The sequence below is a fragment of the Kogia breviceps genome, chromosome 8 (assembly GCF_026419965.1).
Source record: "Kogia breviceps isolate mKogBre1 chromosome 8, mKogBre1 haplotype 1, whole genome shotgun sequence".
Lineage (NCBI taxonomy): Eukaryota > Metazoa > Chordata > Mammalia > Artiodactyla > Physeteridae > Kogia > Kogia breviceps.
Genome location: NC_081317.1, coordinates 86,224,354 through 86,368,532, shown reverse-complemented (window position 1 = coordinate 86,368,532; position 144,179 = coordinate 86,224,354). Strand labels below are relative to the sequence as shown.

General features: G+C 42.9%; 1 protein-coding gene across 4 annotated transcripts; it reads left to right on the top strand.

Annotated features, from left to right (window-relative positions):
- The first annotated feature begins 38,471 nt into the window (after positions 1 to 38,471).
- LOC131762015 (transducin-like enhancer protein 1) lies at positions 38,472 to 126,904 on the top strand. Of its 4 annotated transcripts, none has more exons than XM_067039604.1 (20): positions 38,472 to 39,260; positions 40,603 to 40,703; positions 42,143 to 42,206; positions 42,320 to 42,364; positions 68,083 to 68,145; positions 69,976 to 70,080; positions 82,339 to 82,543; positions 83,282 to 83,298; positions 95,395 to 95,511; positions 98,948 to 99,001; positions 99,483 to 99,635; positions 101,251 to 101,395; positions 102,428 to 102,618; positions 104,083 to 104,159; positions 117,832 to 118,081; positions 119,855 to 120,102; positions 123,264 to 123,411; positions 125,048 to 125,198; positions 126,094 to 126,170; positions 126,316 to 126,904. In XM_067039604.1, the coding sequence occupies exons 3-20, from the start codon at positions 42,186 to 42,188 to the stop codon at positions 126,421 to 126,423; spliced, it is 2,175 nt and encodes a 724-aa protein (XP_066895705.1). In that variant the 5' UTR covers positions 38,472 to 39,260; positions 40,603 to 40,703; positions 42,143 to 42,185; the 3' UTR covers positions 126,424 to 126,904. The 4 variants fall into 4 exon arrangements, with proteins under 4 accessions (XP_066895705.1, XP_058929396.1, XP_058929394.1 ...); XM_059073413.2 differs by having other exon boundaries at positions 38,472 to 39,813; positions 69,976 to 70,050; XM_059073411.2 differs by having other exon boundaries at positions 38,472 to 39,813.
- Positions 126,905 to 144,179: the final 17,275 nt, after the last annotated feature.

Genomic DNA, 144,179 nt, shown 5'->3' with positions numbered 1-144,179 from the left:
GGCCACGTGGCCATATACCATGCTATTAATTTTGGAGAGAGTACTCTGTGAAATATTAGAGATAATTCTGAGAAAAACTTAAAAAGCATTAAAGCAGATAGGGCTTTAAGTTTGCAAGTATCATCTTATAACTGGGCATGGATAATGGAATGGGAAAAAAATGCCACGGCTGCAAGATCATCAGCACTATAATGTGTCCTTAAGCTATAGAGATTGTTGATACCTGTGCTCTGAGATTGTGCCCATGACCTTCAATGTATGCCTATGAAAAATCACTCATGAATTATACATTCTTTGAATATATGATTCCTCTTTTCAATTTCTTGGTTATGGATGGCCTCCAGTTACAAAAGATAAGCATTTAGCTCATTTATGTTATCTTCTTCTTCCTCCCAACTCCTCCCAGTTTGGGGTAGTTATATCATTATTTTTAAGTTTTGTTATGGTTACCCTTGTAACTTTAAATATTATGTTATGCCTCAATATCTCATTCTGAAAACCTGAGTATCTTGACTTCTCATTATAGAAGTTGAGGGTGTCAGTGGCACTATTCTTCTCTTCATATTTCCTTCATTTTGCACTTCCCACCTTCAGTCAGCTATACTTTCATATTATGAAGATTAATGTTTGCCTCTTTTTTCTGCAACATAGCCAAGATCTTCCTTACTCTGTCCATTGACTGCAAGAGTTTAAAGCCAAAGTACTTACATTATTAAGACTACATCAACATTGTGCACTGTCAAGCTAAGGAGCATGTTAGGATTGCCATTTCCTTTTCTATGAGGGCACTGTCATAACTCCTCACCTACTCAAAGGATAATGTGTGAACACCGTGTACTAGTTTTTCTCTAACAGTCTATATATTATTGAAAATCATACATATTATTCTTCTTCAAAATTGGACCATAACATTCTCAGTTAGCTTTTTGTTTTTTCTGGAATTCTTAATTGCCTGTCTTTTTTATTGTCTAAATATATACTTTATCATAACACTCAAGTCTTTTCTGTTTTTTGTTTGTTTGTTTTTATTTTTTGTTCCTTCAATCACACCATGAACTGCAGGGAGTTATCTTCTGCCCAAGAGTCCTTACCTTTGGAGCTCTTCTTTCTCCTGCTCTAAACTGGAAGACTTTGTATTATACTCTACTTCTGTTTCCAATATTAGGACCCTCGCCTTCTTCTTTCCTGGATAATATCCTCATTCTGCTGGAATACATATTCAAGTAACTTCTTAAGAAAGGAGTCTGGGAAGTAAACTTTCCAAGTGCTGGTTTATGTGAAATGCCTATATTCTATTCTTTGAATCATAGGTTGGCTGAATATAGAAATTGTTTTTAAATTCAATTTCCCCCAGAATTGAAAGGACCACTCCATTATCTTCTAGCAGCCAGAGATGTTAATGAGAATTTGGCTGCTCAATTTTCATTCCTCTGTAGGTGGCCTAATTTTTCCTTCTGGAAACTTTTAGAAATTTTATTTATTCTTAGAGTTCTAAATTTTTACAATGTTGTATCCAAGTGGCTTATTTTCCCCATATACTGTAGTTGGCCCTCAGTGGGCTCTTTTAATGTAAACATGTATGTCATTTCCTGGGAAATTTTCTTATATAATTTCTCTAGTTATTTCCCTTTTGCCATTTTCTCTGTTCTCCTTTCCTGGATCCCATATTATTTAGCTGCTGGATTTTTTAGATTAGTTTTTATATCTCCCCTTTTCTCTCATACTTCCCCTCTGTAGTAGAGAATGTTATTTGTATCTCAACATCTTCTTTACCACTGTCATCTTCTTTGTCCACATCAACTGATTAAAATAACAATAACTATTACTAATAACTATGTCAACCTGGAGCAGAATCTTTGTTTTTATCACTCTGAGTGCCTCATCCAGAGTTGTGGCCACCCAATTGTTGATCTAGGTAGCATCCTCTTGGAGAGCTGATGCTGAAAATGTCAGGGGATGGAATAAAAAAAGAACAGAAAACAAACAAACAAACAAACAAAACTTACTGAAGTCCAACTGTAGGTACTGCTTTCCCCTCTTCCATCAGGCTCATCATCCTCTCTTGGTAAAATTAAATTGGTCTGGCATAATTTGTACTTCACAAAATCATGTTGATTACTACCCAGTACCTTGTGCTCTTCTAGATGGTTGTAAATTGATTGTTTGATGATTTGTTCTTGTATCTTCCCAGGTATCCAAGATAAGCTGAATAGTCTGTAATTACTACAGTTGTGCTTTTCTCTGTTAAAAAGAAAAAAAAACCGATATTCCATCTGCAGATTCTACTTGTCAGGACCTTCTCCTGTCCAACCTTCCTTTTCTAAAATCAAGGCTGGTGGTCCTGCAATTACGGTTGCCAATTCCTTAAGTGCCGTTGGATGTGAGTAATCAGGCCCTGCTGATTTGAATGTACTGAGCTTTCTGAAGTGCTCTTCAATCACTTCTTTCCCCTTGTTTGCCTTTGTATCTCCAATAAGATAGCACTTAATCTGGTTTAGTTTCCTTATCATTGCTGATTAAAAGGGAAAAAAAACGGATAAAAACACAGTGCAAGCCTTTGCTATTAGTTATTTTTTAATAGATTTTGTTTAGCAGTACTTCTTAATAGTTTTGTTAATAGTTTAGTGGTTGTATTTGCATCCTATAAATTCCTTCCGGTATTCTTCCTTCCTTCCACCCCTCCCTCCCTGCTTCCTTCTTTCCCTCCCTCCCTTGCTGTTTCCTTCCTTCCTTCCTATCTCCCTCTCCTGCCCCCAACTCTCTCTTTTTCTTAAATTTTTTATAGAGGGTGAGGTAAGGAGAAGGGAGGAAAAACAAAAGAGGTGAAGAGCTCCATATAACTTTATGACAGATATTTATTAATCACCAAATATCCATGTGCTCCCCCAAATTTTCTAGCCTCCTTATAGTTGGGGCAAGAGGCATATGACTAGTTCTGGCCAATAGGTGCTTAAGAGCCATGAGTTCCCCTTGTCCTCTTTCTTCCTGCCCAGGTGAGCTGGGAACAACATGTTCCAGATGGTGCACCAACAAAATGCAAGTGGCCTGAGTCATCACTTTGGTAACCGAGACCCCTGAGTCATCACTGGAAGGCAACAGTCCTAGAGAGCCATAAGACGCCCGGAGGCCCATGTGTTAAGCTGCTAAGATTTAGGGGTTTATTTCTGCAGCACCATCTACCTTATCTTCACTAATACAGTACCAATTTCTGGACCAGTCAGATTAGGTTTTGCCAAGGGAACAAATTAATCCTGAAATCTAAGTGGCTTAACATAACAAAGGCTTAATTCTTACTTGTGGTATGTGGTAGCTAGTCTCCAAAGAGGGCTCCCAATGACTCTTACCTCCTGGTAGTCACACCCTTGTCTAGTCACCTCTCAGTCTGTCTCTGCACTGATCCCATGACTCACTTTAACCAAGAAAATGGAGCAGAAGCCTTAGGCAATCTTGACAGCCTCTGCATTTGAAGTCACTCATGATAAAAGAAGTCTGACCATCCCACTGCCAAAGAGAGGCCATGCACAGATGGCTGGAGAATGAGACTCCTCGTGGAGGAGCACTTAGGTGCCAGACCTCAGCAAAGAGGCCATCCTCAGTTCAATCCCAGTCAAGCTTTCCAAGGTCTCCAGCCCCAGCCATCATTTTGACTACAACCACATGAGACCCTACGTGAGAAGAGCAGAAGAAATGTCCAGTGGAGCCTAAGCAACACACAGGAATGGGAGCTAAAACAATAAATTGGGGCTTCCCTGGTGGCGCAGTGGTTGAGAGTCCGCCTGCCAATGCTGGGGACGTGGGTTCGTGCCCCGGTCCGGGAAGATCCCACATGCCGTGGAACGGCTGGGCCCGTGAGCCATGGCCGCTGAGCCTGTGCGTCCGGAGCCTGTGCTCCGCAATGGGAGAGGCCACAACAGTGAGAAGCCCGCGTACCACAAAAAAACAAACAAACAAACAAAAAACAATAAATTGTTGTCTTAAGCCATTCTGTATGGGATGGCTTGCTGGGCATCAGTCGCTCACCGAAGCATGGTACACATCCAGTGTTGGTGTAAGGGGGTTGAGCTCCACACAGACATTCATGGATCCATGTTGATACAGGTTCTCCCATCTTGTATCTGCACCACTGGTAACATGTGACCTCCTTTACTGAAGTGGTGCAGTGGCAAGAGAAGAGAGAGCTGGTGGTTGCACACCAACTTTTAAATGCTTCCATCTCTGTTCCCAGTCCACTGGTCAGTGAGAAATGTGGAGGAGTAAATGTAGAGTCAATGGGCATTAAATGTCTCTGCTGCAGATCTTGCCACCTAAAATTTGTCTTTTTTCCCCCTAGTATTTTTTAAATTAATTAATTAACTTTATTTTTGACTGCATTGGGTCTTTGTTGCTACGCATGGGCTTTCTCTAGCTGTGGCGAGTGGGGGCTACTCTTCGCTGTGGTGCGTGGGCTTCTCATAGCAGTGGCTTCTTTTATTGCAGAGCATGGGCTCTAGGCACACGGGCTTCAGTAGTTGGGGCTTGTGGACTCTAGAGCGCAGGCTCTGTAGTTGTGGCACACAGCTTAGTTGCTCCATAGCATGTGGGATCTTCTCGGACCTGAGCTTGAACCCGTGTCCCCTGCATTGGTAGGTGGATACTTAACCACTGTGCCACCAGGGAAGTCCCTCCCTCTAGTATTTTTTAAAATTAATTTTTATTGGAGTATAGTTGATTTACAATGTTGTGTTAGTTTCTGCTGTACAGCAAAGTGAATCAGTTATACATAGACATATATCCACTTTTTAGATTCTTTTCCTATATAGGTCATTGCAGAGTATTGAGTAGAGTTCCCTGTGCTATACAGTAAGTTCTTATTATCCCCATAGTATTGTAACAAGGTTTATCCAGGAGTCATCCAACTGGCTTTCCCATAATTGTAACCAGTGGTGTGCAGGACTGGCTCATACAGCTCAGAAGAGCCCACTGAGCATGTCTCCTCCCAATTCTGCATTCGGTGATGCCATGTTGGTAGCATGAAATCAGCTATGGTTGAAATATTTACATCACAGAAATCGGCAAATGCTGTAAGTCAAGACCCTCCTACTCCCAGCCTTGGTTAAGCTGGTTGTTAAATATTTATCAGACCAATAGTTGTACAAAATCCAAAATATACCCATTATTCAGGCTGGCCCTATATTCATGCATATTCACTTATTATAGGTAGAATTTTGAAAACTTGCCATCAATGGTCTTATCTTTTAATTCCACATATCAAACAACAGCCTGAACCCATAAATTGAAGATTTTTGTACAAACCTGAGTAAACTTCAGTAATAAAAAAGCTGACAATTTGAAGTTTTCTATATGTAATCAGAATGTGCATATTTTTATACTTAACTTCATTCTAGGACAGTGCTGGAAATGCTGCTATAAAGTAAGTATAGAACATACCTATTTTCAGATAGCATCAACAAGGATTTTATCATTCCAGTAATTATTGCATCTAATAACACTATCTTAGGTACTGATTTATTTTGGAAACTTCAGTATCTTTTAGAGTTTATAAAAGACTAAAATCTTTTCTTTTAAGCCTTGCTGAAAGAGTTAATTCAGCTCCCCGTTCCAGGTCACCGACTCTTCCTTTCCTAGCCTTCACCCTTTACACACACAAAGAAAGGCCATCAATAAGGTTCAAGCTTCTATTATGGGATATGAAACAATAACATTTGAAATAGCACCTTGGAGGCCCGAAGGAGTTAACACATCTTTCAGCAGTGCCAACTTTACAGCTCTCGAGTATTTTGGACCCTGAAAACCTGATTATTTATTAAAAGTATGAGCAGAGTTCAGTTGGAGAAAAAAGCTCATTCACCAAGCAAGAAAGGATATGCTTGCAAATGACATTTGAAAATAAGATGACGAGAAACTTTTTGCTACAAACAACAAGGGATTTGAACTTAATTCACATCTAATTATATGGCAAAATTAGGACAAGATGGTTCCAGAATCAGGGAGACAAGTCAACTTTAAAATACTTTTTCCTGGGCAGAACCCAGTGAGAACACCTATGGATAAATTTGATGTTCACTAATTCAGAAGAAAAAGAAAGAATTCTCACTGTATGCAGAAACCAGCATATTTTCCATCACAACACTGATAATCTTATGGGAACTCTGATACCTTTTTGAGCTTTCGGGATTATTCCATATGTTAATCAAGGTTCTTTTGTTTACAAGTATGACTGATTCTGTTTTCTAAAGATGCCCACATGTTCTTGTCACAATGTGATGATAACATTCCTTCATTGAGAGGCAGTGGCCCTTTGAGCCTGGGTGGATCTTTGTAACTTCCTCCACAAATAGGATGAAGTGGAAATAACACCGCATGACTTTGGAAGCTAGGTCATAAAAGGTGATATGGCTTCCACCTGGCCCTCTCTCCCTGAGAACTGTACCTTTGAAGCCCTGAGCCTCCGGGGGAAAACCCATCTACCTTGAAGCCACCCTGATAAAGAAACCATAGATGGACAGAGAGATTTCCACATAGCTCCTGCTCTTCCAATCCCCAGCTGCTTGAGTCTTCCCAGGCCAGGCATAGGTAAGAGTTTAGACAATTTCAGCTCCTAGCCTTCAAACTACCCCAGCTGAAACCAAGTTGTAGTGGAAACAAGCTGTCCATGCTAATCCTTGCTCAGACTGCAGATTTTTAAGCAAAATAAGTGTTCTTATTTTAAGCCACTCAATTTTGGGGTGGTTTTTGTTACACATCCATTGAAGCCGGAGCAGCAAGTAACAGAAGCCCCTCAGCATTATCAAAACAGTAGAGGTTATAGTATAAAGGTTCAAGAGTAGCCAATGGCGCCCCAGAAGAAGAGGCACAGCAGGGTCTCAGGATGGTTTGAATAGGAACTAAATTAGAAAACCAGCGGAGGCCAATCAGCTGCTTTGCTCCAGTGCTGTCTCTTCTTCTCCTTCTGTCCTCTTCTCCAGTCTCTTACTTCAGGGCCCTCATCTGTCTCCCTGCACATCTGCTTCCTTCTCCCTGCAGTCAGGTGTTCTGTGCTTCTGCTGCCTATGGTGCAGTAACACAGCTCTTGAGTTCTATGTCCTTGGTTTAAGAGACCAGCCCACGCTAACTAGCATCCTTTCATTGCAGTGATAAATTCCTGGGAGAGAGGATCTAATTGGCTGGCCTTGAGTCCGATGTCTGCTTCCAGTCCCCTCAGTCAACACAGGGAAGGGCCATATGTTACCAACATGGCTGCTACTCCCAATCCCCAACCTCCTGGGAGAATTCTTAGAAGGGGGGCTCAGAGGCTTCTACACATAACAATAGACCTTATATAATTCTTGAGTATTATAAGGCATTTTGGATGTTTTTAGCTGTACATAAAACTCTACCATGGATTCCCCTTTAATTTGCCTGTCATTTGTTTACAAACCTGCCTAGGTAGGTGGATACAACCTCCTCCCCACTCTTATCCCATCCTCACGATCTAAAAGGGTGCTTCTGGATCTCTACAACAAAGGAAGTGGATCACATTGATGTGACCTCAAGGAGGCTGAACTCAAGAATTAACCTTTTTTATTTCATTTTTATTTTTTGAGGCCCAATTTGTAATGTGAACTTGACTCCTTACTTTACTACCTTTTAGCTGTGAGGACCTCTGAGCAACTGGGCCAATTAGAGATCACAGAGGCAGTCAGGGAAACTGAGGACTCTTGATGAACTTTGATAATTTCCCCCCTGTTAAACATCTCCCTTTGTCAACTAACCTATGGTGTTATAAACAGGATAGAGGTTGCCCCTGAGGGAAGGAGAGACTGCTTGGAACAGGGCCTGGCCCACAGGAAACAATGTTAGCTATTATTATTATTACTACTATTATTATTAGTGCTCTTAGACTATTTCAAAATAAAAGGAAAAAGCATCTCTACTTCTGCCTTTTACTATTCCATTCACTCCAACAGAACTCACTGCAATTAAGCATACATTGGTTGAATGCCTCTATGTGCCAGATCCAGGCAAACACTGAAGGTATATTTCTGGCTGTTCCAGGTCCCCCAATGCAGAGACCTACACCCGTGGGAGGATTTCTAGGCTGGCCACATCCCTGAAACGTTCTGTGATTCATTTCTTCCCTCAGTCACTGCTGGTGCTGTTCAAAGTTTTATACATTTCTGTCCTGAGCCAGTGCGAACCGAGGGAACTCCGCTGGCTGGGTTTCCTTATGTGGAACCTGGCCAGGGGGAGGTGAAGCAGGACGGATTTGCTCTGTGTTTGTGTTTTGCTGCAGTGGTTGTGTTATGTTTTGTTTCACCCCGGCACCAGTCGACTTTACCTAAATAGAAACACCCTGTGTAGTCTTTGTAACACCAGTAGTATTTTAAGGAAACACAAGGAGGTGGGACAAAAGAAAATGGCCATTAATCAGAACTCCAGTCCCATGCAGGCACCTCCAACAAGGTGCCTTTAGAACCATCCATGTTGAACACTTGTCTAGAGGTCATTTGTAACCAAGGCGCTCAGCAGTGGATTAGTTACCTCCTTCAGGACTCATGGTCACTGTCATCTCCAGTAACTCCTGTTCTGCAGCTCACTTCTGGCACTGCATCAACAGATGAGCCAGGAACCCACTGAAATGAAATTGGTGAAAAACGTAAGGGAAACATTGCTTCTAATTAGGCAACTCTAATGCTCTAATGATTGTCAAAACCAAAAATGAAAACAAAACAAAAAAACCAAGAGCCTGAAGCGGTGTTTTTTCATTTATTGATTCTCTCCCTTCCCGAATAAGCAGCTTCCTGAGACCACCTTGATATATGTTCCTCTTCCCCTTCAGATACAGAACTGGGTGCTTTTTGCAGCTTGGTTTCTCTCCTGTCCTTACCCAGGCGGGTGCACAGCTAGGGAAGGGGGCAATGAGAGCTGGGGGAAAGAGGGCTGCAACTCGGCAGTGAGCAGTGGATTCACCATCCCCCTTCCTGCTGCACTGTAGCTGTGGCATGTCGGGGGTGAAGAATCTTACACACTTGGTTACTTCCAGGCAGGGTCATCAAGTGCTTTAAGGGCACGACTCCCAGCCAAAATGCTTGGGTTTTGAATCTTGGCTCAGCCACCTAACTTGTAGTTTGACCCGTCTGTTGCCTCAGCTTTCCCATCTATAAAATGGGGATAATAATACTAATTACTTCTTAGACTTGTGGTGAGATTAAATGAGTTAGTACCTGTAAAACACTCAAAACAGAGCCTAGCACAGATTAACCACCCAGTAAATGTTAGCTATTACTATTATCACCTTGGAATATCTCGAAATCATAATTATGACACAACATCATCATATTATATTGTCTCCAAGCTGCATACTGTGAAACCAGCAATATGCAAACATCAGCTAGTCCTTTTGCTATTTTAGTTACTAAAAACTTTGTTATGTGATCCAAGGGGAAATACCCTGGGCTGACTGAAGTCAGTAAAGACTAATGTGAAGTTCCAGGATTCTATTTTGCCAGCAATCCTACTTCTAGGAATACTTTCCATGGGAATTTTCAGATACACAAGGACAAAGTACAAAGAAGCTCACTGCAGCATTATTTATATGGTGGAAAACTGGACACAGGCTACATGTGGAACAATCTGAGAATGCTTAGGTTAGTGACAGCAAATACTACAAGTACTACATAGCCATTAAGAGGGGTGCTTTTGATGAATTTTTATGATGAGGAAATGCTCATGAAATAAATGTTAAGCAGAAAAGCAGGCTTCAAAACTGTGTGCACCAATCTGTACGGAAACACAAAAGACCCCAAATAGCCAAAGCAATCTTGAGAAAGATAACGGACCTGGAGAAATCAGGCTCCCTGACTTCAGACTATACTACAAAGCTACAGTAATCAAGACAGTATGGTACTGGCACAAAAACATAAATATAGATCAAGAGAACAGGATAGAAAGCCCAGAGATAAACCCACGCACATATGGTCACCTTATCTTTGATAAAGGAGGCAAGAATATACAGTGGAGAAAAGTCAGCCTCTTCAATAAGTGGTGCTGGGAAAACTGGATAGCTACATGTAAAAGAATGAAATTAGAACACTCCCTAACACCATACACAAAAATAAACTCAAAATGGATTAAAGACCTACATGTAAGGCCAGACACTATAAAACTCTTAGAGGAAAACATAGGCAGAACACTCTATGACATAAATCACAGCAACATCCTTTTTCACCCCCCTCCAAGAGAAATGGAAATAAAAACAAAAATAAACAAATGGGACCTAATGAAACTTAAAAGCTTTTACATAGCAAAGGAAACCATAAACAAGACAAAATGACTACCCTCAGAATGGGAGAAAATATTTGCAAATGAAGCAACTGACAAAGGATTAATCTCCGAAACATACAAGCAGCTCATGCAGCTCAATATCAAAAAAACAAACAACCTAATCCAAAAATGGGCAGAAGACCTAAACAGACATTTCTTCAGAGAAGACATATAGATTGCCAACAAACACATGAAAGGATGCTCAAAATCACTAATCATTAGAGAAATGCAAATCAAAACTACAATGAGGTATCACCTCACTCCAGTCAAAATGGCCATCATCAAAAAATCTACAAACAATAAATGCTGGAGAGGGTATGGAGAAAAGGGAACCCTCTTGCACTGTTGGTGGGAATGTAAACTGATACAGCCACTATGGAGAACAGTATGGAGGTTCCTCAAAAGACTAAAAATAGAACTACCATACGACCCAGCAATCCCACTACTGGGCATATACCCTGAGAAAACCATAATTCAAAAAGAGTCATGTACCACAATGTTCATTGCATCTCTATTTATAATAGCCAGGACATGGAAGCAACCTAAGTGTCCACTGACAGATGAATGGATAAAGAAGATGTGGCACATATATACAATGGAATATTACTCAGCCATAAAAAGAAATGAAATTGAGTTATTTATAGTGAGGTGGTTGGACCTAGAGTCTGTCATACAGAGTGAAGTAAGTCAGAAAGAGAAAAACAAATACCGTATGCTAACACATATATATGGAATCTTAAAAAAAAAAAAAAGGTGTTGAAGAACCTAGGGGCAGGACAGGAATAAAGACGAAGACCTACTAGAGAATGGACTTGAGGTCACGGGGAGGGGGAAGGGAAAGCTGGGATGAAGTGAGAGAGTGGCATGGACGTATATACACTACCAAATGTAAAATAGATAGCTAGTGGGAAGCAGCCGCATAGTACAGGGAGATCAGCTCGGTGCTTTGTGACGACCTAGAGGGGTGGGAGAAGAAGGGTGGGAGGGAAACGCAAGAGGGAGGAGATATGGGGATGTATGTATATGTATAGCTGATTCACTTTGTTATACAGCAGAAACTAACCTACCATTGTAAAGCAATTATACTCCAATGAAGATGTTAAAAAATAAATAAAATAAAATAAAATAAAAAAACAAAAAGCTGTGTGCACAACTGGATGTCATTTGGTAACTGTGTACACCCATTTGCAGAGAGAAAAGTCTAGGGAAATGCATCAAGATGTTAACAGGGCTTCCCTGGTGGCACAGTGGTTAGGAATCCATGTGCCAATGCAGGGGACACAGGTTCGAGCCCTGGTCTGGGAGGATCCCACATGCTGCCGAGCAACTAAACCCGTGCGCCACAACTACTGAGCCTGTGCTCTAGAGCCCACATGCCACAACTACTGAGCCCAAGTGCCACAACTACTGAAGCCTGCACACCTAGAGCCCGTGCCCTGCAACAAGAGAAGTCACTGCAGTGAGAAGCCCATGCACTGCAACGAAGAGTAGCCCCCGCTCACCACAACTAAAGAAAGCCTGTGTGCAGCAATGAAGACCCAATGCAGCCAAAAATAAATTAAAAAAAAAAAAAAGATGTTAACAGTGGGGTTTCTGACAGGGGAAGAACTCAGTACATGGATTTTATTTACATTTCTTTATATTTTTTGGTGTCTCCACGTTTTACACACAAACACAAATTATTTTTACATTTGGAAAAAGCAGTAAGTCATAAAACCAAAACATTTAATAAAGCCTCTTTCAAAGACACACAGTGGACTAACAGGAACTGAATGCTTGTTTCCTAAACTCCTAGGGTTTTGTTTTTTTTTTCTTAAGCCCCAAACAACACCATATAAAGAGACAGGTGTTGCTAACCCTTCAACTTAGCTTTGCTTTGGAAAGAATACTATGAGAAATCTCAGTTTAAAAAAAAAAGAGAGAGAGAGAGGGTGGGAGAGAGGGAAGTGGGTGGGGGCAGTTAGAGAGTAGAGCAAGGGCTCTTAGGGTAGAGGATACAACTTGACATTGACTAATCAGGACCATTTGTTTTCACAACATTGGATAGAAACATCCTTGGCACAAAGCAAAATGGAAGAGAGCCATCTATCAGCTCTTCTGGAAGGAGTTAAAAACAAAACAAAACAAAACAAAACATAACAAAAAACTTCTGCGGTTAAAAAAAAAAAAGAATACTAATGCAAACAGGACATCAAACAAGTCCAAGTAGACAAGTAACAGAATTCCCATGCCTCTACACGCAGAACCTTGCCAATAAACCACCCATTCTGAGTCCTACACCTAAGGGAAGATTATTAAGAAGAGCCCACTCTGAAAGGGCTTGGAAAACATCAGGGAATGCCAGTTTAAACTGCAGCCTACCTAACACCATTCAGCCCAGGGTGCAGGTACTGCCCTCTGCCTGGGGACCTTGCCCCTTCAGCTGTAAGCTCAGGAGAGGGATCCGTGCAGGAGCTGTGCCTTGGCCTGAGAGGCAAAATTAATAAAATTAGGATTATTTATGATGCAGGAGTGAGTTAATAATATTTTTCAAGAACCTGAAGGATTTATGTAGAGGAACTGCTGTTTTAGTAACTAAACCCTTTTGGATGGACTCCAAGACAAACCAGACTTGTCTGGCTTCCGCCCCGAGTCCCTCCACCTCTCCCAGTTTCTCCTGGCAAATAATCTCTTCTACTTCACTGGAGGGTGATGGTCAAGGAGATGACCTTCCTGGCTGCTTTATGAACCCTCGCCCCTATATCAAAATATCTCTCAGCTTCTCTCTTTGTTCCTTCAAATCTCAAAGGAAGAATCAAGAGGGGAGGGGATGCCTTTTGCATGCCAGGAGCTGGCAGACACATTACCTCATTTAATTCCCACAAACACTTTGTGAGGTAGTCATAATTATCCTTATTTTGCTTGTTAGGGAATAGAGGAAATTTATCCTTTTAGCAGCTGGTAGGAGGATTCCTCTTGGGGACAGAACCATCTTTGTGGGGAGATGTCTTGACTAGCCTCTTTTGGCTACAACGGGGTGTACAGGGAAATGGGTGGAGAAAGGGGTGTGTGTACTGTGGGCTCTTCACTCAGAAAGAAGGGAGGTAGAAGCAAGAGGAGGGGAGGAAGTTTAGAAAAAGACTGTGTGGGGCACAATATGATCCCACGCTCAGAATTATAGCTCTTCAAATCTCCAGTAAATTTACTCAATTCGTGAAATGCTTGTTGAAAGAGAATTTTCTGAATGGTCTTGTTGGCACAGGGTGAAACAGGAGCCCCATGTGTTTTACTTGAGATGGTGGCAGGTGGTTCCATAAGGAAATGTTTCCTAAATCAAAGAGTAGGAAGGTCCCACTTGACATCTGAGTTACATAAAGGAGGGGTAGCTGGGGGCGGGGTACTGAGGCTCAGAGAAGTTAATCAACTTTCCTAGGATCATACAACAGTGATGCATACACTAGCAGAGGCAGAATTGAACCCAGGTCTATGTGCCTCCAATGTCTACTTTTTTTACACTATTCCACGGGATGCACTGAGATGGCTTTTTCCTCCCCAAAGCCAACTCTTCCACTGATGTACTCCATCCACACATAGTAATAGTAATGAATATTTAGTGAGTGCCTACCACACCCCAGGCATTGTTGCATGCATTAGCTCATTCGGTGTTCACCATGTCACTGTATATTTGAGAGGATAATTATTCACATTTTAAAATATGGGGGGCTTCCCTGGTGGTGCAGTGGTTGAGAATCCGCCTGCCGATGCAGGGGACACGGGTTCGTGCCCTGGTCTGGGAAGATCCCACATGCCGCGGAGAGGCTGGGCCCATGAGCCATGGCCACTGAGCCTGCACGTCTGGAGCCTGTGCTCCGCAATGGGAGAGGCCACAACAGTGAGAGGCCCGCGTATCACAAAAAAACAAAAAACAAAAAACAAATAAAATATGGGAACTGCTGCTTAGAGAAGGTAAGACACTGGCTCAAACTCTCACTGCTCTAAGTGGCGAAACCAGCATTTGAACCAGACTGTTGTGTTCTCTCATCTCATCCCTTCCCTTCAAGAATGATTCCTCTCATTAACCCATCTAATTAACCCATTCTCTCCCTACCTCACCCTGGGCTGCACCCTGGGCTGGGATCTGGTGGGGTTTGTAGAGGCCATGCAACACTGAACTCAAAAGAGACTCTCACAAGCTCAGGTCAAAGTCACTGTCCACAGCTCAGGCTACTCGCATAACTCGGAGGTTGGCAAACCTTTTCTCTAAAGGGCCTAACAGTAAACATCTTCAGCTTTTTGGTCTCTGATGCCAGCTACTCTGTTGTGACGTGAAAGCAGCCACAGACGTAAATGAATGAGCACAGCTGTGTTCCAGTAAGACTTTATTATGGACACTGAAATTTGAGTTTCATATAGTTTTTATGTATCACAAAATATTCTTCTTCTTTTGATTTTTTCCCCCAACCATTTAAAAATGCAAAAACCATTCTTAGCATGAAAGGGACAGAAAAATGGGAGACAGCCTGTATTTGGCCTGTAGGTTACAGTTAGCTGACCCCTGGTTTTACTAAACCCCCGCCTTATAGGTTCTGCACCAGCTGGGCCTGTGTCCAGGCTGAACAGCCTCTGGGATGCGCTTCGATCCCTTCTGCCTTAAAGCCACACAGGTTCAGTTCCCGAGCCTCTGTTCGTTGCTCTCTTATTAGGAGCTCTCCTCCAATCCTACGGCTTCTCCTGCCGAACCAGAAGAGAAGAAATTGTCTGCTGTCCCTGAGAGAGGTGGCCATAAAATAAGTCGAAACTGCCATCACTTAGATAACTGCCATCACTTAGATGACCCTCGTGAAGCCCTGGGGATAGGTTAAAGGAGGGTCACCCTAAGGCTACGACAAGGTTTGAGAATAATATGCTTCAAATAGACTGAACATCCTAGAAGGAAATCTCTAGGAAGAGTGGAGAAGACATTCCTAAGAATCTGAGACCAAGAAAAGAATCCTAGACTCAGAAATAGACATGCAAAGGCCAGAGGGCAAGAGAAAGTAGGACAGGTGAAGAACAGGAATGCAACTCAGCCCAGGGCCAGGGGACAGCTTAGGTCCAGACCCAGAGAGAAGACTAAAATGCACTAAGGAAAGATTGAGAATAATAACTACCAACATTTATTAACCATCTGCTATGTTTCAGCACTATATTGCTGGGTTCTTTACATATATTATCTTATTTAACCCTTTCAACACTCTAGTAAAATAGACATTTAAAAAAATCTCTTTGCATTTATTGTTCATTTGTTTATTCATTTATTTATTTATTGTGCATCTTCCATGTAGCAGACACTGGGCTAGATGCTGAAGATATGTGAATAAGCAAAAATAGACTTTGTACGTGCTCTCATGGAGACTATAGTCAAGTACAGGAACTGGCAGATTTTTTTCTGTAAAGGGCCAAAGTAATATTTAGGCTTTTCAAGACATAAAGTCTGCTCTAACTACTCAGCTCTGCCACTGTAGTATAAAAGTGGCCACAGATCATATGGAAATAAGTGGGCGTGGCTGCTTTTCAATAAAACTTCATTTACAAAAACAGGCTGCAGGGGCTTCCCTGGTGGCACGGTGGTTGACAGTCTGCCTGCCGATGCAGGGGACACGGGTTCGTGCCCCGGTCCGGGAGGATCCCACATGCCATGGAGCGGCTAGGCCCATGAGCCATGGCCACTGAGCCTGTGTGTCCAGAGCCTGTGCTCTGCAATGGGAGAGGCCACAACGGTGAGAGGCCCGCGCACCACAAAAAAAAAAGAAAAGAAAAAAACAGGCTGCAGGCCAAAGATGGAGACAGTGTGCTGACCCCTGGTTTAGGAGAAGAGAAACATTAAGCAAACAGTTACACAAATAACAATATTAAGTGCTATCATATAAGTTCCTCATAGTAAAAAAGCCTATGGAGGGATTTTACCTATTCAGAGAGATCAAAGATTTCCTAGAGGGGGTGGGCCTTACATCTAAATCTAGTAATTGCTGAAGAGGGAGGCAAGACTATTGCAGACAGAGGACACAGTATGTGCAAAGGCCCTGTGGTAGAAGGAAACATGACAAACATGAGCTTGAAGAAGATTTATGCAGATGGAGCAGAAAGAGTAAGATCAGGAATTTCCCTGGTGGCAGTAGTTAAGAATCCGCCTGCCAATGCAGGAGACAAGGGTTCGATCCCTGGTCTGGGAAGATCCCACATGCCGCGGAGCAGCTAAGCCCCTGCACCACAACTACTGAGCCCGTCCGCCTACAGCCCGTGCTCCACAACAAGAGAAGCCACTGCAATGAGAAGTCCGCACACCGCAACAAAGAGTAGCTCCTGCTTGCTGTAACTAGAGAAAGCCTGTGTGCACCACCAAAAACCCAATGCAGCCAAAAATAAATAAATAAATAAATAAATAAATAAATAAATAAATAAATAAATAAATAAATAAAAGAGTAAGATCAGTGGACATAAGATGAGGCTGAAAAGGCAGGTAGGGGCCAGAACACATAAGATCTTATGGATCTTGTTTGGGAATTAGGTCTCTATTTAAATACAGAAACTATGGCACAGGAAGTTAAGTAACATGCTCAAGGCTGTATAGCTAGTGAAAGCTGGAGCTAGAAGCATCTGTTTATCTCTAGACCCAACTTCTGTATTCTCTCTATTCACTTTGGTTTCATATATGTTTGCCTAGTGTCTTTACAAATTCCCCTTTACGAAGCTCCAAAAGCTCTCAACTAAACTAAAAAGGAAAGGGAATTTTGTCCACACTTAGGCTAGAAACTTAGCAAGACCTCGACATCAGCTGCAAACCAGAGTAAACCGGGTAAAGATGTCCTAGTTACAGAGAAGGAAGTACAAGGATTGGGAATAGCTGTGTATTCTCTTTTCATCTCTGATGTTCATGGAGTCTTATTAAATTGTTCTTTATATTCTATGCCAAATAATGGCCTTTAGAATATTACCAGACTCCTTAAACCAGCTCTGACGTTCCTTCGTGATCTAGCCCCTGCCTACCTCTGCAGTTCTGTCATCACAACCTCGTTTGCCACTCTCCCCTCTGAGAAAATTGGATGACTTGCTCTTCCGTAAAAACTCCATGACTCCTCTTTAATTCCATACAGTTCCTTCTGCTGGAAGAGCACATGCCTAGTCCTGACCTTTGTCTGGATACTTTCCCTTCTTTAAAAGTCAACCCAGCAATTACTCCTCAGGCCTCCAGTTCTGCAGGTAGCCTTCCTGGCCTCTTCCCCACCTACCCAGAACACCGCGCTCCTCAGCTGTGCTCCCGCAGGTCCCTGTGTTAATGGCTTACATCCTAAATTACCGCTTGTGGTCAGCCTTCCCCACTGGCCTCTGTCTGATAGCAAAGAACTTATCTGATAGGCGTTTACCATTTTCTATGTAGAGGTTAACTTGTTTAACTTGCTGTTACTCCACTTTTTTCTGCCTCTTAATTATCCTCATATTTCTCCTTCCGAGGTCCTAGGATCAGCAGTTCTCAAAGTGGGATCCCTGGTCTGACAGCATCAGCGTCAACTGGGAACTTGCTAGAAATGCAAATTCTCCAGCTTTGCTTCATCTCAGGAATCAGAAACTCTAGGGGGTGGGGTCCAGCAATGTATGTTTTTAATAAGCCTCCAGGCAGTTCTGATGTACACTAATGTCTGAGAACCACTGCCTTGTAGGAAGTTACTGCTCTTTAAACTGTTGTTGATTCCCTGAGGATGGTACCCTGTTATTTTCAATCTGGAAAAGAAAAAGAGTGACTGAGGAAATGACAAAGCTTTTATTAGGCTGGTTTTTTAGAGAAGGAATTTTCTGACATGATATTTGTGACTGGTTGAGTGAAGGCTCTCCTTCATATGCCTTTAAAAACGACTGATTCTCCTCTGGTCTGGCTCAGTCTGGCTTGGGTGTGGTCTTGCTGAAGGGCAGGGGTTTGGATGAGATAACCTCACCAGGTGCCTTTGAGTGCTCAGGTTCTCTGCTTCTAGGATATTCTATACACTATGGAAGATACACTAGTTAGGGAGCAGGGCGTTATTGCTAGGGGACTTTGGGCTTTCAACCCACAAGGAAGTATCTGCTTTTTTTCTGCCTCATAAGGCGAGTCTCTGCCAGTCTATAAGAGATGACCAGGACCTTTTGAGAAAGGTAATTGTTTGGTTTTAGGTCATAAAAATGAATCCTTGCTTTGTTTTCAAAGGAACATGCTCTTCATGCAACCTGTACAAACTGAATGACAAGTAGGTGAGGTCCAAGATTGGAAAGATAAAACTTCGTTTGTTGATTTTTGGCCTAGAGCTGAAACAATGGGACAAAGGAGTGGCTTGTTGGTATAAGCCCCATAAAACATAATCATATTGGTCATGTAAACAGAAGAAAATAGGAGAGGCTTAATGAGATAAATTACACCAGTCACCACAGTAGGGATTAAAATATTCTGATAAAGCAAACACTAAAAGGTCCAAAAGAAAGGATAAAGGGAAGAGTGATAACTTCAGACTGGGAAACAATGGATCCTTCTATCTTGGGCTCCTGACAAGAGGAGCTTTCAGAGGCTGCCTCGGCTGACTAGGAGCACCCACTCTTTGGATGAAGATCCCACTCTTCATCCAAAAAAGAAAAAAAAAAATTCCCCTCTACTCAAACCGCAGGCAGACAAAGCTAACACATTCTTTCCTTCTTTTCTATTTTCCCCTTCACAATTGCAAAGCAATCCATTTTGCTCTGGAAGTCTGTTAAGGGAATAAAAGCACTCATAGGTTTGCAACTCTGTATTTGCCTTCTCTAGATTTGCTGGCCTGACTTCCAAAGTGTGAATCGGTCGCTGTTCTCCAGCTCAGGGGAAAACAGCCAACTTATTGATGTTTAAGACTGCCCATGGGGCTTCCCTGGTGGCTCAGTGGCTGAGAGTCCGCCTGCCGATGCAGGGGATGCAGGTTCGTGCCCCGGTCCGGGAGGATCCCATATGCCGCAGAGCGGCTGGGCCCATGAGCCATGGCCGCTGGGCCTGCGCGTCCGGAGCCTATGCTCCGCAGCGGGAGAGGCCCGGGTACCGCAAAATAAATAAATAAATAAATAAAGACTGCTCATGTAAAGAACAAAAAATAAGACTGCCCACGTACCTGTATGAATGGCAACTTTTTCATAACTGTTTTCATAAGGACGTTTGAACAACTGAAGTGTAGCACAGGGATGCATGCTGTTTAAACTAATAGCACTGCCAGGTCTGGAGTCGATAGTATACGTTTGTATAGTTATCTTTATTAAAGTGTACATCTCTAACTATGAAGAAATAGAACTTTTTCAAAACTTAGAATGGGTAAACTCTCACTGGCTCACACTTCCACAAACTTCTTGGCAATGGTGACGAGCACAAGGTTGCCAAAAGCCAGCGAGCATTTCAAAGACAATAGAATAATAACAACAACCACAGCCAGGCTACCAGACCCAGCTTCAGGTGAAGAGCTGACAGTACAACTGCTAGAGAGGACTCCATCTGTGCTTTTCAGGAAAATCCTTCCTGAACGTCAAAACTGAGCCTAGGTGTTTTCAAAATAAACTTTTGTTGGTGGGTTTGGTTGTTTTTAAAAGTAATGTGTATGCATCTGTTACGGAAAATATTAAAAATGCAAAGATATTAAAGAAAAAATTAAAACAGCTTGTGATCACAAAGGCCTACATAAAGTCACATTTTGGCTTATTTCTTTCTAGGCTTTCTTCTGTGCATATATTAAGATGTACACACATACACACATACAAATACACCCAAGTATTATCCAATTCAATATCATAGTATGACATACTACATTCACTATTAGACAATTACTACTGTGGAACCTATTATTTTTCCCTTAACAATTATAAACATCTTCTTGCCAAAAAAATGTGAAAGCAAAGGTTGTAAATTGGTAGCCAATAAATATTTCTGATTGGTTCACAGCGTGTTCAACCACATGGAGCTCAGCTGATTCTGTGAGATAGGGCTGTGCTTTCTACTTTACTGCAGTCCCCACTGCTCCCTATTGTTCTCCAACTGAGACTGTCAGTTGCTGTTTATAATTTCACTTAACACTCTTTTTAAAAAAAGTGATAGAACTAAGAGGAAAGTGAAATAGTTCTTCTTTTCTCCATGTCTTCATTTTATATCCAGACTACTTCACTCACTTCTATTACTGCCTGGAACCCAAGTTTGGAATCCTTTTACTAAAGCATGCTTTGTAAAGGCTTTTGAAGATACAGCATTATATGACTTCCATAATTTATTGAACCAAATCACTGTTGTTGGGCATTCAAGTTGTTTCCAGTTTGTTGATATTACCAGTAATACTGGAAAGAACATATTTTTACATAACTGTGAAAGATAAATTCCTAGAAGCAGAATTGCTTTTGAAGGATAGAAATATTTTCAAATTTTTGGTATATACTTCCAAATGCCTTTCAGAAAAATTGCACCAAATACATTCTACTAACAGTGGAGGACTTTGCTTGTTTCCCTGACTCTCTAGGCCAGAGCATTACTACACTTTTTGGTACCAGTATTTGCCAATTTGAGGATTTAAAAATGGCATTTTGAGCATCATACTAAGTGGAATAAGCCAGACAAAGACAAATACTGCATGATCTCACTTATATGGGGAATCTGGAAAAAAAAGGCATTTCATTTTTGCTTTAATATGCATTTCATATTCATTTTTTTCATATAATTGACAACTGTATTTCCTTTGGGAATGGCCTGTTCATGTGTTTGCTCATTTTTCTACTAGGATAGTCAGTTTCCTGAGTGGATTATATAAGTGTCATATATTAATGATATTACTTTACTTGATCATCTATGCTACAAGATTTCCCCATTTCTTTTTTTCCCCCCATTTCTTATATTAATGTTTTTCATTTTTCTCACCTGCTGAAGGATTTAACATTCAAGTGGTCAAACGTGGCAATACTTTGTCTTATTCCTCTGCTTTTATGCTTACAAAGCTCTCTAACTTGTAATCAGGTAAAATTTTACCGATATGTTCTTCTATTCTTTTATGGCTTCTCTTTTTACATTTATGCTTGTAGTAACTCTTTTGCCCTCTCAGCAACATGGTCCAGGGCTCTGCAGTAAAACACTGTTTCTTGGCTCTGTGTACTGCATTATCCAGGGCTACCTCTTACTTCTCTATCTGCTCAGTCTCATAATGGCTCTTTGCATTTTCACAATCTTTTAAATAAGTATTTCTTAGACTGATACATGCACAAAATGTGATTTGGAGAATACCTTAAAATGCAGTTTGTCCTGCTCCCCGAGGTGGGTCCCAGAAATATGCATGCTCCCAAGCATCTGAGAGAATTTTTCTGCAAAGTGATGTAGGGAACTATTCGGCCCTATTATCCATTTGCACCATGTCTATATGTATACCTATATGTCTACACAGACCTACACATCCACATCTATGCATCCCCCACTGAACATCTCCAGCTGTGTATCTCCCAGCTACCCCAAACTCAAGCCAAAGCAGAATTCACTACCTCTCCACCCAAAACTCTTCATCCTCTGAGCACCATTTTACTTACTGACAGTGAGAGGTTTCCCAGTCCCCTGTCTGAATGAGTGATTTCTCCAAGGGGCTGTGTTATCCATCCATGGATAACAGTATTTAGAAACTAAGATCTGGGCACCAGCTATACTTGTAATTATCTTGTCTTACTTTGAACTCTTTCCTCGGACACAGTTCCAGCAGTGGGATGATTGGATTAGAGAAGATGAAATATTTTATGGCTCTTGATTCAATATTTACAAAGGTACAGCCAGTCCATTTGTGGGCTCTGTCAGGACTACATACCTTTGCCTCTCTTATCCCAGCCAGTTAGCACTACCTAACACTGTCCTCCTGACATCAGAAGTTCAGAAAAAGTTTCTGAGGTACAGCTCCTGTCACTGCCCTCTCTACTCCTCCAAGGATCTTTGCTGAAGGGAAGAACAGAAACACCCTGAACAACAGCCAAATGGGGAAAAAGAACTAGTTCCCACACTTACGCACTTCGAAATCAGTGCATCTCTGGTTCACGTGTAGAGAAAGATGGGGCCAAGGCCAGGACTCCTAAGCAAGGCTCCCTACCTCTGTTTACCTCGTTAGTCTAAGTATCCTCAGAATGCACTGGGAACACTAGCCTGGTGCTTCAGGATGGCAGGAAGCAAAATAGAGAAAGATGGAACATAGTGTCTTACAGTAACAACACCCTTCAATAGATGTGTCCAAGATTGTCATTTGGAGGGAATGGAGGACAGTGAGGGAGGAGGCCAAGAAGAGAGTAGAAACGGGGTGGAAATACAAGGGCAAAAGGGAGTCTCCCAGAGTAACCATTTGTGATGAGAGGGAGGAGAAATCCCCTCTCCTAGAAGCACTACCAGGCACATTTTCCAACCGTGTCTATTCTCCCTTCCCTGTGGTAAAGCGCACGTTTGCCCATTCAAACTAACTGCACAGGAGACCGAGAGGCCCTGGGAAAGAACAAGTCTTACTACAAGCTGCTTCAATTTCCGTAAGGATTGGAAGTGAAGAAAAAAGATGCCAGGAAAGAATCAGAGCAGATGTAGTTTATCTTGACAAATCTTGCGCCTGTTCAAAAATGTGCCACTTTTGTGTTGCCGCTACTGTCCGTGAGCTCAAGAGAACTCTCTTCTTCCAGGGCTTTTCTCATGCTCCTGGGTGACAGGAACTCCAACCATCTCCAAACTGCACTTCTCTAGGTTCAGCTCCTTCAGTTAAACCCAGAAGTTAGGCCTTAGCTCAAAGGGGTAGTCAGTAATCTACCTGAGGGGTAGCAGGCACCCTGCTTAAGGAATGCTGACTGCAGAGAGGCTCTGCCACCCACTAGCTGTGAGATTTGGGGAAAGCTATTAACTCTCTGTGCCTCAGTATTCCCATATGTGAAATGGAGTTGTAACAGAGTTCTCCAGAGAAAAAGAACCAATAGGATGTATATATATGTACAGAGAAAGAGAGATGAGAGATTTATTATAGGAATTGGCTCAAATGACTGTAGAGGCTGAGAAGCCCCACAGTCTGCAGTCTGCAAGCTGGAGAACCAGGGAAGCCAGTGTGTAATTCAGTCCAAGTCCTAAGGCTCTAGAACCAGAAGTGCTGATGTTGGAGGACAGAAGATGTCTGGCTTCTGCTCTTCCTCTTTGCCCTCTCTCTTTGTTCTATCCAGTGGATGATGCCCACGCATGTTGGTGAAGACTATCTTCTTCTTTACTTGGTCTACTGATTCAAATGCTAACCTCTTCCATAAACACTCCCACAGACACACCCAGAAGTAATGTTTTAACAGCTATCTGGGCATCCCTTAACCTAGTCAAGTTGACACATAAAATTAACCAGCGCAGGAGGTGATAATAGTACTGACTTTAGAATTGTTGTGAAGAATAAATGAATTCATATATAAAGTACTTAGACCAGTGAACTCAGGAACGACCGCTAGAAAATGATAATGATAAGGAGGACTATAAGGGTGCCAAAAGGCATCTTCCTTCAACCTGCCATGGCACCTGAAGATGCCCCTCTGATCACTCCTACAGTTTGCAAATGGTCCCAAAATTATGCTTCAGGGGATGCGAGTGTTTCAGGAGCTGGGCCAAAGTAATTCATTGCTAAAATCGAACAATGACAGCCTTCTCTGTGTCTGTTCTTCACCAACTGAAGATCAAATTAAGTTAATGGATAGAACTTTTAAACTTAAGTCTTCACCCTATAAGTTTTTTATACCTTTGGTGCTATGAGTATTTGGAAGGAATTAAGGAGTAGAAAACAAATATTATTGGCAAAGCTCAAAGACAGTTGCCCAGGCCTAGCTCGATAGTCAGATTTTTCATGAAGCTGTACTCATGGCTTTTACTTTAAACTGCATAGCTATGAGCCATTTTCTGCTAGTAAAATTAGTCTTTATTTGTATGAGAGAATGAAATATGTCAGTATTTTGTTGTGCCCTACCAGGAGCATAGCATCAAGGCTCAGTGCCACCTGAAAGAATCTGAGTCCCTCAGTGAGGTATTGAAGACTTCATGATACCATTTCCGGGCACATGTCTCCACTAATTCCTACAGGGCTCATTGAATGCAACACTCATTTGATCCTTAGCATGAACTGTCTTAAAGTTTTTTTGTTGTTGTTAGTACTCATCATTTAAAGTGTAAGTATATAAAAACAGAGTTGCCATAAGATCCAGCAATCCCACTCCTGGGCATATACCCAGACAAAACTATAATTCAAAAAGATAGATGCACTCTTATGTTCATAGCAGTACTAGTTACAATAGCCAAGGCATGGAGACAACCTAAATGTACATCGACAGATGAATGGATAAAGAAGATGCTGTATATGTGTGTGTGCGTATATGACATGGAATATTACTTGGTCATTAAAAAGAATGAAATAATGCCATTTGCAGCAACATGGATGGACCTAGAGATTGTCATATTGAGTAAAGTAAGTCAGACAGAGAAAGAGAAATATTGTATATCGCTTATACCTTATGATATCGCTTATATGCAGAGTCTAAAAAAAAAGATACAAATGAACTTTGGAGAAAGACAAATACCATGTGATAACACTTATATGTGGATTCTAAAACACGACACAAATGAACATATCTACAAAACAAAAGCAGACTCACAGATACAGAGAACAGACTTGTGGTTGCCAAAGGGGAGGCGGAGAGGAGGAGGGAAGGACTGGGAGGTCGGGATTAACAGCTGCAAACTACTATATATAGGATGGATAAACAACAAGGTCCTACTGTATAGCACAGGGAACTATATTCAATATCCTTTGATAAACTATAATGGAAAAGAATGTATATATATATATATATATATATATATATATATATATATATATATACATATAAATCTGAGTCACCTTGCCGTACAGCAAAAATTAAACACAACATTGTAAATCAACTATACTCCAATAAAATTTTTAAAAATAAAGTATAAGTTTGATTTCCCAGCTATACTGTGTGCTCTCTGAAAGAGGAATTAACTTTTATATAGTTCCTGATGTTCTCAAAGCCAGGACAGAACCATGTTTTTGGTACATCCAAATAAACATATTGGTTCATAACTTGTTACCTGGAATGAATTATGCTTCATAACATTTAATTTCCATTTAATCCCCCCAAATGAAACATGGGGCAGCTAAGTCTTAATGAATTAAAAAAGTAGAAAATGTCCACCTACTGAGGACCAACAGCCCAGGTGAATGATACTATCTAGACGGCTTGTGAAAAGGTCTACAAATGGAGCTTCATGAGTAGGGCATTAGCCCCTAAAAGAGTTGTTGTGGCTGGAAAAAAACCCACTTTACCAAAGAAATTCCATTCACTTTAAAGGCTTGTTGCATTGTATAGGATCTGTACTTTTCTGAGTACTAAAGCCAATATTTGAAAAGGCTGTTTCCCCACTGATTCCCTTTTCATATGGAAGAACTGTATAGACCACTGAGCTAAATTCAGTGCAACTAAATCCAGCTTGAGATTCCTACTGGGTATCTGATGAGATTGTAGAACTATGCAGAATCCTTTCAAAACACTTTTCAAGAATGTGAATGATAGTGTTCACAGGAGGAACATCTTATGCTCTTTTTGCACTGGAAATAAAAAGTTCCCCTCATTAACATCTTCCATCCACAACCAACACCTGCACCCCTGGCCTTTCCCCCAAACCATATTGTCTTCCATACTCAACCCAAAAGAATGATGGAAATGAGAATACTTCATTCCTAGAAAGAATTTCGTAATTCTAGCCCAGTGTAACTGTGGACCTTCCAGTCCATGCTGGTCCTAATGTCTGCTAGTGTATTATTATGTGAATATGTTTATTGAAAAAGAGAACTGTGTTTCCTAGGATTTGTTTGAAGACATTGGATACGAGTTGACAGACTGTAAATTCTAGATATGCCTCTCATTTGACACTGAAGGAATTCTTATTAAGTAAAATTTAAGGAGAACTAAGCACCACCTTCTCTTCCTTGTTCATTATTTGTTCCTCTTCTCCCCTCCTCCACCACTGGGAGCTCTGCACTGTTCACAGCATAAAAATAGGCTTTGTTCTATCTTCCCAAATAGAACTCCCCCTTAAATGGCTGCAGTGGGGGGAGGGAGGAACAGAGATGTAAAAGCTGGTAGAATGGGTCTCTGTACACAGCAATGCTAAGCACACTACGCTTTATAAATCATGAGGGTTTTGGACTTTTTTTAAAAGTCTGATCTGAGTAGCCAAGATTGTTTACCCAATGGTTTAATCATCCTTACTGGAAAAAGCCAAATCTAGAAAGAAAAATCCCTTCTTTTCCTTTCACTCTCCTCATAAATGAAGGTTTTGTATTTCAATTTTTTTTTTTTTTTTTTTTTTTTTTTTTTTGCAGTACGCGGGCCTCTCACTGCTGTGGCCTCTCCCGTTGCGGGGCACAGGCTCCGGACGCGCAGGCTCAGTGGCCACGGCTCACGGGCCCAGCCGCTCCGCGGCATGTGGGATCTTCCCAGACCGGGGCACGAACCTGCGTCCCCTGCATCGGCAGGCGGACTCTCAACCACTGCGCCACCAGGGAAGCCCCAGTATTTCAATTTTTTTGTCTTTCTAAAGTAGGCCTGATTTCAAACGAAGAAAGACACATAGAAGAGGTCCTAAAGAGTCCCTTGGTTGACACAGAATTGTTGAATTTAAAGATAATTGAGTTTAACTTCTATTACAGAACAGCAACCCACGGCCATTAGGATTCTTACTTAGCCAGGGCTCATCAATTCTCACTAAACCTTATTCACAGATTGAGAGGCTTTGGCCATCGCTAATAAAATAGATGATGTGAAAGCAAAGTGGAAGTTCCCAGTTCAAAAAGAATCCTAGGCCAGATCACATTCCTCAAGAGTTCAGTTAATATCTAATTGACTGATTAGATATTATAATTTCTATATGTGTTTCTCAAGGTTTTTCCAACGCACAGCTTCACATTCATTGGGTGAGATAGTGTGACACTCAAAAAGAGCTTATTTGAGACATAATTCCATTAACCTCTCACTGGTTAGCCACATTTTTCTTATTATATTATCTAAATGGGGAACTCAGGGCATTTAGCCACCCAGAATAACCATTGTACGTTGTTCATTATTTGTTTTCATAGCACTCCCACACCAAATTGTATTTTCACTTCCAAAAAAGATATATGTACCAGGGGTGTTTTTCCTTGAGTATGAAACAGTCTATGAATGGGAAGACATTCAAGATCCATGGCTCCTGCCTCCAAGAAACACCATGGTAACGTATTTCTTGGGCCCCAGAGTATTGGGCCATGGTTGGACTAGAGTTCCACAGAACACACTTTTAGAATCTGTGCTGCTATCTGATTTCCAAGGATGCATAATAGCAGGGGTGGTAATCCCCCAGCTCCTAGTAACCTAGGGTAGGGCCTTCATCAAGCCCCAGGCAAAAGAGGGAAAGGAACAAGGTTCTCAGGATCAAGTACTGAGTGAAGTAGGATACTGTGTTATCTCAGCTTATCTCTTTCAGTCCTTGCAACCACCTTGAGAGACCTGTGCTGTTATCCTGGTTTTTTAGTTGAATGAGGAAGCTGATACTCAGAGAGGGGAGTAGTTTGCTCAAGGTCATACAGTAAGAGGCAGATAGCGATTCAGGACTCTCTGTTTCTGAGTCTGGTACTCTTTTTGTTAAACCACTCTAGGCTTGGGGTGGGATGGGGCAGGAAGGAGGATGAGGGATGCCATGAGATGTGGGTGATAGGATGGGGATCCTGAGAGGGGAGATGGAAACTTGAGGCAGAAAAGGGCCAGCAGAGAAGGGAGTGACAAAAGAATTATGCAGGAAATTCTCTGAAGAGCCTTGAATCCTATTGATCTGGAACTCTGTAGTGGCATTTAAGGTGGGGATTATGAGTTATCATTGCCAAAAGTGTAAAGGAAGGAACAATCTGTCCTAATGTTATTGAGTAGACTTGTGTCGCCATTTTGCATAATATGGTTTTGGGGTTAATGACTTTCCATAAGCTGAAGTTGTTAATAATCAAACTGAAAAACTCTATAGCTGTAATGGTTCACTTTAGGTGTCAACCTGACTGGGCTAAGGGATGCTCAGATAGTTGACAAAGCAGTCTGCATGTGTCCGTGAGGGCGCTTCTGGAAATAAGCATTTGATTCAGTAGACTAAGTCAAGATCACCATCACCAATGCAGGTGGGCATCGTCCAATCCACTGGGGGCCTCCAAACAGAAAAAAAGGAGGAAGGGCGAGCTCTCCTCTCTTCTTGAGCTGGGATGTCAAGCTCCTGGTTCCCTAGCCTTCGGACTCTGGGACTTAAACAAGTAGCCCCTTGATTCTCAGGTCTTCAGACTCAAACTGAATTGTGCCACTGGTTTTCCTGGTTCTCCGATTTACAGATGGCAGATTCACGGCCTCCATAACTGCATGGGTCAATTCCTTTAATAAATCTCTTCTCTTTCTCTCCTATTGGTTCTGTTCCTCTGGAGAACCCTGACTAGTACAATAACATAATTTAAAGTAGTGTTTTAAAATTGTGTTGCTACCTGTGTATATGACCCCTGTGTATGTGAAAGAGAGAGAACTGAACTGAGATTTTTTAAATGTATTTCTTAATATGGTTCATGGCCAAAGATACTCAAAATCCATTGATTTTAACAGGGTTTTGGAGGATAGAAACAATCCATTTACATTCAACAGGTCAAATGTTTCCAAACATATTATCAGGACCCAGACTACACCGGGACATCCCAAAGCATCATGAATCACAGAACTCTATATATCCCCCTGCTTTTTTTATTTTTTAAAATTGTAATATTTGCAACGTTGTGAATCAGGACAGTTGCTTTGCTGTCCTAGTTGAAATTAAGATTTGCTGTCTCTAGCATTCCTCTGCTTCAGCTGGCGACTGAGCCCATCTTTTCTTGCTGAACTGTAATTTGGTGTATGGATCAGGTGCTGCCAGAAAGCACACAACTGAAGGTGGCTGCATTTCTCTGCTGGCAGACACAGTTCTAGAGCCCCGAGGGAGCTCTGTTTGCAGGAATATAAATTCTTAAATTATCAACCTCACCTCCAAAGTACTAAGAAAGCCTACCAAGCTTGCGAGCAAAATACATATGTGTTTTTCTATCAATAGATCAATGAGGGATTTGAGGAGAGAATAAGAAATGGCACTCTGAAGGGTAACTAGTACTCACTGTGGCCAGTGGCTGAGAGTGAGTTCTCCGGAACACCAGGGTTCAAAACCCAGCTCTCCTACAAGTGACTCTGGGCCTCAGGCTTCTGGTCAGTAAAATAGGGATGGTAATAGAAATGCCTTGAGGGTCAAATGAGGTAATACAAACAATAAAGCACTTAGAACAATGCCTGACACGTAAATAAACAAACAATGGTATGCAGAACTTCAGGAAATGAATAGGATAAGAATCCACTGTAAAACTGGTACATAACCAAAAAAAGGAATCCTACTGACTTTAAAAAATAATTGGTAACATACACATAAAATTTATCATCTTAACCATTTTGAAATGCACAGTTCAGTGTCATTAAGTACATTCACACTGTTGTGGTGCCATCACCACCATCCATCCACAGAACTCTATCCATCTTGCAAAACTAAAACTCTGCACCTGTTAAGCAATAACTCCCCACCTTTTCCTCTCCCCAGCCCCTGACAACCTCAGTTCTCTTTTCTGACTATGAATTTGCCTACTCTAGGTACCTCATATAAGTAGAATCATAAAGTATTTGTCTTTTTGTATCTGGCTTATTTCACTAGCATAATGTCCTCCATGTTGTAGCTTGTGTCAGAACTTCCTTCCTTTTTAAGGTCCATTGATTGACTACTTATTTTTTATATAATTTTATAAAGCTTATATTCCATTCACAATTATTACAAAGTATTGGCTATTCCCTGTGTTGTAAAATATGTCCTTGAGCCTATCTTATACCCAATGGTTTATACCTGCCACTCCTCCCACCCCATCTACCTACTAGTAACCACTAGTTTGTTCTCTGTATCTGCAAGTTTGCTTCTTTTTTGTTATATTCACTAGTTTGTTGTATAAGTTTGTTGTATAGTTTGTTGTTGTATAAGTGATAGCATACAGTATCTGTCTTTCTCTGTGACTTATTTCACTTATCATAATACCCTCCAAGTCCATCCATGTTTCTGCAAATGGCAAAATTTGTTCTTTATTATGAAGGTCCATTGACTTTTAAACCTACCAATTTTTTTAAGCTTTCAGAAATTAAAGATATAAATATGATGATTCCTCCACTCAACAGCAAAGGCAAATAACTTCTTGAAAAACTTCCTGGAGTTACCTGGACATAGCCATATCCATAGGAATGCTAATTAGAAACCAGTTTTCTTAAGAAAGGTATTATTCCTTGAGGCAGGCTGTTTACATTAATCAACATTTCTCTAATACTTGTCAGTGTTTTGTAACACTTTTTCAAGTGCCAACTGTAGCTTGCCAGTTCTTCTGAAGTGTGGAGACTGCCAATGGGGGAAACCAGAATGGTAACTCTGTCCCCATGGGGCTTTTTCTTTCATGGTGAAAGTTATTTTTATCTTTTTCATTTTACATAAGCATTGCTTATGTGGATGGTGGCTAGATATATTGGACTCTGTGTAAAAAGTACTGGTTTTCCTATATTTTCATATTTGCCTCCCTTTAATGCACTCAAGTTTTTCACTGGAAGTTGTGAATTTAATCTGTTCACACACAGACTGGAATCTGCTTACCATTGTCACAGAATGTTTCCTTTCAGTCAACATAATGGTGATAGGAAAAACAAAATCATGCTAAATAGCCATGATTAAAGAGAAAAAATTGATGGATGGGGCATTCCAACTGTCAACCCTCAGATTATGCCTTGTCACTTTTCACAACTTTTTGGAAAACTGTTTATTTGCACACATAAATATGTGCCTCTGTGATTCTAGATGATCATAATATCAGCATCCAAGATTTAGTGCTATTTTCATTTCTTTACAAGATTAATATTTAAAGCTTAGTACACAGAGCAATAATCTGTTTCAGCATTATATTTCAAAATATTAAGGAAATTTCCAAATCAAACTAACAATTTATAAATTTCATTTCTGGGTTCAAGTGATGAAAAGGTCGGGAGAGCAACTATTTATAATGGGAATTAAGAAACTGAAATAAAATTTATTTGCTACTACCTTATTCTTAATATGTAAGCAGTTTTTTACTTTATGGTAGATTTTCTGGTGACTCAGAGCTTGATGGCCCACAAAACGATGCATTAGAGGATTGCTAATGTAATGTCCTAATTTATTTAAAGATTTCCATTGTATGTTAATTGATAACTAAGGGACATTTGAGACTGCAGAAAAAAACAAACAAAAATAAAATATCATACATAATACAAGAATTAAAAGATCCAGAGAAAAACAGCAGGTAATACTTTGGGTGTTAGTACAATAGCTTTAACATGATCCAGGGAAAAAAAGAAAAAGATTGCCAATTTTTTCGTACTCTTTAAAAGTAGAAACATCATAAGCCAATCTTTCTATTTATTTATTTTTTGGCTGAGTTGGGTCTTTGTTGCTGCGTGTGGGCTTTCTCTAGTTGCGGTGAGGGGCTACTCTTCGTTGTGGTGCGCGGGCTTCTCACTGTGGTGGCTTCTCTTGTTGCGGAGCAGGGGCTCTAGGTGTGCGCGCTCAGTAGTTGTGGCTCGTGGGCTCTAGAGCGCAGGCTCAGCAGCTGTGGCGCATGGGCTTAGTTGCTCTGCAGCATGTGGGATCTTCCCGGACCAGGGCTTGAACCCATGTCCCCTGCATTGGCAGGTGGATTCTTAACCACTGTGCTACCAGGAAAGCCCATAAGCCAATCTTTTAACTACGAAGGGAATTTCCATTAACATATGAAGAAAAAGACGTAGACAATGAACCTAAAATGGCTTTCCACTTTTTATCATGAAAAATTTCAAACATACAGAAAAGTTGAAAGAATAGTAAAATGAATAGCTGCAGATTCTATCCCTAAATTCTATAACTGTGGACTTCTTGTCAGATTTGCTTTCTCTTTTTCCACACTTTTTTTCTGCAGTTGCAAACATCATTTGATGTTGCATGTATCACCATGCATACTCTCAGAACATCCTCTGACACGACCACAATTCTCACATTTAAAAAAAAATTAGCCATAATTCCGTATTACCTAATATCCAGTCCACATTAAAACTGCCCAAGAGGGCTTCCCTGGTGGTGCAGTGGTTGAGAGTCCACCTGCTGATGCAGGGGGCACGGGTTCGTGCCCCGGTCTGGGAAGATCCCACATGCCGCAGAGCGGCTGGAGCCTATGCTCCGCAAAGGGAGAGGCCACAACAGTGAGAGGCCCGCGTACTGCAAAACAAAACAAAACAACAACAACAACAACAACAACAAAAACTGCCCAAGAACATCTTTTATAGTTGCTGGGGTTTTTTGAACCAGGAACCAATAACGATTCAGATATTGCATTTTCATCATCTGTCTTTGTTTATAGGGAACAGTCCTTCTCCATTTTTTTTTTCTCCCTCTCACAACGCTGACTTTTTAAAGAGCTCAGGCCAGTTGTCTTGTGAAATATTCCAACATTCTGTAATTATGTCACTTGACTTGTTCATCTAGGTCTAGACTTAGCATTCTAGAAGCCATGGAGGTATCTGGAATATTCACTTGCTTTCTAGCCCCTTTCTCATCTCCAGAGTTCACCTGCCTTCAACTGTGAGGCGCACCAAGCCATCAGAGATTAGCTGAACTCAGCTTTAACCCCTCAGAGAAATTGATAGCTTCAGGAAGAAAAGTTATTTAAATAATACTGCCAAAAGCAAAGGCTTTTAAGGCCAGAGGAATGGTGCCCCTGTTTAAGGTTGGTTTCCTAGCAAGTCCAAGGCCTGTAGCAAGGTGGGTCATTGCAGAGGGTATTAAGTGGCCCGGGTTTGCTCCATTATGTGAATATGTAGGAAGGAGCCGTCAAAGGTGCTTCCTTTAACTACTTGTTCTTTTGTCTACCAAATGCCCTTCAGCTTCTGTTGAGCTAAATGCTAAACCGAAAGGATTTACAAAAAAAAAAAAATGTGTATTATCCCAACTTTTACCAGTCCACATTAACAAATTAACGCGTGTGCTGTACATGGGCAAGAGATGTAAGCAGGCCTGGAAGGGGCGGTGAGATGTAGAGGAACATTTGTATCTGCACCTCTAGGATGACTTCTAAACACAGGCTATTTTGGACCTACACCTCTCTAGAAGTTCAGACTTACATAAACAAAATTCGCCCCGGCTGAGGTGGTGTTCTTCCGCAGGCCAAGTGTTTTTAAAAACATGACTGGCCAGCTAAGAAGTTTATCCGCCTGGTGCCTCAGATTCTCAGTTTATTTGAACACCGTGTGAACGGCTAATCTCCGACAAGTTTTGGGGCTTCAACAAGGTAAACAAATGGGTGGGCTGTGAAAGTAAACACTGCATTTCCTCCCAGTCTCATCCTCGTCTCCAGAATTATGCGCCCTCACTCCTTTGGCGAGCCCCAGCCTCCCCCTTCCAAAGCTTGGTCTCTTGTACCTTGTAAAAGTACTGAAATTGCAAAGGAGACATTTTCAATTATAAGTACTACAGTAATGAATTCAAGTACACTCGTTTATCATAAAGGGCTTTCCCATCTGTCTCTAAAGTATACTTTAAAAGGCTGTGTATTTGATAACATTAGCACCAAGCATCTTCGACATGTTAATGTTCAGCGTTTTAGATGTTCGCTCCCCCAACCCCCAAAGACAGCATGGTGGTGGTTCCAGAAAGAGCACAGTTATCTCTGGGTTTGGGAGTGCCTGTGTGGTCTCTTCCTAATTTATTTGCACTCCAGTCCTCAGGGATAGCATCACAATCCCCCTAGGCAAAAAGAGATTAGGGAACTGGGCTGTCTGCTTCTCCCCACCCTTACAGAGAAGGGAAAACAACTTCCCCAAGTCCCACAAGTTCTCTGGCCACTGTACAAATTGTTCTTGAGCATGGAGGGTTTCCAAAAGCCCTAATTAGCAACTCACAGCAAACATTTCTTTGCATTAGCTAATGATCCGGCTACACTTGTAAGCAAACAGAACCAACATATCTAATCAATGCTGAAAAACCAACCAAATGACTATTAAACATCTGGATGTAATTTTCTAGTTAGAACAAAATGAAAACATATGCAGGTTCCTTTGATCTGCGTCTTAACAAAGAAATTGTTGATAAAAAAAAGCATACTGGTCAGTCAATGTGTCATTTTCATAAAGTCTGCTCATTTCTCTTCAAATGCTCCCAGTTTAATTTAGTTGGTTTCCTGCAATCTCTAATTTTACCATATTGTGTGAAACCGCAAGAGATTCTTTGGATGTGATTTTATTTGAGGTTTTACTGCTGCATGGATCTGCTACTGACTTTTTTTTTTTTCTTTCTTCTCTGCTTTCTCCCCTCCACCCACCATGCCCATCCTGCCATTTTCTTTGGTAAAGTGGTGAAGGGAAAAAAGGTTTTAAGCAATGCTCGGAAGATTTCTTCTGGACACTACATTCTTGGGTTTAAGAACACTTCCAGTTTTTTTTAAAAAAAGTCAAATGAGGAAATGTATAACAGCTGAAAGGAAGAGAAAATGACAAAAGTGATCTTTAAAAAATGTGCATAGGGCTTCCCTGGTGGCGCAGTGGTTGAGAGTCCGCCTGCCAATGCAGGGGACGCGGGTTCGTGCCCCGGTCCGGGAAGATCCCACATGCCGCGGAGCGGCTGGGCCCGTGAGCCATGGCCACTGAGCCTGCGCGTCCAGAGCCTGCACTCCACAACAGGAGAGGCCACAGCAGTGAGAGGCCTGCGTACCACACAAACAAAAAGTGCATAATTATTATTTATTTCAAATAAAACAGTAATAGATTTAAAAGATGCATAATTTCTATGATCAGCATTCATAATTTTTCCCATTGTGTCTACTACCTATACTATAGATAGGACCTAGTTTTTGTAATCACTTATACTATTGGTGAGTTGAAAATTTGATAACTCAGCAACAAGTGAATGGAAATATACTCATATATGCATCAATGATAAAATAACCTGGCAATCTTTTTGTTTCTTTTGAAGAGGATAAAGAAGGAACTTTTTTCAGGGACAATTTCCTATGGACAAGGGGTACTTAATATTATTTCATGTAAAAAACATCATCAACATATGAATATGTTAAAGAAGATTGTGGTTAACAGTCTTTAAACAGCACACCAAAATTATAGATTTCATGAGTAGGACTATTTTCCTTTAAAAAGGCTGTAGGCAATCTGCGCATAGATTATTTATTTAAAACATAAGATTAAAGCTACTTGATTGTTTAAACAGCATCATTTGTAATGTAGTTTGATGACAGTTTTGTAGTATAATTATTACAGCATGACAATCACATAGAAAACATGACCTTGAAAAAGGTCCCAGCCTTCTGTCTTAAGGAGGATGTGATGTAAGAGAAAGAAGCCATCAAAAACCGACCATCTTCATGCAAACAATTAAAGGCCTTCCAATTTTCAAATCAGTACTCTTTTCTCCAGATACTACATCATAAGGAAATCAGAAGGCCTGGTGATTCAAACTCTACTGGTAAAGAAGCACTAGTTAAAAGAGAATTTCTAATTTTTACCCTTGGCAAACTAGGAAATATGGTGAGTAGACATGTTTGCTGTGAACAGTTATATTAGAGAACATTTAAAAACAATGTGTTAGAACTGATTTTGAAGGGGATGGGGAGGGGAGAGAAAAAGAAGTAGCAACAGTTTTGTTCCTGTTCTAACTTCTCTACTTAAAGTTAAGTACCAGCGTGTGCCAGTAAATCAAAGTAAAGCTTGGGTAAGCCAGAGAAAAGTCTCAGTTGCCCTAGTTGTCCCAGCATGCACAGGCATATTTGTGGCATCTAAGCACTTTCTATACAATCCTGGAGCTGATTATGGGATGAGCCAACCACAGACTGGTATAGGTGGCCCATTCACTACATGATTTCAAGGCACACAGGTTGCCAACGGGCAAAGCTTAGTTGCCCATGCCAGTATGATTCAGAAAGTTCTGTATGTGGAGCAAGCCTGCTCTTGCCATCACCAAGTTTAACAGAGAAAAGGGGCAGTGCTTCCTTCCTATTCATTTCTCATGTCAGCAAAATGAATAATAGAATCCCTCCCTTACCCCACTTAATGAGCCACAATGCTGAACTTGTTTGAGAATTACTATGGTGTTGTACAGACTGGCTAAAATCACTCCTTTAATTTTTCATTTATATTGATATTTGGGATTGATCCATTATAGACAAATCAATACCATACATATTTAAGAACTCCACCAGTGCAATGTATTATCTAAAATGATTCTTTAATATTTCAAGGAAAAGATCTCTGTAAAAGCAAATCTTCGAATAAATTGTATTTCTGTTTAAATAAATGCGTTTCCATAACTGTTGAAAGTAAAATAATGGTAACACGGAGGCCATTAACACCAAAAACTTAAATATGTTCCAACCTAAGATGAATGCTTGTCAAAGATGTGTCTTTATCATGGAAGAATTCACCACCATTTGGCTAAAACAGCATTATTCACGTACCAATCATGTGGAAATAGCTCAACTGAACTGCTCTTTAAACTCAAGTATAAATGCGGCAATATTGAAGGTTTTCTGTGGGATGTACTTAGAAAAACAGACAAAAACTGGAGATTGACGCAGTATGCCCTGTTTATTTAAAATCTCAAAATCCTTTAAAAGTCAAGTTCCACCTCATAAGAATTTTTTCCACGTCCTTTACCCAACGCTTCCCAGTTAGCTCCTTACACATTTCTGCCGGGGCGGGGTGTGGGGGGGTGGTACTACCCGAACTACGGGGATGGGGTGGGCAGGACAGGTTTTTCAGGTCTCAAGGCTGTTTATCCCATTGTCTCCCTTTGTTTCCAGTAATTGGAAACAGACTCGTGGTCAAGTTGCTGAGAGGCCCCTAAAACTCTCAGCAGCCCTCTACTTCCCAACACAACGAAATCAGGACTATCAAGAGAAGGATCCGAGATTTCGCGCCGCGGGCAAAACAACGCATCTATGACTGGGACGCGTGTGCCTTACCCTGGCAGCACCGCGGGTATCCTTCCCGCCAAACCAAGTCAGGCCAATCTTTTTTCAAAGTGGTTTGAAATACTCCAATGAAAACCAATTCCTACCACCTTGGGTGCAAAAGTGGGCGTGGGCATCAGAAGCCTAGTCTTAAGCCGCTGGTGTACGTACGCCAGCCAATGAGCTGCCCATTTATGCATTTTCGACGAAGTGCACAGTCCACTCCTCGTGAGTCCGCGAAAAGACAGCTCAAGGAAAAACAATCCTCAGAGAAATTTTTGAATGTGACCTTACTTTCAAGAGTAGCATCAAACAAGGGGCCAGCTTCGAAAGACGCGTTTGGCTCGAACTAGCAAAAAGCACCCACTCTCCCTCATTAGAAACTACGCGGTTAGTCTCTGAGTTACTTTCACTGAGATCTGAGGATTTTCGTTAAAGGGAAAGTGAACAAGTGGCAGGATTTTTGCACACTTGAGCCCCCAGGTTCAGCGGCTGCACACTCGCGCGTCCCTCCCGCTCGCGCACTCCCGCGCGCTCCCTCAGCTGCCCCACGTTACTTTGATTGACAGCCCAGCCCCGCCGCTCTCCTTCCCACCGACCTTCCCATCTACAGTGCCAATCTCCGCGTCTCGCCGCTTTCCATTGGCTGGTTTCAGTGTCCCGCGGCTCCTCCAGGAACAGTTCCTCACCGAGCCCGGGAGGACGCGGCTGGCGGAGGAGGGGTGGGGGTGGATGGGAGGGGAGACGGGGGAGATGGCGGAGATGGAAGCGAGCGGGGTGGAAGAGGAGGGGGGGAGGGGGAGACAGTCCGTTCGGTGCCGCGCTGCCATAGGCTCTGAGGAGGCGTTGCGTCAGCACCCCACGTTGGGCGTGGCGCACGCGATTGGCTGACGCGGGCCTTCCCGCTCCCCCCTCCACCCGAGCGGGCCCACGTCCCCCGCCGGCTCAGCGCTCGCGGCCCCCGCCCGCGCGGGGCTGGGCGGGGCCGGCGCTGGTTAGCTCCGGAGTGTGAAACCGCGTGTTAATGTAACCGGCGCGAGAGGCGCGGGCGGCGGCGGCGACGGGAGCGGCGGCTGCAGGAGCAGCAGCAGCGGCGGCGGCGGGTACCCTGTGCCCCGCGTCCCCGACGCAGCCGACTGCGCCACCCCCACCCTCGCACGGCCGGGCGGGACCCGCGCCACCGACGCGGACCTCCGGTGGCCCTCGGCGACTTAACCCCCGCCGCGAATACTCCGGACTCGCCCGCGGAGTTTGCCCGCCGGGGAGGGAGGCCGAGCTGGGAGAGCACTCTTGGGCTTTTCCCCACCATTCCTTGGATTTCGTTCCCCGGGTCGTGAGAGAACTTTGCAGCGGGCTGGAGCGCCCTTTGCGGAGAGGCTGACGAAGAGAAGGAAAGAAAGGGGGTCGACAGAGAGGCTCGGAGGAAAGGTCCGGAGCGGTCGCGCCGGCAGTGCAGGACGAGTGTACGCGGGCCGCGGCGCCCAGATGCGCCCAGGGCTCGAGGAGCTGCGAGCGGCTGCGGGACTGCCCTCCGCGGAGTAGCCCCGTCGGGCCAGGAGGGTTTGTGCAACCGCGCAGAACACCGACAGCCGGCCGCACTGGGCGTGCCAAGCCGCCTCCCGGCGCGCCCTCCTCACTTTCTCCGCCTCATCGTCATCCCGCGCTCCTCGGCTCGGGTTAAGGCTGCGGGGCGCCGGGCGCGGAGCCTCTGCTGCGGCCGGGACCTCGCACCCCGCCACCTCCAGGAAGCCCGCGGGTGCCTGTTTGTGGGCGCTTCCCGGACCCGCGGGGTTCAGCCCTGTACACCGTCAGGTTTGTTTGTGTGGGGTTAGCCCGGAGCGCCGCGCCACCTGCACCTCGCCGGCGGCCGGCGCCGCGGGGAAAACCCGGAAAAGAGGCGGTACCGGAGAATAGCAAAGGAGAGCAGCCCGCCTGGATTTGTTTGCCCGGGACGGGTGCGGCGCACGCGGATCGCCGAGGGGAGCGCGGCGGGAGCCACCGCGACCCCACCTCCCAGCACGGGCGGCCGAGGCCCGCGGATTGGAGCGTAGCCCCTGCGCCCTCTTCCCGAGTGCCGGCGGCGCTCCGCAGGTTTTTGGTGCAGCCGGGCCTGGGTTGCCCCGTGATGTGGCCCTGAGCGTAGGAGCCCGCACCGGCGGGAGCAGGAGCGGCCCGGCGCCGAGTGGCCTGTGCGCCCCGCCGAGCGCGCCTGCGTGCGTGGCCAGCGCGCTACCCGCTTCTGCCTGGCTTCCCGGCTTAATTTTCCTCGGCGAGATTAAAGTTGGAAATTGGGCGGAGAATTGAGTTGCCTGGGAACAGAGTCACGGTCGCCGCCAGAGCGATGTTCCCGCAGAGCCGGCACCCGGTGAGGCGCGGTCTGGTGGCTGAGTAGGGAGCAGGGTAGTGGGGGGTGGTGGGCGCTATTGCTGTGGGTGAGGAGGTGTGGGTGGCTGCTGCATTCTGGCGGAGACCTTGGCCTCCAGGGGTGCTAGGCTTGGGAGGTCCCGGGCCGTCCCCTCCTGTGGTGAGGAGTGGACTGAAACTCTCAATTTCCCCCCTTTGCTCTGGGCTCCCTCCTACTTGACGTCTAGGCTGGGCGGGCGGGGCGCTCGGGGAGACTGGGGTTTCTCCTGCGGCCACATCCTCTCCCTTCCCCGAGGCGGGTAGGGCTCCCCCCCTTTGTTTCTCGTTTCGCCTATTTACATGTCAATGCGGCCACCGTTCCGGCGCGCCTGGAGGTGGCCCCGGCGACACTGGAAACGAGGAGCGTAAGGGGGTTTTCTCCTCTGGTGCCCGGGGTCATTATCGCCCCGGTGAGGGAGAGGGCGGCGGTGTCGACGACAGTCTGGCTAGGTTCTCCCCGGCCGCCGCCGGGGAGCCCCTGTCCCTTCAGCCAGGTGACCCGGGCGCGCTTACCGCGACCCGCCATGGAGGCTGAAAGAGGCTCCAAGCCTCTTTAAAAGCTTCGGATCTGGGAGGGTCTACCTTCCCTCTCCCCAAAGTGAAGCGCAAACTCGAGTTTGGGGCTCCGTTTTCCGCCACTTCTAACTTTATTTTTTGTTTATGTCTCACCCACTCTTTCGTTCTCTGACTGACTTCTCTATCCAACCGCCCTCATATCCGTCCCTCGGTCCCCCTCGCTGGTCGTTCCTAGACGCCGCACCAGGCTGCAGGCCAGCCCTTCAAGTTCACTATCCCGGAGTCCCTGGACCGGATTAAAGAGGAATTTCAGTTCCTGCAGGCGCAGTATCACAGGTGCGTGTCCGGCCGCGCCCGTTGAGTGGTCGTCCCGGCAGCTCCGTGCCCCTGGTGGCGGCGGCGGCTGTACTTAGTACTTGCGTCCAGGCGGTGGCGTGTGGAGTCGCAGTTAAGACCTGTCATTCACGTTACCCCCTTTCCCGGCTCTTCCCGGGCCGCCTCTTCTCTTGTCTCCACCTCCTCCTATTGTTTCCCTTTTGCCCGTTTGCTGCTGTTCCAAGGAGCCTTTTTTCGTGTATTTAGGAGTTGCATGAGAACTGTCAATATTTGCACTTCATTTATTTATTTTGCAACAGGCTGAGCTGAAACCTTGGTTCAGTCGATGCCCCAGCTCAGGAGTACAGGTTCAGGGAGGCAAAGTGGGTGTTGAAATCACTGTTGGCCATACTAGAATTGAGTTCTTTGAGGCAAAGTCCATTATGGAAGGGTAGATGCTTTCAGCTGTGCTCATCATTAGCGGTGGTGAGGGGGGTGTGTGTGGATGCGTGTAGGGGGAAGCCCACCTGCTTTGGCTTCATTCTGGATTGGTTTGGGTAGGACGGGGCTTGGAGTCACATTTATAGCCATCTCAGTTTTAGCGTCTTCGTCTAATGAGAGCTGCTTCAGAAAATTTATAAATGTAAACTATTTGTAAAGCACCCTGTCCATAGTGGACTTTCTAGAAATGTTAGTTTCTTCCCCTGTTTCTATTAAATTTTAGCTGATTAGAGCGAAGAAATAACTGTAATGACAGTTTTTATTTTTGTCACACTTGAAGAACACACAGATGCTTGGGTGTGAGTTTTCTTATTTTGCAGAGGCTTTGTAATTATTGGCTTTTTGTCTACTTGAAGATAATAATCTCTAGAGCTTGAAGCATACCTGCCTACACTGTGTTTACCAAGCAGGGAAGTCTTCAACCTACTTAATTGCAGAAGCTATGTAACATATTTTGGCAGGGAATTAAAAAACAAAGGTTTTAAAAGGGACCAACAATTGTAGAAGTAACTTTACAGGTACAGTTTTCAAACCTAGAGACTACTTGAGTTGGCAGAGATGTCCTATTCCTGAGACTGAAGGTTGTGCAAAGGCCAGGTTTTGGTGAAGTCCAGGGAAGCAAACTCTGATGCAGGGAAGCAAGTACAAGTGAACAGATGACCATGAGGAGAAATCAGTCTTCTGAGTAGATGAGAGGTTTTGACAGATTTTTTTCACTCTTGGCATGAGACCAGGTCTGCACCAAGAAGAAAAAGAATAGTTGAGTGGATACCTTGTACTGTTCACCTTATTCCTTTTTTCCCTATTAAATGCAAGGACAAAGCTTTTGGGTGTTTACCTAGATAGTTTATGGTTTTTCCAAATTGGTCTGTGTTTTTACTTGAAGTGCAAATATGTGAGGCAGATGTTAAACCAAGTGACATAATGTTTACATTAAGTTGCCTGTTTTGTTTTCTTAGCCTTAAATTGGAATGTGAGAAACTGGCAAGTGAAAAGACAGAAATGCAGAGGCACTATGTGATGGTAGGTATCAAAGATTAGTCTTTTTTCTTTTTCATGTAATATTAACAAATATGGGTTCTCGGCATTACAAAACGTGAGTTAATGAAATGCTTGGTTCTTTTTTCTTTTTACAGTATTATGAAATGTCATATGGATTAAATATAGAAATGCATAAACAGGTAAGCTTTAGCAAAATCTCAAGTTGAGATGAGAAGTAAGTCATGATTTTATTATACTGGCTTTGTACTCAGGAGTGGGGGGGACTTGTATGCCATTTTTCAGCCTTGGTTTCCCTTCCTGCAAATTGGTGGCAGTATTCTGCAGCAGGGGCTGCTTCTTGACAATTATAGAATGTTTAAGTTACTAGGTGAGAGGTACTTTGGAAGTGTAAACTAGCCTGTTTATAGGCAGGTAGGAATTGAGGCTCTGACTTGACTTTTCTGCCTGGATACATTTATTTTCCTCTTGAAAGATCTGTGTATCCTGTAGAGTTCTGAAGTTCATAATAGCTAATGTTTTTATGCTGATTTGGAAATAAGTGTGAATCTCTGTGGGAAAGAAGGGTATTTGGGAGTGTCTTTATTCAGGTTAAACAAGGTATATGACTAACTGTGGAGTTCTCCCTATGCTTTGGGGCTACATAAAGCAACACTCAGGATCAGTGGCTTATTAGCAAACATCTTTTTGAAAACTGTCTCAGTTGATGCAGGTTTGGAGGTGAAAAAAGCATCCTTTTATGACCACAGCATATGTTGGGCGTTGCTTCAGTCCTAGTGGTTTTAAAAGCATGAAAAGATTAGTGACTGGAAAGCTCGAGCTATGTCTATGAGTTTGCAAGTTCTCATAAAATTCACACTTATGGCTGCTATAATGGTGTATAAAAAGAGTATTGAGCTGGAACAAGGCACTAAGGATCTCATAAGAGAAGAAAAGCTAAATGATTGCTCAGCCCAAAGGACCCTCGATTGAGTAGTCATTGTCTGCCAAAGAAAGCATTAATGGCAGGGTGTAAGTATTTTGGAGATATGCTGACATTCACTTTTTCATCAAGACTCTGGTACAATAAGTCTTTTAGAAATCGATTGCCTCTTAAAAAATTATCATCAGATGAAGTTGCACAGTTGGACACATTTCAAAGTGCAACAATACAATTCTTACTTGATGTATATGTGCTATTTCATCTCAAACCCTTGTTTCATTAAATTAAAGAGCATGGCTGACCGGCTGGGGCATGGTGGAGAAATTGATTAGTTCAGCCTTCAGATCTTCCTTATATTCAAAGACTTTCATTAAGCAAGTGTGTTTCAAAGTTGAATTCTGCTTTTGTAACTCTGCGCTCTTTGATTTTTAATTCATCATAGATTTCATAATGTTAATTATTGTCACGTACCTTAGATCTGTTCTCAGTTATGTGTTTGGAAGGAGATAGTTAAGTTCAGGGCCTTTCATTAACAATGTAATTGGACCTTTAAAAGTGCTGATTTTATTCTGATTTGCAAAGTTGGTAGCCTAGTTTATGTTGGGTTTGTGCCTTTGTTTCTGTGTGCTTAAATGGCTAGTGCCTGATTGAGGCAATTGTAACTTGTTGATAGTAATTAAGCTAGAAGATATATGGTGATTTAAATTAATTATGCAAATAGACTTGGTCAAGGAGTTCTAACCTGCCACTATTTTTTTTTTAAGTTACCCTATAGGCACATTTTTTTCCCCAACAAATATTCTGGAAGGGTAAGAGGAGATTGAGCTTTCTCTTAAACTCATGAACTCAAAGGATATGATAACCTCACGGACTCCATACAAGGGAATGCCACCTCTATGTGATGTGTGCTGGTGCTGGATTTATTGGGGGAGCTACAGGAGGTGTGAAATTCTTCTGGGTTCCTGTAGGTTGCTTGGTGGAGTGACCTCTTCTTTATCGCATAGGAAGAAGGAAGAAGGGGCGAGGAGGGTCAGGAACCCCATGGTGTGAAAATAGTTTTCTAATGAGTTTCTGTATTCCATCGGGCATTTGTGGGTATATATTGTCTGTCCATGAGCCAGTGTGCATTAATAGTATGCTTAGTAATTTGAAAGTTGTGAAAAGCTGAGAGACGCTGTGTTCTTCGTAGTAGGATATTAAGCCCCCTGAAATTTAGTTTATATTGTAAATGCTGACAGACCCTTAACTAGAGTGGTATGCAAAACAGTGCTGTAATTCAGTTTAAAGTGGCCTTACATTTGAAAAACATGCTTCTGAATGTCACACATTAATAATAAGTTCTGAGGAGGCATTTGGTGCAGCTAGTAATCATAATTCTTATTAAAACTGGTGACGTCTGGCCCCCAGGGTGTAGCCAGGCTCAAATTGATGCTTTTTGCCGCCTGATCACCAGCATGGCCTAAGTGCTCATTATATTGTAGAGAGGGCCTTTGGAGCTCTCATTAGATTTGACAGGAATTCTCTCTAGGGGGAAACTGGGCATTAGCGAGACTCCTGACAGGCTGAAATTAGTCCTGCTTTATGGCTTATAACCAAATGCTAGCAAGGCATCATCAGGGGACAGAAAAAATTGTCATTTCTGACAACATCTTTGTTACTGAAAAAAAATGCAGTGATGAGGAAACTTTCCGCGGAGAGAGCTTTAACGTTGTTAAGATTTGTCTCCAGTGTGATGACCGCTCTCCTCCCCACCTTTCAGCGGCTTTGTTGGAGGAGTGAGTTTGAGAGGTTTCAGTGTCAAATCTCACCACTGACTTTTCCGTGTGGAAGTTTTAAAGTGGAAGTGCGTCCAAATCAAGAATGGTATAATTGTGGTTTCCTTACTTGGTTTGGTGCCCGAAGTCTGTGTTTATGTTGTGTCAACACTTCCTGATAAGCCTTCCCCTCACTTTCTCTGCTTCTATTTGTGGCTGGTTACCGAAAAGTCAACGAAATCAGGAGGGTCATGGATATTTAAATCTTTAATTGTAGCATAAAGACAAAAAATTTTCCTTTGAGCCTTTTATAGATTCCTGCCTGTCCTCTTTTCAGGTAGGTCGTGTAAACTCTAGATATCTCTATACAGAGAGGAGGTAGAGACTTTTCATGAAAGATGGAGCAATTTTGATACCACCAGTGTTAGGGTACATGAAAAAGTAGCAGGTTAACGTGAGTCTAATTGTGTTTGAGGGCTGTGCCTAGTGTGTTTGGCAGTGTGATATTTAAAGTTTTTTTTTTTTTTTTTCTGTCATGTGAAGTGGTATTACCTCCTTTGATATTTTGGGGAATAAGATGCACTGTAAGTACTTATATAAGCCTGATTTATCCCACTTGTATACCTTTTCAGCACACTGATGAAGCTGTGCCATAAGTTGTCATTGGTGGCGTGAATTTGTATAGCACTTAGTTTTCAAAAGCGATTTGCCTCGTCCTGTGAAGTAGATTGGGTGGTAGGTGTTAGATTGGGTAGGTGTTTTGCTCTGCCTGCAACTTTGGGTGCACGCTCAGAGTCTGGGACTTGTCAGGGCCAAGCATCTATTGAAGCTTTAGTTTGGCTCACCTGGTTCCCAGTTCAGCGCTTCTTCCCTGTCTCCCTCCTCCCCCACTGCCACCGGAGCATGAGGCCAGTGGTGGAATCACCCTCGGGCCTGTGCTTAGCAACCCAAGTCTACCCCACTGCGTGCCTGTTCTCAGTGTTTGTCTGTTTTGATCAACTTCATCATTTATGAGACACCTTGGGGTGAGCTCATGTTCTAAAAATTAGGAAAATCAGCAGTACTGACTGGTCTGTGGGGACCACAGCTGTGGGTAGGTAGAAAGTTGTAACCAACTGAGCCTCACTGTCCGCAGGTTTTAAAATGGGTCGAAGAACCAAAGAAAATTTGAAACGTGTTATCGGGGCTCTGGTTGAGCCCCAGTGTTGCAGTGAGTTTGATCATTTACTTTGCCTCTCTGTGCCTGTGTTCTTCTGAAGGCAGGCAGTGACTGCTTAGGGCTCTCCAGGGTGGTGGAAGAATTGAAAAATAAGTGAAAGGACTAGCTCTGAAAGGAAAGTATTCTGCAGTCCTGATTGTGGGGTGGGGAAGGAGAGGAGAAAGAGGAAAAAAAAACAGACGAGAGCTGAACATTTCCAAACTCTGTGTGACAATTCAGCAAGCAGTGTCTCAGACCATATAAATTTTGGAGTGAAACTGCTTTCACAGTTTTGATGTGTGCTTTAAAGTTTCTCTTTAGAAAGAAATTGTTCTTTAGTAGTGTTTTAAAAGTGTTAAGGTGGAACTGTTAGGGATTCACCTGTGGGTTAATTCCTTAGATGTGACTCTTACTATTTGTACGTTTTACCTTTCTTCCTGGTTTTTTTTTTTTTTTTTTTGGCTGTACGCGGGCCTCTCACCGCTGTGGCCTCTCCCGCTGTGGAGCACAGGCTCTGGACACGCAGGCCCAGCGGTCATGGCTCACAGGCCCAGCCGCTCCGCTGCATGTGGGATCCTCCCGGACCGGGGCACGAACCCGTGTCCCCTGCATTGGCAGGCAGACTTCCAACCACTGCGCCACCAGGGAAGCCCCCTTCCTGTTTTTAAACCATTGGGTTTTCAGTCTGCAGTTTCTCATTTTGAGATTTTTTTTTTTAAGTCAGTATCTCAGAATGGAACTGACCAGCTGGAGTATAGGAACTTAGAGTTAAGCTCCACCTTGTAATACAAAGAAGGTAGCTATCTTCAAGGTTGGAGTGGTCCCCCACTTGATTTCATTAGCCAGGCCTGTCCTTTACAAGTAGGAGTTAAGAGATAAAGCTCCCTGTGTTTTGAAGCTAGATTCCGAGGTGCAAGATTAGCCTTTGTTTTTTATTGGCAAGTGGGGCAGATTCTTCACTCCTTAAGCAGCACCCTCCTGACCCCTTCCACAGCTGGGCTAGTTGCAGATTTCTGTCTAGGGCCTGGCCTAGGGTGAGGTGAGTGAGGCCTTTACCTCTGGCACAGAGTTTAAGGGAGATGTCAAAAAGTTTAGCACTCAAGGTAAACAGTATTTTTAAAATTCAAAATTAAACCCAAAAAACCCATGAGGAACAAAATATCAGCATTTTATGTAAGGACAGGATGTGATAAGGTCGGGTGAGGCCAGGGAGGCTCGTGTTGGGTCAGAGAGCCTCCCTCCCCTCCCCTTTGTTCTGCCATCTCCAGAGGGCTGGGCTGAGGCCAGAATGTCCCACTGATCTCTGGGATCTACCTTGGTGTAAGATAGAGTAGGTTAAGGTCACTTATTTAGGGACTTCAGTTAGTGGCTGAGTGAGTCATTAACAAGTTGCCTGGCCCTGGTTTTCTGCTCTGTAAAAAGGGTTAGACTGGGCAGGCCCTAAAGTAGGGCTCCTCTCACCAGAGGGGACTCATTGCTCCAGAGGCATGAGTCCCCGCCAGGCTTCGGAACCCAGCACCTTGTGTGTCAGTTAAGGAGAGTCTGTCCAGAGGGCTTCAGATGTTCCTCCAAATAGTGTTTATTAAGAAACACAGAAAGGAAAATCTGTTCCTTTAGCAAATATTTAAATAAATCATGTTGTGTGGTAGTTACACTAAAGATATATTCAGTTACTGGCTCCTGGAACCATTTTGAGTTTTGCTAGATCTAAGTCTTCAGCTTTTCTATTATTAAACTTCTGTGGTCTCTAGAAGTGGATTAAACTAAGAAACTGACTGGACTCATTAAGGTTTGATTGACTCAGTCATGTCCCGTGCCCCCCGCCACCCCTTTCCTATCCATGATGCTTACTGTTGCTTCAGGTTCCTAAAAATTGAAATTCTCAGGACTAGTACTTTTAATGTGGAATATTTGGTGTAATGGTTTCTTGTTTTTTTTTTTTTTTTTTCTTTTTTTTGTGGCACGTGGGCCTCACTGTTGCGGCCTCTCCCGCTGCAGATCACAGGCTCCGGACGTGCAGGCTCAGCGGCCATGGCTCACGGGCCCAGCTGCTCTGCGGCATGCGGGTCTTCCCGGACCGGGGCACAAACCCGTGTCCCCTGCATCGGCAGGCGGACTCTCAACCACTGTGCCACAGGGAAGCCCCGGTGTAATGGTTTTTAATTAAACTTTAGAGGGCTGTTTTGCGAAGTTGGCTTATTGGACAAGATTAGGCATTTATAGCTTCAACATAGTGTTTGCTAATGGGATTGATGAGTTCTGTAGTGAGAAGTGTGCCATAGGATTGTTCCATGAATATGGCTTGATGTTTGAAGTAGAGTCTGTGTTTGTGTGTGGGGGGGGATGGGTGTAGGCGTGGGCCCTCAGGTGTGGGAGAGATTTTCTAATTTTTTTCTGAGGCATCGTTTGATCAGAAAAATGAAAAAAGATTACCAAAATTTTAACATCCGTTAAGAGATTGATATATTACCATTCACTTGGTTAAAGAAAAAATGGTCTCTCAAATTGTTTGAAAAACCACCATGATTACAGAACTGCTCAGTTTATAGATCACCCAGTCACCATAGCACTTTTTGTGAAACTCCAAGAAACGTTGACAAAAAGTTTTAACCTGTGATTTCACACAAGTCGGTATTTCATTATTTTGCATTTCTATTTTTAGTAACTACTAAGTTTTTTTTTTTTTTTTTTGTGGTACGCGGGCCTCTCACTGTTGTGGCCTCTCCCGTTGCAGAGCACAGGCTCCGGACGCGCAGGCTCAGCGGCCACGGCTCACGGGCCCAGCTGCTCCGCGGCATGTGGGATCCTCCCAGACCGGGGCACGAACCCGTGTCCCCTGCATCGGCAGGCGGACTCTCAACCACTGCGCCACCAGGGAAACCCCTAAGTTTTTAATTGTTTGTCTGCTTTGAAGCAACATACAATCATAACCATGAGAACATTGTTTACCCCCTTCCCAGCATGTTTTCATACTAGGTATAACAAACACATTTTTTTAAGTTTTTCTAGTAGTAGTATTTGCTACTTAGTCATCTTTGACCACAGAATATGTTCGTGAGAAAAGGGTAGTGTGAAGCTTATTTTGGGTATAAGGAAAAAATAAGCTAGAAGAATTCTGTGCGTTGAATCGATTTTTTCATCTGCCGAATAGGGAAAAAATGCTATTAAGTGTGGTAGGTGTATGTTGCTGTGCACGCTGGAAGGGTAGTGCACGTATTTCCAATAGATACTCATTAGATAATCATTATTCACTTGATAAAGCGGAATCAGTTGTCTTTGAGAATGTAGTTACATTTGAACTTGTGTGTCCAACTCATGCAGTTTGTTAAACCGCTGAAATACATGTGGTACTAGACTGGGTTCTTTTGTTTTGTTTTGTTTTGTTTTGGCTGTGCCGCACAGCTTACAGAATCTTAGTTCCCCAATCAGGGATTGAACCCATGCCCACAGCAGTGAAAGTGTGGAACCCTAACCACTGGACTGCCAGGGAATTCACTGGACTGGGTTTGATATTAATGTCATTACTGATCTAACTAGCTTATTAGTCTGCAGTATTTTGTAAAAGGCGAAAGATTTATGCGTTTTGAAGAGAAACCAGAGTATATCTGCAGTATTTTGTGCAGCCTGTCAGTAAAAAGTTTAAAAACATATCCCCAGACTTGTTTACTTATAATTTATAAGTTCTATAAATATGTTACTTTACTGGTATGTTGTATACATGTATAATACATGGAAATTTTAAATGAAGGGGTTAAAATAAAAGTTCTTATATTCTCAGTGCTCACTGTTGGCTTGTCCACAGTGGCCCCTGGGACACCCCCACTCCATGGTCAAGACCACTAGCCCACATTTTAAACAGTCTTGGAATGCTCACCCTGGAAGGGAACACCTTTAAGGTGGTGAATGCAGAATTCCTTTAGGGGCATGGGTCTTTGGGTCTCCTAGGTATGCCCATTTTTTTTCTGATTTTGACTTCCCACTCCGGTAATTGCCTCTTTGCCCATCACTCACAGCCTTGTGTATCTGCCTCTGGTTATTGTCCCTGCCAGTCTTACTTGGTCACCTCTGTCCTCTTCCCTCCAGGCCGTTTAATTCAGCCAGATGGGTCCCTTCCTCATACCTAAAATATGTTTTGTGTTTTTCTGTTTTCTTAAAAGTCCAGGCTATTTTGTCGAACTTCACATGGCCTCCTTCAGTATCCTTCAAGGTCTAGTTCAAATACCAACACTGCCTGTTTACTTCAAGGCCTTCCATGGCTGCTTCAACATGAGGTTGTCAGCTTGCTTATTGTTGCTCTGCTTTTTGTAGTATTGTTTTTTCATGTGCCTTTTTTTGTTATTCCAGCTGTGTTGCAGTATGCTTGAGGCTTGAATTTGAGACTTGCATCTTCCCTTCCCAGTGAGTTCGAGTAGGCATTTAAGTAGCATTTTATGTGCCCCTTAGGTAGTGCGGTAGTTGTCACCGTTTTGGATCCTGAACCCATATGAAAATCAGGTGAAAGCTGCTTGGCAAAAAAAAGTACACTTTTTTTTTTTTTTTTTTTTTTTTTTGCGTTACGCAGGCCTCTCACTGCTGTGGCCTCTCCCATTGTGGAGCACAGTCTCTGGACGCGCAGGCTCAGTGGCCATGGCTCACGGGCCCAGCCGTTCCGCGGTATGTGGGATCTTCCCAGACCGGGGCACGAACCCATGTCCCCTGCGTCGGCAGGTGGACTCCCAACCACTGCGCCACCAGGGAAGCCCCCCAAAATACACATTTTAATACACAAGATAGCTTTGCCCAACAATTTTGGCTGTTTGTGGACATCTTAAGATCTTTCAGCAAGTCCTTGGAATCCAGATTAAAAACTTGGATCTACAGTACCAGTATGGCTCCTTATGCTAAAATTAAGAATGAAATGTTTGGTTTCACTAGATGTTTTATAGGATTACAGTTCTAATCTCATCTAGCCACTTTTGCTCCATTTTTTTTCTTTTGGAAAAGTGATTTATAGTCAAATATCCACTGAGGCTTCTTAACGGGGAGTTTAATAATGGTAATATATTTGGGTTTGTAGTAAAAAAAAAAAAAAAAAGAGAGAGAGAGAAAACAAAAGTAGCATGTTTCTGAGGCCTGGGTTTCCGTGTGAATTGAATGTGTACATGCATCACCGCCCTGGGAACCACTGCTCATCTCCTAAGATGACCACAGCCACTAATAGAGCTGTGGATAAGTTGCATTACAAGCTTCTCTCAAGGCATTAGACTTGACTTAGTCACCAGGTTTCTTAATAATAATGATTATACCCACTGATTATTTACTTAAAAGTCTTTACAGAGTCCCTTCCCCCTTCCCCAAGCACTTTTGTTATGAAGAATTTCAAATATACAGAAAAGGAGAGAGAAATGTACAGTCAACACCCTGTATTATACCCACCTATTTGATACCAGGAGTCTATAAGGTAACGTTTTTGTAATATCTGCCTGTCACGTATCTTGCATAGAGCTTTTGCCCTCCCCTCACCCCGAAAGATAAATAGATAATTCAAGCCTTTGTTTAGCAGCCAACTCCATTTGAGACTGATGCACATGAAGGTGGGAGTTTCTCCAGGTACACTTTAAGAATTCCATCTGAGCAGGTGTTTATAGCATATTATAACATTTTCCTCGTTAACTTGCCTTTTTGTTTTTGGCATGGTTTTATTAGATGATCCACCATTATGTGGTGTCAGGGTGCTTGCTTTTCAGCTGTCACCTGAATGCAGAGGTTTGTACTTAAACAGAAAAGACAGATTCCCCTTCCCAAGCCCTTTTACCTTTTGGCCCTTGATACTGCACCTTTAAGATGTGATGAGCATATTCACCGGGGGAACAGCTTTAGTGTTTATAGGTAGGAAACCAGGAAGTAATTGTGCAGAAGGACGCTGATTTTGAACTTTGTGTGGATGGAAGCTGTCCTGGTGGAGAATTTAGGTTGACCTCAGAGGCCGTGGGTGGTATACGGGTGTGAAGTACCAGAAAACAAAACCTCTTTGAGGACCCCAGCATGTGGAGGAGGCTCTCCAAGGCTAGGGCCTCCAGGAGCGCAGCCTTTGTCTGTCCTTGGCGCCCTCTTGATGCCTTGAGCAAACAGTCAGGCAGAGCCTCTTACAAGTAAGGTGACCGGCCACTGTATTGACACGCACAGACACAATAGAAAACTGCATTAGGAGGCGAGCCACTGGGATTTGCAGTAAATATATTACAGAACACAAGTGACTTGCCGATACTGCTTGTTTAGCAGTTTGCAAGGGCAGTGGCAGTATGGATTTTTGAATTAGAAGGGAAGGGCTGTTCTTTCTCTGTGCAGGAACATCTAGTTGATGGCTGGGGAGAAAATTGATTTAGAGAACAAAATGCAGCTGCCTTTATTTGTGCCACTTGAAAGGCTTCTATGGATTAGTGAGTGAAAATAAAAAGGTCGCTCTCGGTTTAGGAAAGGGGGTCTTAACATTGATCTGCATCTTGGTCTGGTATGGAGAGAATAATGGATGGGCCACCGGGATGGAGGAAGGGTGTCCAGTGCCCACGCAGTCTACAGCTACAGGTGCCTGCTCGGTTCTCAGACAGTTGTCTATTTCAGCAGTTTGGCTTTCAAAAGTCAGCTTCTTGGGTTTATTGTAGAGTAAGCTTATTTGGGACATTAGAGTAAGTAGTCATAGCTCCATCCATTGCGCTCCTTGTGCCCTAGGAACTGTACTGTAGGAGCTCTCTGTAAATCCTTCCAGTCTCCCTTGGATATTAATTATTCCTCCTTACAAAGAAAGAAGAGGCTAGAACAGGGGTCCATTAGCGGTCCGAGGTCTGTTAATATCCGGGCTGCACTGCAGCAGGTGAGCGGCAGGGAAGCAAGCGAAGCGAAGCTTCGTCTGCCACTCCCCATCGCTTGCATTATCACCTGAATCATCCAGCCCGCCCCCCAGTCTGTGGAAAAATTGTCTGGTGCCAAAAAGGTTGGGGACCGCTGGGCTAGAAGGTTAGGGGATGACAATAGCAGCACCTACTGGATAGGGTAGTTATCAGGATTGAGTGTGTTTCTGTGTGCAGGAATCTGGCACTTGGGCACTCTCAGGACAGCTGTTCTCAAAATCTGTTACCTACATCTATTATTGTCCCTTTAAAACGGTACCCTGCCCTTTGAATTCTAGGCCATGATCCCATCTTGTTTTTCCAAGCCCGGTTTCCTTCCTTCCCGCATCTGACCTGTTCACTTTTCATTATTTCTCCTCAATTACAAAGTTTTTTTATTCTCAGATCAGAAGCATTTATCTCTGAGCTCAAAAGGAAACTTCTTTTTAAGTTCCTATTGGCAATCTCCATTGTCTAAAGAATCTAGAGGAATTAAGATGGCATATTTAAGCCAAACAGCAAAATGTGCCCTTGGAAGGCAACAGCCTTAAGAAGTTAATACAACTACCAGTGAGAATAGCCTTGTGTTGAGTTTTTTCATTTAAGGGGATGGATGAACAACAAAGAGGATTTGGTTCATTTTATTGAAGTGAGTTTTGGCAAAATAAAGGATTGGAGGTGCATTTCTGATTTTTTTTTTAAATGAAATGTGGAAAATCCAACTTTGAATTTGAAGAGAGTTTTGTCATCTTGAAAAAAAAAGGTGTGTGTGTGAATTACATGACCAAGTTGTTGCTTTGTTGGAAAAAAAAATTGTGTGCCTTGATGATGTATACATACATATAGTTTTATTTGGGGTATGAAAACTTGTGAAGTGCGTGCAGAAGTTTGAGTAGATAATTGTGTTGCAGTATTCTCCAGGTACTACATGAGCTTGAGATTTTTGTGGACTGTCAATTCACAGCTGCTGCTTATGTGCTAATATTTGAGGAAGCAGGGAAAACACAGGAGGGAGAAAAGCCAGGGCCATTGGGATTAGACAGACAGGAAGTTTAGGCTGTTGACTCTTATTGCCAAGCATGGTGCAGTAGCAACTTTTTGTAAGTATTTGGGATAAAAAAGGACACAGTAGACAATACCTGCCAATACCTGCTCTCACACTTGCTTAAAAGCTTGGCTGCCTGCTGACATCTGTGTGCTGAGAAGCTCCACCTTTCATCTGTTTGTGTTTTAGCTTGAGTCCTGAAGTCCTCTGAGTGTCTGTAGGGGAAGCACGAGGTTCTTGACAACGACTTCGGCCTGCCAGTTGGCCTGAGTTCCAGAGCCTTTTTCCTTTTGTAACCCAGCTGGCTCTCCTACAGTGCCTGGGCCCTGAGCTCCCGTGGAGCAAATCTCCTTGCACAGCTACTGAGGAGATTGGAATTGGACCCTGAAATGTGTCCAACTTCTGTACTTTTTAGCTGACCAAAGGCCAAAATCATACCACTAACTCAAGAGCGGAACTGCTGACTTTGAAATCTTATAAGAAATCTGTATTTCATAATTGACTGCCCTGGATGCTGTGATACTCATGAATTAAATGAAATAATAAGGGGGTGTCACATTTCAACTGTGGGTTTCTCTTAAGAGTGCATAGATTTTTGAACTGGTTGATAAATCTGTATTCATTCTTATTTCTTACAATGTATCAGATGTAGCTTACTCACCTAAAAGAGCCCCAGGTAAATCAGTGTTGGTGTACTACTGTCATCTTGTGCAGCCATTGTTTTGGTCATGATTTTATCACAAGGGCAAATATCCCCCAAACGCTGTGATTTTTATTTTATTATTATTTTTTCTGATTAGCATGCAAAATTATTCTTGTCAGTTTCCCTCAAAGTACTGAAATTGATCAAGGTTTATATGGAATGAGTACCAATTGTTCCTTCTCAAATTAAAATAGTGTAAAAGGGGGCTTTTGAGTAGAGTTTGCACAGTGAGAATATTGGTATTGACACCACTTATACTTTGGAGTATAGTTTTAAGACCAGATTCTACTGTGTGTTGCGTACTGGTTAATATGGCTGTGAAGAGGAGACGAATGTGGCTACTTTTCCAAGTCTGTTACTCAGGAGGACTGTAAATTTGATTGGCTGTTACAATTCTAGCAGAATCATTCGATTTGAGAGCAATAGAAAGATAAGATATCCAATTACCCAAATGATTTGCAGGGTTAGCCAACGTTGTCATGGAGACACGAGTTGGAACAAATTAAATTTTAAGCAATAAAATAATCTTAAAGCCCGTCTGGGAACAAGAAAATTTGGCAGTGGCACTTACCTGAATTGAATCTTAGCTTGACACGATGTTGTTTGACATTGATATACTGTGGGGGCCTAAACTTATATATGGTGCAGCATTACCTTCAAAAAAGGAGCTTGGCCTAACTGGTAAAGGAGAGTATTAGTGTAAAGTTAGGATATTAACATTTATTCCATGGCTTAAATGATAATTGGGCTCTGGTTTCCCAGGAATATTTTGTATTTAAGGATTGAAATGCCTTAATAAGGATTAAGCAGCATTAATTGGACACTTGGAAAAAAGACTTATTTTGCAGCAGCGCAGTTTTTGGAACTGCTTGCTTCCCCTTTGTGTGTGTGTTAGCAGACGTAATAGAAATCGTGTGGATGTCTTTTGGTGGGGGAGTGGAGGTGTAAGCATGCATATATTTGCATGTACAAATAAGGAGATTTCTGGCACATACCCCAGCTCTGCAGATGATTCTCCGTATTCGTTAAAATTTCTGCTTTGCAGTACTGCTTGTAGACTGGAAAATTACTTTCCAAACTTGAGCTGATGACCTAAAACCTGAGTAAGTGTCAGCCTGGGGCTTAGAAGGTTATTTCCCCTTATTAATGTATTGTTTAACTGGTTCCTGGCTTGTGCTGCGGATTTGAAAACAGCCGAGTAGCCCAGAAGGAGGGAGGCTTTTTATCCACATGTCTATTAGACAGATGGAGATGGAAATTGGTCTGAGGTCAAGCCATTTGCAGCGTTCTCACAGCCTTCGATTTTCCTCTCATCCTCACCGCAGATCATCTCAAATGATTCAGTAATGACCAAAAGTGCAACATTGACCTTTATTCCCTGGTGGATTACTGTGTTTCACAGTCCAAATGGCAGGAAGTCTATTCTGTTCTTCCAGAAGGAGGTCGACATTATTGAGCCAGCCCAGCCCTGTGGGAACCACACGAGTGCAGACCAGTGTAACACAATACGTGGGTTAAATTTGGTTTCTTGTGCTCTGGGAAACAAGAATTGACATGTCCTGAACCCACATAATTAATGGGAGAATATCTAGGATGCTTTCTAAAAACACATACAAGCACAGAAATTGATTTGTCCACTTGTAAAATAACTGGTGAGTGATAGGAGTGATAACTTCTGGTGGCCCCTGGTTTAGAAATTGTACTCACTTCCATGACCCAATGTTCTTTTTTAAAATTTATTTATTTATAAATTCTTTTATTTTGGGCTGCGTTGGGTCTTCGTTGCTGCACGCGGGCTTTCTCTAGTTGCGGCGAGTAGGGGTTACTCTTCGTTGCAGTGTGTGGGCTTCTCATTGTGGTGGCTTCTCTTGTTGCGGAGCACAGGCTCTAGGCACACGGGCTTCAGTAGTTGTGGCTCGCGGGCTCTAAAGCGCAGGCTCAGTAGTTGTGGTGCACGGGCCCTGTTGCTCCGTGGCATGTGGGATCTTCCTGGACCAGGGCTTGAACCTGTATCCCCTGCATTGGCAGGCAGGCTCTTAAAACCACTGTGCCACCAGGAAAACCCGAAACAGTGTTCTTTTATCCCTTCTTGTTTAATGCTTCCCCAGTAAATCTTAGACAACATGTTATAACACTGTATCATTTTTAAATTACAAGTTGAGGGACTTCCCTTGTGGTGCAGTGGTTAAGAATCCGCCTGCCAATGCAGAGGACACGGGTTTAGTCTCTGGTCCGGGAAGATCCCACATGCCGTGGAGCAACTAAGCCCATGTGTCACAACTGCTGAGCCCACGTGCCACAACTACTGAAGCCCATGCACCTAGAGCCCATGCTCCACAACAAGAGAAGCCACCGCAATGAGAAGCCTGAGCACCACAACAGAGTAGCCCCCGCTCGCCGCAACTAGAGAAAAACCTGCATGCAGCAACGAAGACTCAATGCAGCCAAAAATAAATAAATAAAATACAAAAATTTTTTTTAAAAATTACAAGTTGATATGATTGGGCATAAGGGGTGTTTTCTTTATATACTTTTAATTATATATACTTGTGGTCAATCCAAGTAACCCTGAGTAAATGATCCTCATAGAGCACACTTTGTTTCCCTGAATGTAGCTTGATTGTTATCTTGGAGAAATGATGATTATTTTTCTCTTGCTTAGATTTCTCTGTGGATTGTATTGTGTTGGTTATTTTTTATTTTTTTTAAAGAATTAATTTGTGGGGACTTCCCTGGTGATCCAGGGGTTAAGACTCCATGCTTCCAATGCAGGGATGCAGGTTGGATCCCTGGTCAGGGAACTAAGATCCAGCACGCCATATGGGGTGGCCAAAGGAAAAAAAAAAGAATTAATTTGTATTTAAAATATTTCTCCACCTGCATAGCTGAGTTAATATTCTGTGACTTTTGAATGCATTAATGAAGTCTGTTGTCTAGTATCCTTGTACTTACCATCTTGTAAATACTTAAAACTTTCCAAAAGGGTATGCTTTGAAAATTTTCTCCAGCCTCCCAGATTTCATTTCAGTTATGATCCTAAGGTGTTTTTGAGAAAATAACGTTTTTCTCCACTGTTGACTTCGCTGCGCACAAGTTCTGTTTCTGCCTCAGTGACCCCCAGCCTTTGATGCCCCTCTGGCACTTGCTGGGTTCAGCAGAGCACTGTTCCTGAGGCAGAGGCCGACTCCCAGTTTGCAGTAGAGCCCCCTCCCTTCAAATTCCTCTTCTGGCCACTCTGGGGGGTAAATTGCATTCTGGAGCTTCGCAGGTTTCTTGGCACATGATGTTGATGGAGAAGAGAATCCCAGGTTTCCACTTGGAATGCCAGGAACCTTGTCTTCCTTCCCAAAGGACCACCTGTCCAGCAGCTCAGCCTGTGAGGAAGAAGGCCCAAGGATGGGGCTTCCCAACTGAGACTGAGTTTGGGACTCAGATGGCCTTAGCAATGCATGCACACACACACGTCTGTCTAACTTGGGGCCATTCTGCTGCCATGCCACGTGGCTTTGATGGCATAGGCCTCTTGATGGAGTAGCTGCTTTCCCTAAGAAGTTGCTCTGGAAGAAGAGTGGCAGCCGTCCTTCATGTGTGTGGGTCATTCAGCTGTAGCATGTTTTTAAAATTAGGGAACCACGGTCCCATGGTCACCTAAGGCAGGAAATTCCTTTCCCACTATCTAGATTGGCTAAAGATTCCAACCTGTTAGGGAAACATTCATACCAAACTGCTTATTCAGTGATCTCCAAACAAGATGTGGGGAAGGGGATGATGAGAAATGCTAAAGCTAATGATAAATAGTGCTTTATAGTTGTGTGCACTGGGTGTTTGCCTTGACGTGATGGAAGTCAGGGACGTAGTGACACAGACCCTTGGAAGTCAGTACCAACCAAAGACCAGTTACACAGGCCTAAAAGGTTGCTATGATGAAAAGGAAAGGGTTTAAGTGTTATTGCAAGGAAAATAACATTCCAAGTTCTGAATAAAGACCATTCTCATAAACCTGGTTTTCAGAGGCAACTTGGTTTTTGCATATTCCCGTACAGTCTTTGTCTTTACATAGGCATATTTTATTTTCGTAATTGTAATTTTAGCCTTCATGCCATGATGATGTAGCTGGCTCTTCCTCCCACTGATCTTCCTGCTACTGTATGATATTATCTAATTTCTCATGAGCTCCCTGATGACTGAGACCTGTGAAGAAGGTGAAAGGTGTAGGCTTGCTCTCTTTCCATTCCCAGAACAATAGGTGATGACTTCATGGTAGTGTTCCGTGATTCACCCCGTGGAGTTTGTCTTGAAACCCTTCTTGTGGTGCAACAGAGTGCATTTTCCTTTGACACCACCAAACGCTGTCTTTTTCCATCATGGGACAAGTCATTACAATTTCCTGTGAACAGCACTTTCTGAACTCCATAACAAGGGTTTCTGAGTAATGGAAATGTGCTGTTCAGGCACTGAAACAGCTGCAATGCTTTTGTCAAGGATGCATCTTTACCAGAATGACAAAGTAAAGCCCAAATGCACTGCTTGGCAACAGTTGGGTCAAAACATTTAAGTCATTAATTAGAAGGAACTGAAGGGGAAGAATTTACACAAATACACAATGTTGCAGACTCAACTTCATCGTGGAAAATGCAACTGAATTCTTAAAAAAAAAAAAAAAAAAAAAGGGCAGCCCTCAAGTGGAGCCTGCCAAGCTTGTCATTTGCAAATAAATCAGAAGACCGTCATTGCAGGAAGGAGGACCAGTGAATAGAGTTGCTTTGTCATTCTTTGATGGGCCCCACACTCAAGCCTGCTATTAAAAATGAATGCATTCAAGAGGCTCTGCATTAAGAACATAAACAATTAAGGGCACTTGAGTTGCTCTGCTGAGAGCTGCTGCGAAGATCCGAGAGCTTTCTCTGGAGATGCGAGCCCTTGCAATCTGCCTCTCGAGGAGCCCGGAGTATGGGAGCAATTAGTGTTGCTATCTCGCCTCGGCAGCCTTCAGCAGGTTATTCTTTCCCTTTATTTTAACCCCTTCTCGTTTGGAGAGAAGCTGCGAGTGTGAAAGGTGAGCAGTGGAAGGAGAGAGTCTGTGCGCCTTTGGAAAGGGCTGGGGTTTAGAATGCTTGCAGGAGCTGCCAAATGAGGGGAGAGACGGAACATAAAAGTTAGGATCTGTCCATAATTGGCGACTTGTGTTCTGATTAATTGAGCCACTTATGGGGTTCTGTCATCTGGTACTCTTTGTTTTGCTTTAATCATCAGGTTGAAGAAGGGGCAAGATTACATTGCCACAGGTGGACTCATTTGAATGACTATTGTTTGAGGTTTCCCACAGTAGTCAGATGGGTTCCTCCAGCCCTGGTTTGTGTTCTTGCCTTGGTTTTGTTTTGTAAAAATGTGTGGAGAAAGGCAATCATCTTTCACTGTGTCAAGGCTTTGGAGAAAGGCAGGCCTGACCTCCCCTCCTGTTTCTGACCTAGGTGAGTTATTTTAACCTTCCGGTCCAGTCTCCAAGGGCACCTACGCTGACTGACGCTTAGACCCTGGATGTAACTGGAGCTGGTGTGTACTAAGCAGTAGATGCTGCCGCTGTCATGGTTATTCAGTGGCACGGTTCTCAAAGTGTGGTCCCTAGTCCAACAAGCTGCACAGCACCTGGGGCCTTGTTAGAAATGCAGATGCTGGGACCCCAGACCTCCTGGCTGAGAAACTCTGGACGCGGGCCCAGCTGTCTATGTTTTACCAAGCCTTTCAGGCGATCCTCATGCATTCTTATGTTTGAAAACCGCTGATAACCTCATAAGCATTATATCGTCAGCTTAGAGACCCCAAGTCCTTTTCATTTGGATTTCTCCCAAATTGTGGTTAGTCATTTATCGACGTCATTATATTTTAAACAGAGCTACTCTGATGCATTAGAACTTCAGATAAAATTCCCTTTTCATGAGTGTGCTGGTGAAGCATGGTGCTAGGATGGGAGATGGTCTGGTGAGTAGCCAGTGTTCTGAAGGAGGTCTCTAGGCCAAGAAGCCTTTCCCCCTCCTGTAAAGGGGTGGGGGGAGTATTGGAAGTTTATTTGCAGAGTTTTGCATATATCATTTTGGGTATGCAGTTTCAGTCAATTCAAGAAAATCTTGAATTTTCTTTAGGCACATCAGATATCATCTTCAGGAAATAGAGATGTACTTGTGGATTTGTTTTTGTGGATTTTGCTTTACTGGTGGGCCAGATTGTCTGATGTTAGGGCTGAGGCACTAATTCTCTTTGCCTGCGAAGGGGAGGACAAAAGTGCAGTTGGGCTGCTACTTGTTTATTTAAGGTTTGCAATTTATAACTGTGGCTCCTTGTGAAATGCCTACTTTGCCTTGCACTGTACTTCTGCCAAAGACAGCAGGAGTACAGTGACCCTGTCAGTGACAGACTGGGGCCACTTGTTGTAGTATCGTTGTTGGCTGAGCGATGACATGGCCTTGGCCTTCTACTGCTGTGGTCCTGTTAGGGCTGTATTGCTTTGCAAACAAGGCTGAGTACATCAGCTTTGTTTCTGGTCTAGAGTATGTTCCAATTTCCCACTTCTGCTTCCTGGAGAAAGGACTAGGCAGCGAACGTGGCTTTTAATCTTTATGATCCTGGGCAAATCATTTCCTTTAGGCATTGGCTTCTCCATATGTGACATGAAGATTGTTAGAGGGCTGGACGCCCAAAGTGTTTCAGGGTTTGCCAGCATCCTTGTGACTCAGTGCCAGGGTCAATCACAGGAGTGGTGGGCCTGCTCACCCTTTGCTCCCTTCCCTGTTTAATAATACATCCGAATGATAACTCAAGGACGGCATCTACAAGGTCACTGGAGGGGGGGAAATGGCACTGATAACCCTGCTACAGTAGGATAATCACTGGTTTTATTTGGGGCGTCAAATTACAGCGCTTGGCCGCATGCATATGTTGTAAAACAAACAAAAAAGTCACGCTAACACCACAGCTTTGTTCTTCCCCTCCTGCTTCATCTAGTAAATGTGTTGGCCATTTAAGCATCATTATCATAAACATGACTTTAAAATGGTTACTTGCGTTGCCTTTGGGTTGATTTCGTGTTTTTAACCCTTTCTCCTAGTACTAGACAACTGATTTATCAGAAGGGCAAATGTTAAGTTTTTAAAAACTGCAGATGGTTGTGATGTGTTGAACTACTGTTACATTTTTACTTGACTTTTCCGCTTTTGCTTTGAAACTCGTGCTGCAGTGAGCAGCTTCATGCATGGAATGCTTTTCATTTGAACTATTTCCTTATGATAAATTCTTAGCTGTGGGAAGCCTTACCAAAAGGTTTGAATAATTTCATGCACTTGAAACACATTGCCCAGTTGCTTTCCAAGACGACTGTACCGATTTACTCTGTCATCAGTAGTGTGATTGCTCCAGTTTCCCAGAAGACTCATCATCGTTGGATTTCATTAATTTTTTAAAATAAACTAACTTAACGGGTGCAGAATGACCCACTTTACTTACAACAACATTTGCATTTTATTTGGTTGCTGGTGAGGTTGAACATTTTTCTGTATTGAAGGCTGTCATTTCACAGACTCTGAACCTTCTCATCAGAAGGGATTTAGAGATTATCTATTTCTTTTTGTGTGCTTTGTTTTCATGTTCTTGCCTGTTTATCTGTTGCCAGGCACTTCTTACTAGCTCTCCACTGTGTTTTTCTCTTGGCCTCCTGCTTGGTTTGAGGAAACAGAAAGATCAGTTTGCCAGCCCTCAGCATAAGCGGCATTTTTTATGATCCATCAATTTGCAATTTAATGGTGGTGGAGTTTCCCCTCCGTAAGCTGACTTCGGGCGAGGTGCCATTGGGTTGCTTTGAGACCCATGGGCAATTACTCTTAAGCAGTCCTCGCCCTGCTTTCAGCCTACAACAACCTTCATTATATATTACTCTTACGTGTAGTGGAGAAGTGGGCAGCCGTTGGGGAGCAGGCTGGCTCTTCAGTCTGGAAATTAGATGAGGTGGGAGGAGTGGAAGGCCAAGTTTTGGGGAATCATGAAGTCTAAAAACTTAAGTTCAGATGCTCAGAAGAACATGTCTTCAGTTTAAGAGCTCTGCAACATGTACCAGGGTTTGGTTCATTGCTGGCCTTTGAGGTATTTGGCCTATTTAACTCAGTTAAAATATACATGTACCTGAATCTTGTACCTACTAAGATATAATTTCTTACTATAAACAGAGCTTTATTGTGACACTGGTTAGGAATGGTTTTTGTGGTTACATCTTGGTCATTGAGTTTAGGGTGTATGGGGAATCCATTTTGGTTCAGCGAGGCATTCCTTTGAAAGTCCCATATGTGGAATGTGTACCCTCTGGTCAGTTTTGGTGGGGAGGGTTCAGCGAGGAGCTGTATCAAAGTGTTCAGTCAGAGTCTTCTCCTGGTTCCCTGTTATGTTGAGAAGACTTGATGCTGGAAGCTGTTAGGAAGCTGTCCAGAAGCTTCACATAAGATGTGGTTTTTTTTGCTTGTTTGTTTTGTTTTTTTTTGCGGTACGTGGGCCTCTCACCATTGTGGCCTCTCCTGTTAAGGAGCACAGGCTCCAGACGTGCAGGCTCAGCGGCCATGGCTCACGGGCCCAGCCACTCCATGGCATGTGGGATCTTCCTGGACCGGGGCACGAACCCGTGTCCCCTGCATCGGCAGGCAGACTCTCAACCACTGCGCCACCAGGGAAGCCCAAGATGTGGTTTTAAACATAAAGTCTTAGCTTGCCAAATGATGGTAAATGCTTTGGAGGATCTTGAAGGGCCTAGAGTTTCTCTATTGGTGTTATGGGAGAAAGGCAGTTTCTACATGGATTTGAGGTAGGCCTTGAAAGATTGGGATAAGAGCCAAGCACTTTGTAATAGTGCAGCTGTAGTTTACATATTAGCTTACTTGATTCTGCTGAAACACCGAAGTAGGTTGGTGATAAGAGACCTGGGGCTCAGTGGTTGAAGTGACTTAACTCAGGACACCTAATACTAGTGTGCTGAAATGCAAACCCAAGTTTTTGGATTATGAGGGCCAACCGTATTACCATAAGCAAGTCAGTGAGAAGGGAGTTGGTCTTGACAGAATAAAAGCTGGTTCTGGACAGATAATTTGGATTCCCGCTTCCTGCTGCCTCAGTGGGTGGTGGCTGTCCCTGAAGTAAGGCCTGATGTTGGGGCCTTAACCAAGCTAGTTAAGTTTCTGGGCACAAAGTTTCCACACAAATCTGGTTTAGGGCTAGCTCTTGAATGCTGACTTAGTTTTGTTGCCTTACATGGTGTCAGAAGTACAGGCACAGGGTAAGTTTACTTATAAACGTTATGACTGTTAGCAGGTACCAAATACGTCTTCAGCTTTGGGCAGGAAAATGATTTCCAGGTGGGAAATACAGTTAGCCTGCATTTTTTTTTCTCCCCTACTGGAGTTGTCTAGTCTTTGGAAGAAGTAGAAAGAAGGCAGTCTGAAAAGGTTACAGAACTTAACACCTGCTTAAGCAGGGTCAACTATCCAGTTTAACCTGCTTGTAAACTCTGTGGTCAGGAATAGAAGCATGGGTGGAAAACACTACTACTCGTTAATTTGTGCTAAATTAAAGTTCTTACCAGAATACCTTTGTGTTGAAGCAAGAGATGATACTAAAGAATCACTGTCAGTTTTCATGCTGCCATCCAGACTATTTTAAGGGCTGGGGTGGTGGTGATGTCTTAGGCCTCCCAGAGCACCGTCAGGGAAATAAGTTGCATCCTCACGCTGCCAGGAGTACTCTATAGCTGGCTCGGAGAATTTTAAGGTAAATCAGAGGTGAGATTTGAATCCAGGCCTCCTTGATCAAAGTTAAACTCACTTGTCAGAGGATAGTTTTAAGGTTAGGGTTCATAGACCTGGCAGAGGGAGGAGACAGCTGGGATAAGATCCTTCTCTTTTGTTCTTATTTCCGTTTCTTCTCCAGACCATTTATTTAGAATTCCCAGGACAAATGGTATGGCTTTTGATGCTTCTTCATCAGTCTGAGCTTTGATCTTTAACCCTGGTCCTCCTGTTTCAGTCTTAGCTACTCTAACTCAATTTATATGGTCTGTGCTTTAATCTGTACTTCTTTTATTTTGTTCTTAATATAATATTAAATGTTTAATGTTAAAGGTTTACAAGTTGATTTCATTCAGACCAGGTCTTAACTGTTCCCTGACAGTCAAGTTCACTTCTACCTTGAAGCCACTCTGTGTAACAACGTATATAATTATTTATTTTATTATTTTTTTGTTTTTGTTTTTTGCGGTACGTGGGCCTCCCACTGTTGTGGCCTCTCCCTTTGCAGAGCACAGGCTCCGGACGCACAGGCTCAGTGGCCATGGCTCACAGGCCCAGCTGCTCCACGGCATGTGGGATCTTCCCGGACCAGGGCACGAACCTGTGTCCCCTGCATCGGCAGGCGGACTCTCAACCACTGCGCCACTAGGGAAGCCCCATATAATTATTAATTAAAGAGGAGATCATCTTTGCTTCTTAAACTAAAGTAAATTCCGTGTAGGTCAAGTAATTAAGTGCAGAAAGTACAGCCATAGCAGCACTAAAAGAAAATTAAGAATGGCTTCTGTAATTTAGGGGTGTTCTAATCCTGACCCAAAGCCCAGGAACATAGGAAGACTATTTTTTAGTTTGACCACGTAAAAACAAAGTTTCGCACAGCAAAAAATCCATCATAAGCAAGGTTGAAAGACAGGTAACAAGGTGGAAAAACTGGAAAAGTCAGTCTTTGTCATATGGAAAGAACTATGTAAAAAGACAAGGATGAATAAATACCAAAAGAAAAAAAGAGAAAGGAAAAATAAAGTGGACTAGTCAATATATGAAAAGATGTTTAACTTCAGGAAGAATCCAAGTAATGCAAATAAAAATGAGGTCATTTTAAAATCTATTAGATGGATAAAGATTTTTAAAAGGTCAACAAAACCCAGTATTGACACTGGGTAGGGGAGCAAGCACCCTCATAGACTGGTGATGATGTAAATTGGTAAGCTTCTCTGCTGGGCAGTTTATCAGCATGCATTAGTGTTTAAATATGCATACACTTTGACCTAGCAATTTCACTTCTAGAGATTCCTTTTAGAGATCCAGGGAGAGAGTTATTCGACATACAGTGTGTAATTTTGGAAAATTAGGTGAAACATAAATATCCCCTGATATTGGGAATGTTGAGACACCCATCTGCTTGTATAGTGGGATATATTGATGATGTCCTTATTCATATCTGTTTTTTATTGAGTGGGAGGGTGTCCATGACACATTTGAGTGGAAATAACAAATTACAGAAAAGTTGTATACGTATTGGGACCCCTTGGTATCGAAGTGTCTCTCTCCACTCTGGGCTTGTGCACTCACAGATAATGAGAGCCTGGGGTGCTGCTTCCCAGGATCACCAGAATGTTACTGTGGTAATCTCTGGATGGTGGACTTAGGGTTATTTTAACTTTCTTGTATATTTCTATATAGTATACATCTGTGTGTATGTGCTCAAAGTGAGCAGGTATCATTTTTTATATTGGAAAACATGAAGGGAATTTTGGAGATGGGAAAAGTACAGAATGCTGTTGGAATGTATGGCAGGTGGGAAGTGGAGAGCAAGGATCTCAGAGTCCACAGAGGGCACCCCTACTCCTTTACATCTACCCAGATACATAGTGTAGAACCCTGTTGCAAAGGCAAGGGTAGCCCGCCCATGCTTTCATGACCTTGAGTTAGCTTGAGTGAGTGGCTGTGATCAAATGAACTGGGTAGGGCTGACCCAGTTCTGTGTTTGCACCTAGTACAGCTGCACCCTTTTTGCATGTACGTATCTGTTTGTCCCGCTTGTTCAAGCAAGGTCATGGGTTTGTTCTCTATACCAGTGATTTCCCCTTCCAGTACATTTCTTCCAAGGCACTGTCTGTAACCCTGTCTCATTGGTGGTCAGGGAGAATTGAGTTGGGTTGGCCTAAATCCAATCCCATAAAACCAAAGGCTTGTTGCTCAGTTAACTGGAATCATCTCAGAGGACAAAAGGCAGCTCTTTTTTATGTACTTGATTATACAGTTCCTGAGGTTTCTACTTTGTCTCACTTATTCCATTCTCTTTCTCAAGGGCATGGGCTTTGCGCTTCATAATTTTCTTCTCCTCGTAATGCTTTTCATTGCCTAATTCAGTAATAGAGGCAGCATTAGTAAGCATTGACAGAAAATGATGAAATAAATAAGGCCAATGTGGGACTCTTTGGATGACTTTTTTTTTGTCTCTTAAAGCAGAACTGTTTCTTCAGAGTTAGAGGAAAGCAGGGCTCCTTTGCATTACTGGAGGGTGTTGGAGGTGGGGTGGGCATGTGGGTCCTACCCTAGCCTGGGAGCAGGGCACACTTCATTCCCTCCTTTGCCGGTTTGTCCCTCTTGTAGAGGGACTGCTGTGCATTTGGAGCTGAGCAGGGACTTTTCTTACTTTTTTTTTTTTTTTTTTTGCGGTACGCGGGCCTCCCACCGCCGTGGCCTCTCCCGCCGCGGAGCACAGGCCCCGGACGCCCAGGCCCAGCGGCCACAGCTCACGGGCCCAGCCGCCCCGCGGCACGCGGGACCCCCCCAGACCGGGGCACGAACCCGCGCGCCCTGCATCGGCAGGCGGACTCCCAACCACCGCACCACCAGGGAAGCCCTCTTACTTTTTCTAGAACAGCCCGTGCCGCAGACACTCAGGACACATTTTCTTAAACTCAGTGGAACCGTGGGCCGTGTCAGTGAGGTCCTGGCATTTGATGCTGAATTGTGGTAAAACTTTACAGATAACCAGAACACCTTGACTTGACTGTCACTCTGGACTTGAGTTCTGTTTCAGCAGTGTTTTCTAGGCTTGTTTGAAAATTTTAGACTTGGTGAAGGCTTACTAACATTAACGTCCTGTTTCAGTTGTGCAGGAATTGAGGCAAGTGGGAAGGAGGTCTTCCACTCTCTCACTCTAGACCTTATCTTGAGAGCTAGACTGCTTTGGCAGTGCTCCTACTCCCCAGTGATCTGACTCCAGTTTGAATGAACTTGCTATATAAATGTGCCCTGATACGCCATAATTGAATAAGTGTACGGAGAGCTTTGAAATCCCACCTGGTTAAATGATTACGTAGCCTTAAACCATGTAGATTTCCCAACTCAGTTAAACTACCCGTTATCTCTTAAGTGACCAATGAAGCGTGTGATTATGTCTTACTTTGCAAGTGGGATTAATATCTGCTGTTTATCTCAAGATAAATATTGCTCACATAGCCTGGGAAAGCAATTTTATGGCCTCCAGAGTGAGGCAGTGGAGGACTCAGATGTTGGGTATGAAGTTTTATCTTTCTGAACTGATTATGAAATATACTAAACATTTATATTGCTTTGTCTTTATAGACTGAAATCGCCAAGAGATTGAATACGATTTGTGCACAAGTCATCCCATTTCTGTCTCAGGAAGTAAGTAAAACTGTTCAGCTGTTAAAGTGCAATTATGTTGCTTCTCTGTTTGCAAATTAGCTAGTTTTAAGATGTTAATTTTATCACGAGGAACAAGTGTGAAGAACATCTGTTACAGCTGAAGTGTGTAAACCCCCTGCTGTTCCATCTAACAGATCTGAGGGGACACTGTAGAAGTGGTGACAATAGCTCAACCTTAAATTAATTTTTTTTTGTGGAAAACTGCAAAACGGCTATCAAGCATAAAGCTTTTCTTTCCTCACAGGAGTAGTGTAAATAAGCTTGATAGCTACTGATGACTCATGTGTCCTTTCTCTAGAGAGCTTTTCTTTTACTGCATTTTAAAAATGGTTCCATCAGTGTTGACTTGACCACAGAAGCAGGTATTTCATTTGTCCTTGTACATCAGGGCAGGTTGACTTAATGCTGTCCATGGAGGGAGTGGATGCCAATACTATTAAGGATAAGACCATTCTTGTTACCTGTTCATGTTACTTTAGCTTATGGAGTTATATACATATATAAGCCATTTTATTAAGTTACAAAGTAATAGAAGTTTACCCTTAATATTTGAGAGGGAAAAGCTGTTTGTGTGAGTAATGTATGACTCAAAACCAGTAATGTTTTAGTTTTGCCTTAACTTTTGGATACAAGCTAATAAATGCAAAACTGTTTTAAGTGTGTACAGGATGCTTATATCTTGAGACGGTGAAAAACTTATAGGCCTTGGATCTGGAATACTGAGTGTTTGTTCTCATTGGCATCTACTTTTCCATGCTGGGTAGCACCATCTCTGCTGTTATTATGACAGCCTTTTCCAGCATAGCATTTACTTGATGTTACAGTTTAGATTTGTTGGCCTTTTTTTTTTTTTAATTTATTTTTGGCTGCGTTGGGTCTTCCTTGCTGCACGTGGGCTTTCTCTAGTTGTGCCGAGGGGGGGCTACTCTTTGTTGTGGAGTGCGGGCTTCTCATTGCAGTGGCTTCTCTTGTTGCAGAGCATGGGATCTAGGCGTGCGGGCTTCAGTAGCTGTGGCTCGTGGGCTTAGTTGTTCCGCGGCATGTGGGATCTTCCCGGACCAGGGCTCGAACCCGAGTCCCCTGCATTGGCAGGTGGATTTTTAACCACTGCACCACCAGGGAGGTCCCCTGTTGGCCTTTTGAAACCTGTTGTTCATTAGATTTTAGTAATCCTGGTCTCTGCTACAGTCTCCTTTTTCCCAAAGAGACCTGTGGCTTTGTTTTTATTTGTGGGTGGAGCTGGGAGGTGTGCAGGCTGTTTCCAGCCGGGGCGGGGGGCGGGGTCTCTCCTTTCCCCTGTGGAGGGTGAAACATCTAGGGGCTAAAGGAGAGGAATTCCCAGAGTTTCCAAAACCAACTGGTGGGTTGAGATTTGTTGACCAGAGAAGTGATTGCAGGTTTAATATTTAAATTTTAAGTATCAAAAGGCGTGTTTTTAAATTTCTGTAAACTTTTTCCTGCTCAAACTTATCATAGCAAACCCCCTCTGAGAACCAGGGTTCCAAATCCCATACTGTTTATTTTCTAAGGCCTCACTTAACTTTGACTTTCTAACATTCCGAGCCCCAGATTCCCATCAGAAGTTAAGTGGTAACTGGTGTTGGTTAGAAATAAGGGATGCACCACTCTCAGTTTTCCTTTGCCGTTTGTCTGTGTCTTCTGTGGAACAATGTGTACTGGAGCAAGTTCACATTTAAGGACATATTATACTTCAGTCTGCACTGCATGTGGCATTTGTCTTATTGTTGGAAGGTACAGTGAAGGTCTTGGCTGCCTTGCTAACACTTTTCCTTCTCCTTGTTTTCAAAGCATCAGCAGCAGGTGGCCCAGGCCGTCGAACGTGCCAAACAGGTGACCATGGCAGAGCTGAATGCCATCATCGGGGTACGTGGCCTACCAGGTCTACCTCCTACAGTGTGTATAACCAGCTTTCATTTCTTCTTAATTTGTTGGCTTAATATTTATCTATCTATATATAACGTTGTGTTGCTTAATCTTAACCCATTTGATAAGCCGGGGGGGCAGGGGGTGGCAGTGTCAGATATGCTGAGGTGTGTAGGGGAAGAAAGATTAGCATAAGGGAGATGATAGAAACAGTTTTAGGAGGGGAAGAAAAAATAAATCTTCTTTTCAATGGAAAAATAAGTGTAGTTTATCCTGCTCCCTTAGGTTAAAGCTTTGGCAAGGGTTTTAAATACGTACTTTCCTTACTTCTGTTGTATAAACTTTGGATCCCGGTGAGGTCAAGACTAGCTCGGCATTATTTCATTTTGTTGTCTTTTGCTTTTTTGCCTTTTGCTTTCCCAGGGTATTAGAACCTATGCATAACAGTTTTGCTTTTCTCGTGCCTCTTTCATGAATTTTTAAGTGGCACCCCAATGAAAAGAAAGCCCTCTTGCCACTGAAGAAGTGATGATTGTCTGCCCTAGTGCCCTCTAGCCTTTCACCAGGTTTCTGCTCTCCTGGGTTGAGTTCAGTTAGCGTTCCTTGCTGGCAACGGGTTGTCAATCACAAGTCATTTGCTCTGCATTAATGAGCTTGGTGAACTGTTGGGTCCATCCCCTGCATGAGTTCCTCCCCCCGCCCCCTCACTGCAGGATCCAGGAAGGTTCTCATGTTTTCTGCCCTTCCAGACTAACCGAAAGAAGTAGCTGAAATAAGGGACCGTCCTTGCTGATTTTATTCATATGTGAGTGCCTTGAGCGGATTCAAATCACTCATTTATCAATTTATGTTAATTGCTTGTGAGAAGATGCCCTGCTGGTCTTTATAGTTCCCTCAGACACTTTGTAATGATAATTAGACATGCTGCTGTACGGATTAAGAGTGCCATAGTGCAGTGACGGCCACAGACAATGGAACCAGTTAATCCATCAGGGTTTAAAATTACATCCCAACTGGAGATGGAGAAAAAACATAAGAGCCAAGGAGGATTAAAGAATGAGCCTCAGCTTGAAAACTCTCCTTTCATCAGTTTCTCAATTGCAGATCTGCAGTCGGGTTGCCTGTGGTAAGCTATTGGCAGTCAATTAGGTGAAATAAACTGGGAGGGTGACCTTCATTTCCTTTTAATAGCTTTTTCCTCCCTGAAATGGGGAGCTTCAGTGGATTTTCAGCTTAAATTTTATTCAAGCTGCTTTATTACACTTGACAGCTTAGCTCTGCATAAACAATTCTCCCCTCCTCCTCTTCCCCACAGGTCTGGGCTCTGCATCTCTCCCCCTTAGTGTCACATTTTTGACTGTTACTTAGTGGGCTCTCTAATCACATTCAACAAAAAACACAATTACATCTGCATTTGTCTGCTGCCTTCTGTACCCTTTTCTTGTGTAATGAATTGCTTTATTTCAGAGATCAAATCAAATATTCACTGGTACTTTTGCATGTACCGTGTTTGATTAGCAAAGACTAATAGCAAGTTGTACTTGTAGCTCGAGCACAGAATTTTTTAGCCCAGATGAATGAGGATGGAAAAGCCTGTTTTGATTAAAGGAAAACATATGCAAATCAGTTCTCAAGTACCCAGTTACACTTTGTGGAACATGTTTGTTTTCTGATAGTCTCTAAATTTTTACTTATCATTTCTCAATGGTAAAACTTTGTACTCTTATTCTCAAAGGCACTGCCCAGTCCTATCCATTAGAAAGGAGGAAATTGTGTTAACCAGATGTTTATAGGTAATACTCATTTTGAGTTGAATCGGAAAATAAAAATAGCAGGTTGTTTCGGAAGGGCAGATGAATCGCTAATTTTATGAATGGCTTTAGTCCAGGAAACATGTTGAGGTTATAAAGGCAGATTAGCATAGCTAGCAACAATAACCCAAATCAGTGAATTGGGCCCAGCACAAGACTTAACGCCAGTTGCAGGTCTTCAGCATACTGGCATGTGTGGCTTTTATAATTGTAATTTTTGGATCAGTATATTAATTTATGTCAGCAGGCTCTTTTAAAGTTTGTAGTGATCAATAATTATCCCGCACCATAAGTTTCATGCTGTGGCATATGCTTGATTTTTGCTTGAAAGGAATTGTGCGCGTCCTGGAAAATCGAAGTAGCATAAAATTGGGTTGACAATTCAGCAGACCTTTGCACCCCTTCATTGAACATGCAGTGTGTCAGCCTGTCTCCCCAGAGGGGAGGAGGCTCTGGGAGGCTGTCTGTTCCTACAAGCGGCAGCTGCGCGCAGGGTAAATGCAGCCCGGTTTGATAGCAGCTGTCAGTATTGTTCAGGGACCGACTTAGGGTAAAGAACACTGGGAGAGGCCATGCTCTTCGTCTGCATCGACTTTCAAGCTAAGAAAAGAAATAGTAATTTAACGGTTTAGACATCTATTACAAGTGTGAAAGATCATGAAAGAGTACCCTTTAAAATGCAAATGAGCTGAAACATTCTCATTCCCTTTAAGGTACAATCAAGGAGCTTACTGCTTGCTTGACAGGGCTACAGATATTTCTCTTTAGCAAACCTGGAAAAAGTTAAATCTTCTCAAGGACACCAGGCTTCTAGGTAAGCTCAGCTGTGTCCTGGGACTGTGGCTGCTCTTTTAGGAGGAAGAGAGAGGTTATAGTTTTTTCCTTTTTTGTAGAGTGAATTAATGGTGCCCATTTCTCACCAGCATAGAAAACTTAGTTCTCATATCTGACGGAAAATACTGAATTTTAAATCTTTTTCACCGTAGCACCTGCCTTCAACTTACATAGATTCCTGGTATTTAAGAAAGATAAGCTTCTTAGATATTTGATACTTGGAGAAACTATTGAGATATTTTTTGTTACACTTTCTTTAACAGCTTGACTGATGGCACATTTGGTAATTGGCAGACTAATAACTGCAACCTTACTTTTTGAATTTTGCTTTTTATAAGCTCTTTTGTTATTAAACATGTTATGTTCTTGTAACAATAAAAATGCAGAGATCTTAATAGATACAGGGTTTGTTTGGTTTGGCACAAACTCCCTTGTACTTGAGAAAACAAGTTCATTGTGGGAAGGAAACTTATTTATTTGAACCTTGGTTGTTTTTTTTTTCCCCCCAACCATCAGGATAGTCTCCACAATTTAATCGGCGTTCCTCAAAGATTTTTTTTTTTTTTTTTAGTTTGGAACGCTATTAAAAATGCTCAAAATGAAGTAGGTTATTGACTGACGTAACATTTTATTTGTGGGATAGCTATTGGCTACCTGAATGAAAGGAAAATTGACGGACGGGCTCTTCAGATCACTCCCCATTGTAGTATTTGGGGAGTTGGGAACTAAGAGCTCTCTTCTACCTGCTCTGATACTACATAATTGATTTTAAGTTGAGATTGGGATTCCAAATAATTAGTGTTATCTTTTAATTGGGTTTATATCACATATAATTGGGTTTATATCACACACATATAATTAATATAAATCATATAGACATGGATATATACATACCTGTACACACACAGATTTTTAAACAATTGATGTGTAATTCACAGGTGAGATGCACAGCTCCTGAGTGTACAGATTGATCACTGGCACATGCACACACCCTGTAGCCCACATTCCTCTCTGGGTGCAGATTGTTCCCACCTCCCCAGGGAGTCCCTTGTGCTTCTTCTCAGCCAAGTTTTCCCACCCCGCTGAAGAAACATGGTTGCTTTTTGATTAAAAAGTAGAAGAGTAGGGCTTCCCTGGTGGCGCAGTGGTTGAGAATCCGCCTGCCGATGCAGGAGACACGGGTTCGTGCCCTGGTCCGGGAAGATCCCACATGCCGCGGAGCAACTAAGCCCGTGAGCCATGGCCGCTGAGCCTGTGCGTCCGGAGCCTGTGCTCCGCAACGGGAGAGGCCACAACAGTGAGAGGCCCGCATACCGCAAAAAAAAAGTAGAAGAGTAAAAGAATAATTAGCAGAGTGTGATTTTCTTTATTAAAACAGTTACATAGTTGTTTATCTATTTCTAACCAAGTACCTACTGCCTAACTTCTCAGTGTTTTATGCTCATCTTTCTAAGACCGTGTGTATTGTGTTAACCTAGACAAAGCCTGGGCCTAGGATGAGATGCACTTGGTTGGGACACTTTGCACTGCCACTTTTTATTTTTTTTAAATATTTGTTTACTTATTTTATTTTTGGCTGCATTGGGTCTTAGTTGTGGCACATGGGATCTTTCGTTGCGGGGCGCGGGCTTCTCTCTACTTGTGGCACACTGTCTGTCTAGTTGTGGCCTGCATGCTCAGTAGTTGTGGCACATGGGCTTAGTTGCCCTGCGGCATGTGGGATCTTAGTTCCCAGACCAGGGATTGAACCTGTGTCCCCTGCATTGGAAGGTGGATTCCTAACCACTGGACCACCAGGGAAGTCCTGGCACTGCCACTTTTTAGCTTTGTGACCTTGTACAGCCAGTTAACCTCTATCAGTGTCCTTCTACAGGATAATGGATAATACCACTTACCTTGCATGGCTTTTGTGGGGCTAAGACCTTGGCTGGCAGCCTTCAACGAGCATGTGGTGCCGACAACCTGAACTGAGGTTTTGTCTGCCTGGTTTCTCTCAGCACCTGTAGCAGATCTCTGGGTCCAGTTGGTCAAGCTCCTGTGAAGGGGCGATTACTCCTAGCAGCAGGTCACCTCCTCCGTTGTCTTTTCTGGTGGTTACGTGGATGTTGTTGTTTGAGATTAGACCCAGCCAGATGCTCTGCTCCTGCCATTAAGTTGTCATGCTTGAATGATTTTTAATAAGGACTCAGAAGTGCAAAAGCACTGCCATTTAACTTTTGACAAACACACTTATTAAAGTTCAGAACCAGGGGGGAAAGTTAAGTTAGGGGAACAGATGGAGAGGTTTGAGAAGCAAAAATGTGAGGACAAGGCATCATTGGCACCAGGCCTTTTGCTGGCCCTGAGAGGTGGCGGGGATCCTTGTGACAGAATTGGAAGGAGAAAAGAGTTAGAAGACATGGACATGAACAGTTCCTCTACCACAAAATGCCATATTTCTGATAGCTGCCTTGACACTGACTGTTGGATATAAGAAAATTTAAACAATTTCCCATAGCAGTGCTATGAACGTCAGGAATTCAGGGAAATTTGGGGTTAATGTAAGCAGCATTGTTTGTCCTTTCTCATTTATTTGGATGTGATCTGACTTACCTTCCATGAATAGAACTTCTGTCAAGGCCTATGGGGCTCAGGTTTGGGGCTCCAGTTATTGGTCATGTGTGTATACTCCTGTTCCATAGGCAAATATATAATTCTCTATATTTTAAAACAACTAAGTATGAAATAAAAGAAGTCTAGGGTGGTTTGTGGTGTCTGACTATGTGTATTTGTGTAGGTGAAGGCTGTGAACACAAACTCCTGATGTGTCTGCAGAAGGAGGCTTTCTGTCCTTGAGAGATTGAGTTGTAGACCTAAAGGACTCCCTATTGTTGCAGGAGATGATTGGTTTAAGGATTAGCAAAAATGTTGGATTATTTTTTTCCTCCGGCTGTAGCTGTCAGACATCTATAGGATTGTAGTGTGGGAAGTTTAAGAGGATGAGGTTAGCCTCTTATTCTTACGAGTATGCAATTAATCCCTGGAAAACCCATCAATAACCCAGCTGTAAGTTTCTTTATGAAACAAATTCATCCTGAGAGAATAATGCATAGCCTGCTACCAAAGGGAGTAAATAAAATGATGACAACAAACATGGATCTTCCAGCTCTACCAGCTTCTATTTAGTGACATACCTGCCACTTAAATTTCACCAGTCTAGCCTTTTTATTAATTTTCCAAAGAGATGGCGCAATATCGCAGAGAAGTCTTTTATGCATCCTACCTCTCCTTTAGGTCGAGCTAGGTTTTTTGTTGGTTTTTTTGTTTTGTTTTGTTTTTTTTTACTGAGGGTACAACTAGGTATCTCTGACAAATGCAGAGCTTGGCTTCAGTGTCTGGGTTCTAGTGAATTAGGCAGTGTGCTTTTTATTGATTAGGAAACTTACTGAATGAAGCATTGTCTGCTTGTTCATTTCCCCATATATTTTCGTATGATTTTTATTTGGATTTCTTAGAAGAAAGCATTATAACATTTTCCCTCTTTTCAGAGGAAGAAGAAGAATCTTCAGGATAGACAGTTGAGCATCTCATTTTAGAAATTAGATCTATGCAGTTTTTTTTAATTGATAGATGACTTAACGTACTATATCTTTCACCCTTTTAAATGCACGCAGCTCAGTGGTTTTTAGTAAATTCACAGACTTGTACAGCCATCACTACTATCTAATTCTTGAACATTTTCATCACGCCAAAAATAAACCCATATTCATTAGTAGTCAGGCCCTATGCCCCCTCCCCTCAACCCCCTGGCAACCACTAATCTTTCTATCTCTGTGGATTTGCCTGTTCTGAACATTTCATATAAATGGAATCATATGATATGTGGCCTTTTGTGTCTGGCTTATTTCACTTGCATAATGTTTTCAAGGTCTATAGATGTTGTAGCAAGTATTTCAGTCCTTTTTATTGATGAATGATACTCCATTGCATCAATATGCTGCATTTGTTTATCCATTCAGTTGCTGGTCATTTAGGTTGTTTCCACCTCTTGACTGTTATGAATAATGCTGCTGTGAACATTTGTGTACAAATTTTTGTGTGGACATGTTTTCTTTTATCTGGTGTTTATATCTGGTAATGGAACTCTGGGTCATATGGTAACTCCATTTAGCTTAAACAACCAAGTGGCTGTACCATTTTACATTCTCCCTATAGCAGTGGATGAGAATTCCAGTTTCTCTGCTTCTTCTCCAACACTTGTTATTGTCCATTGTTTTTTTTTTTTTTTTTTTTTTTTGCGGCAAGCGGGCCTCTCACTGTTGTGGCCTCTCCCGCTGCGGAGCACAGGCTCCGGACGCGCAGGCCCAACGGCCATGGCTCACGGGCTTAGCCGCTCCGCGGCACGTGGGATCTTCCCGGACCAGGGCACGAACCCGTGTCCCCTGCATCGGCAGGCGGATTCTCAACCACTGCGCCACCAGGGAAGCCCTGTCCATTGTTTTGATTCTAGCCCTCCTAGTGGGTGTGACATGCTATCTCATTTGTGGTTTTGATTTGCATTTTTCTGATGGCTGATGATGCTGAGCATCTTTTCATCGAAACCTCATATGGTTTTAGAAGTGGATCTACCTAAGTAAACATGGTTTTTAAAAAACTTATTCTTGTTTAGGTCTTTTAAGTCACGGCAGAAACAGACACCCAGGGCAGGTAGGATGAATAAGTCAGGGGGGTGATGCAGAATGAGGTGGCCTGTGTGGATTAGCTGAAATGCAGAAACAGTAAAGACGAGTTTAGATCCTTTTCAGAATTTTAGGTCTTCATCCTGGTGCCTGCCTACGTACAGGCCATCAGTGTTGCTTCTGCATCTCGTTTTCTGTGTGCTCCTGCATCGAGATGGAGCCTCTCAGTGGATTTATGTATTTATTTTATTGTCTTCAAGTGGCTTGCAAATTCTTGGCCCCAGCAAGCAGTTTCTGCCTGTTTATCACCCTTGCCCCCTTCACGCGGGAGGCCATCCACATAATGGGAGGTTTTCAGATAACTCCTGTAGTAGTGTCCTTGATGTTTCTCCTGCCACATAGCCCTTCCCCACTTTTCCCACTTGTTTATCATAGTATGCCAATTTTCTTTTTCTGCACTCTCCCAAGATAAGAACTGAGTGTTTTAAAGAACAGAGAAATAGCAGAAAATCAAGGAAGAACGACTTGGAGAGAACTGTCAATAAATGCTACTTTTCACTTTTCCCCCCCTTTAAAAGTGTTTAAATACCAAGTGCTATAAATGCCACTTACTGTCACGCTTTTAGCATTAAAGATGCTATTTTGGGGCATGGTTTTAGTTCTGGTTGGGTTCAGTTTGTGATCTGTGTGACATAGTTTTCCCAAAGGTTATAAAGTGGGTTAAATTTCAGAAATTTCAGTGGTTGGTGATAAGGAACTTATTAGCATCTAGTGGGGATAAAGAGGGACGTTGGCCTTCGTTTTTATTCTGCTGTCCTTTCTACTTGTATAGGCAGCTCTCTGGTGATAAACCCTGTGCTACACCTGTTTTAGAAACAAAAATATAGAAACCACTGCATAAATATATTAAGGCTCTCAATGTAAACAGCAAAGTCAGTTTCATATAGAAACATAATTGACCCAGTCTGCACTGGGTAAAATGTGAATTAAAATTCTAAATGTGTGGCTGTTGTTTGACATGGATGAGGTTATTTTATTCCTTGCGGGTTTTCAGTATCACTAACTTAGTGTTTGGAGTTTGTTTTACTTGTCTCATTCCCAGCCTATTCAAATTGTTTGGGTTAAGAACAAGTACATTTATCTCCTTATGCCCCAAACTAAACCTTTCCCTAATCACCTTTGAGGCACCAGAACAGTATGTAAAAGTTTCCATTGTAGCTCTTTTCCCAAATTGTTTTGTAAAATGTGAAGTTTCTGTTTGTTTGTTTTGCTTTTAATTGTTAGTGGAGTCAGCATTAGGGAGCAGAGGCTCTTTTTTTTTTTTTTTTTTAGCTGTGACAAGGTACTCGATGGGGAAGGGACAGTGAAAAGTGAATATATTTTAGAGTACTTCTGGTTTTTAAGCAACAATTTGGCAAGTCTTTTGGCATATAAGAACATGGGTTTTAATGTAATGGGACAGAATTCCAGCTTAGATTGAGACCAGAATTTCTTACCCTCAGCACTGTTGACGTTTTGGGCTCGTGAATTCTCTGTGCTGGGGGCTGTCCGGTGGGGACTGGAGAGATGGCACTCGTGAGTCATAAATCTAAGAACAAATTCCCATCTGTCACTGCTGATGAGGCTGCATCGTGAAGATGGTTTTATTTCCGGGTAAATGCCCAATAGTGAATGTGAATTGTCTCTGGGTGTGCAGTATTGCATACCCCCAAGAGTATCTCCTTAACCTGGGAAGGGAGAAACGTGAGGTCCTTGGTGGTGAAAGAGATTGCCCTCTTCCTTCCCCTTGCTTGGGAACACTAGGTCTGCAACTGATTCCTTGTGAACAGGACTGGGCTTCTGGGGTCACAGGAGAAATGCTGTTCTAGGGAATAAAAGCTTTGCAATCATTGTTCTGGCTATGAGCCCCACGGCAAGCCACTCTTTCATCTGTGAAATGGGAGCCATTATGCCCGCCCACCTTTCCTCCCTCTGGTATATTCCGAGCTGAGGCCAGATAAGGAAGCTGGAAATATTATCTAGGAGCACTGCAGGGTAGGATAAAGAAGTAGAATGTGAGGCAGCAGTATCCACGTTTCTTGAGTCTACAGCATCTTCAATAGCTGTGATTCATCCTGTCGTTACCTACTTAGTACTTTCATTTTGTGATAGGATTTATGCTTTTTTTAAAAAAGGAGGAAGAAGGAGCTTTCAAGATCGCCAAGCTAAGGATGGAAGAACCTAATTGCCCCTAATAATGGGCAGTGAGCTATCTCTTTAAGGGGCCTGGAAAGCTAGAGCAGGCTAGAGGCGGGACTTACCCATGGCCAGTTAGGCTGTTGGATAGCCCTGTTGAGAGCTATTTGCCTGAAGGTTGAGTTTAACTTTGCAGGTCTGTTTCACAGCTGTGGCAAAGCCCCTTTATTTTATAAGCTTAGTCTTTCTTTTCAATAGTACATCAGAGAATGCTTTCCAGTTCATCTTTCCAAAAACCAACTTGGGCTTGGCAGAAAATCTGCTTTCTTCTAGCATATCCAAATATCACCTGAGACTGCCTTTGCTCTAACGTAAAATCACACGTCTGGAGTTGTTTTTTGGTGTCTCCATTTGGGGGGGAATTTTAGAGGGGGACTGGGGGTGGGGTGCAGGGAAGGGTGATAGTGTTGTTATCCTCCACCCTATAGTTAAATTCCTTCCCCTCTGCTTAGCCTCTCTCATCTTCTTTAATCAGTGCCGTGCTTAATTACCCCACTGCACCCGCTTGTGTATGCATCACTGCCTTTCCACCCAAGAAGCTGGACATTGCTTTTACTCTGAGTAATGATAGTAATCGCTGGTAGGGCAGACCTGTTCCTCATCTTTCTCGGAGCACATTTCTTATGGCAGGTGTCTAGTTCCTAATTAAGTGCTAATGAGCATGCCTAGTGGACCGTGATGCTTCTGCCAGCTCCTTCAGTTTTATGTCCTGCTATTGCCAAGCTCTTAAAAGGTGACGGAGCAAGAATTAGTGTCTTTGGGATGACAGGAAGGTGATTTTATGCATAAAGAAGTTGTTATTATGATCTCAAATGGTGAATGAGTAGTTTATAAATACTTTCCAAGAATACTATTAATGCTGCCTGCTCTAACCTCGCCCCTTTTCCAGTTTCCCTTGCATTAGAACTGTGCTCTCTTTGGAAGGAGTGGAGGTTTAAAGAGAAGGTTGGCGCCTAAAGATTTTTTAAAAGGTACTAGGAGTGGTTGAAAATTTACTGTAAAATGACTATAGATACCGATTTCTGCCTTTTAGATGCTGCTTTCTCTTGCTCTTGGGTGCTGGAAGCATGTTTAGGATTCAGTCAAAGATCAGTGGTCAGGGTGGAAATTGCTGAAGATCTGGTGTGAAGATCTAATATGTTCAGTACGTGCAAGGGTGTAATAAATAAAACGAGTAATTGAGTCCCAGGGAAGTGAGCACAAATCAGAATCTTAAGAATTTCCTAATATTACACCTTAGAAACTGAGCTTTAATCGTTTTTACTCTCATCAAAAACGAGTTTTGGGGCTTCCCTGGTGGCACAGTGGTTGAGAGTCCGCCTGCCGATGCAGGGGACAGGGGTTCGTGCCCCGGTCTGGGAAGATCCCACATGCCGCGGAGCGGCTGGGCCCGTGAGCCATGGCCGCTGAGCCTGCGTGTCCAGAGCCTGTGCTCCGCAACGAGAGAGGCCACAACAGTGAGAGGCCCGCGTACCGCAAAAAAAAAAAAAAAAAAAAAAAAAACACCAATTTTATGTTGAACAGCTGAAATGTGGCCAGATTTATGGTGTAAGGGCCATTGCTTGGACACTTTTTCATTTCCTGCAACATATCTTAAATATATGAGAGTAATGATACCCTAATGTGAACAGGTTTCTAACTTCTGGAATGGGTTAAGTGATAGAGGCAGAGGCATTTGGGAATGAGGACTTGGTCATCATGGTTGGAGTCCTACACAGCTGGTGGGAGTGCTTTCCTCAGCAAGGTTCTTGGCCTGAGTCTTGGTGTTTTCCTCTGTGACACGGGAGGGGGGTGGGTTTGGGGCATGGGGCTCAGGAGAAAGGAAGGGGTAAACAATGTTTTTTCTCTAAGTTTCTTCCATTTGTCACATGCGTGGCTCCCTGAGGGCTCCCTCTGTATGTGGTGGTACCGTGACTAGAGCACAGCCATAAGGGTCCTTCCTATGTTGACTTCACTTCCCTGCCAGCTGGTGGGAGAAACTCAATGTCTTGAGCCCCATCTGTGATATGGGAATATCAATACTTCCTCCATTCTGTGAGGGCTTGATGAGCTAAGAGCACACGAGTACATAAGAGATGCTAGTTCTTCCTGCTTTCTAAGTTCTGTTAACTAAAGATAATGTTTGGTTTTGTCTCATCCTAACATTGTGGTAAGTTAACACAAGAATGCTGGGGTGCAATGGAGTCACCTAGTAACTGGTGACTAGTTGAGAATATAGTTACTGTAGTATAGGATGCATATCTGTACCTCCCCTATTTTAACCTTTCTGAAGTCAGAATGAGTCTGAAATCTGTGGCATCTTAGATTCAATGATGCACTGGATTTCATCCTTGGAGGTGCTTAAAGATGGAACTAACCACCGTGTGAGGGCTTACTAACTTATCCAAGTTTGATAATAATCAATAGCGACACTTTCAGGGGGTGAGTTAGGCCAGAAAGTGGCAGTGTCAATCTGAGGATTATGTTTTGGGAAGATTATATGATATCAGGTAACTGAGTAGATGAAAGCTTTTGATGGACTGAAAGTGCTAACCACATTTTTTTCTCTCTTTCCTCCCTGTCTCTCTCCTTGCTCCCTTCCTGTGTGTGTGTGTGTGTGTGTGTGTGTCTCTTGAACCTCCTGTTCTGTCCTTCATCCTCTCCTGTCACGTCTGCTCTCTCCCTGGTTGCCGCCACCACCACCACCACTACTGCCACCACCTCCCTCTCTCTCCCTCCTCCTCTTCCTCTCTCACCACCACCACCAACAGCAGCAGCAGTTGCAAGCTCAGCATCTTTCTCACGGCCATGGACCTCCAGTGCCCCTCACCCCTCACCCTTCGGGACTTCAGCCTCCTGGAATCCCGCCCCTCGGCGGCAGTGCCGGCCTCCTGGCGCTGTCTAGTGCTCTGAGTGGCCAGTCTCACTTGGCAATTAAAGATGACAAGAAGCACCACGATGCAGAGCACCACAGAGGTGAGAGGCCGGGCAAGCCAGATTAGGACCTTGCCCTAACACTCTTACAGTGCTGCAAAGTTTGTGCACCGCTAAAGAAAGCCCCAACCCATTCAGAGAGCAAACAATGAGCTAAGAGGAACTGTATGTCGCACAGCTTGGCCACTGAAACACAGCTCACCCTGGAGGTTTTCAGGGTTTAACATGGGCATCTGTAGATTTCTCCATCTCTTTAGATGGCAGGCATCTTGACATCTTGGCAACTGCCTCATTAATGCCAGTGGCCTGTACCATATTATGGAAAACTGTTAACTGCTTAATTGGGTAATTTTCAAAGAAAGTAATGTTGTTAAATGGGGCGAAATAAGAAGTTAAATTTGAAAGTGAATGTGTTCAAATGAAAGGTTTGATAATTGCATCTGTTACTACTTAGTTTCATAGGCTTTAATTCTAGTATGCATTAAATATTGGGCAAAATTGCACTTGACTAATTTTTGAAAAAAAGTAATTTATTCTGTCAAGAAATTTTTAAAAACTAGGCTTTTGTGTATGGTTAAACTGTAAATCTTATGTTTACAAAATACTGTAATTTTCAGGAAATCACTGTATTAGGAATGTGCAATGACTTATATAAATAAAAGCCATTTTAAAACTGTTTGGGGCTTGTGTTCTAATTATTCCCCCCTTTTTTTTATTTCTGTTCTTGCCTCTGTGTCTGAACGGGCATGTCTGTGCGTTTCTTGGTAACCTCGGGAGCAGACAGAGAACCGGGCACAGTAAGTACCCTGACGCCTGCTGCACATAAACGCGTTCTCCCCACCCTGCAGTGCACCCTCAGCCGCCTTTCTTTAAACACAGGCACAGACAAGTATATTCTACTCTCTCTCAGCTACCTGTTGTTTTTCTTTTTCTTTCTTTTTTAAAAAAATATCACTGTTTCCCCCCACCCTTTGTCTTTTATATAAAACTTCCATCAGATGAGAGGGAGGCAAAGCTGTTTGCTATGATTACTCACTTGAAAATACACTTTGATCCCTATGTGCCCCAGACCCATTTAAAAAATATGTTTATCATTGCCACTTTGAGTCCAGGTTTACCTGTAGTTTAAGAGGGCATTCATTTTTATCTTAAGTCAGTTCTACAGGCAAGAGGTAACAATCCATATGTGAAATTAGTTAGTATTGTGTTATTTGTACCTAAACCGTTCATTATCCTCTGCAAATGCATCTTAGTTACTAGGTTTCCATATCTGGTTTTCTTTAAATAATTGTCCTTGGAGTGTGAACTTGAACTTTATTTTAGTCCAGAGAACTGAGTGTGTGAATAAGCTTTCAAAACCAAGGAAATTCGGTGCACGGGGCTCTGTGCTTATCGAGTTCATTTTTTTTCACCAGCCTAAATCTTACCCATTTTACATAAAGCACGTTTGATCTGTACACATATCTGCCGGTTACTTGTGGGGAGGCCTGTCTCTAAAATGCATCTCTTACATGTTGTGGAACAAACAGAATGAGAAATTGGCCCCTTTTCAGCTCAGATAACCTCCAGTTTTTGCCCCCTTCCTTCTTTCTGAACATGGCAGTATTTTGATCATCTTCAATCTAAATATTGTTAAAAAATGGGATACTGAACTTTTAAATCACTCAGATACTTTCTTATGAGTTTGGGGGGACGATATGTAAACTTTTTCAGTTTGAAAAGTTTAAGCACCCCTCCACACACACCTTCTGTGTAGAATAGTAGCTATTTTAAAAATTCTCTTTGGGACAGAGCTTTGTTTACTTCGTGTGTCAGGATGTATTGGTGGAATGGATAATGGTGAAAGGATGAGGTAGGTAGTTTTGAAATTCTTGTCCTGTGAGTTTTCTTTGGAAAATGTTGGGGAGGAGAAAAGAGGGGAGAAAAAAATTAGATCTAGGGAATAAAATTACCTACTCCGAAAGTGTGGACCTAAGTAAACTGATTATGGAGGTGACCTTTCTGTTTTGCTGTTTCAATGTCTCTGTAGATTGTCATCTTTTCTGCCATGTTCATTCAATAGAGTATCAAATTAAAAACCCTAATCCTGGGCCAGAGAATAGAGATGGCAGAAGATGATGTTGGGAATGCCCACGTGCATTCGTCTGCTGCATGTTTTAATCTATTGAATTTTTTCTAGGTTTGAGACTTTATTTTTATTTCAACTTTATGTTATCAGTACTACTGTTCCACCTTAAGTCACGGTATATTTATTGAATGCTTACTATATGTATGGTAATATAGGAAATATATCTGTAGTGAGGGATGTGTAGGGATATGTAGGTACATGTGTCACAAGCCCTTTCTCAAAGAACCAAGGAAAAGCAACAAAAATACTAGAAGATGCAAGGCTGCAGAAAGTTTTATCAAGAACTCTAGACAGTTGTTGAAGGGATACCATGGTGTATGCCTCTCTGAAATGCCAGTGGCAGGAAAGAGTAGAATTTGCACACTTAAGCTCGTAGAGGCATTTTTCCATAACTTGGTGCGACTGTATTTCTGAGCATGTCTAATAATCTGTGTGTAATTTTGTCTGGAAGGTGTAATCAAGAACTTGATTGGGGAAGTGAGGGTGAGGTGGACGAAGGTTAATGAGTTGTATCCTTAAAGAAGTACTAAATCGTTCTTGAATTTCAGGCAGCTGTGGATTGTTTTCAAGTCTAGTTAGTTTAGTTAGTAAGTCTGGGTTGAGTTAGCAATCTGAATTTTTAAGTCCAAATGTGGTAGATACATTGCATAAACCAATCTATAAAATAATATAAAATACATGGTTACTTAATGTGTTACTTGCATGTCTCCTTTTTCACACCAAATCTTTGTCAAGTCTTAATAATAATTTCAAAGAGTATTTCCAGAATAAGTATATATGCTGAGTTTCCTGTGTAATTATTACAGAAAACTCATGGTAATGATAATATAAAATGGAGAAACTACACTAATTTTTAATCTGAAAATTTAATTCAGTCTGTAGAGAGGAATTAAATTGTTCACTGTCCATATAAGTGGGATTTTGTTGCAGTTACATAAAATTAACTAGCTCTCTTCAAACTTTGTGTAAAATTAAATATGAGACTCAGTGGGTAATGAGATGATGTGTACTATTAGCTCCTAAAATATTATAGTACTTATCTGTTTAATAAAGTGGTTTGAATTATGAAGTTGAATTTTACTTGGCAGATAAAGTCAATTCATTGCTCTGTACTGCTGTTTTGTTTGTTCATTCATTGAGGGGTTAAGAGCAGTGGCTATAGGGCAGAGATTTTCAAGCCTTATGGTCTCAGAATCTTTTACCCTTAAAGTAACTGATGACCCCAGAGAACTTTTGTTTATATGTGTCATGTATTTTGAAAATTTTCTGGGTTAGAAATAAAACATTTTAAAATCACTTAAACAGATAAAGAGCTACTTGTGTTAACATAAATAACATTTTTAATGAAAAATAACTATTTTCCGAAATAAAAAATTGGAGTGGGATGAGTGGTTTAGTTTTTTTGCACATTTGCAAATGTCTTTAATGCCTGGCCTAAAAGAGGGCAGTTGAATTCTCCTCAGCTTCTGCATTCTTTTTGTTGCCATACATTGTTTTGGTTTAAGTATTGGAAGAAATCTGCCCACAGAGAGACACCCTCAGGGTCCTTGGACCGAACTCTGAGAACCTTTGCCACAAAGAAGACCAAGGAGTTCTAAAAAATTCTAGGCTGGCATATAGTCTTATTTTTTTTTCCTGCTCTTCTTTCTATGTTGAACAAACATATTTTTCATATCAAGTGCAAAAATCAGGGACTTATGTCACAGGGAATGTGAGTGTGTGTGGATTGTTATCTGTGAGTCTAAAACTGGTTCATAGATAGTTCATGTTTATTTTTAGTGACAGATTATTCCATTTGCTGGTTTAAGGTTTTATGGTAGGAAAACAAATGAACCTTAATGTAACCTGTTTAATGTAAAATCCAGGAAATAAAGGTGCTAAGAACAGAAAGAAAATACGGACACTATTTGTAAGTTTCTTGTTTCTGAAAGGGATGAATGATAAAGCTAGTAACTTTTGAGAGGTGTATTTTGCTGTTTGGCTGTTTTCTAATTCACAAACTTTTTTTTTTTTTTTTTTTTTTTTTTTTTAACGTAAGCCTATTTACCAGAGTGCTACTACTGAGCAAAAAAATGACCTAATAAAAGCCTTTATTTTTTCAGAAGTAATAAAAACTTTAGATATCCCAATTAATTTAAAGATGAATTGCACTAAATTTTGGCTGAAGGGAATGTCCTTTAAATATGTCTACTTGAAAGACCTGGAGTTAGAGAATTGACAAGGAGTTGTATGGCTTTTAAGAAAAATGATAGAATGGGTGTTTAAATACTCATTCATTTAACATATTTATTGACCACTTACTATGTGCCAGGCACTGGATGAGGCGCTGCATATACTTGCTGCCATTTTGCAGTGATATCTTTTAATGTCAAAGTCAAATTATGTGTTGAACAAAAAGCACTGAAATATCTAACTCATGTGATCGTTATTTGGAACATTTGGAAGAGGGAGAAGACTTGAGGGGGCTGTGTGGGAGAGACTCAAGACAGGAACGATCTGTAGACTTAAGGTGGGTTCCTAGTGGACTTGAGAAGGTCCTGGGACCCCTCTAAAATTGTATGCAGAGTGGGTCAGTGCTCTTACATAATGCTGAGGAGAGATCATAACATTCATTAAATTCTCCAAAGAGGTTCCTGGCCCAGAAAAGTCTAAGCACTTTTCATCTACTTCAGAGGTCAAAATGGTGCGTCACCATCATTTTCTCAATAAGACACCAAAGTAAGGAGGTTGAGTGTCTTTGGTCATATAGTTAATTAACAGAGGTGGAGATTTAGATCTTGTCTTTGTGAGGGACCCTGTTGCCACTCCTATAACATTTCTAAAATTATGTTCACATTTAGAACTTATTTTAAAGTAGTTATGACAGCCATCACTTTATTTAATGTAAGGGAGTGTCTTTATCTTTTTCTTCTCTAGCTGTTGTACTTCACTAGTTTATTGGCAGAGGTAGGACCAGATCCTAGTTATGGACCACCCATCACTTCACTTTTTTCTAAGATGACACTCAGCAATATAGAGAGCAAGGAGGAAATAAGGTGGGAGGCTTGCTTTGGGGGAATACTTCACTCTTGGCCTGTTGCTGAAATTTTAACTTTTTGAATGTCACAGAGTCTCCCAGTGGCTCTTTAGGACTGCAGCGCTGTGGGTGTTGGGGGAAAGGGGACAGTGATAGAAAGAACACGGGTATTGGACAAAGGCAGACCCCAGTGGAGTTCTGGCTGCACAGGCAAGATTTCTTATCCTTCTATAAAATGGTGACGGTGGCTGTCTGCAGGGTGAGGGTTTAGGGACCACAAATGGGAAGTCATCAGACATACCGTAGCAAGCCTTTAGGAAAGTCCTCCCTGGCTCTACCTGCAGGGTAGCCAGACAACAGTAAATGCCTCGTTAGTCACCGTCAACGTAGTTACTTGTGGTTTTCTTTTTAAAAAACTGTGTGAGGCTGTTGTGGAGATGAGGTCTCACATGACCGGTGGCTCTTCCTAATTATTCTTAGTGTGTCAGCATCACAAAACCCATCCCAGCCTCTTAGGAACTTGATCCGTCTCATGATGCTCGAATTCATCAAAGGTAAACTGGGACCAGGAGGAGGTATTTTCGCCTAAATGTTGTTGACCTGACTTCTGTCAAGGAATTTCCTGGAGATACAGGATAAAACTGAAATGAATCACCTGAAATCTCAATATTAAGGCGCACTGGAAAACAGTAAGTTTTCTGAAGCAGTTGCCTCAGTAGATTTTTCTTTTGGCAGAATTTAAAGCTCTGTGCTTAAAAAATAGATCTGGGAAAACCAGCGTCACTGCCACGAGAAGGGTGACCCCCTGAAGGAAGGAAAGCACTGGCAGCTTCTTGCTTGTCAGGAGTGGCGTGTTCCTGTGCCAGGTGAGGTGTCTGCTCGCTGTGGGGCCGGAGCTTGCCAGGCGGATGTCAGGACCTGTGCGTGACCAGAGAATGTTCAGGTCTTACCTCCCTGAGATCTCAGTGAGGATAGGGCATCTTTAAACAAACAGAAAGCAGCTAGAGGCTATTTTCTCCCTCCACAAACTTTTTTAGGCTTCATTTTGTGTTCTGTAATTAGAAACCCTTTGGAGCAGATTTTGTAAACTTTTGTTTTCCTTTTGGCCTGATCATCATTTTCAGTATTCCCTCTAGAACACAGTAAGCAATAAACTTCGTGTCTCCGTCTTTCTGATGAGGAGAGATGGGTTAAGTGCCATCACATATCCAGATACCACAGTCAAGTCCTGACCCAGTGCTTTCTAGTTTCAGGACCTTTTCTTGCAGTAGAAGCATCTCATCAAGGGCTGGAGAATGAAGAGCACTTCAAAAACATGCTTCTAGAAAAGGTTTGAAATACAAATTTGATGTTTGCTGTGACCACGGTCCTGAGTAGGGGAATGAAGGTGTTACGAGGTGATTTAAAGATTATTTTTAGACAGTTATATTTGTTATGAGCTCCAAAGTTTTTATTGGTTTTATTTTGTTTTACCTGGAGAAGGAGGGTGGAAGGGCAAGCTGTGGATGTAGAGAGTGATGCCAAAGGCATTTTGTGGTTTAGTACTTCTTCCAGCCCAGGTACTCACTGGGTGTGTATGTCTATGGTTCCCTTTTATTCTGAGCATCCTCCTGAGTCGCCCATCTGTGTCCGACAGTGCCAAGTCCTTAGATCGAGGTGCAAGAACACCCTGGTTTTTTTTTTTTTTTTTTTCACATATTTTGCCTTTAAACAATATGAAAAATAGACATGTACCCTTTAGGCCTGCTTCACAGTCAGTCTTCCAAGATGTGATTTCCACATTTCCACATGTCTCCACTTGCTTCCACTCTTCACTGTTGACAAGTGAGGATCTGTTAATCTTATAGGTTAAAAATGCATTTGTCGGGCTTCCCTGGTGGCGCAGTGGTTGAGAGTCCGCCTGCCGATGCAGGGGACACGGGTTCGTGCCCTGGTCCGGGAGGATCCCATGTGCCACATAGCGGCTGGGCCCGTGAGCCATGGCCGCTGAGCCTGCACGTCCAGAGCCTGTGCTCCGCAACGGGAGAGGCCACAGTGGTGAGATGCCCACGTACCCCCCCAAAAAAGCATTTGTCACACAGAATACATGAATGACCAACTGGACTGCAGCGCAAAGTACCACACAGGGTGATGGCTTAATTGGTACCAGGTGTGGATGAGAAGGCACACAGATGTGATGGGGTGCGTCCTTTCCTAATTGTTTTAATGTTCACCGAGAAGTTAATTGTCAGTGTAGAGTGTGCTAGCAAATTAGGTTCCCACTGCCTTAGTGTAACTGAGGATAAGTGAGGTGTCATGAGTTTCCAATCTGTACCTCTGACACAGACACTTTTCCTGTGAGGAGGACACCGTTCCCAAGGGGAATTAGCATGGCAGCTAAAGAAATCCACTTGAATAATGTGCATTATTTTCACATTAGGGAAACCTGTCTCGCTTTTGCTGTCTCCATGAACGGGTTTTCCTTTCACATTTGCTGCTGGTGGCTTCAAGGTTTAGACTTGGTTGGCAGAAGAATTGCTTTCAGGTCGCAGGATAGATGAAGGATACATGAATGCTCTTATAAAGGGTTTTGTCCACACTGACAATGTAAACATGCTTTCTTTTATATATTCTGGAGTTTACCTTCCAAGATACCTCTGTATACATGAATAACCATTCCTGTTAAATTGCCAAAGAAAAGTAAAATTCTTGGAACAAGACTTTAAAGACTATTTTTTATTCATATTAAAGCAGCTGAGTCTGTTTACCTTGGTCTTCAGGGGGTGGGTGTTCAGAGCATGAAATAGAAACATTATTGTCTAGAATGGTCAGAATAGAGGTGGTACAGAGTCCAACTCTTGACATTTTCTTCTGATTCGACTGAATGCTCTTTGAAGTTCAAAAGACTCTTCTACTTACATGGTAAGTTCTTATATGAAGGTATAGTTCAGTACTTGCGTGTTTGCATGTTTGTTTGTTTGTTTGTTTATTTATTTATTTATTTGCGGTACGCGGGCCTCTCACTGTTGTGGCCTCTCCCTTTGCGGAGCACAGGCTCCGGACGCGCAGGCTCAGCGGCCATGGCTCACGGGCCCAGCCGCTCCGCGGCATGTGGGATCTTCCCAGACCAGGGCACGAACCCGCGTCCCCTGCATCGGCAGGCGGACTCTCAACCACAGTGCCACCAGAGAAGCCCTGCATGTTTATCTTTACTTTAAGAGAATACACTGTCCACTTCTACCCACTAGGTTCACATGCCACCAACTCTAGTTAACATGTGCCCACTCAGCAGGGAACAGTTCTGGTGTGTGTTTTTATAAAACGTGGTTCACCTATTTGGGAAATGGTGCTCTGGATCTGACCACTCAAGGAGTGCACACCAGTTGTAATATTGGAAGAAAGACCTCCTACTTTTTCTTTTCTCTTCTGAGCAGCTTTTCTGCTCACTCTTGTACCTGTTCTTAACCATCACATCACTGTTAGTGCAGGAAGTGACCCTCAGGAAGCACAGGGTAACCACAGTGAACAATTCGTCTGTTGTCAGTGCAGTTGCCCACTGAGGTTTTAGGTTCTCACATATTTCACATTTTAGGAGGGATGGGTCCCTTCTTGTGGTTCATAACGTTTTCTCTGTTCTTACACCTCATCAAGTCATTTCATGTGTAGTCTCTGTATATAAATGGAGAGAAAAGCATGCCGGTTGGGCTAACAAGTCTTTTAGACACTCTGTCTCTGGTACTGAACATTTCAGAGGGATCTTGTTTTTTTCAGAGACTTGTCTGGTCTGCCTCTCCCTTTATCGTTTTACTTGGCTCTATTCCCGTCAATGTGTGCAACTTGTTAGGTGCAGAAAATCATCATGGTTTTCAAATTTTAGCTTGTTTTGAAAACATAATGGGTTTTTAGATCTTGATATGCTCAGATTTGTAATATCCCCTGTGGGCTGTATAAAACTTCTACTTTGAGTTCTTGTAGAAGACATAAGGTAAATAAGATGATTTTGTTTGGTTCTTAAGAAAATTTTTAAACAAAGGAAAACTTATATACAGTCTGGAAATCCCAGTTCTCAGAACATTTGTAGAAGAAGTCTGCCCAATAATTACAGTGTTTGAAAAAGTCTGGCAGATGATTAAATTTTACCAGCTGCAAGGTGAAATAAAGCATCAGGTTTCTTGGCTAGAATTAGAGTATATCAGTCAGTGTGGTAACACTAGTTCTCATGTTGATTAAAAAACTCTGGCAAATAAAAATTTGAAAGGGGAATTTTACTTGATGAATGCTGTTTGGTCGATACATATCTTTCAAGATATGGACTATGGGAAGAGAAGGCTGCAGCAGCAAATAGGTCTGTGGAACCACTATTCTTGGTGGTTGATGTTGCATGAAGCCAGTGCTGTGAGTACCTGGGCTGCTTTGTTGCTCTCTGCTGCAGTCTTTTTTAGTGTGCATCTTGGGTTGTAAATGGCAGGATTCATGAGTGGAAAGCCAGGAACTTGGGACTGTTTTCAGGTCATTTAAAAGTAGGCTGTAAAATGTTCTTTTTTTTTTTTTTTAATGTTCACAATTTTGTTATGGTGGGCATATAACCAAGTAAATCAAGGTGTGTCTGTGATTAGGAGGTGGGGGGGAATCAGAGATAGCATGCAGTCGGCATTATTATGTCACATTAGAATATTAAGCTTAATAGGTTAAAGAGCCAATGTGACTTTTAAATGAGAAGTATTTGGGGGTCAAGTATTTGGGTACAAGTATTTGATGTATACAAACTGAGTTTAAAAATCACTTCTTCTGGGAGCACAGGCAAGTTGACTTAATGGATAGTGCTTCTTGACTTTAGGCAAATTGCCTCCCTCTCTGAACATCCTCTAGATAAATTGAGGAGGATGAAGAGGATGAATATGTGTTAAGGTTGCTTTGGCGTCTTGAGAAGTTTGGTCCTAATCATCTTCAGTGTTTAGAAAGCATGACTTTTTCAGTAACTTAAAGCAAAGCAACCTCAGTTTTATTCTTTTTACAAACAGGCTCTTCTGAAATGTTGATTAAATATTAAATTTTAATGTTAAATGTGAGTCTGTCGTCTCCTCATTCAAATCTAACAAATCAAGGTAAAACCCTAGATTTTGAAGGCTCCAAAGGATATTCAGTCAGTACCCATTCTTAAAATATGTGTAAAGTGGCTCAGAACACCCATCGAAGTGACTGTATTCCACTTCTGAACCCTGAGGAACATGACGGTACGTGAGAACAAAACGCAGCACGAGGGAAGAAGACTTACCGGTATTAGGAGACGTCCAGTACTACCCATGTAGTCACTTTTGGGTTTCTGGGGAGCAAGTGAGGTAACCATGAGGATTAGGGTCACCTAGGCAGTAGTTAAGCAAGACTGTTTTTGTTGCCAACAGCAAATGAAGTCCATTAGGCTGGAACTATCTGCTTAAGTCAAGAACAACAATGAAAGCAGTGTCAGGGCTGGAGGATGTCAGGGGCAATTACACACAGCAAGCAAGTTTCATGGGAACAAGGGTAAAAGAAGGTGGTTCATCTTTGGTGGGACTGCAGCGTGAGCCAGGCACCCCCTGACTCTGGACTGTGGCTCTCCCAGGCCTCTGCAGCCCGTTTTGAATCAGTTTTACAGCATCAAAGGTATGATGAGACATTTCGTTTTGTAACTTGTCTCAATCTTCCATCTGAATGGAGCCAATTTTCAGATAAGCAAGGGTGCTAATTACCAGCCCCATCTAAATTTAGAAGAACTTTCAGAGCTTTGCAAGAGGCGTTCAGATTATAGGCCTCACTTAAGCTGTTCAAAGGGGAATTTAACGTCTGATATGGAGACGCAGAAGCCTCAAAGCTTGACAGGCTTACAGGTCCAGCCAGAGAAATGTTTTTTTTTTTTTTTCTAGCAGAAATTGCATTGTTCCTAATAGGCGTGTTGTTTACTTTCATGTTCACAGTACCACTTGACATTCAAAAAATCAGTTCATTAAAAAGCTGTCTTTGGATGGCTGAGTGGTTTGGATGCCCAGTGCTAATTACAGCAGGAGGGCTACACAGGGGACCCTGGGGAAAAAGACTAACTTTTAAATTGTGAGTGGACACCAACTCTATGCTACATTCTGCTGGGCAAGTGGGTAGATGTCAAGTTGAGTATGATGCAGCCTTGCCCTTAATGTATCCGGTCTGAGTCTGGAGGAGGAGACTTCAGGGATGGCATAATCTAGAACACAGACAGGTGTGTATGGACACTTTTTCCACATGAGTTTTAGCAGATATTTACCAGTGTAATTAGTTCAGGGATCCAGCCAGCTCACCTTTCAGCCCCACGCTGAGCTCAACACGTTATTCTGAGCTTCTCTATGTTGAATTGCATTGGTCCCTCCCCCCTGCTTTTATGTAAGCCTCCTGGCATTTGTGGAGCTTGAACGGTGGTGAATGAAAGCTCAGCTGCTTCAGAGGCAGCCTCTGAAGTGGGCAAAGAGGCTTCAGAATGCCTTCTGGTTCCCACTTTTGATTTGCTCCTGTGTGTGGTTGAGCTGAGAAGGTTCCCATGGTGGGGTTCACGGTTTTCACGGGGGAGTTTTTTGAGAGCCAGCCACCTGGCTAATTTCCTTGGGCTGGTTAGGAGCGAAGACCCATCCCTGGCCTCTAAAAATTGACCATTAAAGATTTGCTCATGGTATGTACTATTGCATTAGAGGTAGTCTAACTTAAAGGTTTCCCCAGGCCCTTTCTATTTTATATTGTGGCAGAGAAAGGTTAACATTACTGTTTGTTGGCCCTGGACTCCCCGATTTAGTTCTTCAACACCTTTCAGAAATTGAGGTTATCTGGGCTTTGAGAAAGAAAGTTTTTGCACAGCCCATTCAGCATTGTTCCAGGCAGTAACACATCACTGAACAAATTGCCCCCTTGCTATGCTAATCCCACACTTAAAAGAACTCATTGTAACATGTTCTGATGCTTTAGCCCCGAGGGGAGATGGGAATTGAAGGGATGTCACATCGTGTCATGTGACCCTCAAATATCTAAAATGCCTGTTTTCTTTGGGTCAACAGTTCATACTCAGCACATGTGAATGAAAGTATCCTGTGTGGTTTGTGGAAAAGATTAGTCCTTGTTCCTGGTTTTGTGTGTGGGAGCTGGCCTTGCTGTTGAAGATTCACTGGCTGGAATTCCTGCTTTGGGTCTTAAATTTCAGTGCTCTTGGCAAGGAACACCAAATCTTATTTTCAACAATAAATTAGAAGAACTCAAAAGAGTTCCTTCATTGTTACTGTGGAAAATGTGATTTGCCTTTTAGGAAACCATGCTGTTAATCCTACCCGTTCTCTTTGTGTCTTTTTAGAGAGGGACACATTGACTCTTACAGTCACAGAATATGTCTAATAGAGTGATCCCAGGTTTTGCTCATAGGCCATTCTTATTCCTGACCAGGGAGTCTCAGTGGGAAAGAATAAAAACACATCCACATATAAACAGCAGGCTCCCATTTCTCTAACAGCAAACAGAACAGAAGAACATTTTAAGTGAGCAGGGCCTGAAGGATTCACCAGGCTTTGTATGGCTTGAGTGCATAGTCAGGGTCTCCCTTTTAAGTGCTTAAATCTCTATAAATGTTTGCCATCAAAGTCTTCAGATGAGATGAATTAAATGGAATGAAAGGCCAGGTAGGCATCACCTTTCTAAACCAGCTATCACATCCAGGTGGGGTTTTCATGTATACAGGGAGACCTGGGAAGAAATCTTTGATTAATTTTTTTTGTCTTGCAGAGTAACTCCCTCTTGGTCCCAGACAGTCTAAGAGGCACAGATAAACGCAGAAATGGACCCGAGTTTTCCAATGACATCAAAAAAAGAAAGGTGGACGATAAGGACTCTAGCCACTATGTAAGTAAATAAAGGACTTGAAATAATATTGGTTTGCTTCCTTGCTCAGCTTCTAAGTGAGTATACAAAGGACTCTAAGATCTTAGTGACAATTTCACATCCCTTAAAATAATACTATCAAGAGGATAGATTCTTACATTGTAGGATATTATTTCCATCTTGAGTTGTAAATTATGCATCTGCCAGGCTCAGTATTAAATTTTAGGCTTTCTGCTGTAGTTACTCATAAGAGGGAATACAAAATTGTAGGGCTGGCTTCATGGTGTGCAGCCTGTGCAGATGCACTGGCCCTGGTCTTGCAGGGACCCTGCCTCACCATTGGTTTCATGCTCTGCTCTCCACCTTCTTCAAATTCTCAATTTTGAGGCTAGGGCCTGCATTTTCATTTTGTCCTAGACCTTGCAAATTTGGTAGACTGTCCTGCTAAAATAACAAGGGCAAGAATTTGGTGTCACCAACTACCTTTTTGAATGCCATTCTGGTAATATATTCAGGCTCGTATTAGGTCTTAAGGCAGAGTTCATCCTCTTCCACAGTGAACAGTGTAGTGATAAAAGTCCATGGTAAAAAAACCCGGAAGAAACATTGGGGGTGTCTCGTTCAAACACTACAGATGAGATCACGTGACTGGATGTGAGGACTCTTGACGTAGATCTAGCTAATACCACATTCAGGAGAAGAGCAAACCAAGCCAAATGGCCATTGGTTCTGGTCTCAGGGTCATAAACATTGCAGCTGACAGATGCCTTGTAGTTTCCTTGTGTGTGCCAGAGTGTCTGTTTCAGGATGCACACATTCTCAGGAACAGTGTGGGAGTAGAATTCAATTTAGGCCACTCCTCCCCACTGCCCCTGGAGGAAGAAGTGTCTACCTCTGGCTGGCTGCTGTGCAGGCTGTGCGGAGGTTTCCACGTGAGACCTCTGTCTCCTGTGGGCTGGTGCAAGCCAATGGCTAACTGTGGGTAACATTTCTTGGGCAACATCTCAAGTTAGCGTCAGGTACGGTGTGCTTCTACGTGGCTTGTTCCATTTAACTCTCAAAACAACCCTGTGAGTTTTGTACCATCCCTCCATTTCATTGATAAGGGAAGTGAAGCACAGAGCTTTTAAGTGATTTGCCCAGGGTCAGAATTAGCGGCACAGCCTGGAGGCAGTCTGACTCCAGGATCCATGCTCTTTATCACCATGTTAGGATTCCCAAAGCAAGAGCCTAGGATTGGATATTTTGCCAGAGGTCCTCAAATTGGTCCATACTTTGTACCATAATAACATTCCAAGAACCCAAGTTGTTGGTCTCCCCACCACAGCCCAAGCCTTTTTAGCACATATTTGCCCCTCATCTTTTGCCCAGAGCCAGTATCCCACCCAAGTACGTTTATGTATGGCATCAACTGTTAATAAGCTAGTCAAGAAAGTGCACGACATACAGAAATTTGCAAATTTGCCAATGATAGAATTCCAAGTTGCTCTGTAGATAAGTTATTTAGTAGTGAGGGATCTAGAATCCATAGCTCTGCATGACTTTTTTGTAACCTGTTTGTACTAGATATGTCTAGTTGTGTAGGTAGTTGAGGGTGATGTATTGAGATGATGCTGGAGAACCTGGGACAAAGGACTCACACCTTAGATGTTTGATGACAGGTGTATACTGTACTGTGAAGGTTTATATTTGCAGAAGGGTCCAGTACAAAGCTAAGATTTAAATTTCAGACTACTTAAGGACTCACTGCACAGTTCCATTATAATAATTTAGTTATTTGCTATCTTTTGCCAGTTTGGTCTGTACATTACATTAACTATTTTTATACTGGGTTTTTTTTTTTCCTAAACGGAATCCCCTTTGGCTTATACTTAGTCACCACCACTCTGGGTTTCTTTCTCTCTTTTTTATTTTTAATCAGTGGTTTTTGTTTGTTTTGTTTTGTTTTGTTTTGTTTTTTGGCCACACCATGTGGCGTGCGGGATCTTAGTTCCCCAACCAGGGATCAGATCCATGCCCCCTGTAGCGGAAGTGTGGAGTCCTAACCACTGGACCACCAGGGAATTCCCGCACCCTGGGTTTCTTAACACCGGACAACGTTTGTGCTTTTCTGTGGACTTTACTAAGAGAAAGTAAATTTTCTTTAGTATTAATTTTTTTTTTTCATTGCATGAAAATATTTCTTTCACTAGCCTGTTATTTTTAATTACCCAGGCTTCCTCATTGGTTGTAATCTTTTGTTATTGCTAGTGAATTACATGGTGCCTTTATAACGATGACTAAAAGTATATCTAGTAACACATTATTGAAGAAAGTAAATTGGGTCTCCCACACTTAATGCTTTAGGTATGGCTAGATAAAACATTTAAGACATGAATTTAGAGTTGAGGGTACCTTTCTAGTTGGACTTGGCGGCCACAAAAAGCTAATGGGTGACACCTGCACTTGTACTAATATGTCTCCAAAATTATTTGTGTATTCTTGACAGTGACATCAGTAAAAGAATTGTGTAGATCATAAACCAGGGGCCTGCTCCTTTTTGAGAATAGGACCCATTGCGGTAGCCTATTTTTCCGTATGTCCATTGTATTACTCTGCAATAAAAGACATATAAGGCCTTTTGGCTAAGAAAGTAGACTTCTTCAGCCTGCCCTGAATTTGATTTAGGAATGATCACGTTAAATTGAACAGCTTTTCTGAAGCCTTTTCAAACTCAGTGCATGCAACCTTGGAGTTTCCTCTAATTAGCCAATTTTATGGCTTTATGTCAAGACATTAAAAGCCCTAACGTAGGATGCCAGGGCCCTCCAGATACTGCTATCCTATCTTCCTTCCATCTCAAGAATATTCCAAGCTGATTGCTAAAGAGCTTTATTCTTATCATGAGGTTAGATCTTGGTACATTATTCCAGCCAGTAGCTAGCTTTGTTGTTTGTAGTTTTTTGTTTCCTTTATTTAATTTTTTGTAGTAACTAGTAACCCCATGGGAACAGGGTTCAAGTTTGTCTTTATAATTATGAATTGTCCATGAACACTAGAATTGTTGGCAGCCCTCAAGGTGATACACAAAAAAGGAATGACGTGAAATTGTGTTCTTAACTTGAAATCCAGTGGGGAAAGTTCTCTGAGATAAGGATATGCAGATTTCAGATTATAAGAGAGATTCAGCTGCTGCAAACATTTATTGAGCCCTCACTGTGCACCAGGTTTTACGGCTTGCCATCACCTGTTGTATACACATTGTGATTGTATAGCTGGTGTGCTGCTGCAGCAGAGTTTCCTGCCTGGGTCTTTGCACCTCCCCAGGTCAGATGCGAAGGGGAGGACTGGATTACCAGGACTGGCATTCTGGAAGGGAGCCCAGGTCATTTGCTAGTCTTTCTGCTACCAAGAGCTACAGAAATTTAATTGAGCCTCAAACCCTTTAGTAAATGGCATTAAAATTTCTTTTTTTCAGGACAGCGATGGTGACAAAAGTGATGACAACTTAGTTGTGGATGTGTCTAATGAGGTAACCATTCTCTTTATCAAACTTTATTTTCAGAGTGACTTGTGAGAGAAAGGAAGTGGAACCACCATATTTTGGTCTTTTGCAACTTTACACGTTAAGGATTTAATGGTTGTTCATGGATGGAACAATGTATCAAAAACCGACACAAACTTTTGTTTCCTTTAAAAAAAAAAATCTGTTTCCCTAACCATTTTGGATTCCGAAGTTGGTGTCTGGTGCTCCTTTCTGTCCCGTGCCCTCTGGGCAAAGTATTTGAGCATGAGGGAAGATATGATTGTTTCTAGATTTGTTTCTTTATGGTGTCTTCATGGGTGCACTCGCAAACACCATCTTATTCATTGCAATAGCAGTATTAGGTGCACACCCTCATATCCCCCAAATCTAAAGGACTTTCAGGGCTCTCCTTTAATTTGGCGAATTGGTGTGGAAAGATCCGTCCATTATAAGTGAAATCACGAGCCCTTTGCTTGTGCTTGTTGAGGACCCTTCGTCTCCACGAGCAAGCCCCGCCCACTCACCCAGGGAAAATGGGATCGACAAAAACCGTCTGCTAAAGAAAGACGCCTCCAGCAGCCCGGCATCCACCGCCTCCTCGGGAAGTTCCACTTCTTTGAAATCCAAAGAAATGAGCTTGGTAGGTCATAAGAACTGTCACTTGCCTATTTAGCAGTTTAGTTTTCTCGGGGAACCAGAGGTTCCCTAAAGTATTTGAAATGTGGGGTTTTTACTAATTGAGAGTTACATTTTTAAGGGTTTAAAAGTGAAGCTCAGGGCTTCCCTGGTGGCGAAGTGGTTGGGAGTCCGCCTGCCGATTCAGGGGACGCGGGTTCGTGCCCCGGCCCTGGAAGATCCCACATGCCGCGGAGCGGCTGGGCCCGTGAGCCATGGCCGCTGAGCCTGCGCGTCCGGAGCCTGTGCTCCGCAACGGGAGAGGCCACAACAGTGAGAGGCCCGCGTACCGAAAAAAAAAAAAAAAAGTGAAGCTCATCATTCTGCTTTCTGTCTCCGTGGTGATTACTTTTGCCCTCTGGGTCGTCTGTTTTGGGCCATGATTAGAGAGAGATAACAAGCTTCCATGCCCATTGCCTTCTTACTTGGGGGATATGTTCCTGGCGTAGGCTCTCTGAAACTTCCTAGTTGGCAAATGGTTCAAATGCCTTAGGTCCTAAGAAGTCCTCATTTTCTTAAACGGTGCACTTCGCCTGGTTTTAGACTGACCCATCCTGTTGGGCCATGTTGTGATTGGGTTGCTGGGCAGATGGTGATGTACTCAAGGTGGCACCAGGGGAAGCCTGGAACTCGGGGAGGGATGCGGATACATCAGGCCCGTTCATGCTTTCAGTCATTCAACAAACATCATGGAGTATCTCATCTCTTCACTCACCATAACTGCACCATAACAGCCCTGCAGTTAATCCCTACATAGTCCCTCAAGGCATTATCCCATTTCACTGATGGGGAGGGAAGCTGGAGGAATTTGCCAGCTTTACACAGCTCGTGAGATCCAAGGCCAGAGGGAGCTGGGGTCTCTCTAGCCCATGTTCTTTGCTACCTCAGAATGCTTCTCAGACTATGATTAAAAGGACATGAAGGGTTAAGCTGCAGAAGAAGATGCCCTGTGACCCTGTTACTATCTTGACTCCTGAAGGCCCCTGCACTAGTTGGGTCCACTCTGGTTACGTAGGCAAATGGGTGCAGCTGCTGAATGCCAAAGAGTTATTTTTTTAGGCACATCTCTCAAAATGATAGGACTAGGTCTAGGTCTTTTGCCTCTGAGATGCTAGTTTGCTTCTCATCAGATTGATGGCTCCGCTGTCTCTCACTGTTAGTCTCAATCCCACTACCATTAAGAGGCAAAGGTAGAAAGGGTGTCCTTCCTCTGACATTCTCGATGACTGGGGCATTCGCTTCTGAGTGACCGGGAACTTTCCTCTGGGTGGTCATCATTCTAACTTGGCCTAGATCCAAAGTCCACAAGCCTGATGAAAAAATACTTTTTAAAATAAAATCTGCGGAGGAAGGAGTGTGATCATGTTCTGTGTCTCTAGCTAGAGTTTTAATTCTGGCAGGAAGAGGAAAGGTCAACATTTCTCCCTCACAAGTTAATGCTGTCAACATTGTGTGGATTTATGAAAATTGGCTGAGGGAGTAGCTAGAAGGTGCCCAGTGCCCCAGCTGCTGTTGTGATAAATTGTGTAATATGGCTTGGATTAAAAATAATACTCGTTTAATTTGTTTAATGATACCAGCATGAAAAAGCCAGCACGCCTGTTCTGAAATCCAGCACACCGACACCTCGGAGTGACATGCCAACGCCGGGCACCAGCGCCACTCCAGGACTACGTCCAGGCCTCGGCAAGCCTCCAGCCATGGACCCCCTCGTTAACCAAGCGGGTAGGGCATTGCTTCTTGTGGGCTGTGTTTTGTTTTTCCCTTTCCCAACTTGATTCGTCAGTTCAGCCCTCATGCAGTTTCCTCGTGAATATGAGATGCACTTTCTGCCCCCCTCCCTCCTTCCTATCTCTGCAAAGCCATGATAAGAAACAGATGTTTGTCCTTGGGTTTCAGCAGCTGCACCCTGTTCAGTCTCTGACTGTTTACATTTGGCTTTTCTTTTATTTCCAAATAATCCAAATCCCAGGGACTTCAATAAAGTTTCTGATAATTATTCCACATGTAAGCTCCTTACCAAACTATCATTGTGTGTCTGAGTTTGCTAATATTGACTGAAACAGCCTGTCTGACCGGCCCAAGTGTGCTTCTTGCTTGCTTTAGTTGGCTGGTGTTCTGCTGGTATATCCCTCGGGAATCGCGGTCTCTCCTTCAGGAGAAATTGGGAGGGTTTCACTGGAACTCCAGCCCCTGAATAAACTCATAACTTTTAACTTTATCTTCCTCCCTGGCAAAGGAAAAATGTAACACTCTGGGCCCAGAGGAAGAGAGGCCCCAGAATATTCGCCCTAAACCTGTTCTCTGGTTTACATAAATCCAGGGTCAGGTTTTCATTTGGAATTGGTAGCAGGTAATGGAAAGTTTGGGCTGAAGGAGAAATCTTGGATGTTATCAAGAAAACCTTCTTTTGAGTTTAAGTCAACAGGTGGTGCCTGTGCCTTGGTTAGTAGCCTTCTGTGAATTGGGTACAATAATGCTGCTTAATCTCCCTGGTTCCCAGTGTTGCCCGGTGTACCGACCAAGGAGGAAATGTGTGGGCAGTTCTTCCCCCGGGGTCCATTCTTTCCTGGAGATGAATTCAGCTCCAGGGAAGAAGGGACCCTGTGTAGGATTTGGAGTTGGTACCCCTCTGCTCCCCCCAGCCTTCTCTCCTCCTTCCCTATAATGAAGGGCACCGAAGAGGACCCTGGAACTGATGGTCAGGCTGGACCTGAGCGGCCAGGTGAGTCACGTGCAGCTTGTGCTTCCTTGCAGCGGCCGGCCTGAGGACGCCCCTGGCGGTGCCGGGTCCGTACCCGGCGCCTTTCGGGATGGTGCCGCACGCGGGCATGAACGGCGAGCTGACCAGTCCCAGTGCCGCCTACGCCAGCCTCCACAACATGTCACCGCAGATGAGCGCGGCTGCAGCGGCGGCCGCCGTGGTGGCCTACGGGCGCTCCCCAATGGTAGGGATGGCGGGGATGGCAGGCAGGCAGCCGTGGGTGGGCGCAGGCGGGCGGGCGGGACCCGAGGAGCGGCCGGCGGCCTGCAGTCCCCACGCCTGCAGACAAAGACCCAGTGTCCTCACTGCGCCTGCCTCCCTCTTGTCCGCCTTCATCGGCATGCTGCTTCATTAAGTTAAGGCCAAGCGCTTTTTGTTTTACTGTTTTTGTGGATGAAAAAAGGCAGTGTTTAGGAGCTACTTCAGCGGTTCAGGGGACATCTGGTTTTCTCCCACCAAAGTAGTTTTTTTTTTTTTTGGAAGGCGATGAAATGACTCAAGTAGCTCACAGAAGCCTTTTCATTCGTTTCTTGAAGTTGGTTTTTTTTTTTTTTTCCTCTTTAATTCTTAGGAAAAAATATTTGAGGAGCCGTAATTTTCTCATTCCATGCTTATATTATTCTTTAAACCCAATAGCATGACTTAGGTGTAAGAAGTGATCTCAGCTCAACAGGGAGAAACACAAAAGGACTGAAACCGTGGGGCAGGTTCTCCTTCTTGTCCTGCCTTCTCCCACTGTGTAAATGGCCTCATGTTTGACCAGGAAGAGACAGAACTGCATGTGAGGGGGAAAATTGACCTTGTAGTCCTTGACTGCATCAGGAAAAGGGACTAGATTGTAACTCATAGCAGATGAAAGTCCCTAAATCATTTCTGTTGGCTGTTTGAAATATGTCACATGCATTTCTCTCCTCTCCCTTCTTCATTACCTCCAATAACTTGGGGTGATAGTAAAGTTCATCGTTTTTTCCCTTACGTTGTACTACTAGGAAAGGCTGTGTGGTGGAGGGCGAGATAATTTAAATCAAAGGGGGCAGCTGAGGGACTAGGTACCTTTGTTAAGGTGCACAAAACAGAGCATCCATGCGTGAATTTCTAAGCAATGACTTGGACCAGTGGTATGAAATGGGGTGATTTTGCCCCCTAGGGACATTTGGTCATATCTGGAGACACTTTTGTTTATTAGAACTGGGGGATGCTATTGGCACTGAGAGGGTAGAGGCCACGGATGCTGCTAATTATCCTGCCATTCCCAGGCCGGCCCCCAACCAAGAACTATCTGACCTAAAACGTCGATAGTGCCGAAGTTGATAGGTTGCCCTGACTCAGCGTATTGCTCTTTGTACTTGTTTGGACATGTAGGACATCCTAAGTCCACAGGGCGTATTTACCATGGGAAGCTGGTTCTCGATGCACGGATCAATCACACACCTTCCTGCTTCCCAAAAAAGAGTGTCGTGTGGTATTTAGAGGCGGCTATATTATTTTTTTGCATTATAATCGTTCTTTTAAGAAATGCTAGCACGTGTCCCTGTTTCTGTTTCTGTTGCTTTGGGGATTTCTGAGTCTCTAGTGAGAAGTCTTTAGAGATGTCACAAAGTGCCTACCCTGCATAAACTGAGTCTGCGATGCCCTATTCTGTTTCCAGGTTGGGTTTGATCCTCCCCCTCACATGCGTGTACCTACGATCCCTCCAAACCTGGCAGGAATCCCCGGGGGGAAGCCGTAAGTACCTCTAACTCTTCGGTTTTATTGTAAAGGCGGTTACTTAGTCATGGGTATCAGCAGACTCGAATTCCAAAGGGAGCACAGGCTTGGGCGTTTCCAAGGAGATTTCTAGTGTCTTTTCCTGAGGAGTGTTAACACTTGCTATAAATAGGCACCTGGTAGGTGTCACGCCTCTGTCTTCTCACTGTGGATGATGTCATGCATTTAGTTATTTCTGGAGAGAAGCTGTTGGGGACAGGGACGAGGAGGGAGGCGAGAACCAGAGGTGGTTGGTCCTCCTTGCTTGACCCTTCCTCAGAAAGCTGCTCTGCTTTGCCATTTGGTTAGGGGGTAGCTGCTGGAGATTTTCCACAGGACTGGGTTGTGGGCAATAAGCTGTCACAAACTTGAAATCTCAGAAATGTGAAACGTGCTGTTTCTTTACCCGGCTCAGTGCCCCCTTTTCCTTATTTTGGTCGAAACGGGAGTTCCTTGAAAGGTAGGTTCTGTTGGATGCCAACATCGGGGGTTGACCACCCACCCTCCCCAGGAACTCCAAGTAAAGTTTTGCTGGGTGCCTTCCTCCGAGAGATTACTAAGTGCAGCGTGGCTTTGGTGAAGAAGCAGGAGAGGTAGGTTAAAGGGTAAAAGAGCATTCAGAATTTAAAAAGCCCTGTTGGTTATTCTTCCGGGGTCACTTAAAATCACCTGTTTTTCCATAATATTGGTAATTAGAAACGTGATTTCAAAGAATTTCCTAAAGTTCTCAATTTTTGTACAAAACAAACCTGAAATGTGAGAGTCTGTCTTACTTCTCAGCAAATACTCTCTTCCCCTAGGATAGAAGATGGCAGAAAGCCAGTTCCAACTCATTGATTTTTCCAAATAGAGGTACATGTCACAGGCCTTCAGGGTTTTTTTGTTGTTGTTGTTATACCTTCTACCTTCGAATGGTTGCTTTCAGCTATTACTCATGCATCTGTTGCATATTGCATTAATTTGAGTGGCCCGTTCAACTACCTGGTCATCCTTCTGTGGTTTTCATTGCAGCCTTGCAACCGACAAACCAATAGCATGAGGAAAGATGGAATTCCTTACCCCGTCATCTGCTTTTAGAAAGCAGATTCCCGTTGCTCCTCTTTTCCTGCGTTATAGTTATCTATTTCACGGTAATTTGACTCATGATGAAATGAAGCTTTGGTTTATACTAGGAACTAGTAGCAGTGTTAGGAATTTATGGTGGCATCTAGGCCCAGGGAAGAGCAGGACTGGGAAGTGGGGCAGCATTGCATATACTTTCTTAGGTGGTATATCTTTTCTGATTGAATACTTGTGAACAACTATGTTGTGTTTTCTTGGGAATGCCCCCGGTGTCCAGCCTGGAATGCCCCAGGGCACTTATGGGTATTTCTTACCTGTGGTTTTGCTGGCAGTGTAGCTAGCTGTTGTGTGTCCTACTGTCTAGTGAGTGGATAAAGGGCAACTGGGGACTTCCCTAGCAGTCCAGTGTTAAGATTCCGCGCTTCCAGTGCAGGAGGCACAGTTTTGATCCCTGGTCAGAGAACTAAGATCCCAAATGCCGTGAGGTGTGGCCAAAAAATAAATTAAAGAAGAAAACGGGCAAACAGTTAATGTTGAGCCAAGGTGCAATAATTAATAGTAACTGATGAATCTTCAGGGAAATAATAGGCAGCTAAGGCCAGGTTCAGCGAACCATTAGGGAAAGCCAGTTTCAAGAGTCAGAGCTGTGGGGAGTTTCCAGCTGCCAAGACATTCCCCCACCCCGAATGTGAAATATGAGTCAGAGGGCGTGGGGTGAGCAGAGCTGAGAGCCGCAGAGCTGGTCCTCAAGGCTGGTGTGTTGGGGAGGGTTAACTTAGACCCAGTTCCTAACAACTGTGTGTGCAATTAGACACAAAGTTTACACCTTCAGTGGATGGCAGTACTGGTGTCACGCTCACTAGAGCCAGAATAGTCATGTCCTTGACTTGTGAGAACCTTGGATTTCTTTGTGTTCACAGCTGCGTAAGCTAGGACCACGACAGTGGGCAGAGAGGCAAAGTTGTGAGACTCAGGTATGACGGTGCTTTTCTCCCCTCGGTCAAAACGGGCACTGGGCTGTGGATCCGAGGGGTCGCTGCTTTCTAAAACAGTTAAAACATTTTTTTGGATTCTTTTTCAAGTTTAAGGTGAGCCATATTATGGGAGGAAGGTTGAGTAAATTGGTATCAGAGGGAAAAATGAACTTGCCCATTGTATGGGACCTGGGCTACTACACAGTCTTAGTCCCCATATTAATCCATTAATTAGTATGAGAGGACATACTGTTCTCATTGTTTAGTAAAGTAATACTGCCTGAGGTGGTCTTCTCAAACTGGCTATGACGGCAGACCAGTTTTTTCCCTATATGACAAAGATTGGGACTCTTATAACAGAGAAATACAGATGGATAGGGGGAAAAAAGATACAGAATACAAGTCCCAGGTTTGTTTGTTGGTTTGTTTTTTTTTTTGAGGGGGAGTGTATGCGGGCCTCCCACTGCCGTGGCCTCTCCCATTGCGGAGCACAGGCTCTGGACGTGCAGGCTCAACGGCCACGACTCACGGGCCCAGCCACTCCGCAGCATGTGGGATCCTCCCAGACCGGGGCACAAACCCGTGTCCCCTGCATTGGCAGGTGGACTCTCAACCACTGCGCCACCAGGGAAGCCCCAGTCCCAGTTTTTTATTACAAGAGCCAGCAGTTGTGAACTGATTCTGAGTTGCTGTGTAAAAGTTTCTCGACACTTAGTCTTGAGGAGTGAGCACCTCGCCGGGGGCAATGGTTAATGTCAGCCGACCACACTGGACAGCGTCCATGCCAGGCTTGTAAGAGGAATGGTGACAAACCGTCATGTCCAGGCTAGAGTGAACAAGGTGGTAAAGGGTTTGCAAGAGTCATTCTCTGAGAAACACCAGTCGAAATAATATTTGGGAAGGACAGATGGAGGCTCTTCGTGGATGTTTGATGGAAAACTGTGCGTTAGGCACCTGACGTGCTCCAGGAAAGAGAACGTTCGTCTTTCTGGCTTTTGGGGGAGCCTACTGATGTGGGGGGAACGTTAAAGGAACAGTAGATGCTTGAGTTAAGTTTGCAACAAATGCTGAGTGCTGTGAAGGCAGAGCAGTGGGTGATAGGCAGACAGGTAGAGAGTGACCAGAGTTAGGAAGGGAAGGCCTTCCTTGGGGCAGGGTGGATATGTGGGAAGCTGAAGCTGGTGCAGGAGGGATAAGGCCACCCGGCAGAGGGGGCCGGGAGGGTGGGCTGTTGCGGGTAGAGGGACAGTGGCCTCCCAGCACAGAGAGGGAGCTTGAGGGTTCACAGGCATCTGGAAGAGTGCCCTTGAAGAGTGGTACAGCCGGGAGAGTGCAGTTGGGACTGGAGGGACGTTAAAAGTGCGTCTAGCGTGAATGCCCATCTGTGGTTCTAGTGGCCTCACCGAGTGGCTGCACATCTCTGACCCAGCGCCTCTACTGATGGCGACTCATTTTCCCTGGCTGTGTGAAAACACTTCCAGCCCTTGAGTTGAGATCTGTCTCCCTGGAACTTTTACCCATCTATCCTGTTCTTTCCCACTCCCTGAGACCACACAGTGTGCTGCTAATCCCTCCTCCTCAGGGCAGGCAGCTCTTCAGATATTTGGAGACCACCTTTTCTCCATGAAGGGTCTCTTCTGTCTGAGTATGTCCATTGCTTCAGCCCTGTGTTACGGGATGTGATTTCAGGTTCCCACACCATCTGCCTACTACAGTCTGGTCAGTCACCTCCCTCCTGTCCTCTCTTCTACAGATTTCATCAAAATCCGCTGACTAGGCATAGAGGACCCTATTGGGAGCTCACAGCCTAGTGATGGAGAGGTGGCATTAATCAAGTAGTCACAAAAATAAATGTGTAATTATAATTGAGATAAGAGCTGTGACAGAGGAGTACTGTTTTTGTGGAATTCCGTGAAGGGCTGATCCCATCTGGAGGGTCAGGGGAGGATTCTCAAAGTGTTTTCAGAGCTGCAGTAATTGTGTAGGGGAAGGGCATAAGATGCCAGGTGGAGGAACCAGCATATGCAAAACGCCCTGCTTCCTTCCGTTGTTTTTATCAAAGTGGCCTAGAGCGAGATGACATTGCCACTGTTCTGTACTTGTTTTGGTGTCAGAGTAATCTAAGATCTCAGTAGGGTTTCCCAACCAACCTGGACATTTTTTCTCTCTCCCACTTCTAACTTCTTCTAACTTCTTTTTGTTAAAGGCACTGTCCCTATTTTTCTTCTTCTTCTTTTTTTTTTCATTTCCCTTGAACTTTATTTTAATTTTTTTTTTTATACAGCAGGTTCTTATTAGTTATCTGTTTTATACATATTAGTGTATATATGTCAATCCCAGTCTCCCAGCATTGTCCCTATTCTAACATCTGGACCCAAACTTTAGCCTTTGGTACTTCCTTGGTTAAGTTCCATTTTTACCCAGTCTTCTTATTTGTTAAGATTCTCACTAAGATTGTAGGTGAGTTTTTCCCTTAATGAAATATTTATCTGATCTTGTCTGTTTCTTGCTCAGATATCTTCAAAAGGTGTATATAAACTCCTGATGTAGCCCCTCTGGTAGTATCACCCCAGGCTTTTTTTCCAGCCTTGTGTGCTGTGTTCTTTGCATCTTGTGCTCTGGCCAAATGGGATAACGCTCTGTTCCATGAAGAGAAGAGCTCTCCTCCTTCTCCCTGGAGCAGCTTCCCTTCTCACTAGCCTCTACCTCTTCCTGCGGAAATATTTTCTGTCCTTCAAAAGACCACTTCAGATGCTGCCTCCTTCGTGAAGCCTTTGCTGATGCCTTTCCCTATGTGCCGTCTCTCTTATGGCACCTTGTAATGTCTTGTGACACTTTCCACACTTTGGCCTTGAGTTATAATCCTATGTACAGGTCATGTTTCAGTTGGCTTCTTCCCCACTAGAACTGAAGCTTCTGAAGTCCCCTTGAGCATAGATACCCAGTAAACAAATGTTTGCCCCATTGACTAGGTGCGGGGAGGGGGGGTGGGGGGGTGGGGTTGAGGTCTTGCGCATAGGATTGCGCAAGGACCCTATGATTCATCCTTCTCCAAGGGAGAGTGCAGTTTGCATTTTAGAGATGTGTAATGCTGATTAATAAGCGGTTTACCCTGACTGTGTTTCCAAACCCTCAAGGTGAAATTTAATTGCTATTGTTTGGTCAGCTTAACTTGAACTCATTTTTAGTTTTAGGAAATTTAATTTAGGAAATTTAGTTTTAGGAAATTTAGTGAACTCTGTGGAGATCACTGTTAAGAAAGAAACCTGAAGTTTAGACAGATTGACATCTTTGTTGTACTCCACGCCTCTCTCCCCTCAAGTCATTTTTCTGGCCCTGTGGCACCGCTTTCCTCTCCATAAATACTTGGGGGGCTGAGTTCTACCTGCTTCGTATAGTAGCACCTAGACGTCAGTCATAACTCACACTAATAATAGTTTGGCTTAAGATTCCAGCTAAGTTCCAGGTTCCTTTACCCTGTGGTTTGTGTTTTTTTTTTTAATTTTTTTTAAAATTTTTTTGCGGTACGCGGGCCTCTCACTGCTGTGGCCGTTGCGGAGCACAGGCTCCAGACGCGCAGGCTCAGCGGCCATGGCTCACGGATCCAGCCGGTCTGCAGCATGTGGGATCTTCCCAGACCGGGGCACGAACCCGTGTCCCCTGCATCGGCAGGCGGACTCTCAACCACTGCGCCACCAGGGAAGCCCTACCCTGTGTTTTAATGCTAGACATGTAATTGAGAAATCTTCCACCCACTTGTTTTTAGTGTTTAAATCAATCTTTAAACTACCTTTTTGGAGTTGGAGCCTAAAGGGAAGAGAAAATCTGAACTGCATTTGGGGTAAAATTGCTTCTTAGGAAAACATGGTTTGCAGCAGTGAATAGGGGCCAATCCCGGCTTCTAGCTGAGAAGACGTGTCAGTAGCCAGTCCTTCTCCCCCTGCCTTCCATTCCTGATCTTGTGTCTAAGTCCCCTGTTGACCGTGTCTAGATTCCACACTTAGTTTATTTCATGGATTTGAAAATTAGTTCAGCCCCCTTTTTACTTGTCATGATATTTGGGTGACTTTTTGTCTATTAAATGCTAAAAGTAACATGCTTATTTTGTGCCATATTATCACCGTGTGGGGTTTAGTTTAACTTTTGTTTTTCTACTTTTTGATGGTCTGGGAATGTGTAGCTAATTTCCTGGAGTTATATTGAGGTATGAGGCCCTTCCTTTTGATGTGAGTTATGTTTAGCTGCTGGACAACTGTCCCTTCCCTCTCTCTCTCTCTTCACCCCTTCAGAAATGGCTTTCAGCTGACCAGGCATAGTTTGTCTATTTCTTGATCGGATACTGCTGTTTGCCTGCAGTGGTTGGTTCCTTTGCTAGGATTTTTGAATTGAGCTTTGAAATGGCTGTATACTTTAAACTTATCTTTGTCTTACTTTTCATCCACGCATCTCTTGGTTTGTATCTTTGTCCTGCCTAGGAGCCCTGTTGCTGCTCCAGCACGTTTACAATTTGGAAATGTTTAATTGATGGAGGAAGTAGGACCTAGAGCTCAGAATCATAAATGCTGACTTTGACCAGAGAACCTCCTAGTATATCAGCTAGGCTATCTCTTCTTCCTCACTTTGTCTAGTAATTTTCTTTTTCCTATCCATTTTAAGAAGTTCTGCATTTTCTTTTTTAAAAAAATGAGGATAGCCGTGTATTCAACGAAATAAGGAAACAAACAAAAAGTCTTCTATCATAATGCGTTGAAGTCCTCAACTTGTCATTTAATTGTCACTAAAGCCCTCCATTGATGTAGAAATGCTGTCTTCAGATAGGGTAGGGATTACACCTGGATCTGCATGTTTGCTGTTTGAGAGGATGCCCGATGCCAAACTAGAAAAATCCTGTGAAAGAAGTAAAGGATTTCACAGATGTTAGGAGTTAGGTGTGCAGACCCTAAAAAATGTTAAAGGTAGAGCTTGTTACATTGGCAAAGAAAGAGGTTTTACCAGAAGTAGATGAATTATATACCTGAGGACATTTTTGCCCCTGAAATCTTAGAATAATATGGCTCTGGTTTTCTTATCACCCCACATCACAGCACCCCCAGCCTCCACCTTCCCTATACTAGTTCTTCAGGCTGAGAGCATCCTCCAAAATCATAAGTTAACATTATTCTCATCTGTCTTAGAATGAGCCAAATGCCCCAGCTCTCAACCCTCAGAGCCTCCTGTGCCCAGGGCTCCATAATGAAGCACATCAGTGACGCTGACATGCCCGGTGTTCTCCTTTTGTTTAGGGTAGGTGTCTCCCTCCTGATGGGCCCCACGAGCCCTTGACTTGAGAGTGTCTAAGGTAGTGCCGATGTGGAAGCTAAGGTAAGGGTTAGAGCCCCACTTCTGTGGTTGGCTGACCTCTCCTGCTTACGAGCTGAGTTGGGCCTGTTAAGGTCCCCTGTGCCGCTTTCCCTGCCGTAAATAAGGGACAGTGAGCTGCCTTCTGTGACGTGGGAACCAAAGGCTGAATCTATATTGTGCTTCGTACTTTCCTACATGATTTCATTTCCCCCACACCTCAGCAGTCACGTTGGTAGGGTAAGTTTTGTCAGGGCACGTTGTAAAAACAGGGAAATGAGGCCCAAATAAGTTCCGTGTGGTCCCCACATCTTATTAGTGACTAAACTGAAACTCTGACCTGGGTCCCCTCACTTCCTGAACTTTACTGTATGCTCTTCAGCGCCTAGACTCATGACCACTTCTGCTGCAGCTGGTATCTGAGGGGTTCCACATCCACCGGGTTCTGCTGATGGGGGTGGGCTGTGGATTTCACTGTTACTGTTGCTCTCATTGCCTTTTGTTTTGCTCTTCATCAGCTCTTCATCTCTAGGGACTGCCTTCCCCCCTTGGGAAAGTCGGTACCACCTCTGAGCCACATTTGGTACGACGACTAGGAGTTCCTTGGGAGAGTTGCCTGGCAGAGCCCAGGTGGTTAGAGACTCGCCACCTTCTTATAGCTTACTTTCCTTAGCTACAGGGAGCAACCTGGTAGCTTACAAATGAAAGGTTGCTGGAGCAACCTTTCATGCCTCGATTTATAAGTGATTAGGTAGCAGTAAATGACTCGGGGCATTCGGATTCGTTTACTGAGTGCCAGCTGTATGCTCGTTGGTGAAGTCATCCCAGAGGACCCGGGAATGAGACAGACAAATGTAAACGTGGGCTGTAGTTCTCAGCATGATACCTACCGATTTATAGGATGAGCCAGGGTCCTGGGAAAGGACTCACGGCACCTGGAGAGTTGAGGCAGGCCGAGGGAGGGGGAAGTGACGTGCGCTTAGGGGGACGCTGTGCTATTCTAGGCAGGAGGGAACAGTTTGTGCATGACGTGGAGATGTGACAGCATGCGATATTTTAGGGGACTGGCCCGTTGTTCCATGCGGCTGGGAATTTAGGATACAAGGCGGTCATATGAACTGAAACTCATCGACACTCAATTGTGAAGGGCTCGGTGAGCCGTAAAGAGGTGGAAGAGCCAGTGAAGGTTTTGACATGATCAGATTTTTTTTTGATACCTGTTAATACAGCAACAGATTCCCCCTCAAGAGGGCCGCGTTCACAGGCAGCGGGGTCTTGCTGCAGCCTTTATCTCTGGGGTCCGTGGTTCTTCATTACTGTTCGCTGGATCCGGCCACGGCCGTTCCTCACTACTTCCAGCAAACCAACAACTCTAACACCTGTTTTCCTTTGCCCACGGAACACAGCATAGTTTTATTAACAGGAGCCAGTCTGGTAGGGAAAGACAACGTGCTTCCCCAAAACGCAGTCCTGTTTCCCAGTTTGTAGCACCTGTGGGGACTCTGAGTGCCTTTACCTCTGCCGTGTGCCCAGTGACTGAAGAGTTTGAATGAGTTTGATTTCATTCAGTTTTTAAATCTGTGAGGTCCGCTGGGCTTTATTCTGTTCAGTTCTGCCACCACATTTCCGAATCAGATCCTGGTCTGCAGGTGCTTCATTCAAACAGCAGGGGGACTCCATTCTCTGAGGCTCTGGGATGTGGGTGGGTGGCCCCTAAGCAGGGCCCCAGGGGCTCCTTCTTTCTGCCCCACAGTTTGCCACAATCCTCTCTCCAAACGTCCTCTGCTCCTCTTTGCCCAGTGCTTTCTCCCCACCTCGCCTTTTAGGATTTATGAATTTCCCGGTTTTCCTGGCCTCGCCATCACTCTGTGGTTTCCTGGCTCCCACCCCACACCTTCCTCCCTTTCCGCATTCCTGGCCCTCACACTTGTCCCCTGTTCGAAATAAGAGCCCTAGATTCAGCATAACCTCACTTTCCTCTTTTTAAGTCACGCGTGTTTAATATCGATGCTGTCATTTCCCGAAGGCCCCTGCAGGTGTCGAGCACGGTTAAGGGTTTTTCACTTTTGCAGCTGTTTTCTCTCTTTTTTTCCTTACAACAACCCCTGCGACCCCAACATTTTATTATTATTTCTATCTTGTTGATCAGAAAGTGGACACATTACAGGGCTCAGGTAGTTAGGCCCATTCGGAAAACCACAGTCAGTGAGGCCTCGAGCCGGGGGCCCCCGCATCTCAGGTCCCTTTGAATCCAGAGTCTGGGCTGTCATCCTGGCTGTGGACCCAGCCTACTGTGTTCATCGGTTGGGAGCCTTCTCTCACCTCCTTGAATAAACAAATCCAAGCTTTTAAAATTGAGGTATACATATAGAAAAAAAATGTTCACATCATGTGTGTATAGCCCAGTGACTTTGCACCAAGAGCACCTGAAAAACCCCTTCCCATGCCCCTTCCAGTCTCTAGGGGAACCACCACCCCAACTTCTTATACCAGAGGTGAATCCTGCCTGGGTTTGAACTTCTGTAAATGCAGTTGTACCATATGCATTCTTTTGTGGCTGGTCTCTTTCTGAATTCAGGCTTGAGAGATAGTTATAAATGTACACCATCCGTTTATAAATTCCCCCTCCTGGTTGATCTTACTTTCCCTAGTTCCTCAGTCAGTAAAGAGGGTAAGTTTCCTTCCGGGATCTCTTGAACGTTGTCACGATGTGCCATCAATGTGGACTTTCTCAAAGACATTTGTGTTCTTCCCGGAAGTGAATAACAGATTCCAAGCTGTCTTGTTTGCTCCCCTGGTTTTTCCTTCCTGTGGGTCCTTCTGTGAGCCACACCCGCCCTGTGCCTCACTGGGGTTTGTTCATTTGATTATGCCTTCCAGCACAGCAGGCAGCGCCAGCTTCCTCCGAGGCCCCCTCTGACTGATGTATTAACAGCCATATGGGTTTCCCCTGGGACAGACGAAATGTTCACAGCTTCTGGCAGCAGTTCGCTGCACTGTGAATCAATTTTAAACTGCCTAAGTATGATGATCACAGACCTCCTGTGTGGTTTAAAGAAGAGGACACCTAGGGGAGAGGTGGGTATCTTCCAAAGACAAGCATACAGCTCTCTGTACTTTGTGCATCTATTTTAATCTGGAACATTTAACTGTATAATAAGCAGAGTTCCAGTTGAAGCGAGATAAAATTTCTTTCCCCTAAAAATTAGGAATCGCTAAAAGGGTACCTGATGGAAACTGCCTACCTAGAGGTACCCACCTTGATTTATGGTGAACAGAAAAACTAACCTTCACATCTGCCATTTTCCTCACAGTACAGAAAGCTTTAAGAGGCAAGTTCTCTCCCCACGTTTACCACCGTTCATTTGTAATTTTCAGACCCAGGTCGTGGTGCCTGGTATGTGGGTCACATAATTTAGAATGTGAATAGACTTAAACCCCAGTTCTTGTGGTCTCATCTTCAAGGGCAATAATACAATGCTATTTGATTCCAACTCCAAATATCCTATAATAAATGACATAGGTTCAATTAAGTGTAATGTGCATGTATTGAAATATCATGTGGGCTTGATACATTACTAAGGACACTAAAGGATACTGTGAGCTAAAAATAGGAGATATAATAACAGAAAAGAAACAGACTCACAGATGTAGAGAACAAACTAGTGGTTACCAGTGGGGAGAGGGAAGAGGGAGAGGGATACGTAGGGGTAGGGGATTAAGAGGTACAAATGATTATGTATAAAATGATCTGCAAGGATATATTGTACAACACAAGGAATATAGCCAATATTTTATGATAACTATAAATGGTATTATATTATGAATATATTATATTTTATTATATTTTATAATTATCAAATATATTTTATTATAAAATAATAATAAGTATTACTTTATAATAACTATAAACTCACAACCTTTAAAAGTTGTGAATCACTGTATTTTACTCCTCTAACTTATATAATGTACATCAGATATACTTCAGTATGAAAAAATAGGAGATTTAGTGGTTTGGTGACATAAGGGTTTTGAGCTGTAGTTGTTTTATAGGCATATTTATTTTCTAGGACATTCTTTGTGGTTCCCATCATGTGTACTAAGTTATTCAAATTAAGAGTAATGTTAAGGATTTGGGCCAAGTAGCTATATAAGATTAGTTACTGGAACCAGTTTGCCAGGAGATAACATATCTAAAATTGTGTCCTTTGGTCAGGGAGAAGGGGAAGTTCTTTTAAAAATCTTTTCATATATTTGATATTTTGTTTTTATAGAAGGAAAATAACAGCATGTATTTTATTTTCAAGCTAAGGAAGTATGTGGTTTTATGTGCAGGCAGGTAGAAACCTGATATCTCTATCAATTTTAAGTTTTGTACATGCTTAGTTATTTTTCAAAATTTGAGTTAGCATTAAAATGAAAATTTAAGTTTTGTATTAATACCCAAGGTCTTTAGGATCTGTAAAGGGACTGCAAGGTGCCAATGATAAATTCCAGAAAGGGCCCAGACTTATTCCAAAAGGTTATGGGAGGGAGGAAACCCTACGTACTTCATTTATTGTTTATGTATGCAGACTTATAGAAAAGGTTTAATGTTGAACTTCTAGATCACCGAGTGATGCTTTTTTTCTTTTCTTTTTTTTTTTTTTGCGGTACACGGGCCTCTCACTGTTGTGGAGCACAGGCTCCGGACGCGCAGGCTCAGCAGCCATGGCTCACGGGCCTAGCTGCTCCGCAGCATGTGGGATCTTCCTGGACCGGTGCACGAACCCATGTCCCCTGCATCAGCAGGCGGATTCTCAACCACTGCTCCACCAGGGAAGCCCTGATCCTTTGGATAAGAAGAAAGTGAAAGCAGTGGTCTTCAAAGTGCCTAGTTCAGATGTGGGTGGGAAATAAAATGTTAGCACTCCTATATCTTCCATCCTCTACAGGGTCTTTGCTTTGTGCATGCTTTCTAGCATCTGTAGTGTATGAGTGCTTGGAGTTTAAATAATTAGATTGTTAGAGAAAAAATATGCTTTAAGATTTTGGTGTAGAAACAGAAGTGTGCACTAGGATTAGGTTTGTTTGTATTTAACAGGGAAGAAAATAATAGCTTAAGTAACATAGAAGTTTATTTCTCTCTCCCTTAAAAGATACTGGCTGTCAGTAGCCCAGGGCAGGTATCACAGCCCCAGTGATACAGCCCCAGGTCTCACAGTGTAACCAGGACCTCTGCATTCTATCTTTATGTTCTGTCCCCCTCAGCAATTGAGTTCCATCTTCAGAGTCACCTTGTGGCCCAAAAATGCTGCTGGAGCTCCAGTCATCTTGCTTACAGTTCAGGTAGCAAGAAGGAGGAAGAGAAGAAGGAAGGCACTCTCCCCTCCCTCTTTTAAATTCTTTTTCTTTTCTATTTTTTTAATTAATAAACTTATTTTTTAGAACAATTTTAGGTTCACAGCAAAATTGAATGGAAAGTACAGATAGTTTCCATGTCCCTCAGGGTCCCCTTTTTTTCAAGTTATGAACTAAGTGCCACCCAGCAGCTTCTGCCTATGTCTTGTCGGTCAGCACATGGGTATACCTGGCTAGAGCAAAGCTGGGAAGAGTAGTCTTTTAGTTGAAAGCTTTGCTGCCTTTGATAAAACTGGGCTTTGTGGCCAAAGTAGACAGGGAGGTTGTTGAGGAGGAAACTTGAAGTCTTGTCACAAAGCCATTTGATGTAAGAGAATCTCTTTATTATTTTCTGTTAATTATGCAAAAGAGAGTTTAAGTCCAAGCCTTAAACTGGTACGTTTAGAAAGCTGTTTTGTTTGTTGATGTTGAAATACACGGTTTACCATGTGTAATCATTATGAGCTCTTAGGGGCTTCATCTTAAGCAGCAAAAATAATCATTTTAAATTATACTAAGGAATCATACAATTATACAAGGTACGAGAAGGAAGTATTTTATGTTAATTTGGAAGCACATGTAATGTTTTTTAACAGGATTTGAAGGAATGCCTTACGGAATGAAGAGCACAGTTTAAAAATCTTTAAAAAGTTTTTTAAAAAACATTGAATATATATCTTTTTTTAACACCCTAGACTTTGGCTGTTATTTATTTCGTTTGTTTCATCAGTAAATGCTTCAACTTATACTGATTTCAAAAGGAAGTCATGGCAAGAATCTTTGCTTTGTCTTTCTCATAGAAGCGTGCTGCAGCAAGGACTAATTGCTTTATGATAAATGTTTTTTCTGTCTCCTCTCCTGTTTTTCTCTCTTCTCCCTAACCATCTCCTCCCCAAAAGCGCATACTCCTTCCACGTTACTGCAGATGGTCAGATGCAGCCTGTCCCCTTCCCCCCGGACGCCCTCATTGGCCCCGGCATCCCCCGCCACGCTCGCCAGATCAACACCCTGAACCACGGGGAGGTGGTGTGTGCGGTGACCATCAGCAACCCCACGCGACACGTGTACACGGGCGGCAAGGGCTGCGTCAAGGTCTGGGACATCAGCCACCCCGGCAACAAGAGCCCCGTCTCTCAGCTCGACTGTCTGGTGAGTGAGAAGGAGCTGGTACACAAGGGTAATTTCCTCCTGGAGACTCAGTAAGGAAATCGCTGTGGGGGCCTGGGTTTTATTCCCATTATGAGTAAATGGAAGCCCATTCTGTTTCCTGTGTTAGCTATTTAGCTCTCCCCACTCTCTGCCCTCAGCGTGAAGGTTTCACTTGTTGCTGCTTCAGTGGTTAAATCCCAGAGTTGATGGATTTCTCTTAAAACATATTTTAACAGTAGTTTACAGAAGCGGTCCTTGTTTGAATGTGTATTCAGAAGGGGGTTTCCCGTTTAATGGATGGAGTGCAGCTAGGCCTGGACTCTGAGCCCTGCACTCCCCTCGACTTTTAATTTCCCTACAGCCTTTGGATAAATATTGAAGAGTAAACATTTGATAACGTGGCATAAAACCATTCTGAACAGGGTCTGTGTTTTCAGAGAGACCTGGCTTAGTTTTATGACCTTAACTTTAGGAACGAGTTACTAGATTACACTGCAAGAAATCAGGGCAGCCTTCAGCAGAATGGGGGTGGTGGGAGTGCTTCCCCAAGGCATCTACTCTACCCCGCCTCCCCCCAGCCATGAATTATGTTGCATTTTTCAGGATCATAGAATATGTCAGGACATATTCTCTACATAGTAACCACAGGATTTACATACCACGTACCATTGGCCTTAAGTGGACTGTAGGCTGCCCTGAACCTGTAGGGTGTCTGCCTGCACTTTGCTTTGGCATATGGTACACTTTACCTGCTGCCTGCCTGGCAAATGGAAGCATTCCCCAGAGGGTGTTTCCAGAACGAAGACTGACTGTGTTTTTGAGACGAAAAGCCTCTTTGGGCTAGTTCTTGGATTTTTTTTTTTTTTTTTTTTTTTTTGCAGTTAAATAACTTAAAAATATATCCATGAATGAAAGTTAAACATAGGGAAACATACTTAAACATCTTACGCAAAATCCCAGACAAGCTTTTTGGCAACCCAATGGTAGGAGAGTTTTGTAATACTCATCATCTTTTTTGAAATTACATTGCTTAAAGTTTCTCTAATCTTTGAACAATAGGCCGTGGTTAAAGCATACTAAAGACTCTGACTGTATCTGTTTGGGTCAAAGGATAGCAGTTATTTCTTTGTTGGAGAGGGCGGGGGGGTCATTTTAGTTCCCGCCTCCCTTTTCTAATGCGTTGGTTTTGATGGAGAGACGCCTTCTTTTATTCATTTCTTTGGCCTTTGGATTGAGAGGCTTACATATCACAGCAGCCATGTTACAACTTGAGAAAGCAGCTGTGTTAAAGTCTCAGACAAGGATCCATTTGGCTAATGAAGACACAGTACAAGCCTTAGGCAAACTTAAGAGTAATGAAAACCAAAGCATAGGCAGTGTGTCTGCAGTTTCCAAATAGTAAATAATGGAGGGTGATGAGGTAAAAGATTTATAAACTAGCTGTGAAAAGTGGTTTCTTTGTAAAGAAGTATGTGTACCCTTACCTTACATCCACTGATCATCTCAGTTCCGTCTACTCAGCAGGAAATTGGGCTTCGGTGGCAGTTACATCTAAGCCTTCACACATGCCGAGCAATCCTGTGAGTTTGCTTTGTTTACGACTTCAAAGGACCCAGTGGCCATCAGATCCTGATCTGTACTACAGAACGCTTGCTCTGGTAGTGTCCATGAAATACCACTTTTTAAGTCAACAGCCGAGACAGCAGTTAGAGAACATGGCACTGTTACTGCTTGGTCATGCATTATAACAATTGAATTATGTTTATTTCACAGAACAGGGATAACTACATCCGTTCCTGCAAATTGCTCCCCGATGGCTGCACTCTTATAGTGGGAGGGGAAGCCAGTACCCTGTCCATTTGGGACCTGGCGGCTCCCACCCCGCGCATCAAGGCAGAGCTGACGTCCTCGGCCCCCGCCTGCTACGCCTTGGCCATCAGCCCCGACTCCAAGGTCTGCTTCTCATGCTGCAGCGACGGCAACATCGCCGTGTGGGACCTGCACAACCAGACGCTGGTGAGGTGAGCAGGGGTGGTTTCCTGAGTGGGGCTTCCCTACTTGAGTACCTGGGTCAAAAGGCCCCCTATTACTCCTGCTTCTCTGCCTGCCCCCAGGCTCAGCCCACACGTGCCAGGCTTGGATCTGGGTGTCAGTACCGTATCACAGCCCTCAGAGGGCTTACAGTCTCGTGGCCACGCTTGGGTGTCACCCAGGCTTTATATTTACCTCCCTAATGTTCCCATTCTTCAGCCACATACACATGCCAGATTTATTTAAAAAACATTCCTGGCTTTTGCCAAGGGGCAGCATACCATGGATTAGATGGAGGTGCAAAAGGTCCTCAGTACTAGATGTTTTTGGCTTTGCCTAGAACCTTGTATGTGCGCACAGGAGCCAGCTGATAAAGGATGACAGAAAATCAACAAAAGGACATTAGAAGAGGAGATTCCACAAATTTCACCCACAAAACGGTTTTAAAGTAGCTGTGTTTCTCAATAACTAAATAAGCTCTGTCCAGGGGTCATTTCACCCAGGAACGAGCCCAGCTGCTTGGAATCTGCCACCTTTGTGTCCCTTCTCGGCTCTGGCCAGCTCACTCCCTCCAGCTGAGTCGGTGCTCACATCAGGGATGTTAGAGAAAAGTCTTTAGAAAAAGAAGAACTAGTTAAACGTCTACAGCAGAATGGGCCTGTGTTTCGCCCTTTCGTGTCACAGTTTGTCTTCGCTCAGGAACACTGCTCATGTTCAAATGCACCACTGTTCATGGTGCATTTTTATACTTGTAGGTTACTTAGCAGGTCTCCTCCCGTGCTTCCGGGCCCAGAGCTGGAGGGAAGGGACGGGCTATGGAATTGATTATAGCAGCTTACTCTTTCTTTAGCCGTTTCTGTAGAAATCCACTAAGTGTCACCTAACGGGGCTCTCTGTCCCTGTGTGTGGGTGACAGTGTGACAGTTGTTTTTCTTGTCACTCTCCGGGCAGCTCAGAATGAGCAAAGTGAACAAACGGAGCCAAGCCAACAGCCCCTTCAAACTTTCAGCCTAGCAAGTGTTGGCTGTTTTTTCTTTTCTTTATGCTTTTTTCTTTTTTAAACTTAATAAATAGCTCTCCTAAAATATTCATTCAGAGTGCCTTTCAAATATTCATCTCTTTAATCCTTGTCGCTTCTGCACTGCTGTTATCCTGATATTATTGTGGAGGAGCTGTAATGGGGCTCAGGCACTCTGTCCTCTTGTGTGTTCTGAACCCCTGCTCTGTGCCGGCCCCCAGGGAATAAGTACCTGTTGGATATGTTGGCCTGCTTCACACATCTCTCTCTCTCTCAGTCTGGACAGGCCACACGTGGCTAGCGACCTCTCTGTGAGACAGGGCAGTACAGAGTCTCCTGAATATCTTTGTATCTGCTGTGACCCAGCACATTCTGAACAGCCCTAGGATCTGCATTCTAGGAGCCTGACCTGAGGGTAGCGTTGAGATAAGTGGATGGAGAGATGGAGGAACACCCACTAAGAGCTTAGGTCAGCAGAGAAACACAGTTGTTTTCAAGAAGTCAGTATTTCATGAGTTTCAGAGGTAAAAAAAAATTCAGAGGATGAAATGAAGAGAGAAGGTCCTTGGGTTTCACGAGCTGTTTGAGGACAGGAAAGCAGCACTTTGGAAATGTGGGGCAGGACTGCTCCAGACCAGCGGGAAAACCTTGGATGCAGGCTGGGACGTTTGAGGCAGAGAGTTGGGGTGCATGGGGGAGAGGACCAGGATGGAAGCTCTGAGTGGTTTTCAGGGAAGAGATTTTTGGAGTGATGGTTCACATCTTGTCTCAGAATTCAGGGCAGCAGTGGCGCTCTTGTCTTTTCCTCCATGCCCTTTAAATTCCAAGCTCAGCTTTAAAGTTGGGAGCTCTGCGGGAATAATAAGGCAATAGGAAGGAGGGGCGGTGGAAACTTTTCTCCGGGTGTTGAAATTTCCGAGCAGTTCTTGCATGGATTCTGCCTGGTTCGCCATCCTGATCAGACCTCGGAACACTTCTCACCTGTTCCAGTCACTCCTCTGCCAGCTCCCTCTTGGCCTGCAAAACCAGGTCCACGACCCCCATACCACCAGCCCTGTGGTGGCTTACGTCAACCTCCCCTCGGCAAGCCCTGCCTGCAGCCTGGCAGAGCATCGCACTCAGCAAATCCCTGTTGGCTGGTTGTCCTTGGTAGTGGTTCTTTGTTTTTTGTTTGTTTGTTTGTTTTTTGAAATATAGTTGATTTACAATGTTGTGCTAGTTTCTGCTCTACAGCAAAGTGACACATTCTTTTTTTTTTTATATTCTTTTCCACTATGGTTTATCCCAGGAGTTTGGATAGAGTTCCCTGTGCTAGACAGTAGGACCTTGTTGTTTATTCATTCTAAATGTAATAGTTTTCATCTGCTAACCCCAAACTCCCAGTCCATCCCTCCCAGCCCCCCACCCTTGGCAACCACAAGTCTGTTCTTTGGTGGTGGTTTTTGACTGAGGCATGAGGTTCCCCTTTAAGAGAACAACAGCCTTGTGCTCAGATTTGAGGGCAGAACCGTGCCCAGGGGTCAGTCAGCAGTCAGCTCTGTCTCTGCCCCGCACCTCTGAGTCAGGAGGCCGGCATGTCCCTTTGTCTCCAGGAGTCCAGATTTCCTAACGTGGGGCTCTTTCGAATAGAAAAAGCGAGGTTGGGTAAATGCATGAGCTGATGCTTTGTTGGCATCAAGGGCATTGTGGTGTTACTCACTGAGCTGGTGATGTGGTGATTCAGGCCCACACAGTTATAGGCCAAGCCTGCTTCCTTCTTTAAGGAATACACTTGGGATTTGTGTGTTTGTCTTTTTTTCCCCCACTTTCATACTTAAACACTTTTCCAGACCTGGGAGGAATTTTACCTTCCAGACAGATTTGTAAGAACAGCTATAGGAGCGTATTTAACTTCTCCTGTGTGGTGACCTAAAACGGCATTCCATTTCTTCAGCACTTGGATCATGAAAAAAGGAAAAGAAAGTCTGCAGGTGCCGTTTCCTCTCCTCCTCGGGGGGAAGGTTGGTTTGATCTTGCACATCAGCAGACACCGAGGAGATGACACACGCACAGCGAGTCCAAAACTAACAACACAACAGTGTTTACCTTGAGCTCTGGCAGGAAATCATTATTCAATCTGGTTTGTTTTATCAGGCAATTCCAGGGCCACACAGACGGGGCCAGCTGTATTGACATTTCTAACGATGGCACCAAGCTCTGGACGGGCGGCTTGGACAACACGGTCCGGTCCTGGGACCTGCGCGAAGGGCGGCAGCTGCAGCAGCACGACTTCACCTCCCAGGTGCAGGCTTGTCCCTCCCCGGAACCCACGCGGTGCTCTGTGTGTGGCGCACGCCCTCCCCACACCTCCCCCCCTCCCTCCCACCCCCAAGAGTAGTAGCTGAACAAACAGACCGGGATTTAATTTGAGAGAGAGAGACACACACACACACACACACACACACTACCCTGAAACACTTAGACTGGTATATGAGTTCACACACACACACACACACACACACACACACACACACACACACACACTACCCTGAAACACTTAGACTGGTATATGAGTTCACACACACACACACACACACACACACACACACACACACTACCCTGAAACACTTAGACTGGTATATGAGTTCACACACACACACACACACACACACACACTACCCTGAAACACTTAGACTGGTATATGAGTTCACACACACACACACACACACACACACACACACACACACACACACTACCCTGAAACACTTAGACTGGTATATGAGTTCGTTTCAGGAATTTGTGCCATGAAGAACATACAGGGTCTGATCTGTTGTCCACCTTCTCACCATCTAATGTGGGGGTGAGAAATGATTTTATTCACATATAAATAGACCTTGAAAAATATGCAGGGATATCACAAGGAGTAGAGAAAAATCATAACAGCTCTGCAAGTTGATTCATTTTGCTTAAATCAGGGAGCTTAAAAAAATACACCGGTCTCTCAGTGGATGCCCATTTTATTACTCAACCCTTAGACACTGGACTCATGGCTGACTTGATTTATGGAGTTTTGAAGTGATATAAAAATGGCAACTTTGTGGATTGTGGATGTTATTTAGATGTCAAGTGTCTGAATCTAGGCCTGTTTGGGGAAAGATAGTGCATGCCATTTTAAGTGCTTTCTGTTGATGGTGGAATTGTTCTTTTTATCGTGACTTATTTACTGACTTTTTTTTCCTCTAATAATTCCAGTCAGAAAAATAGGGCAGAAATGGAAAACAACTTATACATGCAACTAAATTTCATGTCCCTGTCAAAATTGTGTTGAGTTTCTTATAGTCTTCCCTTCCAGCCCTGTTCCCGTTATGGGTAGGATCCTATTTTTGGTCTGCCCTTTTTTAAAACTTCTTATGGAAAATTTCAAATATATTCAATATATGAGAACGGAGAATGTTCAAGCATATATGAAAGTGCAGAGAATTATATGATAAACCACATATGCCCATCACCCAGCTTCAACAGTTACTAACACATGACCAGTCTTGTCTCATCTGTCATCCCTGCCCCCAAACACTGGATTATTTTAAAGTAAATCTCAGACGTTATATCGTTTCATCCATAAGTATTTCAGTTAGTATCTGTAAAAGACAAGGAACCCTTTCAAACAACACACAGAATACCGTTATTATTAAGAATCATTTCTTGATTTTATCACCCATGACATAAGTGTTGCAGTTGTTTTTATTTTTTTCCAATTGCTTCATAAAGGTCTTTAACACTTGACCTATCTGGGTTGGCATGGTTGTCCTATAGACTTTGCCTTTGCTTATTGCCTCCTCCTGTTCTTGCTAGTCCTGTTCTTCCCCTTTTCTTGTTGTCTGTTCATGTCCTAAGTCTATTGGGCAGAATACTCAGTGGGCCTCTTCTGCTTCTTGTAGATATTCTCCCTTGGTTATTGCCCAACTGGAGAGTGGCTGGCCGTGGGCATGGAGAGCAGCAACGTGGAAGTTCTCCACGTGAACAAACCTGACAAGTACCAGTTGCATCTCCACGAGAGCTGTGTGCTGTCCCTGAAATTTGCGTATTGTGGTGAGTTCAACTGAAAGGAAACCGGGGAATGTTGATGGCCATAATGGAAAATACTTCTAAAAAATATAGTGGAGATGATATCTGGAAAAAATGTTGTTCTCTGAGCAGCTGGATGCAGTAATTCTATCGTCTTAAAATGTCCCTCAGAGCATATAGGGATGTCTGTTTTCGTCTGTTTCCCTGACTTGGGAAAAATCAGCAAGTGATAAAATTGCCTAATACAAGGTTTTGACACATGTTTGTTTTCAGCAGGGAGTGTCAGGGGTGTGGGTGGAGGCAGTTAGTTGCCACTCTGAGAGGGGTTGGTGGGAGTTTATAGAAAAATGAGGCAGGAGCAGAGGAGGTTGCTATGGACTGACCAGGATGAGGAGCCCATGGGCAGAGAAGGGAACATTTAGCTGCACCCAGACCGTTACACTCTGCAGTGAGGATAATGAGGGAGTCAAATATTTATTCACAAGATGGATGGATGGATAGCTATCACATATTGACCATTCTATGTGCCATATGTGCTATCTGCCATTTTACTTGGATTTGTCATTTAATCCTCCCTAGTCCCATTTTATCATAAGGAAACTAACAGAGACAACTTCATTGATGGACTATTTGAGGACGCACTGCATGCTCGGTGTGAAGCTACCTGTCATGTATCTGGGGGCTAACGGGAGTGACATGGTTCCTGCTACCGCTTTGATTAAACCCAAGATCACAGGTGGTTCACAGTGGAGCCCAGATTTAAAACCTGCTGTGTCTACCCATGTCATGGCCCAACCCCTTGGACATGATAGTTCATGATTAAAAATGCTCTGAGTTTGATTAAGCCCAAGTAGCTAATAGTATAGCAGGAATTTTAATCTAGTTAAGCCACAACCACATGTTCCTTTGCTAATTCTAGGTAAATGGTTTGTGAGTACTGGAAAAGATAACCTCCTCAATGCTTGGCGGACACCCTATGGAGCTAGTATATTCCAGGTAAGTCCATGCTCCTTACATAGAATGACAGACAGTTGGACCACAGCATTGCTGATGACACCAGAAGTGAAGGTGCCTTGTTGGGAGCAGGGCCCTGAGCATCTCTGTTCCACGTTAAACACATGTCCATTGTTTTCTCTTCCAGTCCAAAGAGTCCTCATCCGTGCTCAGCTGTGACATCTCTGTGGATGATAAGTACATAGTCACTGGCTCAGGGGACAAGAAGGCTACAGTCTATGAAGTCATCTACTGAAAACATTATGTGGTTTAACGTTTATAGTTGAATTGGGCCAAAATGTTTTGAATTTGTAGAAATAGAAAAGTTGTAACTTTAAAAACACAAAAGCCTGTTTCCAAACCTTGACACAAAACTACTCTGCGTCTACAAAGAGGAGGCAGTGAGCACATCAACAGAAGGTCACCTACCTACCTAGACCAAATGGAGCACCGAGGCAAAGTGGACAGAGGGGTGAGGGTTGTGGGCTTGCGGAATGGAGCCCGCTGACCCTGGCAGGGTCCATCCTTTTCTTTCTGTGAGATCTGCCGAGATTACCTTTCTGTTCCTTGCCGTTCCCCTCCTGTCTGTCCTTGGTAGAGCAGTGGTGTCTCCAATGAACTTGTTTCCTCGTTTTGCATCTTGTGAAATGTTTTTTTGTATTTTTGTTGAAGGTTAAACATTTGTATAAATTGTAAATATATTTGGTTTATTACAGTAAAGGCTTTAGTACCAATAAGTGGTTTTCCTTCTCCTTCTTTATTGTTTTTTATCAACGCTTTGGGATCATTGGTGCGGGTCCTATAAGCAAAGTTCAAACATTTGTAGAGGAAATTTTAAAATGCACTTCTTATTTTATAAATATATTTTGTCACGGACTCCCACTGCACTAGAACCTAATAAACACTTCTGAGTTAACCAGGAAGTCAAGACTAGGAATAATGAGTAACCGAAGGTTTATTAACGACGATTTTATTTGGGAAGCAAAAATAACTTTGCCAAGGTTCATTCTGTTTGGATACTGTTGTGATTCGAGGTCACAAATTAAAGCTTTGCCTTTTCTTGGTGATTCACTGGGAGATAGAATATTCTTTTCTCTAGGAAATCCTAGCATTTTCAAATCTCTAGTCTCTCCCTTCACAAGCTGCGCATTTCAAGAAGGGGAGGTGACTTGGGTTTAGTGTTAAGACTGATGATATCCAGAAAGCTGTGGAGTTCATTAACCTGTAAAAGAAAGGTGGGATGCCTGCTGGTTTTATCTCATTAATACTTATTTGATCTATTATATTAATTGACTTAAGGCAACCACACCCAGCACTTCGCTCCATCCTTCTCATTAAGGCTTTTCCCTGCAGCTACAGCCCGGGCTCCCTGTCATTAGTCTGGTCTTTATCTTTGTGGACAAGCTTTTACTAATTTGATTAGATGAAACCTGTAACCCTGGGCTTTTAATAAGTTGTCATGCATGGTTCCTCCTGGAAAGGCTGCATGACTCATTCTTTATATACCTATTATTTACTGCTATATTTTCAAAAATAATGGTTAATAATTTTAAACCAGGTTTTCTGGCTGTTTAAAAATAGCACCTAAGGAATCTTTTAATGTTCTTATTTTCTTATGATCCAGCAAGTTGTTGGCAGTTTGTCTTAACATTTTTCGTTTGTTATCCAGACCTTCTTGTTTTTATACACTTAACATTATTTTGTTTGCTTTTTGCCAAAATAATGTTTACGTACATAGTTCGTTAAATATTTTCTCTTCTCAGTAAGTGGATGGCAAAAGCCTAATTACTAAAGCTAATTTCTCTCTCATCCCTTCCTTGTATAATGAAGTAAGTTTCTATACTACAGACTCTGGTGGCTTGTTAACGAGCTGTTTACCTTTTCTGTTCTCTGTCCTTCCCTGCCTCACCATCCCTATTTTCTGTAGAGCAGAGGTTAAGTTGCTATAACAGCACCCAAACAATACAGTGGCTTTGAGACCACAAAAGGGTTTGTGTCTTACCCACCTATGACCCAGAGCCTCAGGGCCGTGATGCAGCTCTGCACCTCCACCGTTATTCCCATGGGCCTCCACTCCTAGTCAGCAGTGGGGAAAGAGTGGGAGTCCAAGGGAAAGGGATATGCTTCCAGGCAGGTGACTAGGAATTTGTCCATCACTTCCACTACTGGTCCCTTGGTGGGGACTTAGTCACGTGGGAGACTAGGAGATTTCTTCTACTGTGCAGCGGGTGCTCCTGGAGAAGGGGGAATATATTTGAAGAGATTCTGGGTTAAAGAAATAGTCCTATTTTCTGTTGGTGCATTTTCTCCCTTCATGCTTTATGGTTTCCCAAGCTTCCGATATTCTTTCTCTCATGGGATTTTCTGAGGGTCTAGATCTTATCAAGACATCGATGATCTTGAATCTGATGAAACCAGTTCCATTGCTTTTGGATGAGACTCTAGTCTGGCCCTGGAAGAGGCGTTCTACAGAGCTAGTCCCTTTGCTTGGGGTTTGGAACCTTGGGGAATTACCGAGACAATTGTTTCCTCAGTTGTAAAACGGGAATGATAAAATAGTCATACCTCCTTCTCAGGGTCTTGAAGGTCAGACTCAGGGATGTGAAGCACGACCAGGAGCACCAACTCTCTCACAGATGGAGGACATGAATGGGAGATTTCTTCCTCAACTGTGAAGTTAGGAGACCCCACTTCTCTCCCCCGGGAGACTGGAATCATGTGATCGTTGACACCTGGGTAAGCCAAATGTTTATGTACCTCTTGCCTTGAATATGGATTATAAATTAGTGTTCAACAAATTCAGATACCCCTAGAGAGCTGTGCAAGGCAGCTTCACATATAAGAATATCAGGAGATGATTGTCATTATCGCTATTTAAGTAACCAAGGCTCAGGGAAGCTGTGTCCTCCTGGCCTCATGGGAGATAGAACCAAATTCAGGTTTGTTCTTTCTAGTGTTGCAGAGTGGCCTGTGATCTTTCCCAGCTCTCCAGATTTTCTCTTCATTTTATTTGATATATTTACAACTTGTACATTTCCCTGATGTATATAGATGTATAGATAGGTTTGTGTTTACTAATTTAGGACTGAACTTATGCAAATGATTGTTTTCCCCATTCTTTTTAATAGGTTTTATTTTATATATATTTAATCTTGTTTTTGTTCTGTTTTGTTTTAAATCACTCACAGTCTTAACCTTGAATGTAGGTTTCTGCCACGTGGCTCTTCCGTGGGATTGAAGTTTGCTGGGTAAAAATTGAAGGCCTAGTGAAATTGGTTTTGTAATGCCTTTTTTCATAACTAGATGTTTCTAGTACTTCATAATAAGAACAAAATATCTCGTCAATGTGATAATTAACATTTTTAAAGTTTTTGTTATTTGGCAGATGATAGGGAAGTTTCTGGCATAAATTATAATAATCCTCACAGTGGCTGAGAGATGGGATTTTTGATGGGTTAATTCTTTGAATATTTCATGACTGGCAAGTAGCAGCTGGCTCCAAAGCATTCATAAAGGGATTTTTTAAATTGCACTTTTGCTAATGGCACAATGAGGTGGTGACTTTCCCAAAAGTTTTCCAGCAAATCAGAGAGAGGGATCAAATTCTCAATTTCAGCATGCTGTTTAATTCCATCAAGAGATTGCTTTCTCTGCCATCAGCTTGAGCGTGAGGGAGGACATTTCAAACCCTCCACTCTGCTGTAGATCGTGGCTTATTTGTTTCTCAAGAATATCTTCTCTTCACTCTTCCTTCAGCAGTGAAATCGTCAGATCGCCACAGGTTCAGGCTCCCCTGAGCAAGATGAAGCTTGTGTAAGGCGCATTTTCTGCCCCAGTGAACTTTCTCTCCAGACAGCCAAAACTTCTCTGGCTTCATATTTTGTCCTAGCACTTCAACAGTTAAGTGGTTTGGTGTTAACTGGGTTCCTATTTTTAGAGGAGTTTTTCTCAGACTTTATAGTCTACATCAGAATCACCAGGAGAACTAGTTAAAATTCAGATTTCTGGGGCTTCCCTGGTGGTGCAGTGGTTGAAAATCTGCCTGCCAATGCAGGGGACACAGGTTCGAGCCCTGGTCTGGGAGGATCCCACATGCCGCGGAGCAACTAGGCCCGTGAGCCACAACTACTGAGACTGCGCGTCTGGAGCCTGTGCTCTGCAACAAGAGAGGCCGCGATAGTGAGAGCCCCGCACACCGCGATGAAGAGTGGCCCCCGCTTGCCACAGCTAGGGAAAGCCCTCGCACAGAAACGAAGACCCAACACAGCAAAAATAAATAAATTAATTAATAAACTCCTACCCCCAACATCTTCTTTAAAAAAAAAAAATTCAGATTTCTGAGTCCCAGACTCAGAGTTTTTGATTCAGTAGGTCAGGGTGGGACCTGAGAATTTGCATTTCTCAGACAAGTTCCTAGTTGTTCCTGAGGCTGCTGGTCTGGAGACTACACTTTGAGAACTGCTAATCTAGAGCAGTAATCTTTACAGTAGAGCTATCAACTATTAGAGTATATTCATATTCTCTTAAGACTGGAATAACTGTATACTTTTGGCTTTGGGCTGAGGATTAAAAGTAAAATGACAATAAAATGCAAGGCATACTGTTTTGATGTTGCTGTTCTTACATTAGTCTCTGTTCCCAAAACTAACTTTTGCAGCTAAATATTATAGTAGGTCTAAACCAAAATAAAATGCAAGGCATACTGTTTTGATGTTGCTGTTCTTACATTAGTCTCTGTTCCCAAAACTAACTTTTGTAGCTAAATATTATAATAGGCCTAAACCAAAATAAAATGCAAGGCATACTGTTTTGATGTTGCTGTTCTTACATTAGTCTCTGTTCCCAAAACTAACTTTTGCAGCTTAATATTATAATCGGTCTAAACCAAAATTGAGCTCTTAAAAAAGTTGCTTTTTTTTTTACTTAGCCATTACTCAGTGTGAATTATGTGAGTCTTATTATAAGGCTTGGAAAACCTACCGTAATCACCTCATGTAGTAGAAGCCTCGAGAATGTACACAGTGTTGGAATGGTGATGCATAATTAAAAGTTAGAAATTGTTCTTCAGAAACCGGAATACTTACTGTATGTAGAACAATATAAGCTGCTGACTTTATAGAATGTTTTTTCTTCTTCAAATTATCGTATTAGATTCAGTCAGTCAGCCAGTGTTTATTGAGTGGATGATTGCAACATGGGGGCGGTCACTGGGCTAAGGTGAAATTATTCCAGCGGGGGGCGCTGGGGAAGAATCTACTGGCAGTAATGGAGGGGGATGTGCGTGAGTCACTGCCCAAAGGAGACCAACGGTAAGAGACGGGCAGGCAGCTCTCAGCAGTCTTGGATGTGAATTACTCATTTGACATTAGCTGGCTAGAGCCGCCGGTGGGTGACACTCCAGCAGGTATTTGGAAGAACTGTTGTGTTCCAGGTACTGGGCCAAGGGCTTCCAGTTGTTTTCTCATGATTATTTTTTTATTCATAAAAGTATCATATATCTCTGATTTTCAATTTGGAAAATATGGCAAGGTACAAAGAAGAAAAGAAAAACCTATAATTGTACCACTTAGAAATTATATATTATTTTTATGCCATTTATGTCAATATAGTACAGATGATTAATAATGGCGAACAATTTGTTGAGCGTTTACTATGTGCCAAGGACAGCTGAACACTTTGTGTTATCTCATTGAATTTTCACAAAAGCCCAATGAGGTAGTTACTGGTTTCATACTCATTTAACCGCTGAAGAAACTAAGATTCAGTAACCAGCTTGAGATCACACAACTAGTTGTTGTTAGAGTGAGATTTAACCCAGGTGGTCAGATTGCAAAGCCCATTGTCTTAATTCTACTGTTCTACCTACTTGTCCATGTGGTTTTGGAACCTGCTTCTCACTTTTTCTTTTTTGTTTTCAGCTTGATGTATAATTGACAAATAAAATAGTAAAATATTTAAAGTGTCCAACATGGTGATTTGATATACATATACATTGTGAAAGGATTCCCCACATCCAGTTAATTAACACATGCATTGCTTCACATATTTACCTTTTTTTTAAACGTTTTTATTGGAGTATAAATGCTTTACAATGGTGTGTTAGTTTCTGCTTTATAACAAAGTGAATCAGTTATGCATATACATATGTTCTCATATCTCTTCCCTCTTGCGTCTCCCTCCCTCCCACCGTCCCTATCCCACCCCTCTAGGTGGTCACAAAGCACAGAGGTGATCTCCCTGTGCTATGCAGCTGCTTCCCACTAGCTATCTAATTTACATTTGTAGTGTATATATGTCCATGCCACTCTCTTACTTCGTCACAGCTTACCCTTCCCCCTCCCCATATCCTCAAGTCCATGCTCTAGTAGGTCTGTGTTTTATTTTATTTTTATTTTATTTTATTGTTATGGCTGAGTAATATTCCATTGTATATATGTACCACATTTTCTTTATCCATTCGTCTGTCGACGGGCATTTAGCTTGCTTCCATGACCTGGCTATTGTAAATAGTGCTGCAGTGAACATTGGGGTGCATGTGTCTTTTTGAATTATGGTTTTCTCTTGGTATAAGCCCAGTAGTGGGATTGCTGGGTCATGTGGTAGTTCTATTTGTAGTTTTTTGGGGTTTTTTTTTTTTTTTTTTTGGTGAGAACACAAGTTCTACTTTCCTGGCAAATTTCAGTTATACAATACATTATTACTATCATCCTCTACCTTATTTATCCTATAACTGTAATTTTGTACCTTTACCAACCTCTCCCTATTTCTCTCAACCCCTGTCAACCATCCTCTACTCTGTTTCTATGAGTTTTACTTTTTTTTTAGATTCCACATATAATGCACCATGCAGTATTTGTCTTTCTCTGTCTGGCTTATTTCACTTAGCTTAATGCCCTCTAGGTTATTCCATCTTGTCACAAATGGCAGGCTTTCCTGTTCAAAGGCTGAATGATGATTCCATTATTTATATATATATATATATATATACATATGTCACATTTCCTTTATCCGTTTATCTGTAGATGGACACAAGGTATGATATTGTTTTTGTACATTGGCTATTGTGAATAATGCTGCAATGAACATGGGGGCGGTGCACATATTTCTTCAAGATGATTTCATTTCCTTTGAATGTCTACAAAGAAGTGGGATTGCTAGATCATATGGTAGTTTTATTTTTAACATCTTGAGAAACCTCTGTAGTGTTCTCCGTAGTGGCTGAACCAATGTACATTCCCACCAAGAGTTCCCTTTTCTCCATGTTCTCGCCAGTGTTTGTCAGCTCTTATTTTTTTTGGTTATAGATATCCTAACAGATGTGAGGTGATGTGTCCTTGTGGTTTTGATTTGCAATTTCTGATGATCAGTGATGTTAAAAACCTTTTCATGTATTTGTTGGCCATTTATATGTCTTCTTTGGAAAAATGTCTATTTAGGTCCTTTGCTCATTTTAAAAAATTAGGTTATTTGTGGGTTTTTGCTATTCAGTTGACTTTATTATTAAAATTTATTCACAAACAACTTACTATGCTGGGTTTACTCTCACTTGCCCTTTCTCTTTTATTAGGCATATAGGCTATTTTGAACACTGAGATACAATTATAGAGAAAATGTTTGTATATCATATTCTCGCCTTACTCCTGTTCCTTTCCTTAGAGTTAATCCCACTGCATCAAAAGATAAGAGTGATATTTCAGATCATTGTTATTATTCACTGCCAAATTGCCTTCCAGAAATATTGGGCCCATTTATACTACCCTCAGCAAAGCATGGCAATGCTAGTTTGTTTCAGGTTGACCACATTGTTCTTACTCTAAAGAATATTTGCTAATGATGGGCCATAAATGATGCCTCATTTCCCCATTTAGTTTTGTTCTAACTTATATTCATTCTTTGAAAGGATCCCAAAGAGCTCAGCTCTTTGATCATCCTGTCCCCATACTTAAGATGTTTGTCCTGTTAACAATTCCTAGAAAACCTTTCGTAGACCCTTGAGAGTTTCTTTCAGCCACTTAAAGTGGATGTCCAGTTTTTTCAAGATAGCTTTCTGTTGTATAAACTTGTGGGTTTTTTTTCAATATTAAGAATCAATAGTTTTTAATAATTACGTGTGTTAATTATTTTCCATCGTTACTCTTTGCTGGCCTCAAGGAGGTAATTTAGAAACCACAATGACGTTAAATGTTAGTAATGAGTTAAAAGCAGGGAACTATAACCTACTTCTATACCATTTTTGTTGTTTAAAATAAAAGGTTCTTCTGTAGTGGTGTGAGTAATATCCTACTTGTAATGAGGACACAAACTGGGCACTGTTAGGAGAACACTGCATTTGGAATCAACTCCCATCAGGTAAGGATACTAGGGGTGATTCATATGTATACATATACATGCATTCATATGTACATGGCCTTGGGCAAGTTCCTTAGTCCCTCAGGATCTTTCTTCAACTGTCAAATTGTAATAAAAATGCCCACCTCACAGGGTTGTTGCAGGCATTAAATGAGATGCCATTTTTTTGAGAATTCAACAATTGAACAATTTTAAGAAATTTGAGATTTTTAAAACACAATTTATAAATTTTTATCATTTTTTGAGACTTTAACCATGTTGAGAACTTAATATGATGCTGGCTGGTCATGCTTTTGTTTGAGAAGCTGCCACTTGAGTCCCTGTCTGGCTGACCACTGAACTTACCTGCTTGTTGTTATTTGTGAATGCCTTGGGCAATGAGGAGATGGTCTCAGAATGAATTAAAGCTCGCACATCAGTAACTGGCACTGTCAGCAACTCCAGTTTAGTCTGTTGAAGTACATCTGTGGGCCTTGTAAAGTCAGGCCTCTGCGTCCAGGACCTTCTGAACTGGCATCTTTCCCTAGAAATAACCAAACTCAGGTGTCAACTTTTGAAAAGGCAATTTCTAAAGAAACTTGTAATTGCTTTGCAGCACTTATAGGGGTGCTGCAGACTTGTTTCGGTCCTGACACCGTCTGCTGGCAACTGGTGTAGGTCTGTCTACTCTTCATAGCTTATCTCACCTCTGAAAAAGATGCTGACAGTGTCAGTAAATGGATTTTAACTTAATAGGTTATGTTGGGAGGGTACCGTTCATCTCTTAGAACACTGATCATTCAGACTGTTCTCTCTAGGAAGAAAATGTATGCTTCAATATTCCTTAGAGTTTGGGTGGCATATATCTCTTGCAATTTTTTTTTCTTGCAATTTTAATGGCTATATTATGCATTTCACCCAAAAGGAGTGTGCTTTAAGGCTTGCACAATTTCTACCTGTTCTGTTAATTGTCAGTGTCAACATTTTTTTGGATGCATGTGATCATCGCCCTTGCTGTAAGCAGAGCCTGATACTATTTCTTTATTTTCCTCACCCTGTATCTAGTTAGAGAGCTAACCAGTGTTAACAACCCAGTTTTATTGTATGCTCTGAAACCGATTGAGTAAGCAATAGCCAACATGCAAAGCCACTTACAAAAGTAAGGCAGGAGGGTCCAAATATCAAATTACTGTCTTTTATATATGTAGATATCTATACAGATCTATATCACTAAGGAAGGAACTATAAAGCTTAAAAAAAACTGCAAACCTCTCCATCCTAATATTTCTATTTTTGCGGTATTTCCCTTAAGTCTCTTTCTATGTGCATTCACATGTAAGCACAGCACTCATTTCATTCTGTAGTATTCTGTTCTTCACATTAAACTATCACAAGTTCTTTTTCCCCCATATATCTGCATAGTCTTCAGTTCTTTTTATTGGTTCCATCAAATGATACACCACCATTTATTAGGTTACTTCTGCAATGTTGCGTGGTTATTTTTTTTACCACATTTTAACTCTAATAACCACTACTGCATTAAGTATCTCCATGTATAGAACTTTTTTCTTCTTTTGAACTACTTCTTTGGTATAACCTCAAGCATGGCATTGTTAGATCATAGAGTGTGAATATATTATGAGCCTATTTTTCATGTTTGTAGTTGGCTTTCTTGTTTGCATAAAAGTAAAATCTATTTCCTCCACCCAACACAAGCATCTCAATCAAGAGTTGTATTTTTATCAAGCATTTCAGTTGTAATATTTCATGAGAATGTTTTATATGGCAAAATGAAAGAAAGGAACTCACTGTTTCCCTTTCCATAATACAAACCGTCAGCACTCAAGTGAGGTCTATGTGACAAAACCTATGCCCTTCTGGTTTTCTTATTGTATGAAGTGACCCGTATCTCACTTCTGTGTAAAAGACAGTTGATGAGAAAGACAAAGCTCTTGTTCTTTGGGTGAGTGATTCATTGGTTGATTGCCTAGAGTTTTCCACTTGGGAGCAAATTCCTTCTGTGGTTTCCAGAGCTTGAAGATACATTAGTTTGCTTTTCAATTTACATGGCCATTCTACTGAATCCACTACACAGCACTCTGCAATTGTAATAGCCCCAATACATAACTTCACATTTGGAATGTAAAATGCAACCATTCTTAATAGTTTAGTTTAATGGCCAGTAGTTTAATGGCCACTCTTTTCTTTCCCTCATGGTTTCTTGTATATTATTTTTTTAAGCAGACAGCCATTTTAATGCTACCACATTCTCCATTTAACGTACTGTCTGCAGTGAAAATCCTTTTAAAAACAACTATAGTCCCTTGGAAAGCAAATCACTCAGTATAAGAAAACATTGATCTACAGGAAGAAAATGACCCAATGAGCCCTAGTCTGGAATTTTCCTTTTTCTTTGCTTCCCCTCTAAGAAAAGTGAGCATGATGTATAAGCCATGGGGAGAGGAGCTGTTGAGACCTGTGGGATGGCAGTTTTTAAGGTCCCTGGCAGACCATCACCTGTATATTTGTTTTACTTGAATGACTAGATTTTTGAATTAAAGAAACCCTTGTTTTATTTTTTTTTTTGAAGGCTTATGAAGTTTCAGGTCATTTTAATTCCTTTTCTTCTTTCACCCCTTTGGCTGAACCCAGGAACCTAGCCTTCCTGACTCTTCCCTTCAGTGCTATCTTCTGAGATCAGTGAAGTAAGAGTTCCTGCTCTCAGCTCTTGGGGTGGGGGGTGGGTGGCATCCCTGATTCCGTTACCAGGGAAACCAGTATCAGATGGGTGCAAAGAAGGTAAAGGGTTCAAGCATCTTATTTGAAGTAATGAACTAATACAACCCATAACTCCCCCTTCCCCCACCCACCCCCCGCCTATGTAATGTCATGGAAACAGGAACAGAAAAGCCAGCAACTGACAGTAAAGTCACGTGTCTCCATGTCTCTCTAGGTGTCAGGCATCCTTTTGATATCTTCAAATGCCAATTTGTACAATCCCATGACATATCGTTGGGCTCGAAAGACTTTTATTTGACGAGTGAATAAAATAGAATTCACCCAGCCAAGATGTCTGCTCTTCTAACCTTTTATCAAACAAATAAGAATTCAGGAATATGGTCCAGGTGATTATTACTGCTTTCCATCCTCTCCACTTTGTCAATGTGCAAACCTTGTCTACCATGTTTGTCTTTCTAATTTCTGAACTAATGCTTAGCAGCATGATGACTATCTGCTAGTGGCTGTTATTTATTTATTTTTAAATAAATAACACCCGCCACTCTTCATTGCAGTGCGCGGGCCTCTCACTATCGCGGCCTCTCCTGTTGCAGAGCACAGGCTCCAGACGCGCAGGCTCAGTAGTTGTGGCTCACAGGCCCAGCTGCTCCGCGACATGTGGGATCTTCCCAGACCAGGGCTCGAACCCGTGTCCCCTGCATTAGCAGGCATATTCTCAACCACTGCGCTACCAGGGAAGCCCGGCTGTAATTTATTTTATCAGATATTTTGACACTCGGAATAGGTGGACTTTTCATACCTTCAGTACATGGAATGTATCTTAGCGTTGTTTTTACTCTCTGCCTAAACATTTAGTCATATTATCTACTAATTCATACCCATTTTAGATGTTTTCCCTTCTAGAAGATGTGGACTTTCAGGATGAAGTAGTTGGAAATCTTAACGTACACATCTAAATAACTGAAAAGTTCTAAGTCGTTTCTAGCATCTGTGGAGCTGAATCCCGCACAGGTAAGGGAAATGCTGTTAACAAAATGCTCTGTCATGGCTGCAGTTCAGTTGAACATTTCAACAGGGGTTGGTTATTTTTTAGTAATGTGGGACAATTAGTAGCAGAAGGGACACTTTAAAAGGAACAGAGTGCTTCAAAGTCATTTCAGCCCTCACCGTTGCCATGTAGAGATGCTGGATTACTCACAGTATGAATTTTTGCCTTTCCAGTTGGCTTTTGTTAAAATAAAAATACACTTCAGTATCCCATCTATTCTGGGCTCCTCTACTAACATTAGACTTAGATTATTTAGATTAAATTGACTGGATGTTCACTGTTTAAGTTTTAAACCTCAATGGATTATTTGCACTTGGTAAATATACATTGCTACCTATTAATGGTGGTTTGAAATATATAAACTTAAATTTCTGTGGCACAAACCTGCCTGACTGATAAAACACATCTTCAGAGCAATACCCCCTCTACAACTAGCTCTGCCGGAGACCACACTGCCCTTGTCAGCCACGTTCCTGTTCCTCTCGGCATCCCTGCCGAGGGAAGCTTTCCTTCCCATTAGCCACAACTCAACACGTTTTCTGAGGGCGAAGTGCTGAAGGGTTGGTTGGTTGGTTGAATGACTCACACGAGAAAAGTGCTGAAATGGATTTTGGTGCTGGCCTTTCTCCCCCTCCTGGAGAGAGAAACATGAAGATAAATCCCCAGTTAGCCAATATTTTCACAAGCTGAAAACCATTAAACTTACCATTTTCTCTGCTCCTCCTCCTCTTGCTTTCCTCAAATTGACTGTGTGGTGGGCAAGGCTGACATCCCACTTGGCTTGTCTAAAGCCCTTGATGCACGTATGATTTCTTTGAGGTAAGCTGGGAGATACAGAAATGGGTATAAATAAGCCTTTGATCTGAGTTAAACAGAAATTTCATTGTATGTAGTGTGTTCCTTACGTTGTCAATTGACAGCTGCTCAGAAGCAGGTTATTAAATGCCTTGCCTTGCATAAGTGCCAGAACTTTTGGAGTAGCTTCCAGGCACAGTCACAGAAATATCAGTGACTGTCCTGTTAGAATGGTAAACTTTTCTCCCAGCGTTTCCATCGGCTGTTTCACAAGATTCTCTTCTCATCACTGTCTGTATTTTGAATGACTCCGGTTTACAGCTATTTCAGTTTTAGGAATTGCAGTTCTATAATTTGCCGGTGATTGAAATCCTCAGTCATTCGGATCCACATTTCAATGATTCTAGCATGTGAGGAAAATCGTAGAAGAAATGAATGCCGATCAAATAAAACTAGAGTTGATAAAACATTAGAGCAAACCCTAAAGTCAGTTCTGAATTATACTTTATTTTTTGAACTTTAAATAGAAAACAACCACAGAGACATGTAGTCATGTGCAAGTGACTGCCTTGTGCACTTTTTATTGAATCATAATGTTATTTTATTTTTAAAATAAATAAATTTATGTATTTATTTTTGGCTGCGTTGGGTCTTTGTTGCTGCATGCAGGCTTTCTCTAGTTGCAGCAAGCGGGGGCTACTTTTCATTGTGGTGCGTGGGCTGCTCATTGCGGTGGCTTCTCTTGTTGCAGAGCACGGGCTCTTGGTGTGCGGGCTTCAGTAGTTGTGGCTCGCAGGCTCAGTAGTTGTGGTGCATGGGCTTAGTTGCTCTGTGGCATGTGGGATCTTCCCAGACCAGGGCTCAAACCCATGTCCCCTGCATTGGCAGGCGGATTCTTAACCACAGCTCGACCAGGGAAGTCCCTCATAACGTTATTTTAATCACCAGTAGAATCCCAGAGCAAATGCATATCTTCATCACACTCCAGAACAAGAGAGGCAAAGGAAACCTGTTTTTTTTTTTTCCAGCCTGAATAGAAAATGCTTTCTCCATCCAGGATTCAATGGAAGCATTTGCTACCTAAAAGCACTAGACTTGACTTTTTAAAATGCAACGTTTGATATGTTAGAGGTGATTATAAACATATGGACAGGCCCCAGACACCAAATTTGCTCAACCTGACAAAACAGAGAATAATGTGCCTTTAAAATATGTGAAAAGTAAGAGGATACTTCATTTGTGTAAAAAGCCGTTACTTCATTCCACAAACATTTACTATGTGCAGGTAACTCTGCTAGGTGCTACTTGAAGGACATAATCACACTGGTTAACATTTATTGAGTACTTACTGTATGTCAGGTACTTTACTAAGTGCTCTACTTGCCATATTTTATTTAAAAAGAATAATAAGACATGATTTCTGTCCTGAAGGAACCGCATCCAGGGCCAGGATTAGGGTAAGATGAGGACTGAGGCTCAAAGTTTAAGGTGATGCCAAAATCTCAGTGATTAAGATAAATCATGTTTTACTGCAATATTTAGCAAAATTGGTGTAACAATCTGATGATGTGGGCTTCCCTGGTGGCGCAGTGGTTGAGAGTCCACCTGCCGATGCAGGGGACGCGGGTTCGTGCCCCGGTCCGGGAGGATCCCACATGCTGTGGAACGGCTGGGCCCGTGCGCCATGGCCGCTGAGCCTGCGCCTCCGGAGCCTGTGCTCCGCAACTGGAGAGGCCGCAACAGTGAGAGGCCCGCGTACCGCAAAAAAAAAAAAAAAAAAAATCTGATGACGTGGAGGAACGAACACTCATTCATTGCTAGCGGGAATGCGAAATGGTACAGCCACTTTGAAAGACAGCTGGGCAGCTTCTCGCAAAACTAAACATATACTTACCATTCCATCCAGCAATTGTGCTCCTTAGTATTTATCCAAAAGAGCTGAAAACGTATGTCCACACAAAAACCTGCACGCAGATGTTTAGAGCAACTTTATTCATAATTGTCAAAATTTGGAAGCAACTAAAAAGTCTTTCAGTAGGTGACTGTATATGATGGTTAATTTTATGTGTGAACTGGGCCCCAGGGTACCCAGATTTTTGGTTAAATGTTATTTTGTTGTGTCTGTGAGTGTGTTTCTGGATGAGATTAACATGTGAATCAGTAGACTGAGTAAGGTAGATTGCCCTCCCCAATGTGGGTGAGCCTGATTCAGTACTTAAAGGCCCAAATAGAACCAAAAAAAAGAAGACTAAGTGAGAATTCATGTTTTCTCTACCTGACTATCTTCAAGCTAGGAGAGTCTTCTCCTACCTTCAAAGTCTGATTTGGGCTGGAACTACACCATTGGCTCTCATGGGTCTCCAGCTTACCGACTGTAGATCTTGGGACTTGTCAGTCTCCATAACCACATGATCCAATTCCATATGATCTCTCAATCTCTCTCTCTCTCTGTCTGTCTCTCTCTCCCGCTGTGTATATATTGGTTCTGTTTTCCTGGAAAACCCAGAAAACTACAGTGTATAAACTATGATAATCTAAACAAAGGAATATTCCTCAGCACTAAAAAGAAATGAACTATCAAGCCATGAAAGGCATGGAGGAAACTTAAATGCATATTCCTAAATGAAAGAAACAAATCTGAAAAGCCTACATATAGCCCCAGGCAAACCATCAGACAACATACCTGCATGAAACCAGCACAACAGTGACTCAGATGGCCAACCAACAGAATTCTGAAAATTAATAAATCATTGCTTCAAGCCCCTACATTTGGGGTGGTTTGTCACACAGCAGCAGGTAACTGAAACAGGTGGTCTGTTAAAAATAGAAGCTGGTCTCAGAGTATTCTGGCTTCTGTAAGGAGACAGGTTCAGAAACATATGACCTCTGCTCTAGGCTTGGTGAAGCCCCTGTTTTCTGTCCTTGTGGGCATCGTGAACAGCGTTTTGCCTGGAGAGATCAGCAAGTCTAGTTGGGTCAGGCAACAGTCCATTCAGGCCCGCATGGTATTCTGGAACTGGGGACTGCTCTGAAGCTGTTGGGCTGCAGGCATTCCTGTGCTTATTGCTTTGTTCCTACAGGACAGTGGTACATGTATAATCATTCTAGCCACATGGATAGCTTGAAAACACCTATATGCCCAATGAAAAACTGAAACCTAACATCTCTATGCTAATTATGGCATACTTGGTTCTGATTCAGATAATATTTGAAGAACTTACAGAATTTGGGGTATGTACTCCTGATTAGGGTTCTTCACTTTCTAATTAACTGCCTCTGGAGTAGGGATTCCGGAGTAGGGTTCGTGCTACCTCACAGCAGCCAGGGAGATTGACATTAACCTACGTACACATGAGGATCACTGATTTTATTGAAGTCTCTTCCTTCACCTTTTTCTCCAGGCAGCAACCTTAAACCTAAGTAGAACCCTGTCCTATAGAAGGTGCTGAGTTGAAAGAGGGTAGGACTCTCCAAGGGAGAAGAGCAGGGGTGCCCATGGAGGTTGGGAGGACAGCTAGGGGTCCATCCAGGAGACAGGAAAAAAGCAAGAAGGCCTGGACTGACTTTTGACTCCTACTCAGTGTTTTTAAATCAGTATTTCCCAATCTTCTTCAGGCTGTGGCACATACAGAAAAGGAAAATATTCATTAGGTACAGTGGGGGAACAGAGAGTCTGCTTGTGCTGTGTAACGCAACCTCTGAGGGGACCTGTGGTTTCCCCATGTGCCTCAGGGCAGCAATGGGAAGTTCTGGCTATTTGTTACCAAAACAAACAAACAAACAAAAAACCCAGCCCTCCTTTATGGCATATATATGTACTGAAAGTAAATAAAAGTTGACTATTTCAATAATCTGTAGGAACATTTTCACTGCCCTTGGAGATCACTGTGGAGACACCCTAGGCTGGGCAGAGCCGGGGCTGAGTCTCTACACCCAGCCCCATTTAGTCACAAAAACTCAGGAGGAATAAGCAGAAGACTGTAAGAAAGGAGACTAGTCTTAAGCAGTGGGAATTTAAAACTGCATATTGTAGAAAAAAAGATGTTTTTTTTTCTTCCATAAACTCTATAAATTAGACATTAGACACTAAAGTCTAAAGAGCTACTCATGGTATGGGATTAACAGATACACAGCACTATATATAAAATAAACAACAAGGATTTACCGTATAGCACAGGGAGCTATTCAATATCTTGTAATAACCTATAATGGAAAAGAATCTGAAGAATTATATATATATGAATTACTTTGCTGTACACCTGAATCTAACACAAAATTGTAAATCAGGGCTTCCCTGCTGGCGCAGTGGTTGAGAGTCCGCCTGCTGATGCAGGGGACACAGATTCGTGCCCCGGTCCGGGAAGATCCCACATGCCGCGGAGCGGCTGGGCCCGTGAGCCACGGCCACTGTGCCTGCGCATCCGGAGCCTGTGCTCCGCAACGGGAGAGGCCACAACAGTGAGAGGCCCACGTACTGCAAAAAAAAAAAAAAAAAAAAGAAAAAAAAGAAAAATTATAAATCAACTACAGTTCTATATAAAAAAAAGAAAAGCTACTCATGGGTTAAATGAGAAGAGCTAACAAAAGAACTACAATTTTTTAATGAAATCAGGAAAAAAAATGTCCCAAGTTGCCAAATTAGCTGTCTCGATTTAGTTGGGTCTAAAGAAAATTCAGTCACAAGGGTAAGGATGAGAACTGCATACACTGAGTGACTGCTATGTTCCAGAGACTTCTGTATCTCACCTCACTCCCTTCAGCATACTTCATGTAGGCTGGCCTATCTCCCATTTTCAAACAAAAACCCCAAACCGGAAGCCCAAAATCAAAACAAAAAAGTTTCCTTAACTCCACGCCCTCAGGGGTGCTGCCCTATTTGTCTTCTTATCACATCAGTTCTTTTCAGAATAATTCCATGCCAGTTGCCACTGTTTCTTCACCTCCAGCCTTAGTTCAACAGACTCATCAGGCTTTTTTTTTTTTTTTTTTTTTTTTTTTTTGTGGTACGCGGGCCTCTCACCGCTGCGGCCTCTCCCGTTGCGGAGCACAGGCTCCGGACGCGCAGGCCCAGCAGCCATGGCTCACGGGCCCAGCCGCTCCGT

Excerpts from the sequence above, each read along its gene's own strand:
- LOC131762015 (XM_059073411.2), top strand. The coding sequence starts at position 39,790 with ATGTTCCCGCAGAGCCGGCACCCG. Across the intron at positions 42,365-68,082 it reads ATATAGAAATGCATAAACAG|ACTGAAATCGCCAAGAGATT; the intron begins GTAAGCTTTAGC and ends TTGTCTTTATAG. Across the intron at positions 70,081-82,338 it reads TACCAGGTCTACCTCCTACA|CAGCAGCAGTTGCAAGCTCA; the intron begins GTGTGTATAACC and ends CACCACCAACAG.